This window comes from Artibeus jamaicensis, unplaced genomic scaffold (genome assembly GCF_021234435.1).
Source record: "Artibeus jamaicensis isolate MK-2021 breed Jamaican fruit bat unplaced genomic scaffold, CSHL_Jam_final contig_859, whole genome shotgun sequence".
Classification (NCBI taxonomy): Eukaryota; Metazoa; Chordata; class Mammalia; order Chiroptera; family Phyllostomidae; genus Artibeus; species Artibeus jamaicensis.
Genome location: NW_026521989.1, coordinates 2980215 through 3113309, shown reverse-complemented (window position 1 = coordinate 3113309; position 133095 = coordinate 2980215). Strand labels below are relative to the sequence as shown.

General features: G+C 57.2%; 4 protein-coding genes across 8 annotated transcripts; 2 read left to right on the top strand and 2 right to left on the bottom strand.

Annotated features, from left to right (window-relative positions):
* Positions 1 to 9534: 9534 nt before the first annotated feature.
* Positions 9535 to 17957, top strand: AKAP17A (A-kinase anchoring protein 17A). Of its 4 annotated transcripts, XM_053673437.1 has the most exons (6): positions 9535 to 9671; positions 11058 to 11093; positions 11170 to 11947; positions 12692 to 12840; positions 14867 to 15756; positions 16080 to 16862. In XM_053673437.1, exons 3-6 carry the CDS (start codon positions 11186 to 11188, stop codon positions 16760 to 16762), a joined length of 2484 nt encoding a protein of 827 aa, XP_053529412.1. In that variant the 5' UTR covers positions 9535 to 9671; positions 11058 to 11093; positions 11170 to 11185; the 3' UTR covers positions 16763 to 16862. The 4 variants fall into 4 exon arrangements, with proteins under 4 accessions (XP_053529412.1, XP_036996358.2, XP_053529411.1 ...); XM_037140463.2 differs by having other exon boundaries at positions 11058 to 11947; positions 14867 to 15107; positions 16080 to 17957; XM_053673436.1 differs by lacking the exon at positions 11058 to 11093.
* Positions 17958 to 24497: 6540 nt separating this feature from the next.
* ASMT (acetylserotonin O-methyltransferase) lies at positions 24498 to 34371 on the top strand. Its single transcript, XM_037140293.2, has 8 exons — positions 24498 to 24569; positions 28307 to 28481; positions 29611 to 29740; positions 29921 to 29989; positions 31101 to 31219; positions 32262 to 32402; positions 33655 to 33777; positions 34103 to 34371. The coding sequence occupies exons 1-8, from the start codon at positions 24498 to 24500 to the stop codon at positions 34369 to 34371; spliced, it is 1098 nt and encodes a 365-aa protein (XP_036996188.2).
* A 36019-nt stretch (positions 34372 to 70390) lies between these two features.
* DHRSX (dehydrogenase/reductase X-linked) lies at positions 70391 to 131732 on the bottom strand. The gene is made up of 7 exons (XM_037140457.2): positions 131554 to 131732; positions 120444 to 120551; positions 117935 to 118003; positions 83139 to 83240; positions 78571 to 78778; positions 72226 to 72433; positions 70391 to 70793 (listed from the first exon to the last, which is right to left on the bottom strand). Exons 1-7 carry the CDS (start codon positions 131660 to 131662, stop codon positions 70479 to 70481), a joined length of 1119 nt encoding a protein of 372 aa, XP_036996352.2. The 5' UTR covers positions 131663 to 131732; the 3' UTR covers positions 70391 to 70478.
* Positions 124037 to 131643, bottom strand: ZBED1 (zinc finger BED-type containing 1). Of its 2 annotated transcripts, none has more exons than XM_037140441.2 (2): positions 131554 to 131643; positions 124037 to 126651 (listed from the first exon to the last, which is right to left on the bottom strand). In XM_037140441.2, the coding sequence occupies exon 2, from the start codon at positions 126589 to 126591 to the stop codon at positions 124489 to 124491; it is 2103 nt and encodes a 700-aa protein (XP_036996336.2). In that variant the 5' UTR covers positions 126592 to 126651; positions 131554 to 131643; the 3' UTR covers positions 124037 to 124488. The 2 variants fall into 2 exon arrangements, with proteins under 2 accessions (XP_036996336.2, XP_036996345.2); XM_037140450.2 differs by having other exon boundaries at positions 124037 to 126648.
* Positions 131733 to 133095: the final 1363 nt, after the last annotated feature.

The window sequence follows — 133095 nt, the reverse complement described above, 5'->3', positions numbered from 1 at the left end:
GCTGTCTCATCAATGCCAAAGGAATGAATCTCTAATGTGAAAGTCCGAGTAGTGTTACGATTCCATAGGGGTTGAGGACACGGCTAAGAGTGGGGCCGTCTCATCTCCCAGCAGTTGTCCCCACCTGGCCCTTGCGCCCAGACCACAGCAGTAGCCTCCTGAACATCAACTGGTAGTCACTAGGTGGACAAAGTTAGCATGCCTCTTGGACCTTGGCAGGGGCGGGCGATGAGAAGGTATGAGAACTGTTACTTCTCACCTTCCCCCATTTCTGGTAAAGCAGCTTCTGCTCAAGTTTCCTGTTAAAATCTCGCACACGGACAGAGCAAACTCATGCCCCTGAGTGTGGGTTATGGTGTGCTTGCAAAGAGCAGACAGAGACCAGGGGATGGGGGTACTGCACCTTCACCGTGCAGACATCTGACACACACACCTGGGCCAGGTGACTGAGGCCACGTCCACAGCAGTGACTCACAGGGACAGCGTGCATGCCGGACGTCGGGGAACCCATGTCTTACCTGCCCCAAAGCCACAAGCCCCGTCTGGCCTGGAGAAAAACATCACAGAAAACCCAAAGAAAGGGGTGCCCTGCAAATGCCCAGCCAGTGCTCCTCCAAACCATCCAAGTCCCCAAAGCAAGACAAGTCTGAGACACGGTCACAGCCCAGAGGAGTAACAAGAAGGTGGCACAGCCCAAGGTCACACGGGTCGTGGATGGGGTCCTGGCACAGGGAAAGGCCAGCACCTCCAGGCGGCGGCTGTAGCTGGCAACAGTGTATCGCTCTCTGCTCACAGATGGTAACACATGTATCAGGCCTGGGTGAGCCGCCAGTCACTGCCGGCCTTTGGGAACCTTCCGAGCTGACTCTGCATTGTCCAGCTCACTCCTCCATCTCCTCTGAGCCCCAAGGCGGACAGGCCTGCGTTGGGCCCTCCGGAGGGGGCCCCCTCCCTGCCCAACGCCTCCCCTGAGTCCTCAGGGCCCGGCGGCCACGGCAGGGGAGGGACCCCGGGTCAGGGGTGGCCTTTTATTGTGGAAGACGGGTTCATCCTGAGGCTTCGCTGGGGGTTGCGGGCCCACCCACAGAGGGCACCCGCCCCCATGTGGTTTGGGGTTTTCCTCTGAGGCACGTGCCGGCCCACCCCACGTCGAATCCTCTGTCAGCAACTGAAGACAGACGGACTCAGGGGCAGGAGCCCCCTTCCTCTCACCCTGAGACGCCCCCCACGGCCCGCAGCAGCCCAGGAATGGGACCGGGAGCCTCCTCTACCCGTCCCCTATCTGTCTCTCACCGATCGGTCTGCGTCTGCCTGCTTATCTATCCATTGATCCACCCGTCTATCTATCGCTGCCTACCAACTCTTCATTTAAACATCACCTATGTCTGTCTATCACCGCTTTACCTATGTATCTATCGTCTATCTACATACCTATTTCTCTACCAATGCATTATTTATTCATCATATCTATCATCCATCTCTTTATCATCTATATATCTACACATTGATCATTTTCTACCATCTACATCTATGAATTTATCACCTGTTTATCTGTGTAGCTATCATCTATCTATGATTCTTCTATCTATAAATCTGCTTCTCTACCAATTCATCATTTATCTATCCATCCACTAATCTATAATCCATATGCTTTCATCCCTATCAATTAACCAGTCAATAATCTATTATCAATCCTATGTTTATCCACATGTCAATCACGTGTGAATCATCGTACTTATCAATATATCGCCCATCTTTATTTGTATACGTAGGATCCCGGAAAAATGAGCAAATTACTTTACCGAGCAAAACGTTCTCAGTTTTCCCCAGAGCCAAACGCTGAGCGACCCCACGCAGCAGGTCTCAGGAGTTTGGACGGGAAAATGCTTCCCACCCCAAATCCTGTTCTGGGAGGACGTGACCTGGCAGGTGGGCGACCTCAGTGGCGCCAGGCTGCGGACACGCACCTCATCTTACACTTTCTCGTTTCTGTACGGCAGCCGCTGTAGAGGTCGTCCATCGGACCCTTCCCCCGGGGCCTCAGACCCACAGGCCCCCCATGGACAGAGGAAGGAGCTGGCCGCCCAGGGCAGTCCCGCACGTCCAAGGTCGCGTGGCGGCAGCTCGGGCAGTCGAAGCCACACAGCCAGCGGGACAGCGGCTCCGGGCTGGAGCCCCTCCCTGTATGTGCGTCTCATCTGTGCCCTGAGTGCAGGATGCTCATTCCCTTCCGTGAACGCCCGGGACCCATCCCGGGCGGCCCGAGCCCCCTGCATGCTGTTCCTCTGGCTGCCGGGACAGGAGGGGGACCCGGGGGGATGCCAAGCAGGGGGCAGCTCACGGAGCATCCTGGACCCACAGGTGACGACCCCCTCCGGGGAGGAGAGAGGGCGGCCGACGTCGGCCACCCCTGCTTCCAGATATAAACGTCCCTCCAGTTGTGCCTGTCAGTCTCGTGACAATAGGCACAGGATGCCTGGAGGGTGACGGTAAAAATAGCACCAGAAGGAGGCAGGAAGTGAACCGAGGGCCCCACCTGCGTCCTCAGCCCCGGGCAGCCCAGCAGAGCAGCGGGAGAGGCCACGCCTCTGTGAGGGACCAGCGTGAAAACGAACGCTGGGTGTCCTGCAAGGGGGACGGAGGGACGGCAGTGTGGTGGCAACCCAGCTGCTGAGGAAGAAAACAAAACAAAGTTGAAACAGCCAGGGACAGTTTCCAGGTGTTTGCTGATTGTGTCTCCTGGCAGGGGGTGGGGGGTGGAGCAAGAAAAATGTGGCCCCAAGCTCACTCACCCGCATAACAATGCTTCTCTTTCTTCTGCAATATGTAAAAACAGTAAAAACAGGCCCTGGCTGGTGCGGCTCAGTGGACTGAGCACGGGCCTGGGAAACAAAGGGTCTCCAGTTCGATTCCCAGTCAGGGCACGTGCCTGGGTTGCAGGCCAGGTCCCCAGTAGGGGGCGCATGAGAGGTACCCACACATGGATGTTTCTCTTCCACTCTTTCTCCTTCCCTTCCCCCCTCTCTAAAAATAAATAATAAAATATTTTTAAAAAACAGTAAAAATGGATGCAAAAATCAAGGATCAACAGCACACTGGCATTCGAAATAAGGCCGCGGGGAGGGAAGCTGGAGGTCATTTAAACACCGTGGAAGGCAGACAGTCACTGGTGCAGGAGAAATGGTGAGACACAGACGCTTTCGCAGCGGACCATGAGACGGGGAGGAAGGAGAGTTTGAGAGTAGTTGTGGGGGAGCGTGCTTCTGTGGAAGTCAGGCGAGCAGAAGTGGGAAAAGGGTGGGTGGGAAGTAGGTGGGCGTGTACGTGCACAGATGGGTGGGTGGGCGGATGCATCGGGGCATGGATGGGTGGGTGGGTGGGTGGATGGATGGGTGGGTGGATGGATGGTGGATGGATGGTGGATGGATGGATGGATGGTAGATGGATGGGTGGATGGATGGATGGGTGGATGGATGGATGGGTGGATGGATGGTGGACGGATGGGTGGATGGTGGATGGATGGATGGTGGATGGATGGTGGATGGTGGGTGGATGGATGGATGGGTGGGTGGATGGATGGATGGATGGTGGATGGATGGATGGGTGGATGGATGGATGGATGGATGGATGGATGGATGGATGGGTGGATGGGTGGATGGAAGGATGGATGGGTGGATGGATGGATGGAGAGATGGACAGATAGCTAGGTCCATGGACCAATGGATGGAAGGATGGAGAAACAAGAAGAAGGGTGCATGTACAGTTGAAGGTGTAGATGGATACTGGGTGGATGGAGAGATGGACAGATAGTAGACCAGAGATGAGATGGATGCACAGACAGATGGATGGACATGTTTTTCAACGTGTGCACCGATGGATGCATGGATGGTTGAAATGTGGATGGATGGATGGATCTGTGGCTGGGCAGATGGGTGAGGGTTGGATGATGGACAGATGGATGGTGAGGACAAACATGCCCAGTGGCGTGACACTGGACCGCAGTCCACTTAACTGGGGTCCCTGGCATTCCAGACCCTCGAAACACCTCTTCTCCTGCTCAGGACCCCTGCTGTGGGAGCGGAGCCTCAGTCCCTGAGAACAAAGACTTTGGTCGCTGCCTTCTCCCACCTGGGCGCTGCCCACATATCTCTCCGGAGGGCCAGGGTCCCGGAGCTGTCCCCGCTGACACCTGACTGTGCAGCCCCCAGCAGGCCCATCGCTGGGGGCTGCACGCTGTGCTCCGGAGACCCTGCTTCTGCCCGGTTCTGCCCACTCTGGCCGGGCACCCTGCCCTCCATCCTGCAATACAGTGCCATTGCTCTGACGAGGAAAGGGAAGGGCAGCCTGTGAGTAATAAGCACATGTCACGTCTTTATCTCGGTTTTGTGTCTCTGCCTTCTGTCCTTTGATCTGGTCTCGGCAACGTCTGATTCCCGCCCTCCACCGAGGAGAACGGAGCCCCCTCCGCCCGCCCGCGGCACACGTGTTTGGTGTATTGCTCACACATCTGCCGCTCACCGATTCCTGGAACCGGCATGTTTCTCCTCCGGCTGTTGTCCCGGGCGACCGTCCCCACACTGTTCGACATCAGCCTCTTGGGTTAGCACAGATTGCTTCTCCGTCCTCCTGATCTCAGTAAGAGGGCCGGACGCAGACCATCTATTTTGCAGCCTCCGTTGCCCCAGACACTTTCAGAGACTGGGCTGCCTTCTCTCCCCACGGCACCCACACCCAACGCCAGCCAGGGCGTTATCGAGTTGTGCAGTGGGCATGGGGGTGGGAGGAAGGGATAGAGGCCTCCAGAAAACCCAGCATTATTAACACATCCTCTCTGTGAAGATTTACAGAGGCGAGGCTGTCACCACGTATTTAAAAAAACCCCAATCTCTGCGCTGGCTACGCAGCACTGGGGATAAGAAACAGAGAAAGCTCCAACTGAAAGACCCAGGTCTGCTATGCAGGAGCGAACCGGGCTGAAAATACCGTCTGTCTTTGAACAGGATGAGCGAACGTTCCCCTCCAGGGGACCCTGTTTCTGTCCGTCAGAGCCAAGCAGGATCTTCACCTAGTGCCATGTCACCAGGCGTCCCTGCTCCTCGGGTGCCCGTGGGAAGTCGCTGTGACCTTACCCATGGAAAGTCCCCTGACCACATACAGCCACGCCTCACCCCCACCCCTCTGCCAGGTGCAGGGGACACCACTGTGCACCTGGAGGCCTGGGTCCCCTAACTCCCGATCTCAAACCCTGAATGGCTGCTCTGTCCTCCTTAGGGGACTCCGCCCTGCCCTGTGTTATCACGCTTTCACATCTTCCTTCAGAGCGCTCACCGCAAGCTCAGGCTCCTTGGTGCTGTGTTTTGCTGCAGAGATGACTTAACTGGAGCCACACAGGACTCTGGCTTTTGTCCCCTGCTCCTGACACATCATCTGCAGGTCCCTGCAATGTCCTCCTTGACAGGACTATCTTTGTTTACCTGGACACTGGCCCCCTGGGCAGCCGATGTGGTTTCTGAGGAGGTCGCAGGGACGTGCTGTGTCAGTTTCAACGTCCAGGAGGGGTTGGGGCTAAAGATAGTGTGTGGGACATCTGGGGGGGGGCTGGAGGCTAAGGTGAGCCATGTGGGCAGCAGCTGGTTGAGTACCAGTAGGAACTGGACGTTGAGGCACAGGTGAGCTTCCCTGGTCATCAGTGTTCCTTGTACGTCATCACACATCGATGCTGGGTGGATGGGTGGGTGGGTGGAAAACTGAGCTGAGAGATAGATGCTTACAGGGCTGAACAGATAAACTGGCGGATGGGTGGATTCACGCGTGGCTGGCTGGCTGGATGAACTGGGAAAGAAGACAGTGGGTGGATGGACTGCACACAGTCTCTTTCTGCCCTGGGACTGTGGCTCCCGCATCACGCTTCTTTCTGCTTCTGGACTCACCCTGGCCTCCGACCTTCACTGGGCAGCAGACACCTGCCAGCCAATGTCAGCCTGACGGGAGCCACGGGCCTCCTTCTGCCCCAAACTGTCCCTCATCCTGTTCTGTTTTCCTGTCGGAGCTCATGCCGTTGACCTCACTGTGTGGCCACAGTCTGGACTTCGAGGGCATTGCTGTGCCCCCACCAGACCCCTGCCATTGCAACAAATACCCTTCATGTAATTTCTAGATTTTCATTCTATGGTCGCCCACACACGAATGTATTATCTATAGACACACACCTATGAAATGGAACTGGCCCATGTCCCTTTGTGCATCTGTGAGGAAAACCCATAGAATGAGTCGCCCGCAGCGGCGTGGGGGAGTCCATCAGGAAGCGCGCACAGGAAGAATGGCCGCTATGGCAGCAGGCCGCGCGGACCGTGCTGCTGAAAATCACGTTCATGAACACACCTGGCACAGGCGCCTGGTGCCACCGCTTCAAAGACCACATCATGCCCTCTCCTCTTTACCGTGCCGCTCAGAACACCGCAGGCCTGGTTGCATGACGTTTTGGGATAAGTTAAAGCATTGGCTTACACGGCCAAGGAAATAGACATACAAGTCCAGGAAGCTCAGAGAGTCCCAAAGAAGTTGGATCCAAAGAGGAACTCACCAAAAGACATTGTCACTGAAATGCCAAAGGTTAAAGATAAAGCGAGAATCTTAAAAGCAGCAAGAGGAAAGGAGACAGTTACTTACAAAAGAGTGCCCATAAGACTGTCAGCTGACTTCTCAAAAAGACACCTTACAGGCAAGAAGGGGCTGGAAAGAAGTATTTGAAGTCATAAGAGACAAGGACCTACATCCAAGATTGCTCTATCCAGCAAAGCTTTCATTTAGAATGGAAGGGCAGATAAAGTGCTTCCCAGATAAGGTCAACTTAAAGGAGTTCATCATCACCAAACCGTTATTCTATGAAGGAATTATCTAAGAAAAAGAACAAGATCAAAAATACGAACAGTAAAATGACAGCAAACTCACAAGTATCAACAACCAAACTTAAAAAAAAAAGCAGACACAAAAACAAAAACGAACTAAGCTAATGACCAGGAGCAGAATCAGAGAAATGGAGATCACGTGGAGGGTTATCAGCAGGGAGGGCGAGGGGGAGAATGGGGGGGGAAAAAAGGGGAGGAATAAGAAGGATACATGGCAGGAACAAACTGGACAGGGGGAGGTTAAGAATAGTGTAAGAAATGGAGAGACCAGAAACCTGGCATGCACAACCCATGGACATGAATTAAGGGGGGAGGGACTGCTGGAGGGAAGGCGGGGGAGTGCCCGGACAAGGGGAGCAGACGGGGAAAAAGTGGGACAACCGTAATAGCATAATCCATAAAATAGACTTTAGAAAAGAATCGCCTAATAACACAATGAGCTGCAAAGAGCCGTTTTCTTGAATAGGGTGAAGTTCCTGGGGAACCACTGGGCTGGTGGGAGGTGAAGGGTGTATCAAGAGTCTGAAGGCCTCAGCTTCCTGGCTCCTTCCAGTGTTGATTGGGGTGCGGGATGCACCCCCTGCTGGGAGGGACCTAGGAGATAGGTGTATCTGAGATGTATGGAGGTGCAGATGGAGGTGGGTGGTGGGCAGATGGGTGGATGGATGGAGGGATGAATGGATATATTGGTGCCCAGAGGGGTGGATTGGTGGCTAGATAAATGGACAGGCACATGGATGGATGGGTGGGTGGACATACGGGTTACGTTTAGGGCTCGTATTTGGGTTCAGGTGAAAATGAGTGTTAGTTTTAGGGTTACCATGGGGCATAGGGTTGAGTTTCAGTAAGTGTTGAGGTTAGTATTAGGTTTATAACCCTTTATGGTTAGCATGAGAGTTAGCATGTGATTTGAGGTTAAGATTAGGGTTGAATTTACAAGTCGTTTTCTGTACGAGGCAGCTGGCTGTGTCAAAGCAACCACGTTTTTTGTTTGTTTGTTTGTTTGATTCTTTTGTTGTGTTTCGTATTCTGCCGTTTCAAACCTCGTGTTTCGCTCTGACCCCGACACCTGGTTAGGCCAGGCCCACCCAGGGCCATCTGCTCCTCTTCAGTCAACTGATTAGGGACTTGACTGCAACGGATTCTTTGACCTTTGCCATAACATCCTGGGGGGGATCTCCTGTCGTGTTCCCAGTCCCTGTTCACGCTCAGCGAGTGCGGTGTGTATGCTCATGACCACATCACAGGAGGACCCGGGGTTATGATGCACGGCACAGGAAATTTTCTCTTTCTATCTTGCTCAGAACTTTAACAGGCTTTCCTCTCTAATGTTTCACCAATGATTTCGTCTCTTGGGCTGACTGGTTCCCAAGGAGTAAATAATAAATTCCCCATTTCTTCGTTTGCTTTGAAAAGTCTTTGGAGAGCGCGGCTTCCAAATTTAACAGGTTCCCAGGGAAGCAAGGTGCCCTCCGTGGGCGAGGCTGTCTTGGGGACACCAGTCGTGTGGGGAACCGCAAACATCTCTGTGTTTCCAAGGACAAGGGGGAAGAGGACAGCGAAGATGCTGGCCCTGCTAGGAGGCCTGCCCCGGGGGATCTAAGCCCAAGCTCCCTTCCAGGGGACCCTGGGAGCCTCTGTGTCCTTGTCAGGCGGACATCAAGGTCAAGATCGTGGGACTAGGGAGGCACCCAGAGCACACACCCAGCAATTCCCCAGGAGCCCCTCTCTGTGTGAAAGGCCACTTGACATGGGGTCCCCACCGTGGTCCCCATGATGCTAACGTGTGGGCAGAGGGTTCCCCCCTCGTTCCCCAGGCCGGGGTTGTCAGTTGGGGGGCTCGTGGGACATGCCTGGGGCATCATTTCTGTTGCAGGGTCTGGCACAATGGGCCAGTGGAATACATTGAAATTGGCTCATTTATAATCCAACGGTGTGATCGTCTAAGAATGTAGTATCACACAAACATACACTCTCCAGATGCATAAAATTACATTACACACCATATATCAACTGTAGTCTATTTATCTCTAAATTCCATGTCACTGAAAATGAGTGGTATCAAGAATATGACAATAAGAAACATTTAAAATATTACAGTAACTCATGTTTATATCACGTGAGAACACCATGTCACCTGGAAGTGTCTAATTTAGACAATCTAGATGCATACTAAATAAAGTAGTTAAATAATAAACGCTTGATGAGATAATAAATAATTTAAATTTCACGATGGATAATTAATCAACACGCCTCATGCAGTAAGTGAAATAACTAGTCAGTATACGGCTGGATAATAAGTAATTTGAAATTAGTCCACACTGCTATATTATTTATGCTCATCGTGATAATTTGGGGGGAAAACACCAGGCCCCATTCCTCCCGGGGTTAACGCGGACGACCTCCCACTCTGGCCCACAGGTGCAGCACCCGCGCCCCGCCCTCCACCAACCGAACGACGTCGCGCACGCGCAGTGCAGAGACCAGGGCCGTTTGGGCCCGACACCCCCGAGCTTCCGGAAGTCCCGCCTTAGGGGCGGGGTCAGAGCCAGGAGGCGAAGCCTGGGGCCGCCGCGCGTCCGCTTCCGCCGGCCCGAGAGCCGGAAACGGAAGTGCGTCACAGGAGCGGTCAACGTTCGGGGCGCTTCCGGAGGACGGTGGCGCCTCCGGGCTACAGGCCGCTGTTGCCGGGGTCGTCGGCGGACCGCGGCGCGCTGGGACCAGGGCGGCGGCGGCTGGGGACGCAGGCGGAGCCCCGCGACGGTGAGCGCCTCCCGCAACCGCCTTCCTCCGCGAGGAGGCCGGGGTCTGCGAGGCGCCCGAAGGGGGCTCGGCGGCGGCGGCGACGGGGACTGGCCGGGGGCGGGGGCCGGGCCCCAGGTCTGTGGGCGGTTGGCGTCCTCGAGCGGTCGGCAGTACTGGGTGACTGGGGGTCCGGGAGATCCGGGGGACCCCGGGGCTGCGGGCATTGTGGGGCGGTGGTCTTCGGAGGGGGAGTCGGTTATCTGCGGCCGGTCGGGGTCACTGTGGCCTGCGGGTCCGGGGGGTCCTGGGCGCTGAGGGATTTATGGGGCCGGGGGTCTGCGGGGTCCTGGAGTCCTGGCGGCCCCGAGGTACTGGTCTGGGGGGCAGGGGATACTGGGCGATCGGGGAGCCAGAGTCCAGGGGACCGCGGTTCGCTGGTCCTTGAGGGTCAGGACATAACCGTGGGCCTACCTACCTTGGGTTGGGTTTAGCGATGGCGCGGTGGGGACCTGGGTCTGGGGGTTGCCATGGACACCGAGGGTAGTGAGGAGTTTGCTGCTTGCGGGATGGGGTGGTGGGGGCTGCGCTTCAAAAGCCAGGGCCACAGGAGGCTGGGGAAGCCGGGGTACCGAGGGTCCTAGGGGATTGTGGGGGGGTACCCAAATGACAGGGAGGCGTTGGGGGAGGCAGGCTGCTCCTGAGGCTGCTGGAGGGGGTTGGAAGCATTGGAGATGCCCCCCACCACTAGGGATTGGGGGTGGCCTGGGTTAACTGAGGGCAGTGCTGGGGGTGTGGCTGCCTTTTCCCCAGCGTCCTGGGGGTGCCCAGACCCTCCTGCTTTGGGTCTCCGCCCTCTGGCTGTGCCCCAGTGTTTGTGCCTCTGGAACTGCCACAGCGGCTGGTGGGTGAGCAGAGCTGGTGGGCAGGTGGCTGGACGGGCCACCTGCACTGACTGGGTGTCTGGTGCCAGCTCCTGGCTGGAGCCTGGCTCTTCGAGGACTTGTTTGACCAGTAGGGGAGACTTGCCTAGAGAGGGCGGGGGAGGAAGAGGCCACAGGTCACTCCCAGCCCCAAGCTGGTGAAAGGCTGTGTCCCTTTCAACTTTAACTTTGGCAAAGAGAGGGATTGTCTTATTGGCACAGAACTTCTTGTTTCATGGACACCCACACTGGGTTGCCTCCTCCAAGATCGTCCCTGATTCTTGGAGCTGAACTGCATGCCTTCCCCAGCCAGTCTCCTGCACCCTCTGCAGAGCTAGGGGGATTCTAGACTGCCTCTCCCCACTGCTGCCCCCGGGGGGTGGGGAGCTGGCCCTGGGTACCCGGTGCAGGTCGGCGCCGACGGGGGCTCGGGTACTGACTTGTCCTTAAAAGTTTCTTTCCATCCCATTCTTTCTCCCTTCAGTGTAATCTGATGACTTAAAACCAACAGCCGCCTCAGGTGGGGAGGGCAGAGAGGCAGGCGGTCCCGTGTCTCCTCCCTGGGCCTCGGGAGCTGACCACGGTGTGTGTTCCAGGCCCCCGGTCCCGGCGATGGCCTCGGCTACCATCGTGCATGACACGTCGGAGGCGGTGGACCTGTGCCCCGTGTACGGGCTCTACCTGAAGCCCATCACCAAGATGACCATCAGCGTGGCCCTGCCGCAGCTGAAGCAGCCCGGGAAGTCCATCTCCAACTGGGAGGTGATGGAGCGGCTGAAGGGCATGGTGCACAGCCACCAGTTCTCCACGCTGCGCATCTCCAAGAGCACCATGGACTTCATCCGCTTCGAGGGCGAGGTGGAGAACAAGAGCCTGGTCAAGTCTTTCCTGGCCTGCCTGGACGGCAAGACTATCAAGCTCAGCGGCTTCTCCGACATCCTCAAGGTGCGCGCCGCCGAGTTCAAGGTCGACTTCCCCAGCCGGCACGACTGGGACTCCTTCTTCCGCGACGCCAAGGACATGAATGAGACGCTGCCCGGCGAGCGCCCCGACACCGTCCACCTGGAGGGGCTGCCCTGTAAGTGGTTCGCCCTCAAGGACTCGGGCTCTGAGAAGCCCAGCGAGGAGGTGCTGGTCAGGGTGTTTGAGAAGTTTGGGGCCATCCGCAACGTGGACATCCCCATGCTGGACCCCTACCGCGAGGAGATGACTGGCCGCAACTTCCACACCTTCAGCTTTGGGGGCCACCTGAACTTCGAGGCCTACGTGCAGTACTGCGAGTACGCCGGCTTCATCCAGGCCATGAGCGCCCTGCGCGGCATGAAGCTCATGTACAAGGGCGAGGACGGCAAGGCCGTGGCCTGCAACATCAAGGTGAGCCCGGGCCTCCTCGAGGGACCCTGGCTGCACGGCGGCCCTTCGGGATGGGCGGGGGCTGGGGGGCACCACCGACCCCCCTGTGGTCAGGAGCGTTTCAGGCGCAGACACAGGTGAGTAGCCCCCGTGGGTGCTACAGAGTCCACGTGTAGGTGCACGCGCCCGGCCGTACCCTTGAACGTTGTTGTGGGGTCTGCAAGGACTTCGGAGCCAAAGAGCTGGGACGGGTTGGTGCTTTTGACACCCCCCCCCCCACCTTTAGAGGAGGGTGGGTCGTGTCCTTCACCCTTGTCAACTCTGTCCTGTGTGCCTTCGAGGAGAAGGGCAGCAGCCTCACAGAGGACTCCGGCCTTTGCAGCCGGGAGACAGCGTACACCCTGTTAGCAGAGGCCCGGGCCCTGTGGCTTCTGGGTGCTGGCCACGGTCCAGGGGGTGGCAGGGCCCCCCCGGAGCCGGAAGGGATAGTGGTCTTGTGCAAGGGGGAGTTTTCTGTGTTCTCCTTAGTGTGAGGCAGGTCAGGGTCTCAGGGCCGGGTCGTCCTCCCGGTTGCATGAGGACCCCATGGGAGCGGGGGGCCTGGTCTGCACGCAGACACTGCGCGATCCCGGCCCAGGCCCCGGGTCGGGCGGCTCCCGGGCGCAGAGGGACTCGGTGGCTCCCAGTGTGGGCGCCGGCCCGCCTGTGTGCTGGAGAGCGGTGCTGTGGGTGGTCTCTCTACTTGGCGCTGTGTTTCCTTCAAAGGTGTCTTTCGACTCCACCAAACATCTGAGCGACGCCTCCATCAAGAAGCGGCAGCTGGAGAGGCAGAAGCTGCAGGAGCTGGAGCAGCAGCGGGAGGAGCAGAAGCGGCGGGAGAAGGAGGCCGAGGAGCGGCAGAGGGCGGAGGAGAGGTGGGCCGCGGGCGCCCTGGGCCTGCTGCTTGCCTGTGTGTGCGTGTGTGTGTGCGTGCGTGCTCCCGTGGGTCTGCACGCGTGTGTGCCTGTGCACGGGTGCACATTCCAGCTGTGTCTGTGTGTATGCGTGTGCTCTCACGTGCCGCGGCTGCTGGGAACTGGGCCCCAAGTGCTTGCCCTGGTCGCACCTCCAGGCTCAGTCCCACTGGGGGCCCGGCCTGGGTGGGCCCCATGGAGCCTGTCCCCGTGTGTCCTGGCTGCTGGGTGCAGGGGGGCGAAGCTGTCCCGACAGAACAGGTGGGAGGGCGGCTCTGCCCTCGCGTCCTAACACCCGCTGCAGCGCCCAGGCCCTCAGGGCGCCTGTCTTTCCCCCACCCCGCCCACTGCAGAGGCGTCGGGAGGCCAACTCGGGTCACGTTGTCCCTGTACTTAGGTGTCTTGTTTGTTGTAAAAGTAGTGAATCTGGCGCCGTGTTCTCGAGCTTGGGAGGGAGGGCACCTCTGCGTGCCCGTGCCTGCCCCGGGCTGTGGCCGTCCGGCGTGTCTGCCTCGGCTCCGAGTTCGCTGCAGTTCAGGCCTGGGCCCGGGCGTGGGGCCGCCCTGCTTCCCCACCGCCCTTCGGTCTCTCCGTCCGCGGAGCTGGCGGAACATCGCCCCGCCGTGGTGGGGCCCTGTCTTCCCTTCCGTCCTCGCCCGGGTCAGTGGAGTGTCTGCGAAGGTGTGTCTGCTGAGCCGTTGCCGCCCTCGGAGCCCCAGCCGTGGGTCCCAGCAGGCGCTCTCCCCGAGTCTCACTCTGCGGTCGGGGGGGAGGTCCGCTGAGGACGCTGAGGTGCAGGCCGGCCCCCAGCCAGGGTCTGCAGTGGGCTCTTGCCCAGGCGTCACCCACGACCCGCAGAGGGTGCTGCTCGTCACCCCGGCTGCCCAGTGTTTCATAACACGACTCCGGGGGCCGCTCGGCAAGGCACTCCCTGATCTTCACGGGGGGACAGCGTGGGTCAGGCCGCGGCCCTGGTGGCAGGTGCAGGCTGTCCGGGGGGGCAGGGCTGAGGACAGAGGGGTCCTGTGGGGTGGGGCGTGTGCCGGGCCCTGAGGCGGGGGGGGGGGGGGGGGCTCGGGCGTTCAGGACAGCCCGCACCCTTTCTCAGCTGGGGCCTGTGTGTCCGCCGTGTGTCTGCTGCGTTGCCGGCGAGCGTGTCTGTGGGCAGCTCAGCTAACGAGGGGTGGGGTGCAGCCGTACCCCCACGCTCTGGGGCAGGACGGCGTGGCCTGCAGTGCGTGTGTTCTCTGTGGCGGACACCCGCAGGCTCCGGAGGCCTCAGGGACCCCCAGCTGCCGAGGCTGGGGGCCCGGGCCCGAGTGTGGCGGGAAGTCTGGTGTGGGGCCCTTGCCGCTGTGCCTGGTTCCTTCCTGGTGTGCAGCGCAGTTTGGCCCCAGCACCCAACGCTCTGCTCTCTGTGGGGCATGGCTGTGGGTCTCTGCTGTGTCTGGTGCTTCTGGGGCAGGTCTGTCTTTGCCGCCACGTCCCTCGGTGGTTTGAGTAACTTCCCAGCCCGGGAGTGTGTGTGTGTGTGGGGGCTCCAGACTTCCTGGCGATCCTGGTCTTGGCTGCCGGCATTGGGGTGCTCATTTCCAGGATCCCTCCAAAAGCCCTGGGCAGCAGCCGTCCTGGGCATGCTGTCACTGTGGTTTGCTTTTGCGGACTCCACACTAGAGGCTGTACGCGCGTGAGCCTCTGTGCTGCAATGTTCCCCGGGCGCAGTGCTCCTGGAACCTTCCTTGTGTCTGTGTGTGCTCAGGTGTCATTGCTCCGCTCGGCCCCACAGGGATGTGCAGCCCAGGTTGGGGACCGTCCCCGTGGGGAGCCGCTCTGGCATCCGCCTGGTGTGTCGGAAGCAGCTGGGGGGGAGGAGCTGCAGGGGTCAGTCACGGGAGCGGCTTCCTGGCGCCCACTCCCCCGCCTGCTCAGGGGTGCGGCTCATCCCCCGCCCCTCACGTCTGCCTCACAGCCTGGCATGTTTGCACAGGAAGCAGAAGGAGCTGGAAGAACTGGAGAGGGAGCGGAGGAGGGAGGAGAAGCTGCGCAAGAGGGAGCAGAAGCAGAGGGACCGCGAGCTCCGCCGCAACCAGAAGAGGCTGGAGAAGCTGCAGGCGGAGGAGCAGAGGCGGCTGCAGGAGAAGATCAGGCTGGAGGAGCGCAAGCTGCTGCTGGCCCAGCGCAACCTGCAGTCCATCCGGCTCATCGCCGAGCTGCTCAGCCGCGCCAAGGTACTGGAGCCGGCGGCCGTCCTCACGCGGGCGCACTGGGGCCATGCCGCGGCCCGGGCCTGGGCCCGCTGCCGCTGGAGCCGGAAGGACTGGGCTTCCCACGGAGGGGGACCCGCCGTCCAGGGTTTGCTGGGTTTGTGCGTGGTCCCGGACGTCAGGCTCGGGGAGCGGGGGTGGGGGGGGGCGGCGAGGGAGCATCACCTCCCTGCTGGGGGCTGGGTGGCCAGGGCCCAGCGGCGGAGCTCGTACAGGGTCCCCGGGCTCTCGTGGCCCTCCTCCCACTGGGACATGCTGGCCAGGCTGGGTCAGGTCACCAGGCCAGGAGCCCAGGGCACGGGGCGAGGGCGGGGCCCGCCGCAGAGCCCAGCCGGCCGCGTCCCTGCTCCGCGGCCGTGGTGTGGCAGGCCTTGTCCGTGCCGAGTGGACGATTCCTCAGGCCCGAGAGCCTCCTTGTGCCCCTTGCAGGCTTCGCCAGTCACTCCCGTGAGCTGGGCCCGGGGCCGCGGGCAGACCTGCACTCAGGCGGCCACGCGCCCGTGCGGCGTGGGGCGACCCCATAACCTGTTGTCTGCTTGCAGCGTTGATAAGGCCCCGGGAAGGACAATGGCAGGCGCGCTGAGACTTGTGGCAGCTCAGTTCTTATTTCATGGTGAATATTGAAGACACTGACCCAGGCCAGGCCCAGCACGTCCCTGGCAGCCTGCGTTCCCGTTGGCACCTCAGCTCCCTGCTGCAGTGGCCACGCAGGGGCCGGGGCTGCCCCCACAACGCCCACCCTGGGGCTGTGCCGAGTGGCTTTGCCGCAGGGTGTGTGCCTCCCTCGGCCGGACGCATGACCGCCGGGCGTGGCAGGGATGGGCGCCGGGCCGCTGCCCAGCACCGCAGACCGCGGGGCGCCTGGAGAGCCCAGAGCTGCCCGAGCGAGCGTGTGGCGGCCCCGAGCCCGTCTCAGGCCGTGCCTCTCTCCCGCAGGCCGCCAAGGTGCAGGAGCAGGAGCAGAAGGAGCAGGCCCTGCGGCTGCAGCAGCTGGAGGAGCGGCGGCGCCTGCAGGAGGCGGAGCTGCGGCGCGTGGAGGAGGAGAAGGAGCGCGCCCTGGGGCTGCAGCGGAAGGAGAGGCAGCTGCGCCAGCGCCTGCTGAGCATCCTGCTGAGCAAGAAGGTGGACGACCCCCAGGCGCAGGAGGACCTGGGCGTCGCGCACGCGGACCTGCTGCAGCCCGTGCTGGACATCCTGCAGACCGTGTCGGCCGGCTGTCTGCGTGCCGCCTCTCCGCATCTGCTCGGGGCCCAGGCGGCCCCCAGTGCCCCCAAGGAGACCCCGCCACGGCCCGAGGCGGAGTGTGCGCCCACCAACGTGAACGGGAACGCCACCGAGGACGCGCAGTGCAGGGACCGGCAGCCCTCTCGTCCGGTCGCGCCCGAGGACGCCTCCCCGGAGAAGCGCTGCCCCGCGGTACTCTCCTGCATCCCGGACAACAACCAGCAGCCCAAGGGCACGCCCCCCGCCTGCGAGCAGAGCGCGCCGCGGAAGGACACGCGCTCGGAGCAAGACAAGTGCAACCGGGAGCCCAGCAGGAGCCGGGGCCGCGCGGGCGGGGCCCCGGGCAGCGCGGACAGGCAGCAGCGGGAGCGCAGCCGGCCTCGGCGGGCGGGTAGCCGGGAGGACAGGGGGCGCCGGAAGGAGCGCCGCTCCCACAGGAAGCGCTCGCGCCAGCGCGACAGCCCCCAGCACAGTGCGAGCCCCGCCCACGCTCGGTCCAGGAGGTCGCCCAGCAGGGACCGCTCAGGCCACCGGGAGAAGAGCCGAGACCGCCGCAGCAGCTCCGGGAGGAAGCGCAGCCGCCACCGTCACGGCCAGAGGTCTCGCTCCGGGTCCCCCGGCCGGCACCGCAGCACCTGGGACAGGTAGTGCGGGGCGCGTGCTGCCGGCGCCCGGAAGCGCGGGGCCCGGGGTGTCCTGGCTCCTCTTCCCGCTGCCTTGCCAGCACACCTCCCGGGGCCTCCGCCTGGCAGAGCGCAGCGTGTCACGAGCCCTTTCCTCGACGACCGGCGGCCCTGGGGTCCCTTGTGGAGCCGCCTGTCACCAGCCCTGAGTTTCCTGTAAGACTTCTGACCAGTAGCTTTAACGTGGCCAGTCCTCGCTCCGCAGAAACGCCCCGGGCGACCGCGGAGGGACTTGCCGACCGTGCAAACAGGGCGGCGCAGCACCCCAGTTCCGCTTGGCGGCAGCCAGCCTGCGTCACCCACGTCTCGGCGGACGCATGGCCGGTCTCTGGGGACGAGTGGCCAGCGTGGGGTCTCCACGGTCCCGCGGGGCAGGATGGGGAAGCCTTGCCCGGCTGGGTCTTTTTTGTTTCTTCTCTTTATTTTTCTCTTTGTGACTTTAACGGACTGGGAAGCACCGCGGCTGGGACGCCCGAGGAACCAAGTGACCTTGACAGAGGAAGTCGTGGCTGGGGAAGGAGAGCGTCCCAGGACGGGAGCTCCGGCGGGCCTTTGCTGCTTTGGGGCCCAGGGCGCGGGCGGTCCGCGGGGGCGGAGGGCCCTGCGCTGCAGGGACGCTCCCTCCGGCCAAGTTCAGTGGCTTGGCGGAGGGCAGGCTGGGGCGCAGCTTCGGTTTCTCGTCAAGGTTAGCGCGCGTGGTTTTTTTTAAAAAGCTGTTTTGCTAAATTATTTTTATTCCAGACGTTTCCAACTGATTTCAGGCTGCACACTTGTTAAATTTTGTAACGATCTGCTTCTGCAGCTAAAGCGCGGAAGACCTTACAGATAGCTGTCACGCTTGCGTTAGGAAAGACGGTGTTGTTTCCAGTTGGCATTTTTACGGTGAAATAAAACCTTTTCCAGTGAAGAGCGTTGTGCGCGTGCGGTTTGTCTGTGGGAAGCCCTCGGGGCCCCGTGGCTGACCTCGGCCTCGTTCGGGGCATCCCGCCCTGGCCCTGGGGCAGGGTCCCGGCTCCCTGGAGAAGGTGCCGGTTCAAACGCAGGATCTCCCGGAAGGTCCCAAGCCACGAGGTAGGGGGGACATTAGGGCTTCTGCGAGGCCACGGGGGTCTCCGCAGGGTGCAGGGAGATTCCTAGGCCAGGGGAACTGCAAGTGCTGGCCCGGGGATCCGGGTGGAGGTCCCCACAGCAGACGCGGACAGAGCGTGTTCACAGCTCAGCAGGAAGCCGCCGGGGAGGTGTTCGCAGAGGAAATGACGGCCAATGCGCAGCTGGACGCACAGGCCAGGCCCCACGGCCGGGACTCCCGCCCATCCCTCGCCACCCAGCCAGCGCCCTGTGAGTTGGGCGTGAGGTGACGCCCCCGTGGACGTGGACAGAGGGCGCAGGCTGGGGCGGTGGGCCGTGGGGTCGGGTATGCACCCGGCTGTACTGGCCTGGGCGGGGGTGCCAGCGTGGGGGTGGGGTGCATCTGCTGCGGGTGGCCTGGCTCCAGGACACCCCAAGCTGAGAGAGTGGCTGTCCCCGTGGAAGAGACTCAGGAATCTGCATTCAGACAAGCTCTGCCGTGATGTCCCTCCAGAGCCACGGCCGGGGGAGTGGGAGCAGGCCAGTGCACCCCGGCTCCCCTCCCTGCTGGGGTCTGTTACTCCTCTAACAGGTGGTGATGTCTGCACCCATAGTGGAGACATCTAATAGTCTGTGCCTCCCAACTGTACTCATTTTTCCCTTTTGGATTCTGGCACCATTGTGAGGCGCACACAAGTTAACAGTTGTCCCGTCTTGCTGGAGAGCTGACTCCATACTCGTTTGCGATGCCCTGCTTGGCCCGCGGTCATTCTTGTCCTGCCGTCTGTCCGGCGGTCCGGCGTGGGAGAGGGAGCAGGGCCCCCCCGGGTCCTTGGTCCTAAGGGTGTCGATCTGCTTCCCAAAGGTGGGGATTTCAGGGGCGGTCTCGTGGGAAGACCGGAGTAGGGTAAGGGCCAGCTCTCCAGGTGTGGCCTCCGGGGCGTGGTGCCTCCTGGCCCCAGCCTGGCCGGGCGGCTTCCTGGGCCTCGAACTGAAACACAGAGCCTGAACGTGACCCCTGCTTTGACGGAAACGCGGTCTCCGTGGTCTGCAGACCCAGGCTCTGTGGCTCAGGTTACTGGACGCGGGTCAGAACCTCCCTGTCCTGAGGGCACCGTGCGTGAGGGACAAGTCAAACAAGGGCTTGCACGGGGGTCCTTGGGGGCTGTCCCCCAGTCAGGGGTCTAAACCCGTGACCGGCGACCTGCTAGGGGTGCACAGCTCACCCTGGGGATGAGGTCCCAGCCTTCCATGCCTGTGTTGCCGGTCGTGCCCGAGAGACTTTCCGTCCCGGTGACCTCCTGTCCCTGACCTTTCCTGCTCTGGTCAGGCCTGGCTGACTGCTCGCCCTCTCGCTTGTCCTCAGAGGCCACAGAAGCTGGGGTGTCACTGCCGGCCTCCCACGCCGGTCCCTTAGTTCCCTGTGGGTGCGGGGGCCCCAGGGAACAGGCAGGCGGGTTAACAAACAGCCCCCGGCAGTGAACTTGGGAGGGCGCCTGCGGGGAGGTTATTGCAGGCCAAGTGCATCTTAACAGCTCCTAACTTCCCACAGAACAATTTTTTCTTTAAAAAACAGCCTTCCTGGGGAGGCTGTGGTTCTGGGAAAGCCGGGCGTGTATAGTAGAAATCTCTACATTTTCTCTGAAACTGGTCTTCAAAAAAAAAAAAAAAAAAGGGGGGGGGGGATAAGTAGCAGCTTTGGGAATATATAATCCACATGCCCAAATACCCACCCGTGTAAAGTGGATGAACTTCAGCACAGTTTTTTTCTGGTGTATTCGGTGGCACAGCTGCCACCATGGTCTAATTCCAGGACATGGGTGCGTCCCCCAGAAACACTCAGCGGCCAAGTGCGCACCCATTCTTGTCTGTTGTGGGCCTTGTCCCGCAGAGCAAAAGGTTGAGGGTTCGGTTCCCGGTCAGGACACGTGCCTGGGTTGCAGGTTTCATTCCCGGCCGGGGCAGCTGATCCATGTTCCTGCCCCTCCCTCCCGGTGCCCCTGAAAGTCAGTGAAATCTTTAACAGACTGTGCCTGCAGATGGGGGGAATCCAGGCACTGACCTTGAACCTCAGGCATCAGGCTCCAGTGTCCAGGGAGTGCATCCTGGGCCTTCCCATCCACGGATCTCATTCCCAAAGTCATCGCCTTAAGGGAGGATTGGGCGGCTCAGGAGATCAGCCGGCTTTAACAAAGGCCGCTGGCAATTCAATCAAGAGAATGCCATCTGTGGCCAGTAGCCCTGTCCCCCGCCCCCGCCCCACCCCTAGTAAGAGGGTGGGAAGTTCTGCCATCCTCTTAACTTCAGCTCGTGCCCACCCTCCCCTGTAAGCTCATCTGTCACCCTCGATGTCTCCCAGGACTTGTCACCCATCTGACCACACAGCAAAGATGACCTCACGCCAAGAGGGGGTGGGGCTCACCCTTCGGACTTGCCCTCCACCCCCAAACAAGTGACCGGTCCCCAGACTCAGGGCAGACATGCAGAGTCGTGAGCAGCTGGTGGGCTCCCGGGTTGGGGAAAGTCAGCCGCCCGCTCTGTGTAACACGGTCGGAAATGGGCAGCGGCCGACAGCCCCTCCCCGGAGGCAGGACCGATTCAGCCCAGAGCAAGAGAAAGGTAGAAGAAGCCAAAACAAGAACACGCTCAAGGAAATCTCACTGGATGTGTGAGTCAGCACCAGAGATATAGCAGAGGCCTTCAATATTGTTCGTACACGCTGACCCCCAGCGCATTTCCTCCTCCCCCTGACTCTCAGGACTGGGAAGGAGAGGCCACGGTGTTTTAATCACATGCACGCATTTTCATTATTCATTTAAATCATTTAGAACTATTGGTTTGCTTGTCCCTAAGGACACAGGAAATCAACCCTGTCCGCGCCCATCGGCAGGGACCCCTGAAGCAGGGGATGTCAAACTCCTTCTCTGTGGGGGCCACATTGGTCTCACGGTGGCCTTCCCAGGGCTGACATCATTTTAGCACTGTGTACACGCGAGGACCCCTTAAGTGTTCAGGAGTTCAAATGGCATTCGGGCCTTGGAAGGCAACCCCTGAGGCTGATGTGGCTGCTGCTGAGAAGGAATTTGACACCCCTGACCTACAGCAATGTCGTAGTAGAGATGCTGGCGTCCAGGGAAGCTCGCGGGTGTTTGGGGTTAAAGCTGCCACCGGCACTGCCTTCTGAGGTGCTGGACCTCATCCAGGACCACCGAGGGCGGGAGGTGAGCAGCCACCGGGCACGGCAGGACATGGCGTGGGTGCTCCCGGTCCCTGAGGGCGGGTTCCAGGGAGGCGTGGAGGTAACCACAGAGACTGGTTCAGTCCAGGCACATGACCTTGTGAGGCTAACGAGGGAACCGGCTGCCTGTGCGGTGGCCGGTGGGGACCTGGGGTTCGGAGGGGACTTACGGGGACATTGCCCAGAGGAGGGTGATGTGGGCGTGGCCCAGAGCCCCCAGATGGACGGACAGCGTGGACCACAGACTCGCAGGCGGGTGTGGGCAGTTGCCAGGCCTTGGGAACAGTGCGGAGATATTACTCACCTCGGAGCCCAAAGAACCAAAGGCTTACACATCGTTGGGACAAGCGATGACCCGTGCACGTGAAATGAGACCCAACTGAACTAATGAAATGACCTGAACTTCGGGAAATAAATACATTTAAAAACACAATGACACACAATTTTAGGACTTCTGGCCAAGATGGAGGCGTAGGTAGACACACTGTCCCTCCTCCCATAACCAAAGGAAGGACAACAACAATTTGAAAACAAAAAACAACCAGAACGGAGAGAAAATGGAACTGTATGGAAGTCCAACAGCCAAGAAACACTCACCCAGACCGGTGGGAGGGGCAGAGATGGGCAGCCGGGCGGAGAGGACTTGTGGCCAGGCAGCAGCCAGCGAGAGCGGGCGGTCCCACATTCACATGCAGATAAACTGGCAGGGACACCTGGGGACAGAGACAGACCTGCAACCCCAGGTCGCAGCCCAGGGAAATAAAGCCTCAAACCTCTGACTGAAAACACCTGTGGGGGTTGAGGCGGCAGCGGGAGAAGCTCCCAGCCTCACAGGAGACTTTGTTGGAGAGACCCACAGGGTCCTAGAATGTACATAAGCCACCCACCTGGGACTCAAGGGCCCAGTTTGCTTGTGGGAAGCCGGGGGAAGTGACTGAAATCCAGCAGAGAGCGGAGCAAGCGCCATTGTTCCCTCTCGGACCCTCCCCCACGTACAGCGTCACAACACAGCAACGTAGGTTGCCCCGCCCTGGTGAATACCTAAGGCTCCGCCCCTTATACCTAGCAGGTGCACAGAGACAAAAAAAAAAAGGCCCAAATGAAAGAACAGATCAAAGCTCCAGAAAAACTACTACTAAGCTATGAAGAGGTAGCCAACCTACCAGATGCACAGTTCAAAACACTGGTAATCAGGGTGCTCACAGAAATGGTTGAATTTGGTAGCAAATTAGATGAAAAAAAAACCAAGGCTACGCTAAGTGGAAAAAAAAATGTACAGGCAACCAATAGTGATGGGAAGGAAACCGGGACTCAGATCAATGGAGTGGACCAGAAGGAAGAAAGAAACATCCAACAAGAAAAGAAGGAAGAAACAAGAATTCAAAAAAATGAGGAGAGGCTTAGGAACCTCCAGGACATCTTTAAACGCTCCAACATCCGAATTACAGGGGTACCAGAAGGGGAAGAGGAAGAACAACAAGTGGAAACCTTATTTGAACAAATAATAAAGGAGAATTTCCCCAATCTGGCAAAGGAAATAGACTTCCAGGAAATCCAGGAAACTCAGAGAGTCCCAAAGAAGTTGGACCCAAGAAGAAACACACCAAGGCACATCATCATTACATTAGCCAAGATTCAAATGAAGGAGAGAATCCTAGAAGCAGCAAGAGCTAAGGGGACAGTCACCTACAAAGGAGTCCCCATCAGACTGTCAGCTGATTTGTCAAAAGAGACCTTACAGGCAAGAAGGGGCTGGAAAGAAGTATTCCAAGTCATAAAATACAAAGACCTACATCCGAGATTGTTCTATCCAGCAAGGCTTTCATTTAGAATGGAAGGACAGATAAAGTGCTTCTCAGATAAGATCAAATTCAAGGAGTTCATCATCACCAAGCCCTTATTCTATGAAATGTTAAAGGGACTTACCTAAGAAAAAGAAGATAAAAAAGATGAACAGTGAAAGGACAGCAAACTCACAGTTCTTAACAACCACACCTAAAACAAAAGCAAACTAAGAGGACAGCTAGATCAGGAGTGAACCATAGAAATGAAGATCACATGGAGGGTTAGCAACAGGGGAGTGGGAGAAGGAGAAGAGGGGAGAAGGTACAGAGAATAAGTAGCATAGATGGTAGGTAGAAAATAGATGGGGGGAGGGTAAGAATAGCATGGGAAATATAGAATCTAAAGAACTTATACGTACGACCCATGGATGTGAACTAAGGTTGGGGGGATGTGGGTGGGCGGGGTGTGCAGGGTGGGGGGGAAGTAAAGGGGGTAAAATGGAATAACTGTAATTGCACAATCAATAAAATACATGAAAAAATTAAGTAAAAAAATAACATAAATTTTGAAGAGAAACACATTTTTAAAATAATAAATACATTTTACAATCATGAACGTAATTAATGAAAAATCCCGGTAGTTCCATGGGTCAAATAAACTTTAAATAAATTAAACGTGTCCACATAAAAATAAATGATCCCGCGACAATGCAGCAATTAGAAATGCTTAAGTGAAGAAGGACATCACTGAACGACGCGAACACAAACTTTTATTATGTTGAGGCAGGTTCCCTTTGTCCCTAGTTCATGGGGGGTTTTCAGGACACACAGGGAGTGACCTTTGTCAGCGCGCTTTTCCGCACTGTGGCGTGATGGTCGGAGGGCCCCTGCATGTTCTCGTTGGAGGGACATGTGTTCAGCATCCCCCCACCCCCTTTCAGTCCGGTTCTTTGTGGTTTCCGTTCTTCCGTGAAGTGGATTCCTTATGTGGTTTGGATACGCCGCCCTGGTGGGGCGGGTCACTGATAAGCACCTCCTGTCACTTTGTTCTGTGGACGGCGTCCTTTCCTGGCCACCTTGATACACGTCATCTCTCATTTCTAATTAAATGCAAACACCAGGAGGAATTAAGGGAAGGACAAAGTAATACCATTTAAGAATGACGTCAGCGGTTCTTGGCGCCCCCCCCCCGTAAGCCCTGCCAGCCCCTTCATAAGGCTCAGGGGATTTTCCGCTGTGGCCGTCTGGTGTCCCTGGGGGGCGTGCGCCCCAGCCTCCAGCCCCCAAGCTTGCTAAGGACCCCAGCTCCCTGCACCCGGGACCAGCGGGGCCCCCCACGGCCAGGGGCAGGAGGGACATGGGCTCCCCCGGAGAGCAGGCCGCCCTGAGCCTGCTGGACCAGTACTCCTGCGGCTTCATGGTCTCCCAGGTAGGCGCCCAGGGGGGTCACGGGGCACGCTCAGTACCTTGGACGGGAGAGGGGGTGGCGCATGGGGGTGTGCCTGGCCCAGGGGCCGGGGGCTCCTTCAGGGAGACCGCAGCGTTGTGGACAGATGCCTCTGGGTCGAAACCGGGCCCCGCAGCAAGGGGCTTTTGTGGGGGTGTCTCGGCCCCCCTGGCCCCCCTCTCAGAAGGAGGTTTGTATTTCTTTATTTAGTCCCTCTTTGTGTATTTAAATTCTTCAATTTTTTTCCATTACCGCCGACTTCCAATGGGTTTTCGTATTCCTTTCGTGTGTGCAGCATAGCGATGAAACACCTCTGTGACTTCTTACACGGGGGTACCCCCACTGTCTGCAGCCCCCACCCAGACCCACACATACTCATCACCATATTGTCGGGTGTGTTCCCCGTGCTGGACTCTGCTCCCCCGTGATTATCCTGCCACGGCCGACTTGTACTTCTCCAGCCCTTTGCCTTTTCCTCCATCGCCCCACCCTCAGAATGATGGTTTTATAAATTTATTTAATTGTTGTTCAAGCACAGTTTTCTGTTTTTTACTCCCTCCCAGCCCACCCCCCTGTGCTCCCCACCTCCCTCCCATTTCCACCCCCCTTAGTTCTTGTCCCTGTGTCCTTCATACTTGTTCCTCTAAATCCCTTCCCCTTTTCCCCCTGAAATTCCCTCCCCTCTCCCCTCTGGTCGCTGTCCCCTTGTTCTCTATTTCAGTGTCTTTGCTTCTATTCTGCTTGCTTGTCTGTTTTGTTGTTTAGCTTCCTGTTAAAGGTGAGATCATATGGTATTTCTCTTTCAGCACCTGACCTATTTCACTCAGCATAATGCTTTCCAGTTCCATCCATGTTGTTGCAAAGGGTAGTAGCTCCTTCTTTCTCTCTGCTGCATAGAATTCCATGGTGTAAATGTACCACAATTTTTTGATTCATTCATTTACTGACGGGCACCCAGAATGATGTTTCTAAGAAGGGACATGTACAATTAGGACACAAAGCAGACAGTGCTCATCAAAATACAGATATTGAAACATTGGAGACCTTTGGTGACAGAGTAATAAAGGTTTTTTTAAATGAACATTAAATGAACAAAAAAATTAAAAATTAACTCCCCGAAACCAAGGCAGTGTGTCCACACACAGCCAGACAACACAGATATGAACTGCACAGACCCACACACAGGTTTTTAAAAAATAGACACTAAATGTATTTTCCATATCATTTTCCACATTTTAATTTAAAAAATTTAATTGCTATTTGGACAGAGAGACGGAAGGAGAGAAAGAGAAGCATCCATGTGCGGTTCCACTCATTGATGCCTTGTTGGTCGGTTCTTGCATGTGCCCTGACCGGGGATCGAACCCGCAACCTTGGCATTATCGGGACGACGCTCTTAACTAGCTGAGCTTCCCAGTTAGGGAACGATTTTATCTGTAACATTTTCTTTCCCATAGCTCCCTTTATTGTAAGAATACAGTGTCTATTTCATAAAACACACAAAACCTGTCTCATCGACTCTTCAGGGCAATGGGTAAGGTTCCCGTGAGCAGGGGGAGTTCAGTTTGGGGGGACACGTTCGCGGTGACTGCTCGTGGGCACGGGTCTGCTTTTGGGGGCGATGGGCCTGTCCTGGAACCAGACGCAGGCCGTGGCTACACAGTCGTGCACGTCCGCGAAATGCCCCCGAACTGCTTGGTTTCAACGGTTAATGGCGAATCTGTGTGAATTTCACGTTGACAAAAATAGAGGCAACTGCGGGATAGATTTTCTCTTTCGGGGTCCATCGGTGTCAGGTCTGCCCCACGGGGGCATCGGCAGTGGGTGGTCTTTCTCGGGTCTCACGCCTGTGGGCGTCGGGGGTCCAGTCCATGCTGCATCTCTGGCTGGGGGTCCGGGCTGAGGTCTGCGGTTGAACCTTGTGGCTGAACGATTTCAGATGCAAAGCTGGTTTCTGGGGTCAGGTGGTCAGTCTCCTGGAACAGCCAGACCCTTCCACATTTTTTGGGAGGCGGTGCTGAGTCTCCGATCACCATAATACACGGCTTCACCCTGGGGTGCCCACGGAGCCACCAGGCACAGAGGTGCCCAGAGGGTGGCGATGGCTGCAAACCCCCGGCTCTGTGGGGTCTCAGGTGCCGATGCTGTTTCCAGTTCCCTACACTGGCCAGCACGGCACGGGAAGGTATCTGTGGTCTGTGGCTTCCCTTGGTCACAAGGTCACAGGTGCGGTGACGCTGCGTAGCTGTGCCTTCTCCGTCATCAAAGGAGCTGCTAGGGTTCAGGGAGAGCTTACCCAAAGGTGGAGCTGATGGAACTTTCTGCAGAGACCCCCCACGGGTTACAAGGACCTGTTTGGGAGGCAGTGGGGTCTGGGAAAGGTGTGTCCTTCTGCAGAAAATGTGTTGCCCATCTCCCGTCTGGGAACGTGACTTAGCTGTCCCTCCGTAATGTCCCCAGCCCTCTGGGGCTGCTGGCTGTGCATTCGGTGTGAATCGAATTCGGCTGGCTCTCAGGAGTGCTGGGTGTGCTGTGGATCCTGGGAGGGAGGGCCCCTACGTACACGTCATAACGATGCCCTTGGCTTGTCACCACCGCAATAGGACAAAGCTGGGCCAGTCTTCTTTTTAAGCACATGTTATGGATTATGCTATGACATTTGTCTCATTTTACACACCCCTCCCACCAGCATGCCCACCCCCCTTGGTTCATGTCCAAGGGTCGTGCATATTAATTCTCTGGCTTCTCCATCTCCCGTACGGTTCTTACCCTCCCCCGTCTGTTTTCTACCTACATTTATGCTTCTTATTCCCTGTACCTTTCCCCCCAAATCTCCCTTCTTCCCCTCCCAGCTGATAACCCTCTGTGGGATCTCCATTTCCGTGGTTCTGTTCCTGTTCTAGTCGTTTGCTTTGTTTGTTTTGGGTTTTGTCTTTTGGGTTCAGTTGTTGATAGTTGTGAGCTTGCTGTCATTTGACAGTCGATCGTTTCTGTCTTCTTCTCCTTCCAAGTCCCTTTAACATTTCATATACTAAGGGCTGGGTGATGATGAACCCCTTGAACTTGGCCTTATCTGGGAAGCACACTAAAATGGAATCCATGCTACCTTAGAATGGGAGTCGAGCTTGCCCTGTCCTTGCTCCCCGCAGGCAGACCCGAGAAGAAGTTGCCACGTTGGACCCTGGGTGTTTGGGGGCAGCTCCCCACAAACCGAGGCCCTCACCCTCCCAGGGGACCAATCCCTGCCCCAGGTGGCGTTGCCCTTGGACATCTGGTCAACCCCAAGGGTCTCAACCCCTTGGAACAGCAGACACGGCTGCTTCCTCAATGCACAGTGGAAGTGCCATCAAAACATTTGTTTTTCATGGCACTGCTGTTAACGAGCACCAGCTCCTCCAGGACCTTACCTGCACCGGGAACTGAACTGCTGTCCCCGTGAAATGCTCCGTCCCCATCCCGTCCCCCAGCCCCTGGCCCGCGCCCTCCACTTCCTGTCTCTGCGAATGTGTGGCTTTGGGGGCTCCGCCCAGGGGGATCCCTTTGGCTTTGTCCCTCGGCGCCTGGCTCATTTCACTGGACCTCGTTCCTTTCCGTGGCACTCTGGGCGGACCGGGAGTCACTCCGTCCACGGACACTCGGGCTGCCGCCGCCACCTCTCGGCGGCCGTGAACACGGGCACGTGACAATCTCTTCCAGTCCGTCCTTTTCACTTTCCCCAGGTTCTCTTTGCCGCCTGCGAGCTGGGGGTGTTTGACCTTCTCGCCGAGGCCCCGGAGGCCCTGGGCTCCGATGCGGTGGCCGCCCGTTTGGGCGCCAGCTCCCGGGGGACAGAGCTGCTGCTGGACACCTGCGTGACCCTGAGGCTCCTTCAGGTGGAAACCAGAGGGGGAAAAGGTAAGACGCGCCTTTGAAGGGGGCATTTGAGACGCACACCCTCCGCACCCTTTCGGTGTCAAGGACCAGAAGGCACCTGTTTTCCGTGCTGGGCGCCGTCTGGACTCCACACCAGCGGCGGATCTTTGCTTTGGAGCCTAAACGCAGCCAGGAGCATTCTGTACACGAGTGGGCGTCGCTGGCTTTGCAGAGAAACTTTATTCACCTCAACGGGCCGGGGGCCGGGTGTAGCGCCCACGCTACAGTTTGCTGATGCCTGTCCTAGACCTTTCCCTGCGCTGGTGGGCGCCTTGGCATCCAATGAACAAGATAAAAATGTGGGGGGAAAAAGATATCCCAACGAAGTAGTGTATTACGTGAAATTCATCCAGTTCAAAGTTCATGTCGAGCTTCTACTCTTACATTGCAGCTGAACCAGCTTTCTTCTTAGGGAAGGTGAGAGGGTTGCTTTTAAAAAAAATGCTCTGATTTTGCAAAAGTCAGAACCGTTAACCGTAGCATGCGCCTTCGGTGCGGTTTTAGGAGTCTGTTCACTCGTGACGTGGCCGAGTCTACAAACCACAGTTCTGGTGGGTCCCAGCAGGCACCGGAGTGTGTGGCAGGTTGCAGCGGCCATGGGCGGTGGCCGTTTTGCTCAAACAAGGAGTCACGTTGGTCCTGGGGCTCTGGGTGCGCACATTGGCATGGGCCAAACCGAGCAGGGAGACACAGCTGGGCTGGGGACCATCCTCAAACAGCCCGGCTTGGGAATGAAGCAGGGGCCCGCGGCAAGCCAGCTGAGACCACGGCAGCCACAGCGGGAATGGTGTTTGCAGATGAGCCCTCCTGGAGCAGGTGCCTGGTGGGGTCCCCGGTGCTGAGCTGGGCGGCAGCCGGGCAGGGGATTCAGCCGTGAGACCTCAGTCTTCTTCCACGTGAGCTTCCTCTTGTTCTGAGAGGGGTGGAAAGTCGCTACGCTGGGAATACGTAGAATCCCAAAAAAGCCCTGGTCACCTGCTCCTTCGGGATGAGTCCCCCGCTGCGGGGACGTCTACGCTCATGGCGGAGGGGCCCATGGAGAGCGTAACGTCCTCGATGCCTTGAAACGTGACTTCTTCTTGTGGCTGTTGTTCTTTTTGTGTGTCGTCAGCCTTGTACGCAAACACGGAGCTCTCCAGCACCTACCTGCTGAGGTCCAGCCCCAGGTCCCAGCACCACATGCTGCTGTACTTGGCCCGGACAACCTACCTGTGCTGGGCACACCTGGCCCAGGCCGTGAGGTGGGCGTGGCATGGCGTGGCGTGGCGTGGCGTGTTGTGTGCACCGGGGCTGCCCCGGGGCTGGGGTCAGGGCGTGAGGGGTCGAGGTGTCAGGTGGCTTGCTGAAGCGAAGGAGACACCTGCAGGTTTGGAAACGCAGAGCAGGTGTGGGGCAGTGACCGCCTCCCTCCTGATTTTCAGAGAGGGGAGGAACCAGTACCCGCAGGCCTTTGGGGTTCCCTCGGACCAGCTCTTCAGCGCCATCTACAGGTAAAGGTCACCCCGACGCTCAGAGTATCTGCTCATTTTTTTTAGGTGAAGCAACACTTTATTTTCATGGCTTTTTCCCACTACCGTTGTACGAGCTTCAGGGCTACAGCATAGCAATGGGACCATCACGTGCTTTACAAAGGGTTCTCCTTACCGGGCTGAGTCAGTGTGTCCCGACAGACAAAACCACACGGACGTTGCTGTCTCATGCAAAATTTAAAACAAACAAACAAAAAAAAACAAAGCAAAAACAGGTGCTGCCGTAGTACTCATGCTTGCATGGATCGGTTTCCTGAGCAGCTGCAGAGTTTGCTCTGCCTTCGGGGGACTAGACGCGAGCCCCAGTCCGTGTCCGATTTGCAGTGTTTGTCGCTGGCTGAGTGGTGCAGGACTGGGGAAGAAGGATGGGGGGGGGGTAGCACCTGAGGGCTCTAGGTAGCCAGGCAGGAAGGTAGACAGCTGCATGGGGGTAGATCAATGGACGACAGGTGGAGGAGAGTTCATAGACAGACAGACAGACACAAGTGCCGAGTGTCTCGGGCTAAGACAAGGTTGCTGAGGGTCAGCACGACTGGCATTGGAGCCTGGGTGGCGCACCGCCTTTCTCCCTTCCCACACCGAGAGCCCACCCGCAGGGTTGCCCCCTGAGAGCGGGCAGGGGAGAGAGGAAGTGTGAGGATGGGCCGGGAAATGCCCCCACACCCAGAGATCCGTCCACCCCTCGTCCGCCCCTCCTCCTTGGCGCCACCCACCTCCAAGACCCCTCCTGCTGCCACCCTCTGCGGCCCACCGTCCGAACCCCCAGTTTGGATCCGTCGCCCCATCTCCTGCGGACTTGCAAACTACACCACCTAGTCTTGCCCTCAGCCCTGTGGGGCGTGGCTGCAGAGAAGGACGTGTGTCTCCTCCCGCCACACTCCCAGGGCTGGGTGGATGGCGGCAGCTGCCGGGGGCTCTCACCATCCTCTTCAGCGTGGAGTCTGCATCTCCAGTGCTGCCCCAACATGTTCGGGGGGCACAGCGCTGCCCAGCGGAGGGCTCCCCATGCCCTTGCTTCCGGCGGCCACGGTGGGCGTGGCACGGTTTGAACACGCGTGGTGTTGCCGGCCAGGTCCGAGGACGAGCAGCTGCAGTTCATGCGGGCCCTGCAGGACATCTGGAGCGTCCAGGGGAGGAGCGTCATGGCCGCTTTCGACCTGTCCCCCTTCCCCCTCATCTGCGACCTCGGTGGTGAGTGTCCTCCGCGGGCGTCGGAGCCGCCGCTCACGTTCCCTGTGGCGAGAGTCTTACCCTGTTTTTGTGGTGCCCTGTGGCCGGGGGAAGGAGCAGCGTGGAGATGCCGTGTAGGACGGTGGGCAAGGCGCCTTCGGTCACATCCCGAAGGCCACTGGGGCTCGAGCTGGTCGCCGGCCCAAGGTGACCCTCCCCAACTGGGGGCCCTCCATCCTTCAACAGTGAGGGCCAGGTGGCGTTGACTGAGCGTCCAGTGATAAAGTCACAGGGCCAGGCCCACTGGACGGGTCATCCGTCCTTGTCTGCCGCTCAGAGGGGTTCCCCCAAATCCTGCAAGATGGTGGAAGGGAGGGGACGGACAGAGTTCCCTGAGCAAGACCGTCCTTAGCCAAAGTTGTCCCCTCCACGCCCCACGGGCAGCAGAAGCCGTGTGGGCAGAGCCGACCCTGGATTTCCAAGTGGGTCCTGTCTCTTGCTTGCTGTGTGGCCTCAGCCAGGTCGCTCTGTCTCTCTGAACCCCGGTGTCCCTGAGAAGTGGGTGATGCTGGGCCGTGCACATGAGACCGTGGATCACCACTGAGGACACACGAGGCTCTCTGAGGAACGGCCCCGAGTTTCTAGAAACAAGAGCAGAGGGTGGAATGGCCCTCCCTGGGGGCCACCTGGGGGAGAAAACAGACCAGGAGCCCCCAGGGACGTGTCTCAGATGCAGGACGTTCCAGGGAGGACATCAGGAAGTGCCCGCATCTCCGTGGCCCCGGGGAATGTCCTCCAGGGGGCGTCTGCCTGCCCCGGGGGGTCCTGCTTCCTCCCCCAGGGACGGCAGACTGCCCTTGGTGGACAGAGGCCCTGGCCACAGGAGGAAGCAGCTCAGACACTGCATTGCAGGTTGGACCCCAGGTGGGGCCAGCCGGGAAGACCTCCCAGACTCAGGGGCACGCAGAGGATGCTGTCGCCGTGACGACCAGGTCCGCAGCCTGGACCCGCGGGGGCCCACGATGGCTCCTCTCTGCACATCTCCCTCCCTGTCCCCTCGCAGGCTGTTCCGGGGCGCTGGCCAAGGAGTGCGTGTCTCTGTACCCTGGATGCCAAGTGACCGTCTTCGACATCCCGGAAGTCGTGCAGATGGCGAGGAAGCACTTCCCGTGCCCGGAGGAAGGGCGCATGGGCTTCCAGGAAGGTGGGCTTCCGTGGGCTGTCTGCCTCCTTGGGGAGGCACAGATTCATCGTGTTTCTCCGACAAGCCGACCGTGGAGAGCCCTCCGCGCGCCCCCCCTTCTCCACACAGAAGGGTCCTCATGGCCGATGGGAAGCTGGGTTACAGTCCTCTCACTCTCTGACCGTTAATTCTTCCTTGAGGATTGTCCCCGTTGGGGAGCGCTCCCCGAAAATCTGTATCCACCCAAAATCAGGGAATAGGGCTTCATTTGGAAATACGGCCTCTTCAGACGTGATGAAGTGAAGGGTCGCGGATGAGGTCGTCTTGGCCCTACCTCTGAGGGCAGTGTCCTTAGAAGTGACAGATACAGAGGAGAAGCCACATCGAGACGGAGGCAGAGATGGGAGGGACGCAGCCACCAGCCCGGGGACGCCTGGAGCCCCAGGAGCTGGAAGAGGCGGGAAGGCCCCTCCCTGGAGCCTGTGGAGGGAGCGCAGCCCTGGGACCCCTGGACCTCAGATGTCCGGTCTCCAGGACCGGGGCTACTTCATCAGAACCGTGCAGACGCCTGCTACAGACTTCTGCTTTCAGAGCACTGGAGAACGGAAATGCTGTAGGCAAGATCGCGGGACAATGACCGACTCACGAGATCAGGAGGCTGTCAACCAGGCCCTGAAGTGGGACTTCCTCTGGCCTTGCCAACACGGGGGTCAGCTCCCTCCCTAAGTGCCGGGTCTCAGGGGACAGACTCCGGAGACCATCGGCAGACGTTCCGTCCGCTTGCTGTGAATTTGCAGAGTGTGGTCCACGCGGGCCCTGAGTGAGTTGCAGGCACAGGGCTCTCCGAGGTCTGTACGCGTTTGCCAGGAAAAATGTCACAAGACACCACGTATGCGTAAGGCTGTGTCTTGGGCACTTGTTTTCAGGCCGAAAGACGCTGGTTTTGTTCACCTTGTCCCTCGGGAGCTGCAGAGGCCCATTTTCAGCAGCCTCCTTGAGATGCAGAGCTAGTGGCGTGTAGGAAATAGAATCCAAACAAGACCCTTTCCCAGACCTGATGGAGGGAAGGAGCTCCACACATCCTCCGAACGGAGGCCTTATCTTCACTGAGATGTCTCTTGGTTCGGGGCGTAGTCCAAGGGGGGATCCCCAGCTGGGAAGACCTCGGGAAAGCTCGGCGCCCCCAGCCCCAGAGACCTTCCCGTGCTGGGTGGGGTCCAGACCAGGGGGCCCGAATCGCAGGCTGACCCCAGGGCCCTGCCCTCTGTTACAGGAGATTTCTTCAGAGACCGCCTTCCACACGCAGACCTGTACGTCCTGGCCAGGGTCCTGCACGACTGGGCCGACGACAAGTGCTCGCAGCTGCTGGCGAGAGTCCATCAGGCCTGCAAGCCGGGTAGGTGGTGTGATGAAGGCGCCCTCGCAGCCGTTTTGTGACGTGCGTTCATCCTGATGGTTCCCGAGGACTTGGGCGCAGCCTCCGTGGGTGGCGGGGACACTGCCCCATCAGTCCCCTGCACCCCAGTGGTCTGCGAGGACCGTGCTTCCGTGTCCCAGCTGAAAAGGGGGAGGGATGTCAGCGATGAGTCCACTGTGCCTGTGAGGACCAAGTTGTGTCCCGGGGCAAGGGGGCTGGGGCTCGGAGAGCAGACAGAGAGGCGGAGGCTGGGGGACCGCAGGCTTGTGTGCCCCTCACTCGGGCCCGCCTCTTCCCGTCCCAGGAGGCGGCATCCTGGTCATCGAGAGCCTGTTGGACGCAGACGGCCGGGGGCCGCTGACCACACAGCTGTACTCGCTGAACATGTTGGTGCAGACCGAGGGCCGGGAGCGGACCCCCGCCCAGTACCAGGCGCTGCTGAAGGCCGCCGGCTTCCGGGACATCCGCTGCCAGACCACCGGGGGCGTTTACGACGCCATCCTGGCCAGGAAGTGGTGCCCCCCACCGCCACCCCTGCAGCCTGTCACGGCCGGAGAGTCGCAGACGCCGTGACGAACAGGCGGCCTCAGTGACGTGTCCTGTTTCTCGTGCCAGTGACTCTGGGCCGTTGCCCACTGCCTGACCCTTTGTAGGACTGTGTGTTCTGTTCTAAAGTTTCTTGTGTTTTATTTCACGACGCCCCTTCGCCGGACTCTGCTTAATTCTATTATCGTCCATCTCCACATGGGGGGTAGGATGTGGGCAACTTGGGGACGTTAGTCTGACTGCCCTGGTGTAGCAGCTCCTGAAATGTACGGACCCCTTTCTCCTGCCCCCCTTCCCCTGCCCGCTCTGTCCCTCCCAGTGACATTGGGCGTCCCCATGGTTGAATGTGTCAGGAATGTCCCGGCCACATCGCAGACACCCACATTTCCCAACCAAAGGTCCGCACTGGGTCTGTCGTGAGGCCTCCACAAGGAACCCGATGTCCCCTCTGTCACTGAGCCCCTGGGATCGAGCCCCCCATTCTGTCTCTGCCTGTAGAGCAATTTCTGGCCACTGCGCTCCCTTCCAAGGGTCCTTTCGCACCCCATCTGTGGGGGAAAAACACATGAATCCCACCATGAGCAGAAGGCACACGGGCTCCCGCCTCTGGTGGTGACTCTTGTGGAGAGTGATGACCCCCCAGGCACCCCACACTGTGAAAGTCCCCCTCACCCCCGTGTCACCAGTTTTTCCCCCCTTTTCTTCATTCTGGAGTTACTCCCAGAGTGTGGGCGAGATGTCTTGTGTGCGTGTCTTTCATGGACAGATCTGAATTCCACCAGCCTTCTGCTAGCCGTTAGGACGCTTTGAGAATTGTTTACGGGTTTACTGATACCCCTCATGTGACGTTGATGCGACCCATTTTGTTAGTCTGCGGTGCCACACACCACAAATCCACAGTGGTTCATCCGGCAAACTGATCGGCGCTATTGCGTCAGGTGAACAGCCTCCGTCCCATCTTTCCTTTCGATGAGGACTTTGAAAACCGACAAACTCTTGACAACTTGCACCCACACACCGAGGGGTGTGTCTGACTGTAGTCAGCACGCTGCACGGCCGTGACACCCCAAAGCTTCGTGAGCTCCCACCTGCCTGCAGGCTGGTCCCTCTTGCCTGGCTCCGCCCATCCCGCCCCCCCCCGCCCCCCGTGGCAACTCCATCTGCCCCTTGTACCTGTGAGTTCACTTTCTGCTTTTCTTTTCTTATGGCACATAGACGTGACGATCTCACACCGCTGACCTTTCTCTGTCTGCCTCCATGTGCAATACTCAGCATCAAAACGGCCATGGGTGTCTTTTCTTGTGGTAAAATAAAGAGAGCATCACATTAGCCGTCTTGTACTTGCTCAGTTTGATGGCTTGGTTGCAGTTGGTGTTCCGCCGCACGTGAGTTTGCGGTGGACGGCACAGTGGTCACACGTGGACATACCCCACAAAGCGGTCCCCTCGGTCTTTACAGCACCCAGCCGGCCCAGACGCAATCATTATGCTGTTATTGGCTCTATTCCCTGGCTATGTCGCCCTTTATGTCCCTGTGACTGTGTTGTCACTTCCAGCCTGTGCTTCCCAGTGTCTTCACTGACCTTTACCGGCACAAGCGAACGGTGTTATGCACGCTCACACATTTGCGCAGCCCATGAATGAATTTTCCTCATCTGCCCAAACTCACATGTGTTACCTAGGAACTGCCCCCCCCCATCCTCCAGCCCCTGGCTCATCCACCTGGGGCAGATCCTGCCTGCCCACCTTCCGTGCCCAGAGCCAGGGGTCAGGCAAAGGGCTGGAACCCCCGTTCCCCAGGAGGGGACCCGCCAGAGAGGGACAGAAATGTCATTTCCAGGAAGCTACATCCCAGTGCGGGCGACCAGACGGGAATGCGCAGTTGTGGCCATGGACGGCAGGGGGCGCTGTTGCCTCACCGTCTCGTGAACTGCCCGGGAGACCAGCGGCCTCTCTGGAACAACCTTGGGAAACGCACGCAGGCCGCTTCCATGCGACCTGACCTTGGGGTGGTCACGCCGCCCGCTTTGGAAAACATCTGCACCCCTCATTTACAGCCGGCATCAGCCAGAACACCCGCCCCCCTGTGTCTACTCACCCCCCGCCTTTGCTTTCACTTTCTTTCCTAGTTTACCAAGCGTTAGATTTTCCTGCGAGGCGAGCAGAAGAGGGTGCATAGGGTGCATTGCAGAACATTCAGGCTCTGCCCCTGGGAGTGCGGGGAACAGTGAGGGGGAGGGGGATGAAACAACAGCAAGTTCTCAACCGCCTGGGGTCGCTGTGTGCAGCTTTGTCGCGGGGCAGAGAGGGATCAGCGTCTCTCTGCTTCAACGGCCACAGCTCCGTGCAGCGCTGTGGCTTCCAGAACGCGTAATTACCCCTGGGGTTACACTGCCCCCTGTCGGGAAGACAGGGAAGCTGTTCTGACCGGCCCAGGCTGTTCTGACCGGGGCTTTATTTAAACTCAGCCTGCCCCGGGGTAGAAACCAGGTAGGGAGCACAGCGGCAACCATTCTGCAGGGAAAACAGCAGAATTAGAAAACAGGAAAATGTGAGCACGGTGCACACCAGGCTTGAAGACCCAGGCAGTGAAACTGCATTAAAAAAAGCAGAATTTTCTGTCCAGGGTGTTGGACAGTCGGTTTGGTCAACTGTGTATTGAAATATTGCGTCTATTGATACCTCGTATGAGACCTGTTGGGTGTTCTTGCCGAGGGAATCGTGCCTTTAGGGGGGGCTATTTCTGGGTATCCCTGCATGGGAAGCTGCTGCCCGGGGTGGGGGGGGGGCTTGCTTCAGTGTGTTTCTGAGTTTTTGGTGGCCGGTGGGTGAAAGGCACAATTCTGTACCAAAGTGTTGGTGCGGGCAGGAAAGGATAAGTTGGCTGAGTCTCAAAATAATGGCAATGGAAAAGAGGCCCAACAAAATCAACGAAAAAACCCCCCATACTGTACAATTGCATTTGCAGAAAACTAGAAATTTCACGCATGGAAAGTCCTAGAACTTTCGTGACCCCCCCAGCATCCACAGAGGTCGGGTCTGACGCCTCGGAAATCAAAGGCCGTGACATTTGCTGACCAGGAAGCGGTGAGATAAAAGGGGCGCAAAAGGTCATGTGTGTGTGTGTAATTGGGCGTTTGTGAGCAGGGGGTGTTGGGGGTCCCCGCAGGGGCCGCTTGGCCCCAGAATCTCGACCTTTGATGAAACGCAGCCCCGGGCCACCAGCGTCCTCATTAGCAGGCGGTTTCCCTTTCACGGGCCCCACGGGCTCCATGTTTATTTTCAGCAGCGGGAACTGGGCTTCCTGAGCAGGTGAGGCTGGGCCAGGTCAGCCCCAGGAGATGCCGAGTGGTTGCACGTATCTTAGCTGTGCCAGGAGAATGGGTGCCCCCGGACCACCCACCTCCCTGCTCTGTGGAGGGTCAGGAAACAGATCCTTGGTGCCTTCTTTCTGGTTTTGCTCCTTCCGGAATTTTCTCCTGTTCTTCCCCGTTATTCTCCTGGTGTCTACACGTCCACAATCCCGAGCTGCTCTCTCCACCTCCGCCATTGTCCTGCGCACCTACGAGATTTCCAGGGAAAGTCGTTGTCCGGTGCCCAGAGGTGTCCCCCGTGGCTAAAGAAACGGCACTGGGGATGTCTGAAACCAAAAGCCGCCTGCTGAAAGTTCACGGTCGTGGGTTTTCTCTGGAGCACATTGAACAACAGAGACCCCAGGAGTGTCTGCTGCGGGGTGTCCTAGGCACCGCAGAGTGTCCAGGGGCCGCCCTGGTCTTCACCTACTGTGACCAAACAGCACTTGGGGTCCTGCTGCCCCCGAGGTGAAAATTCCAGAGGCAAACCTTTGGTGATGAAGGACAGGGGTCTTTTTATTCAAAAGCAGATACCAAAGCCCAGCAACTCATAGCTCCAATCACGTCAGCCCATCAATTAAGGCTAAACTCCAACACTTGAGTTCTCCTACCTTTTTCCTCTGACTTTCTATAGTTGTTTTTGTTCTCTAGGGTTAGTTTATAAACTAAAAACCACACAGTTTTGGGAGCTCGGCAGGCTTCTGCCTCAGAACCCATCCTCACTAGAACCCCCAAGGAAGACTAACCCTGCCACCCTCTGCCAGGTCAGTCCAACCCTTGGCTGCACCCCGACTTCCTTCCCCAACCAAATACCATATTTTCCCGTGTACAATGCACACCTATTTGCTCAAATCGTTGAGGGAAAAATAAGAATGTGCATTATACATGGGTAGCACTCATTCCGCATCTATATAAATGTTTTCCAATCTTTTATTTATGGTCACACATTAAAAGTGTACCTCTAGAAAGCAGTAACAATATCCATAAGCAAAATCATGCCCTGCAATACGATCATCAGTTTTATATAGAAATTTTAAAAATTGAATTAAAAAACTTAAAGTCATTTTTCTGAAAGTTTGAGCCAAAATTGTGACTGATTTAATTTATGTTTAGAGTAAGGGGAAGGGAAGGAGAAAGAGAGGGAGAGAAACATCCATGTGTGGTTGCCTCTCTCACGCCCCCTGCTGGGGACCTGGCTCACAACCCAGGCATGTGCCCTGACTGGGAATTGAACCAGTGACCCTTTAGCTTGCAGGCTGGCGCTCGACCCACTGAGCCACACCAGCCAGGGCTGCTACCCCTCTTTTTTTATTTCCATGCTCTGTGGAGGCATCAGCTTCTCAGCCAATGCTGCCCTAGATGCCCCCTCGTGTGGCCTCTTCCGAGTTCTCCGCAGTGATCAGCTTTAGTGTAGCCCCATCTGCCTGTATCACCACCATGCGCCAGGAATATACACCCCAACTGGTGACAAATAAAGCTGCCCCCAGTTGGTGACAAGTGTCCTTCCTGGGAAAACCGACTGCCGATATAAACCACTGCCACAGAAGGGTGGAGGAATAATAAAAACATGGACAACAGCTCCCCCGGACAGACACAGACATCCGCAGATAACAGAGGGAGAGATGATGGACAAAGGATGGATCGATGCGTTGACAGATAACAGATGGGTAGACAGAAGGGAAAGAGAAAGAAGGAAGGAAGATGGTAAGTCGTTGATGTTTGATGTATCCTGGAAAGCAGAGGGGCCGTTCTGGAAATGACGAGGCGGTTCTTGTTAGCGTGTGACGCCTGGCCATCTACCTGAGAAAACTGAAAATGTGACCCCACAGACACTGTTGCTGGACTATTCCTCGTGGCATCATTGTGAATGGCCGGAAGGGTGGAAACAGCCCAACCGTCTGTGAGCTGATGAACCCATCCACAGAAGGGGGGGGTCCAGGTACACAGTGGAATATTATGCAGCCAGGAACAGGAGCGAGGCTCTGACCCAAGCTACACCATGGAGGGACTTTGAACACAGGACGCTGCGTGAGAGATGTCAGACACTCACAATCACTTGGCGTCTTGTTCTATCGATAAGAAACCTCCAGAGAATGCCAATCTGCAGAAATAGCGAGTTGATCATGAGTTTCTTAGAGCAGGGGAGGTAGGTGTAGAGAGGTTTTGCCAGACGAATCAAGAGCATTCTGGTGACCGCCTTGGAGCAGGGCTCTGGCAGCTTCCGTCTGGTTCCCCTGGACGTCCACGCTGCCTGCCATGTGGTCCTGTGTCTGTTCTCTGGGATCAGTCGTCACCGTGAACTCAGCTGTCACCCGAGTCTGTCAGACAAATGCATGTTCTGGGGACTCCAGGCGCAGCCCCCGGAAGCCTGAACCGACCTGCAGAATCCAGGCCACCTGCCTCCGGCGAGGGAGGCACCTGCTTCTGCCTCCCTGGGTCCCTGAGCCTCCTGGCTCACCTGTGTTGGGGGTTTTTCTTTCACAAACCTCTGCCGTCCACCTGCCTCGTTTTTCTTTGCAATGGTGATGTGTCTTTTCTGGCCTCCTCCCCATGTTTAAGCCATCTTGGCATCAGCCCATCTTGGCCCCTGCTTCTGCCCGGACTCAGCTAATTTATTTATATACGGAGACGGTAAGTTGTCTTTAGTGGGAGAAGAAAATGGATTCCCTGCCAACGGGGGCTGGGAAAGTCACAGCAATCAGCAAAAACGCGCATCTTGCTGTATCTGCTTAAACAAAGGGGGGAAGGGGGCGGGGGCTGCTGAGTGGCCGGGACCTATGGGGGTGGGTGCCGACCTGGACCCTCAGCGGGAGGGGTACTCTCCTTGCGTGTAGCGTGTTCTGGCTGTGCCAGAGAGGGCAGCCCCTCCTGATTCATCGATGGATTCCCTGGTTAAAACACAGCACCGAGACAGCGTGGTGGGTGGCACGCTTTTGGGTGGCCCCCCCAAAAGTTATGCCCACATCTGGATCTCAGAGCCTGGGAACGGGAGCTTGTCTGGGGACAGGGTCTTTGTAGTTGAGGGAAGGGTCTGAGAGGAGGTCGTCCTGGGTCAGGTGGCCCTGCGTCCAGTGACAGTGTCCTGAGAAGGGACAGAAGAGGAGATGCAGACTCGGAGGAGAAGCCACGTGGAGATGGAGGCAGAGACAGGAGGGACGGGGCCACCAGCCCAGGGACGCCTGGAGTCCCCAGCAGCTGGAAGAGGCAGGAAGGCCCCTCCCTGGAGCCTGTGGGGGCAGCACGGCCCCGGGACCGCTGGGCCTCAGACGCCTGGTCTCCAGGACGGGGGTGGGAATAAATTCCTCTTGTTTGAGGACACCAGCGTATGGCCCTGTGCTGCGGCCACCCCAAGAATCTCACACAGGGGGCTGGTTCCGCAGCAGCATCAGCTCCCAAACGGGCTGTTACATTCTTGCCCGGGGTCTCCCAACCCCGCAAGCCCCCAAAACTGATGTGGGGCTCACAGTGGCTCCTCGGTCTCACACAGGGAACCATACCCTTCCTATGATCACAGACAAGGGGTCACTAGAGAGTGTCACCCACCATGGCTCCCGGGCTGACCGCCCATTCACTGTTTCTCACTGTGCTTCGAAGCCCCCCACAAAGGGCTGGTGGATGATAACACAGCCCCCCCGAGACCCTTGTGCAGGCAAAGCCGCTGGGAGTCCCCTCTGATCAAACGTGAGTGGGAGGAGGGAACACGCAGCTGAGTCACCGACAAATGAGCCAGTGTGGACGCAGGACATGCAGCTGGTGGCCAGGCTCACGTGGGATTTCTTTTCCCCCCCCAAGAGGACACCACGGCCCTCGGGCTGTGATTCCTCCCGGGATTTTCTGGGTAACAAGGCCTTGGGGGAACGTGTTTTCCTGCCTGCCTTGTTTAATGATGAGCCCTTCACACTCCACGGCGGGAAGGCTGACTGGCTGTCCCTGAAGACTGCACGTCTCTCTGGGGACAGAGGTACGGCACCTGCCGGTAAAAGAACCCCCACATTTTACCAGTTTTGTCTGAAACCCCAGCCTGGGTTGCAGAAAGAGTGTGGGAAGAACCCAGTCAAGTACCTGGATTGGCGTCGTGACCTGGGTTTTGTACGCAGTGGGAAGAAAAATCAGCCATTCCTGTTTATATTCTTGTCGATGGTCAATCCCCATCACTCATCCTGGCCGTGTCCATCCACATACCCGTCTGTCTGTCTGCCTGTCCACCCACCCATTATGTATCTGAGTACATTTCTCACCTTCCTATCTGCCTATTGGGTTGGCCAAAAAGTCAGTTTTTTCCGTAACATAAAAGACACATTTTTCAGTTTCACCACCGACTTGATGGATCTGGATACTCTGAGCATGTCGGCTGTCTTCCACGATGGCTTCTGGTGGGGAATGGCCAGGGTGCTGCTGGCCACCTTCCAGTGCACAAGACAGCCCCACGGCAAAGAATTATTTGGTCAAAGTGTCAACAGTACAAGAAATGTTGCGAACCACTTTTGACAGTTCGATCCACGACAACAACTTCTCCACACACTGCACAAATCTTTATTTGCAGGTATCGCTTGCATTTTTACCTTTCTGGAAGTAATAAAGCAGAATGCACTGAAAAAGTTGTGTATCTTCTTCTGTCTTCGATATTAAAATGGCCGCAGAGTCCTGGCGGGTGTGGCTCAGTGGATTGAGCACCAGCCTGTGAACCAAAGGTTCGTTGGTTTGATTCCCAGTCAGGGCACAGGCCTGGGTTGTGGGTCAGGCCCCCAGTAGGGGGCGCACGAGAGGCAACCACACATGGATGTTTCTCTCCCACTCTCTCTCCCTTCCCCTTACTCTAAACATAAATTAAATCGGTCACAGTTTTGGCCCAAACTTTTGGAAAAAATCTTTTGTTTTGATTTTTTAATTCAATTTTTAATTTATATATACCACCGATGATCGCATGGCAAAGCACAGTTTTGCATATGGATATTGTTACTGCTTTCTAGAGGTACACTTTTAATGCATAAACAAAGAATGGAAAACATTTATATAGATACGGAATGAGTGCTACTCATGTATAATCCTCATTGTTATTTTTCCCTCAACGATTTGGGCAAAAAGGTGTGCATTATACATGGGAAAATATGGTATTTTGGATGGGAAGGACGTCGGGGTGCAGCCAAGGGTTTGGCTGACCCGGCAGAGGGTGGCAGGGTTAGTCTTCCTCAGGGGTTCTAGTGGAGATGGGTTCTGAGGCAGAAGCCTGCCGTGCTCCCCAAACTGGGTGGTTTTTAGTTTATAAACTAACCCTAGAGAACTAAAACAACTATAGAAAGTCAGAGGGAAAAGGTAGGAGAACTCAGGTGTTGGAGTTCAGCCTAAATTGATGGGCTGACGTGATTCAAGCTATGAGTTGCTGGGTTTAAGTATCCGCTTCCCAAAGAAGACTCCTTTCGTTCATCAGCAAACCTTCGCCTGAGAATTTTTTTTTTTGGCCTCTAAAAAAATAAATAAATAAATACAGCCTTTCAAAAAATGACTCCACAAAAATACACCAATTTGGTAAGTCTTTTTTTTTAATGCACACTCCTATGATAGCTGTTACAATGCATTCTAATGAAATTTATTCCAATGAAGTTCAAGACAGCTAAGCGCTAGTAGAGCCATCCTATGGGGAAAAAATTAATAAAATTTTTGGCCAACCCAATAGGTATCCATCCATCCATCCACCCATTCAGCCATCCATCCATCCATCCATCCATGCATCCATCCACCATCCATCCATCCATCCATCCATCCATCCATCCATCCACCATCCACCCATCCACCTGTGCCGTCCATCCATCCATCCATGCATCCATCCACCTGTCCGTCCATCCATCACATATAAATGGTGAAAACCAGGATGATTATCACCTGCGCCCATGCTCCCTGGGGTCACCCCCCAAATCAGCTTCTTGCTCCTTGATTCTTGCCTCGGAGTCTGTTTTGGGGGGAACCTATACCAAGACAGGGGCTCACAGTGAAGTATGAAAGAAATCAAACTCTAAAAACAATGCCCCCCCCAAAAAAAAAGCAACGTTTTTCTGCATTTGTGACACTTCTCGTGTCTGGATGCATGAACTCACAGTCGGGCGTGGTCTGCAGCAGAAGCTGGTCCTGGCTGAACACCCATCCCCACCAGGTCTGGGGCATCCTTGATCTGCAGTGGGCAGACAGTGCCCTGGACTTTCTAAGAAGCACGTGGGTGTGGTTTTCTTCTCTGACCACAAGTCTCTTCTCTGAGTCCCTAAAAGCTCATGTGCCGTTTTTATGGTAAAGAAACGGGCTACAAAGGACGCCGGCCTATGCCTGGTTACTCACCCTCCTGGGCGGAGTAATTGCAACAAAAGCCAAAAGCAACAATGTCTATGCTTCAGGGCCCCGGTCCTGGCAAACACCTCCTATTCTGAATACCCGCTGGCGGACCACGCCCAGGCCCTACAAGAGCCTTTGGTTGCAAGTCAAACGTTTCTGTTGCAAAAATAAATCAATAAACATAAAAAAGGAACAAGAAACACGAACTGTTCCCGTCGGGGTCATATGTTCTGCTCACTCCTCACAGTGAGTTTCCCCACAATGTGTGTCTCCCGTTCACCGGGGTCTGAACCTTGAACATGGAAATCTTTTCTACATGGACACTGTTGGGTGAAAATATATATTTCCAGCTCTCCTCTGCAGCATCAGCAAATTCTGCAGAGGTGTGCAGGGGGAGGTAAGACCTTCTCCCTGTGACAGGTGCCTGCTCCCTGAGCCTGTCTCATGGGCCATTCATGTTGAAACTGCCATGAGTGTCAGGGCTGGCCGTCCACCCAGGTGTCCCAGCCCACAGACGGAGGACCCCTGTGCCCCTGCCCCGTCCAGGGACACCATCACCAGCGTGTGTCCCCTGCATTGTTGCTCCTCTGCAAACTCTTCCCCAAACAGGCGGTTTTCTCATTTCTGGGAACACAGGCGACTGTTTATTTCAAAGCAACAATTTCAGGGGTATTTTTGAGGCAGAGGGACTCATTCAATAGCTCTCAGCCAAATGCAAAAAGGAACAACATGTCTCATTTCTTTAAGAAATAAAAAAAAATCACACCTACTGTGTTGAAGTTTTTGCAATGCTATTTTCCCACAAATTCACAGTTTTGATATAAAAATAATTATGCTTAGTAACAGCTGACTCAAGGCTACAAAATATCAGGAGGCTGCGTGTTCCCACCACGAGACACAGTGTATCTGCTTCTTGGCGGAAGGGAGGGGTTTAGCCCTTTGTCAGGCTTCACCGAGAAACGGTTACAATGAACAGCAGCCTCAACCTCGCTCTCCCGGACTTGACCTTCCTCCAGAGAGGACAGATGAGATTCAGGCCGATGAGCTTCAACGGTGCCTTCAAGCTGCGGAGAAAGAGTCCTCAAATTTAAGCCAAGACAGAAGGCTGTGCATTTTTCCAAATTCTCCTAGAAGATCAAGCCCCTGCAGTATCCGTCAGACCTGTCTCCCCCGCCCCCAAACATATCGATTCCAAAGGCATTTTAGAGGGTCTGCTCAGGGCTCTCATCCGTTCTGCAGAGCCCACGACCTAATTAATATTCTGCCCCTGTGTGCTGAGTTAGCAACTTGCAAATGCCACATTCAACAGGCATCAGCTTGGCTTTTCGGGAGTCAAACCTGCCACGTGGGCATGCGCACCCGGATCGGGAATCGAACCGTGACCTTCTGAGGGTCGAGACGACGGTGCAGACAGTTCAGCCACCCGGCCGGGGCTCAGGGTCTTGACACCCCTACAACCCGGTGTCGGCGTTCAGACAGCCCTGCGGCTTCTCACCCGTTCTGAACTCAACTCTGCTCCTGTGCAGGTTTCCGTGCGGGTTGGATCTGCCCCGAGTGACAGTGTCGGGCACTTTCTCGGGTGGGGGCTGAGACATGAGCAGTTAGGGGCTGGCCTTGCATGTCTCCCCTCTAGGATTCACTACTTTTTTTTGGGGGGTGGGGGACCAGGTGCTCACCCTGCACCCCCACACAGGGCGAAAACACTGACCCTGGAAGTCATAAGCAAGTAGCAGGCGGGGCTGGAAATGCCTGCTTGGACCCCGGCAGGTTCCTCTTGTTCAAGACACCCATTCACAGTCCTCATCAGCTACGTGCAGTGAACTTGAACCTTGCCGATGAGATGAGGTCGCCCACGGCCTCCAGAATGACATGAGTACCCCAACTGCTCTGTCTGGCTTTCCCTGCCCCCCCCCCAAGCTGCCTCCCGGCTCTCTCCGTCCCCAGGTCCCCGACAAGGATGTGACTGTTATTCAAGCAAGTGCACGGTCGCCTCTGCACCCGCAGTTGGCTTGTTCTCAGTCCGGGGAGACTCTGTACCCCAGGGCACGCTCGGCCCCATCTGGAGAAAGGATGGTCCTTGTCACAACTCGGGGGGGGGGGGGGGGGGGTGCTAGCAAGCGGTGGGTGGGGACCAGGGACACTGCTCCGCTCCCTACAGGGGACAGGATGCCCCCCCGCCGAGAGCCCTCCAGCCCCCAGGCCCGCAGGGCGGAGCCAAGCCGTGGGCTGATTGCTCAGCCTGCAGCTGGCAACGTTCCGGAAGTTTTTGTGCTCATGGGGTTTGCATGAGTCAGGGCCAAACAGAATGTGGATATATGTGCATATACGTATATACGTCCACAGAGACAGACAGACAGACAGATGGGGACTTGTGCTAAGGCAGGTTTCCCAGCTGCAGCACCACGGACATGAGGGGCGTCCTGGGCACCGTATGGTTCGGAGTAGCCTGGTGGGGGGGCGGGGAGGGAGCGCTCGGGGCCACCAGCCAGCTCCCTGGCGTCTCCTTCTGCACACACGGCCTTTCTCCCGTGGAACCGATCATTTCTGCCTGTGGACATCTTTCCAATTGGCGCCGTTTGAACGGGAAGAGAGTCCACATGCCCTGAGCTGCCCGCCCGGCTGGGGCCCGCTGAGTGAGGGACCCAGCAGAGTTTTGACACACTTTCCCCACCCCCTTGCTGGCAGCAGCGTCTGGGTTGTTGACGGGCGTTGAACCTCCGGGGTCACACGGGGACGCCCACTTCTGGTTTAGGGACGGCACCGATCCTCCACCTGTTTGGGCAGAGTGCGGCTGGCACCGCGGGCGCCTCTGCCCAGGAAAAGTTGCAGGTAGATGGCCACTGAGGACCCCGAGGGTCCTCGGTGCTCCGGCTCCTTCCCGCCTCGGTCTCGTCTTCCCGGCTTCCCCGGTGGGCAGAGAAAGACACCACCGTTACCTCTCCCTTTGCTGCGCTCCAAAACACGGCAGCAGTGCTCGCCACACTTACCTGTGTCTCCCTTGGAAACCGGAAAACAACCCGGGGAGCCCTGTGAGCCCCCGCGTGGCACGGAGTTTGGGAACCGCGGTGACAGGGCGCCCTTGCTTGTCCGGGCCCGTGAGCAGACGCGGGGACGGTTTCCGCCCTCGGATGAATTCGGAGACTTTGGGCCACAGGGGTGCTCGGTTCCCCTCTGGTAACTCTGTCCCTGGGGTGCCCGCAGGCCACTGCAGATGCGTCTGCCCTGCAGGACTGAAGCATCGGTCGCCTGCGGCTCACGCTGGCCGTGAATGGCAATCGGGCTGAGATTCCCGGTGCAGAGAAAGAGTGGGTTATCTCTAAAGATAAAGAGTTTAGAGTGCAGTAAACAGCGTGGACGGAGACCCTCAGAAATGCGTCCAAGTGGCCGGCCCTGAGGAGCTGCCTGGTACATCGGATGCCTCCACCCTGTGGGTGTTGACACAGGACAAGGTGACCTGTGCACGGGGCCAAAAGCCCCCCTGTGTCCCACAGAGCTCTGTGCAAAGGGGACAGGAAAGGCGATGGAGTGACGACTGGACGGACGAGCCCAGGACTGAGCATGAAACTCGCTGTGGAGAATCAGCGTCACGGTGCCATGTCAGCTGCACCCACAGCCACGCCTCCCTGCTGTGGGTGTCCCTGTCCCCTCCCCTCTCTCATAGGTGCCACCCCTGTGTCTGCTCCTCACGGGGACCCTGTGTGGGCTCCTGCCCGAGTCAGTGCTTCCTCAGTGGCTGTTCTTATTGATCTCATCGCAAGGCCCTTTATTGTTAGGAAAACGAGGACCCCAGAGACAGCCGTGGGTGCCTGCCTCTCCGTAAGTAAAGCTCATCACCGCGACGCCCCCGCCCCAGCCCCCCATCCCCGCGAAAAACAACCCACCAACCAGCCCACACTCCCTGTCTGCCCTGCCGCCTGGCTCTGCTCACCTGCCATCTCCCAGCAGCGGAGGATGCAGTGGTCACCCCCGCACGGAACACGGGGCCCCGTCCTAGCTGCAGACACAAGGCACCTTGAGCAACCAGGGTACGTTTCTGGTCTCGGTATTGGTGAGCAGGCTCATTTGCATTTTTTCAATTATGGGCAAGCCCGGGAGGGAAGCCCAGAGGGATTTAACTAATTTACAAAGCTCCACCGAGACACAGCCAAGCCCGGCAAGGATCTGGGTACTCGTGAGGTTAATACCTCCCTCATCAAAGTGCGTTGGGAAGGGTGTCTCGTGTGCCGCCGCCCGGGCAGAACTCATTTCTTGTGGCATCAAAAGGAAAATTAAATTTGGGAAAGACTGCCTGACTTTGCATTTATACACAGGGCGGGCGACAGAAGGTAGCAGGGACTGACGTGTCCTGGGCTCACGACACCGGTAAGTTCACCCCCATAAATCCAGTCTGAGAAGAAGTGAGGTGAAAATCGCTGAAACTAGGGTCCCCGAGAGACACTCAGATACCGTGTTTATGGCAGCGTTATTTAAAGTAGGGGGGCCACCCCAGCATGCATCGATGCAGTGAGGGCTGCAGAATATTACACAGCCATGAAAAAGGGAATCCCGGCTCGGGCTGCAAGGGGGGAGAGTTGTGAAGACGTTGTACTGAGTGACACAAGGTAGACACAGACAGACGAGCCCTGTAGAGCACCCAGACTCACAGAGACGGTGGTGGGGGTGGACCCTGGGGTGGGGGAGGGGTGGGGACTGAGTGTGGAATGGGGACAGGGCATCTGTTCCGGGTGATGAGAAAGTTTGGAGAGGACAGTGGGGACGGGTGTGCCACCACGGGAGGGTGTGATGAGCCTGTGAGAATCCTTCCGCCGTTGAGGGGTCCGGATAAGACCCTGAGCCCAGTCTGCAGGACATGGGGAGTTATCTGGCTCGGGGACCGTACACCTGGGCGCAGAGCAGAAGGGACGATTTGTCCTCCCAGGGCCCCGATGTTGCCGGATGAGCAGCCTGCACTGGAAACTGAGGGGTGACATTGGGTGTCCACCCCCACCCCCCGCCAGGTCTGTCGAAGGTGGGGGAGCGTGTGAGTTAGGGTGGCCGCCACGTGGCCTGGGAGATGACCCCTGGATGCTGGAGGGGTGAAGGGCCGCGTCCATCGTCCAGGGTCCAGCAGGACACAGTGGCTGCTGCAGTGAGGGACAGGGGACGGGGTCCGTGGCAGGGTGGTCTGCAAGAACACACACCCCCCCCCCAGAGGGACGGCCGTGTGAGGACACGGTGGGGGAGATGGCCGTCCACGTGCCCAGGAGAGAGGCCTCGGCGGGGAGCCAGCCGACCCCAGAATCAGGACAAAATAAATGTCTGGTGTCCGAGCCCCTCAGCCTGGGGGCCTGAGGCCGGCCCCAACACACCTGAGAGCAGGGGCCTCAGACACCCTCTGTCTCCTCCGATTTGGCTTCTGTTCTGGGTCGCAGGGCCCCACACCCTGCCCCCTGCCAGGGACACCGTACAAAGTCCCGGCTCCCGGGCCCGGGAGGCTCTGAGCGGTCCGGATGTCCCACCGCAAACCGGCACCCAGCTGTCCAGAAAAGAGCCAGGGCCTGGCTGTGCCCGGCCCCGAGCTGGGCGCTGGAAAGAGATGCAGCCGCTACGCTGCTCCGGAAAATTCATCCAACGCCTATTTATTCACCGGGGCAAACGGCGGGAACTGGAGATATCTGCCAAGGGCAGCGACGCCCAGGGCCTAAGTCTGCTGGGAGACCATTTCTTTATTTTGTTTCTTTTCAAGATTTTATTTATTTATTTTTAGAGACAGGGGAAGGGAGGGAGAAAGCGAGGGAGAGAAACATCCGTGTGTGCTTGATTCTCATGCGCCCCCTACTGGGGACCTGGCCTGCAACCCAGGCATGTGCCCTGACTGGGAATCGAACTTGCGTCCCTTTGGTTTGCAGCCCACTCTCAATCCACTGAGCCACACCAGCCAGGGCCATTTCTATATTCTTCCATGACAGCTGACATTCAATATTATATTACTTGCGGAGATACAGTGTAGACGTTAGACACCTATATACCTTACCAAGTGTCCCTCTGGTATTTTGAGTACCCGCCGGCCCGTACGGAGTTATTACAGTGTGAAAACTTTGTTATTTATTTTGCGTTGAATTTCAGGACATCCTCACAGAGGCACCAAAACAAGCCGAGTTCTGACTCTGAAATGAAGCTGAACGGGAGGGTGTGAGTCTCAGCGGCCGCATCTGCACCCAAGGACGGTGGCGGAGGTGAATGGGGGCCAAGCACGCTGCTGTCTGGATGCCCCAGGCACACGTGCGCCCCCTGCAGGGGGACTCACTGCCGGGGCGCATGCCTCTGTACTCTCCCAGCTCTCTGTCTTCCAGCTGTGACCTCACACGGGTGTCCCTCTGGGGGTGTCTGTGTCACCATCTCCTCTTCTTATAAGGACTCCAGTCCTACGGGATCAGGGCTGCCCTAGTGACTTCATTTTATGCCTCCGAGGACACTGTCCTTCTCCCGAGTGGCAAAGGCTCCTCCTGGTGCCCCCCGACCCTGTGGCCCCTGACCGTGGCCGTGGAAATGTTTGCAGAAACCGGGGCTGAGCTGACACAAGAATTGGGCCACGGCTTCCCCACGCCCTGGGCTCGGGCTCACGGGCAGCCCGGACTGGAGGCTGTGGAACCCACTCAGGGCTGCAGCGCCAGGCATTCATGTGTCGGCTCAGGACGGAGGGGGTGAGGGCCTGCCTGGGGGGACAGGGATGCACCAAGGTGACCGCAGGGCCAGGAGGCCACTGACCGTCGGGCCAAGGAGACTGATGCTGTCGAGAGGAAATGGAAGCACAGGCTGTGTGTGCACGCACACGGCTCACTGAGACTTACACGTGGGCTGCAGACGCCCAGAAGGCCTGGGTCCAGCCTCATGACATGGTCTGCTTGGAGCGTGGTGCTGTGCACCAGAAGGCTACAGGTTCGATCCCCAGTCACGGTGCGTATGGGAGGCAACACGTCCATGCTTCTCTCTCTCTCTGTCTCTCTCATCAATAAACACACCCTCAGGTGACAATGAAAACACAAACTTAGCCCTTGATAAACAAGGGGCTTTTCACGCCCACCCCTCCAAGCTCTGCTGAAAATGCCTCTGAATTCTCGCACCGTGTCCTGAACGTCTGAGTCCCACCGAGCCCTGCTCGGGGCAACGAGACAGGAACTCGAGCAGAGACCGGGGTTCTCACGGGACCTGTGACCTGGCTCCTGCCTCCGGCAGCTGCTGATGGAGCCAGGTGGGGGCCAGAGGCATGGATCAGCGGGTGAGCAAGAGAGTGGAGTTCCCCCTTTGTGGACCTTACGATCCCTGCCCTTGGGGAGATGCGCGTTCAACAGTCGTGCAAACCACTGTGTAAAAGCACAGTTTCATTTTACACATCCTCGTTCTTCTCATCTGTCCCACTCGCCAGCGCTTCCTACACAGCACCCACCCCCCGTCCCTCTCTCCTCCGCATGACGTGACTTCCCTGCGGGGGGCTCTAACCCAATCCCACAGCCCTGCTGGCTTCAAACAGCCGAGTGTCCCCAGTCCCACGGGCACCCCAAACTCCAGCCGCAGGCAGGCAGGGCTACTTCCTGGGCTCGCCCTACTTCCCGAGACGCTGTGTTCCCGGTTTGGGGTCTTGGTCCCTTCCGGCACACAGGCATCTCGTCACCAACATTGCTGTGACCCGCTCCCCCCCGCAGCACCCCAAGAATCCAGGGAGAATCTGCACCTGGAGACAGCTTCCCGCAAGCTTGGGGGGAAGGACGCAGGCAGCCCGGGGCCACCGCGGGTCTGCAGGTCTCCGTAGGCAAAACACCACCATAACAAAGACGTGGTAATAGTAGATCAGCTCTGACGCACATCGCCCTTAATCCCGTTTTCTCAGAAGTAGGTGAAATGTTGGGTTAAATCCTCCGTCCCTGCCAGGCTCTGCGGAAATTTTTGGCATTACAGAACAGAAATGGGCGCCCCTGTTCCGTACATGCTGAGTCTGTCTGGCCCACGGCACGGAGAGAACGTGGCCACAGAGCGAATCTCCAGGCCGTTTTGCGAGGTCTCACTTTACAGGACTGTCACCTCACAGAGGCTTTCCAGCGCCACCCTCCCTCGGAACCCCAGGGGCTGATCTCAAGCCCCAGGTGACATGCCCAGAGGGTCTGTGACAATCAGGGAGACTGCCCCTGTGTCACGGGCGGCCAGCGAGCGGCAAACCCCCCTGGGTCCGAAAACTAGCTTCGCTCCCTGAGGTGAAGGGCTTCTGTACCCGCTGGGGCTGTGGTCCTGGCCTCACGCTGCCACGGACAAAGGCCACGCGTCACAGGAAAATGAGGCTGAGACACCATGACGCCCGCCCGTATTGGGCTGACCCCTCCATCGGAAAGTGGCCGGTGTGTCCTTCCCAGGAGGCAGGCACGGCCTGACGACGCGTGGGGAACATTTATACTCTCGGAGCCGCGATGACCCCTTTTGGGACGAGGGATGGAGGGAGGCACAAGCCACAGGTCTTTCCTCATGGGCTCCGTGCAACCCAGAAAGGACAAAGGTGCCCTGGAAATGACATTGGGCATGTTTGCACTTTTCAACAGCTCCCTCAGACGGACAAAGAGCAAAGCCTGTGTAAATAAATGCTGATCCCTCAGCTCAGACCGGATGGGTTTTATTCCGGTCTGCCCCTGAAGGTCACGGGGCTTATCCCGTCCAGCCCGGATTAGAGGCCAATCAGATTATGGAGCTGGCTGAGTGGACCTGCGGGGGCGGGGGGGGCAGGGCGTGCGGGGGTGAGGGGTTGCGTGCAGGGCGCCCAGAGCTGGACCGTGGCAGAAAGCACTGGCTTTGGTGGGGACGGAAACCCGGAAGCAACAGCGTTCACAACACAAGTTCGATTCTCTCTCACGGCGGTGCTGACGGTGATGATGACGGTCATAAATCCGTAGTAGTTTCCTGCGGCTGGTACCACTCGGGGGAAATTCAAAATCCGGGTCTTCTCCCACGCCCAAGTGTCCCCTCACCTTTCTCTCATTTCTTTGCTGTCCCGTTTTTCTTCTAAGTCTCCCCCAAATCGAGCACCGCGTTGGCATCAGCATTAGTCTGGTGCAGACGCCTAGAAAACAATGACTGACCCCAGACTCTTGACGTACCCCAGCGGGCGAAGCACCAGCATTTATTTCACAGAGAAACTCCCTGTGTGACAAGTCAGCATTTTTTCCCCTCTCGAGCTTCCATCCTATTTATTTATTATTTTTTGTGGGTAGCACGCTTTGTCTTTCTGAGTGTTTTAAAAAATAACCCTGAGCTCTTTTGGTAAAATTCTCAGCTCATCTCTTTCTCCCCTGTGGTGGCCACCAGTCTGCTGTCTGTATCCGGGGCTGTGCTTCTGTTTTGCTTATTTTGTTTGCTAGATTCCGCATATTAGGAAATCTTGTGGTATTTGTCTTTCTCTGACTGACTTAGCCTCCCCCGAGCATAACGCCCTTCAGGTCCCTCTGTGTTGTGACAAATGGCGGGACTTTGTTCTTTTTCATGCCCGAGTAGTATTCCACGGCGTGTACGTACCACAGTGCTTATACTCAGTCCTCTATTACCAGGCACGGAGGTGCTTCCAGGTCTTGGCGATTGTCAGTAATGCCACCAGGAACCCGGGGGAGCAGCTGTCTTTTAGAATCACTGCTCCTCTTTTCTTCAGCTTAACGCCCAGAAACAGAATCACTGGAGTTACATTGGACTCATAAAATATGCTAGGGCAGTAGCCAGAAAGGCTCTCCATAAATGGGTTTCAGCCCTGGCTGGTGTAGCTCAGTGGATTGAGCGTGGGCCTGCGAACCAAAAGATCAAGGTTCGATTCCCAGTCAGGGCACATGCCTGGGTTGCAGGCCAGTTCCCAGCAGGGGGCGCACGAGAGGCAACCACGTACTGATATTTCTCTCCCTCTCTCCTTCCCTTCCCCTCTAAATAAAATCTTTAACAAAATGGATTCCAGTTCAATCGAATTGTCAGCAGAGCTTGTGCCCTTCCCGTACTGGTATTGGGAAGCTTCCATTTATTTCTGCACATTTTAAAAGGATTTATTTACTGATTTAGTTTTTGCGACAAGGGGAGGGAGGGGGAAAAAGAGAAACATCCATCAGATGCCTCCCACATGCTCACAGACTGGGATCAAACCCACAACCCGGGCCTGTGCCCTGACTGGGGATCGAACCGGCAGCCCGTTCGGTTTGCGGGACGACACCCAACCCGCTGGGCCCCACCACTCGGGGCTGTTTCTGTATTTTTAGAATTTGTAAATCTATTTACTTTTGCTTACACGCCTCCATTCACCACTCAAACCACAGTTTAACGAACTGGGGTTCGGAGGGGTAGACAGAAGGGAAATCCTAGATTCTGACCTCCACAGGTGTCCCCAAAAGGAGGGTTTTCTGCTGAAAATCAGAAATGACAATACTTCTCAACCAACAAGAACAGATGACCCAGGCCCCACAGATCCCGCTTGTAAAAAGTCAGGGGCATTCGTAAAAGCTCGGAGACTCGGCCGCAATTCCAACCTCGCCCTTTGCAGAATTAACACGCAGAATTCCACGTCGTTTGGCTAAAGTTTTTTAAACAGCGACCCTTCTCTTTCCCGGCTGCGTCCGGGCGACGGGATATTTGGGGGGTCTGCCTGCCAGGAAGGAACATTGGAAGGCACCTGGGAGCGGGTGTGATCCGCAGGAACAAGCCCTGCGAGGTTTCTGGGCTCCGTTCTGGGCTGCAGTTTCCGGCCTGAATTTAATTCTCTGCACATCTGCCTCTTTGTCTTTCTCTTGTGCCCTGACTGCAGAGCTGGCCCCGCTGCGGGGGCGGCGGGTGGGGGTGGGGGCTTTGTTTCCAGTGAGACCGGCGGGGAGGAGGCATGGGTTCTGGGCTCTCCAGTTCTGTTTTCAGCGTGTGCACAGTTTCAGGAGGAAAAAAAAAGAAACATGAAGTCTGCATCTGTCCGTCAGCCTCATTGACAAGCCCTACGAGGCACCCGATTTGCCTGGGAAAATTCTCTGCAGAGGTATTTGGTGCAGGCAGACTGCCTTGGTGCGAGAATTTCAAAGGAAATTTGATGAAAGGCACCCCCCCCCCAAAAAAAAAGCAAGAGCCTGGAGCGGTTCTCAGAAACGCAGCTTGTGGTTTGCCAGGCCCCCTGCACAGGGGGCTACCCTGCCGGTACTTCCGTAGCCACTAAGAATGTTTCCATTTGCAGGTTCCAAGCGCACCCGTGCAGGATGCTGTCAGGAAGCGGCCACGCCCCACGCACTGGCCATCGGCTACATGTAACTGTTACACTAACAGTTCTTTTCCTCCGCTCAGAACGCACAAGGGGACGGCCCGGCCCTTTGCATCGGTTGCTAACAAGTATCCATAGGTTAGCATCTGTGCAAAACGGTTGGCGAAACACACAGCAGAGCTGAGACCGCCAGTCTCGTTTGCTGGGCCAGGGAAGGGCTGTGGTTAAGGAAGCCTCCGCTTTGCACACAGGAGGGATTTTCGATGGTCGCAGGTACAGAGACAAATGCTCTGCCCTGTTCCACAAGCCGTCTCTTCGGTCTGTTGATGATTCCGAGTCTGTCCAGAGAGTTCAGTGTTTATTATATTTTATTTATTTTTTGATGGATTGTAGAGAGAGGATGATAGACGGAGGGGGAAGAGATACAGAGAGAGAATTGACTTGTGCACGCACGGACCGATGTATCACTGGTCGACTGCTATACATGCCCTGATCTGGGAATCGAACTCTTGACCTTGGCGTACCAGGATGACCCTGTGACCCTCTGCGTGTCCGGGCCCCAGGCGAGAAGTCCGTGCTACTTTGGTACATTCCCGCTTCTGTGCATCGGTTTGGTGTGGTCTCCACAAAACCGTGGCAGAGACCCACGTAGGCGGCTCTTCCGCTGTGTTTTCCTCTGTATCGCGATGGCTTTTCGCCCTCCGATCACCCATCCCGGGCCCTCTGAGTTGTTTTTTGTGCCTGCTGCGTGATGAGGATGTGCCGTGTCTTTTCTGGCGTGGGGAAGACGCCAACCTGTCTCCGTCCCGTGTTCTGGCTCCCTCGTCCCCGTGGACGGGGCTTTATGACGGCAAGACCGAGAATTTGTCGCTTCTTTCCTGGAGGTCCACACACAGTGCAGGAGCACGTCACCTGTTTCCACACAGTCCTCGAACCCACGTCCGTCACTGACCTCAGTACTCGGCCCCTGTCCCTCCCTGTCCTCTCTGCCCTGGGGATACCGGCCCAGCAGCTGGAGCCGCCTTCCTGGGTCCCTTCACCAGGCACTGCGGCCTCAGCTTCACCGCCTGCCCATCTACCCCCCGCCTTCTCTGCCCCGGCCTTTCCTCCCCCACGGTCGCGGCTCCGCACACCCAGCTCAAGTCCCTCCCACGCCCTGTAGCTCCCCCTCCATCCCATTCTCCAAAGGGCCCCCAGAGGGGTCTTCTGAGAACATCTGCCCCAGCCCAGGAGAAACCCTGGATACAGCCCTCCCTGCCCACACACCCTTTTTGAAAGCAAAAAACCCCCAATTCTCTGGCCAACTCTGCTTTCAAAATGGTTTTCGCCAATTTCCTTCATTCATGCGCATTTGTAAAGAAGTAGCATTTAAATGCTGCATGAAGACCGGTGGCTCTTTTTTTTTTTTTTTTTAAGCCGCTGTGAAATGATGGTGTGGTTTGAATAGAAGTCTAGAGGGAGGGCAGAGGCGTGGGAGGGAGGCCCGTGGGTTGGAGCCTGTCCTGTTCCCTGGGTGGGGTGTCTGTGGGAGGTGGCCGATGAATGCTTCCCTCTCGCAAGGATAGTTCTCTCTCTCTCTCTCTCTCTTCCTCGCTCTTGAAAATCAGTAAACACATCCTCGGGTGAGGATTCAAAAGAGAGAAGGGGAGAGATGGAGTCCCCACATCAGGAGGTCACACGCCCAGGTCTCCTGGAATGACACCGCCTCCTGCCCACACCTGCCCTCGGGCCTCCCCGTGGCCCTGCCTGCATCCTCTCCCGGCTTTTCTGGGGTCCCTCTCTGGCCACGGTCCCCATTATTCCAGGGGACCCACGTGAGATCACTCCCGGTTCCCACGCAGGGTTTCCAAGGGTCCCCAGGGGCGCAGTTGGACCAGCTGGTGCTCACTGCGTGGGCAACAGCACTACCCTGCAGCCGGGCTGACTGGGGCGGTTCCCTCTGGGGCGGGGTGTCCTGCGGCCTCAGAGGTGGCCTGGACCCGAAATTGGATGCCCCCCTGGGCTCGGGTGTCTGCGCACAGTAGGGACGCCGAGACCCCTGCTTCATTCGGGTCTGTGCCGGCCGGAAACGAATGTCCCACCTGCAGCAGGCAGCAGGTAAGGATTCCTGTGCGTTGTGAATTCAGTGAACCCGTGCCTGGGTCCCCGCCAGGTGCCCTGCATTTCACGCAAATCGTCCCTGGTTGGCGGCCTGAAGGCACAGCCGTTGCAAGGCCGGAGCCCCCCAAGACGCCAGGGGTCGTCGGGGTGGCCGTTCTGCGAGTCTGCGGCACGTTCTCCAGCCCCTTCTTTGTGCCGACCGTCCCAGCCTCCAGCAGCCCAAGTACCCGCCCTCCCTGCCTTTCACTGCCCCTTTTACTTTCAAACTACACCTTCAGGACGCAAGACGCAGAGTCGGGACATCCCCTGTGAGCTCAGAACGAGGGCACAGATGGATGAGGGAGATAAGGGTGCACCGGAGGCCAGGCGTGGCGGCTGCATCTCCTCCTGCTCAGCCAGGAATTCGCAATCGTAGGACAAGGGGGTCATTACCACCCGCCACTCTGGGCCCCTCCTTCCTTCCCCGCACGGCCCCCTCCCCTCCGGCCACCCCCTCCCGCTGCCCTCTGTAGTAGGAACGTGCTTCTGGTTTGCCTGCTCATTTCTTCTTTTCTTTTTTGCAACCCAGATGTCAGTAACATCACATGGCATTTGTCTCTCTCCGTGTGAGGTATGTCACTCACCATCATGCCCTCTAGCCTCCTCCAAGTCACCACAGATGAGATTTCATTCTCTGAAGGGCTGGGTGATAGTCCAGGGTATTTGCTGGGTTGGCCCTAAAGCCCATTGTTTCTGAAACATTAAAGACTCGTGTTTCATTTCGAGAAGCGGATTGATTGTGTGTTTTGAGTGTGTCAGGTGTCTCCCGCTACTGGCTTCCAGTGGGGACAGGCCGGGGGGCTGCTGACCACCTTCCAGAGCACAAGGCAGTCCCACCGCAAAGGATTATTTGGCCCAAACATCGATGACACCAAGAGACTTCCCAAACCCCTTTGACATGTTCGGTCCATCGCCGCACCTTCTGTCTACGCTGTACCCATCTTTTCTTCTGTTTCAGTGTTGGTGTTTGCCTTTCTTGAAATAACAAAGCCTACTCTGCCCCCAAAAATGTTGCCCATGTTCTTCTGTCTTCCAGTATTAAAATGACTGCGCAAAAATTCACCCGTTTGGATGCGTTTTCATAAACGCAAGCTGGTGTGCCAGCTGTTACAATACCATGTAACCAAGTTGTTTTGAGTGAAGTTAAAGACAGGGAAGCACCACTAGAGCCACTGTGCAAAAAAAAAAAAAAACCTGAACATGTTGGCCAGCCCAATATCAATGTTATTCTCATTGTATCTCCATTCCATCATTCGTGTCTGTATTGACTGGTGGGTGTTTATTTTACACTTTGCGTAATACTCCCATACTGCGCTTTTAGTCTGTTGCTCAAAAAATAAAGTGTTGGGCCTTGGCTGGTGTGGCTCAGTGGATTGAGCACGGGCCTGTGAAGCAAAGGGTCGCTGGTTGGATTCCCAGGCAGAGCACATGCCTGGGTTGCAGGCCAGGTCCCCAGTAGGGGGCGCACGAGAGACAACCACACATGGATGTTTCTCTCCCTCTCTTTCTCCCTCCCTTCCCCTCTCTCGACAGAATAAAACACATTTTTTAAAAAGAATATTGATGGTAACACTATCACCATCACCCACAACCGTCTTTCTCGTCCACGAGAACCTGAATCCCACGTGCCGACTGGCTGAACACAGCAGCCCCTGGGATTCTGAGAGAACAAACCAGCGTGGAAGGCCCTGCCCCCTTCATCCTCCACCCCAGAGAGACAGCCGTGTGACCGATGCTTTTTGGGGGCCGTGGAGCCTCCTTGACGGCCAAGACAACTAAGAGTGACGATCACACCTTCTAACGAGACAGCTTCCGAGTGGTCTCGTAACGAGCGGGCCTGCTCTGAGCCTCCGGAAAGATCGCCAGCCCCCGCACACCCATTTGTCAGCTGTCACGGTGCGGCTTCCTCGGAAACAAACGACCGAGCCCCGAGCTGCCTGGTGTCTCTCTGTCTCCTCATCTCCTCTGTCCAAGCCTCGGTTTCTCGGGAGGAACAGGGTGTCTCCAACAAGTGTGGGCAGAGACAGGCTCCTTTCTGTCACTCTGTTCTTTCTGGGGGCAGGGGAAAATGACAGACGTCAGGGTGAGCCGTCTCTGCCGATGGCCATCTGGAAGCCAGAACACTCCCGGGCGCCTGCCGACTAATTTGGAAAGCATGGCTTTCGCCGGGCGGTGCGCATCTGTGAGACGGAGTTTAGTTACAAGTCGGAGGAGGCACCCCCAAAAAAGGCTGTGCTGGGAAAATGCGGCAGGAAAAAGAGCTGAGGAGAAAGTGAGGAACAATGGTGGTTATTCACATCCGACGTGAGTGTCTCTGACGGAGAGAACAGGGCCGCAGCTGATGCCGCACCGGGACGCACGCAGGAGCCACAGACAAGCAGGGATGCCTGGTCGTCCGCGCGCTCGGAGCGGCGGTGGCTGACGGCTCTTCTGGGTCCCAGCACGAGGCCTGGCACTGTCTTGTTGGTACAGTCAGGACCCGAGTCAGTCTGGGAAGAGAGCACGCTGACGACTGTGACTCGGCCAGGCCAGTCGGCAGCCCGGGCAGGTTCACAGAGGTGCCCAAGCGGATGTGTGCCATGGGGCTGCCCAGGTGACAGGCCCAGGTGTCTGGGCAGGTGTGTGGAGGCTGGTGAGAAAAAGCCAGAAAGGAAAATGTCAGACTTCACAGCAGGAAGTGTTTTTGCCACTTGTGTGAGCCACCCACCCATCCATCCACCATCCATCCACCCATCCACCCATCCATCCATCCACCATCCATCCATCCATCCTTCCACCCATCCATCATCCATCCACCCACTCATCCATCCATCATCCACCATCCACCCATTCACCCATCCATCTATCTACCCACCTATGAATCTATTTATCCTCCTGTCCACCCGTCCAGTTATCCATCCATTCACCATCCATCCATCTACCCACCCGTCCACTCCCCCATTCATTTGTTGTCTATTCACTCATCCATCCACCCATCCACCCAGCTCTCCATGTATCTAAACCCAGTTACCCCTCAATCCACTTATTCATCCAGTCACCCATCCATTCACCCATCCGCCCACCTATGCATCTATTTAGCTCCCCATCCGCCTATCTCGTTCATCCATGATCCCACCCACACGCCCACACACCTACTTACCATTCTATCCATCCATCCATCCACTCACCCTCCACCCCGCTTCATTCACTGACCATCCACCCGCATACGGACGCCTCCCTTCCCCACCTGGTCGTCTCCTCATCCACGGAGGCAACATGCCTGCTCAGGGAACAGAAAGACAGAAACCTGTGGTCCAGTGAACGGAACTGCCGGCTCCCGCTGAGCGCTGAGACTCCCGGCGGAAAGCATGTGGAGATGCAGAGAGAGGTGAACTCAGCCTCAGGAACACGGACGCAGCCAGTTCTTGGGCACGGACATCAGTCCTCCCGCTGCAGGAAGGCGGTGAGTGGTAAAACGGGGGCTCGCTCCATCCCTCGGCTGGACCGCGTCCCTTCCCAAGTCAGATGGAGCTAGAAATGGCCGTGAACACGGGCCTCTTTGCAGAGCAGGGAGGGGCCGGCGGAGGGGTCTGGGTCACAGTGGGGGCGACCTCTCCGCGAGGTCCCCCCGGTGCCATGGACACTCGTGAGTGAGTAAATGTGGCCGAGACAAGATGAGATCTGTTTGGGGAGGAGCAGTGGGCTGTGGCCAGTTTCTCCGAGGAGAAAAAGGCCCTGAGCGCCCTCTTCCATAGCCTTTTATTGGGTTGTAATACACAGGAATACAGGGCGGCAAGGATCAAACAGTAGATAGCATTCCAAAGATATCAGAGGACTTCAGAGTCTGAGTCAGTGTCCATCAGGAAGAGAGTTGCAGAAACTTTGGGAGATACACTCATTTCCTCTCAGACCCTTATCATAGGAATGAAAGCACTCTTAGCAGAGCAGATTTCACAGGTTTATCAGCAAATCTTTGTGATGCCAGATTTTTCCCCAGGAGACGCTCTAGCAAGGCAAGGAGCTGCACCTCTCCCCATCAGGTATTCATGCTTAAGGGGATTAGAGCCAGGGAGCACTTCTCCCAGAGAACATGGGGACTCGGGCTTTGTCAAAGCTGGGGGGCGAGTGTCCATTGCTCTTTGTTGTAGCCCCCCCAGTCCTTCCATGAAGGCCTCCCAGGTGATCGAGTCTGGCTTAGGTTGCCCCCCGCTGTGAGGGGTCTTACCCGTCATTGACTTCCGACTGAGCTCTGGGGACAGGGAGAGGAAACTGAGGCAGCGTTTGCTACCAGAGACAGGCTTTGTCTCCTGCAGCTGGCATTCCAGAGGTCGTCCTTCACCCTTAGCCACAAGGGGTGGAGATACAATTCCCAAAACTAGGCAGAGCAGTCAACAACACGTCACCGTGAGGTTCGGGACTAAAACAGGCAAACACAAGTGTGCAAGTTCAAGGCGAGATGCCAAGGTGAGGCGGCGCTAGACTAGAAGACGGGATGACTGTGGCGTTTGCTGCCTGGCAGGAAAGAATACCCGAGGCAGCGGGAACTGGGATGACGCTGACCGGGGACTGTCTTGCTCTGCGAACGACACAGAGGCTCCAGAGCAGCAGCGAGGCCCGGGGAGGACAGGCCATCTCGGGAGACTGAGGACAGAGGGTGTGAGTCGGGGCCGAGGGCTTCGGTGGGTAGGCACTGAGACACGGCAGGAGGTGGGGGGTGGAAGAGAGCTGTTCAGTGTCTCCTGGGTCCCAGTGGGGACAGTCGGGGGCACCTGTTAGGAGCCCTCTGAGGTCACTGGGTTTGGGAAGGACTGGGCACAATGTAAAGGGGGGAAAAGAGAAGTGAAGGCACAGAGACGTTTGGAAAGATGGGGAGTGAGGGGAGAGGGGACAGCCTTCGAAAAAAGTTTGGAACCCTCTCCTTCCCGGTGGTGGGCTGTTATGGTCGGTTCCCCCAGGGAGGGGGGACCACCCCTGTGTTTCTGAGACGCTATAAAATAATAGAAGACGGGCAGGTGTCGAGAAGAAGCAGAGGAGGGGGGGAAGGAGGAAGGAATCAGTACGTATGGATTCGGAAGCCACAATTCACCACCACGTTGCCCTTCAAAGGACCCTCAGGAGACCCGTCGAGGTCTGGAGGACGGTCTGTGGCCAGTGTCGCGCTGCCGAGACTCCTCTGTGTGGCAGAGTCGGAGCCTGAGATCGTGAAGCCAGGCTCATCCTCCGAGACAACCGTGGCCGTCACAGCAGAACTCACGTCCCGAGACCTTGGGGAGAGAGCCTGGCTGCCCGAGATCCCCTCCTGTGGTCGTCACGGAAACCTGACACGCTGGTGCTGGGGTTGCTCCGAGCTCGGGACACGTACGGGGAAGCTCAGAGGGCGCAGAGATGTGCCCGGGGCCACACAGACACTCCGGGGGGATTTGAGCACACATCCTGACAGTTTCTGCACTTGAACGTGCGATTTCCAATGTACACGTCCACACCAGTCACAGAGCCAACCAGAGAGAGAAAACAATCCCAGGTGTGGGGGATCCTAGCAGTCACGGGAAGGAAGGAGAAAGGGCAGAGAGGTTCACATCCGGGGAAACCGAGGCAGGGAACACGGTGGCCCCAGGCTGGAGCCGCACCATGGCGGCCCGGACGGGCCCAGAGGGTTTGGACACAAAGGCTCGTGGACAGACATCACAAAGGACAACTTGCAAGGGATCGCCGAGTGGCAGTTGGATGAAGCACAAATGAATGGGGCTGTGCGTTTGGCCAAAAAAAAAAAGAGAAAAAAGTAGCATTTTCATTGGACACAGAAAGATAATTGTCCATGTGGATTTGGTTGAGATGGAAAAGAAATTCTCAGCCCCCGGAACGGGGAAGTCATCATAGGAATTTCTCGGGGAGGTCCAGGGTCTCACCTTCTGGGGGCTGTGCTGATGTTAAAGAGACCCTCGTGCGGGGAGGTGGTGGGAAAGCCACAGACTTAATGATTAAGAATCCCCCCACCCCGAACCCCACCCAGGAGCTTGTTACAAAACAACACATCACAGAGGATGAGGCCGTGGTGCGTGGCTGAGAATCTGACCACCAACCCCCCCATCAATCACTGCCCACGGGCTTCCCCCAGTTCTGGGAAGGCTTCCTCGCGCTTTCCGGAAACATCTGCTTATCCCCAAATAAACGGTGGCAGGGGCCGCAGGGAGGGAGGGGAAGAGGGGCCCCAGTTCCCTGGGAGACTGTGTGCGAGGACGAGGCTGGGCAGGGTGGCCATGCCCCCAACTCCTAAATCACCGCAGGGGGCAGCAAAGGAGCTCAGCCACCCGGGCTCTTCAGGGCCAATAAAAGAGCAGGAGGGGACTCGGCCCCGCCTCTCGGTCACCCTGGGGGGCCACCGCAGCTGAGCCCATGGCTGTGTGATCCCAGCAATGGAGAGGCCAGTGCCGTTCTGCTTTCTCTTTTAAAGAATAAGAAGTGTACAGGAGTTGTAAGCGTGCAACACGGTGATAAGTCACGAGGGGGCCTTATAAGTAAAGGGATCGGCTGCAGCCCAGCCCCCGTTCGTTACCTGGCCCCGTACGTGGGCCATCATATCATGGACTGTGTTCCCTGTGCAGGGGTTTCCTGCCCTGTTCGATGTCGCGGTGAGTCTAAACGCTGCTCACCAGCCTGGCGGGGCCTGGGCTTCGAAGACCATGAAATGGGACAGTGTCCTGCGAGGCCACAGCACCTAGGCAAAGGTCACTCGAGCACAGAGGACAAATGTCATCCCTGGGCTCGGGGCAGAAGAGGATGGGGGGCTGTCCCTGGACGCAGGGCCACCTCCCCCCAGACCCTTCCCTCCTCCCACCTGCAAAGTCTCTTTTTCTACATAAAGTCATTCACAGGCTGCAGAAGTTAGAAGGCACCGCTGTCCTTTGGGGACAGGAAATTCCAGTCACTGCTGTGCAACTCATGTCTGGTGTTACACACTCATGCAAACACAACACAGGACGTCCACGCCACAGAAGCCACAGAATGGGCCCTGCAATGAAGTCCATCCCAGGAGCCCTGCCGTGTTCCTGGGGGAAGGTTTCGGCTTCGAAGCTCTGCCCTGAACTGTCACCGGTGAGGACGCCCCCCTCCTCCTGGCCTTTCTCTGCCCTGCTTTGGGGGGGTGAGGAAGAGCCCCAGAGGCGGGAAGCCAGCAGGAAGCGGCAGGAATAATCCGATAAAGACGTCAGGGCCAGCTGCCACCCGCCTGCCAGCGCTTGGGGCCAGACCCAGAGGGCGTCCTATTGAAGATCAATGAAGCAAAAATCCATCTCATCGCCCCAGGGATGACGGGGGTGGCAGCTGCTGGCCCACTGCCCCCAAGGCCCTCCCTCCCGCCCTCCCTGCCTCGCACGAGGCCTGCCAGCTTCCGGGCAGAAGGCATTATGGCTTAGAAGCTTCCACCTCGTTAATCCATCCAAATAAATGGCAGTGAGCCTTTATGGAGTGGTGGCGTGGGGCCAGAACTAAGTCATCAGGGTACATGCAGTGCCCCGGGGGGAGGGGAGCTGGTGCGGATTAGCATCCGAGCCCCTGCTGAGCCTGCATTTCTACCCGGCCGACCTAGGCAGTCTCCCAGGAGACCTGAGCAGAATGCAAGCGGCAGGTATGTTTTGGCAGCTCCGATCCGTGGGTGCTTCTGCGTGAGGTCCTGCTGAGCTTCTCTGCAGTGGTGTATGAGGGAGAAAGGAGAGGCAGCCTGGGGGTGTCCTGTCTGCCACCTCGAACTTCTCGTCTCCGCGGAACCAGCTCCGAGGGCCTCCCCACTTGCTCCTCCGAAGACCCCCCCAGCCAGAGTCAGCACCGCTCGCGCGTGAACTCTCGTTAACGGGTCCCTCCCGCCCCCGACAGAACCAAGGGACTGGGACCTGGTCAGCGATGGCAGCGGTCCTTTCAGAATGGCCACACACATGACCACACCCCGGAGGCCTGAACTGCAATCTCATCTGTCTTCTCTCTTCCTGTTCATTGTGTATTACTAGCAAGGCTCCTTCCATTTCTCTGATGCTCAGCTTCGGGTTGTAGATGGGACTTGGGGGGCCGCAAAGTGTGTCTCTCGGACGACGGGTGGGTAAAAGGGACGTGGGCGCCGTGGAATACGACGCAGCCATGAAAAAGGAAGCACCACCCTTCGCCACGGGGTGTCACAGTCCTCGGGATGAGCGAGACAGAAACACACAAATACCAGGTGATGTCACACGTGGGAGGCAGGCGATGAACACACATGAAAAGCAGAAAACAGAGACAGGCTGACAGACACAGAGGCCACACGGACGAGCTGTGCCCTGCCTCTGAAGCTGCCCGGGTGTTGAGCACCTGCTGTCTGGGGGGGGATTCAGGGGACTGTCCCATCCCCTGTGGGCTGCCTGAGGCTGCGATGTGACCCCAAGGCGCACAGAGCCCGTCTGCCCTGCAGCAGGAGCAGAGAGGGGGCTCGGCGCGCGGTGTGGGCTCCGGGGAACCGAGAGAGGTCAGGGTCCCCGAGGCCTGGTTCTCGAGTGTGGGTGCCTCGCTTTCCACGGGACACTTGCTGACGTGTGGACACTGGGTGGCTGTGCAAACCAGGGGTCGGGCGGGGGGACGCTGCTGGCATGTGCCATGGGTACAGACCCACCAGGGACCAAGTCCAGCACCCAGCAGTCCCCATGATGCCCCACCCCGACAGTCCCCAGCCCCAGACGACCGCGGGGTGCAGGGCGAGAGGCCCTGCACTTGGCAATGAAGGCAGCACCGTAAGGCACTGAATTGCGGACGGACCACCAGCAGCCCGAGGAATGAGGCGCACCCCTGTCCCGGTGAGACCTGTGGCCCCCCAGGGGAGGGTGTGCGTCCCAGGCCAGCGGGGCCACCTCAGCTCCTGACAGGAGGGACAAGTAGACAGGAGGAACCGACCCCCAGTCGACCCCCTTGCCCCTGGGGGGCGGTTCCCTGGGTAGTTCCTGCACCAAATGGGCTGTTGAGAAATGGCAGGAGGCTGCCCAGCGGTGACAGGTCACCGCGGTGATTTACAACGCACAGGGACACGGGCGGGAATCCCCGGTGACTTCTGAGCCGAGAGCTGCTGTCGGCTGTGGCTACAGACACGTGTGGACGTTTCTCCCCGGGAGGTGGCTTGCGAGTATCACTGAACCCGGGGCCGCGTGTCCCGACACCCAGGCAGGTCCCCGGACGCGGCTTCGGGCCGCTTCTCGAGCGCCGTGACTCAGCCCCGGTAACTCACCGCCACCACCACGGGAGGGGCAGCGCCACGCAGCGGACCCCACGGCCCACGAAATCAACAGCCCTGCTTCTCTGTGCTTCAGGACAAAGTCTTTCATGGGTAGCTCATCAAAGACGCAGGGAGAACGAGGGACCCACCTCGGATGCACTCATGCTCCTGTTGAAGGGGGGCCGGGAGGGCTCCCCCCATCCCTTACCATTTTCCTGTACTGGGAGGGAGGCGGGGGGGGGGGTTCACAAAAAGCCGGACCCCTGAAGGGCAGAGGAGAAGGTGAAGCTGGCTTCGGTCGTTTGCATTCACAGCCGCGGCCCCGGGAACGTGCAGGCAAGTCCAGTTTTGGGGAAGGGACCCGTCACCAGCGCTGGACGGCAGGAGAGGCCTCCTGGCAGGACCCGACTCTGCCGGCGAAGAAAGGACTGCACCAGGCAGAGGCACTTAGAATCCAGGAGCAGCCTCCTGTGTCTGTCTTGGAGGCCTGTGTGGGGCAGGGCGCATGTCCGGCGTGGAAAGGACCCCTGGCCTGCCCATCTCCTTCGTGGACTATGACCAGGCGGACGCCTCCCCTCCAGGTGGCACAGATAAGTCCCCGAGAGGATGCCGGAGAGACCTTTGGGTGAAATCGGCACTTCCCAGGGGGAGACACGCAGCCCCTGTGTTGAAAAGGCAACAAATGCCTGTATTATGTTGGACCCCGTGGAATCGAAACCAAACGAACTGGATAGCGGCCAACAGGATACACGGGGAGGGGACCCAAGAAATCCGGAATTTCCTTCTGGAGGGTGAGCCCCTTGTAGGACAGGCTGCCCCTGCTGGGTGAGTGTCCCGGGAACCCGTCTGTGTCCGTGTGCCAGCTGGCGCTGTTGTGAGAGGCTGCACCCGGCTGCAGTGAATTTTGTGTGTTGAAGACACGAAATGTGTTTGCCCATTTCACGATGGGGGCGTGTACGCGTGTACCTGCCGCCACACCGAGTGTTCAGTGGTTTTTGACCCAAAACGGCAGGGCCCTGTGCCCCACCCTCCCCCTTCACCTACTCAAGGGAAACGTTTGGTCGATGTGGAAGAGACAAAATAAAAAACCGGTAGAAGCACTAGAAGGCACCAGAATCGACGCGTTCGGGAACCATTTTGCGCCGTGAAACAAATGTCCCGAGAGCTGTGTTGCATCCGAGGGGGACTCCTTCGAAGGGACTGGAGTTTAAACGTGTCTGAACAAAGGCACAATGTTTTTTCGTAAATAAGTTCCGGGTTTTGGGGGGGCGCCCGCTTTGCAGAATATCCACTGAGTGGCCTGTGCGCCCACAGACACCCTCAAAATCAGACCGGCGCCTCACCGGGGGGGAGCCCACCTTTGCCGCACCCACAGTTTTCTGTGAGAAGCCCCTGTGACCACGTAGAGACACACGTCCCCACACTGGAGCTTGATATTTCGGGGTCCCCTCGGCAGCCCCCCACAGACCTCCAGCTGCACGAGGACAAGCGGTGTGTCCCACTCAGCTCCGAGTGCGGGCTGCGGCGTGCTGAACACAAATGAATGAATGAATGAGCAAATGAATGAATGAATGGATGGACAGGGTGGTGCCTCCCACTGCAGGGTCTGAAAGGAACTGACCGATGCCGCCCTGGGGGACCCGAGGGTGGCTTTGCGGAGAGGACGCACACATCGGTGTGAGCGGTGGAAAGGCAGCCATCCCGGCGCACGGAGCTCGGTCCGCTGCCCCCAACACCAGGACAGACTCGAACCCAGAACCCCCAGCGCCCAGGATGCCGCAACGTCAGCCTCACTCACCCAGGAGGGGATGCACGGGGTGGCCCCAGCCTCGGAGGGGCATCTCCCAGGAAGGTGACAACGATCAGGTGTGGAGGAAGCCTTGTGCACGTCTCAAAGCCACGCCAACTCTGTCCCAGGGGAGAGACAGAGGCGCCAGGACGACGGGGGTCCCACAGGTTCCAGTCCGTCTGGTGGCCCAGCTTGTGAGCCTGGGGACCGAGCCCCTCTCAGGGGCGTCTGAGGGGTGGGGGACGTCGGCTGGGCCAGGCCCGAACCTGCAACTCCTCAGAAACCTGCTTTGTGACGATACTAAGGGCAGCTGGCACTTCCGTACGATGACCTCGAAGGACACCAGGGTCTCTGAGGATCTGCCAACATCCCAAGACTGGGGCCTTCCTAGAACTCAAGATTCTGTGGGCTTTGTTTTTTGGGGGTGCAGCATCCTGGTGGCTGGAAAATAGTCGATGAGGCACAGGGTCGGACCCTCACGGAGCGGGGCTGACCAGGGCATCTGAGCCGGGGCCGGAGGTGCCGGCCCGCGGGAAGCGGAGGTCAGCAGGGGCCTGGTTCCTGGGGTCTCCAATGCAGCTGGACCAGAGGGGGCGGTTCGAGGACCCGGGAAGAAATGCCACTGTGCACGTGGACCCTGGACATCCGAGTCCCGTCCCGAGGCTCCACAGGAGAGCAAGGGGACCCACTCGCCCCACGGGACGTTTGGGGGGGATCTTGCTGATGAGCCCCCGTTTGCCCAGAGAGCAGCAGCTCCGCCCACAGCAGTGCCAGGATTCAGAGGCAGGAGGCTGACGCCCGAGACTGGCTTTCCCTTCTCCCGAACGTGACCAGCGACAGACCTTCCCGGGTGACACTCCCGTGTTCCACAAGGGTGGCCGCGGGCGACGCTGTTTATGGGAACTCGCCGTCCACCTCAGAACGACACAGCAGTGGTTCCTGCCTCCTCTGTGAACCCCACCACGGGGTGGGGGGCGGATGCACTTCCAAGGCACAGTGTTGGGTTGTTTAGCGGGATTTGGTCACTTAAGTGGATGGACAGGCAGCTGCCCAGAGGCCACGAGTCTGGAAACGCGGAGTACAGACCAGCAGCATTTCAAGAGAATTTCCAAAGGCTCGTTGGTGTGCGGGGGGCTTTGGGACGACCAGCATGCACCTCGGGGAGACTGTGGGGCCTCCCTTGTCTGACGTGAGGGAGGTGGGCCAAGGCCAGTGCCCAGGGACTGGCCGGAAATGGTCAGACGCTGGATTTTCCTTCTGACAAAGGACCAGCGGTTTGCTGGTGCCGTGAACCTCAGGAATTCACCGTCCCCCGTCCTGGACACTGGAAATCTGAGGTCGTCCAGGGGTCCTGGGGCTGGGCTCCCTCCACAGGCTCCAGCGAGGGCCCTTCCCGCCTGTTCCAGCTCCGGGGGTCCCCAGGAGGCCCTCCCGTCTCCGCCCCTGTCCCCACATGGCTTCTGCTCTTCTGCAATCCAGTCGCTGGATGACTTGGGCATCCCTGACCAGCCGGCGTTACCGGCTCATCCGAACCTCAACCACCCAGCAGTCCCCTGGTCCCAGGACACAGAGGGCTGGCCTTGGAGGTGGCGGGAGGTGAGCTGTGCATCGTGAAGACACAGCAGGCTCATCCTGAGGAGCTGTCAGCTCCGCACTGAGCCCGTCCTGGTCCTGACCATCCGCTGTGGCTCTGCTAACCCATCTGCATGGACGACGGGGGCCTGAGTCAACGAGAGGTGGCGGCAGAGGACAGGCCAGCGTCAGACAAGGTGGGTCCCAGCAACGCTGAGCACCCAGCCGAGGAGGGCTCCTGCCGGGGTCCACCGGGGGCCCCGGAACCCAAGCCAGAGCTCCAGCATAATGAGGAGGGTGAGAAGAGACGGCACACAGGGAGCCCCCCAAAGCGCCGATACCCCAACGAGAGTCTGTCTCCGGGAAGTCTCAGCTCCTGGGGTGCATGTCCAGTCCAGCCCGCTTGTCGCTGCTCGGAGCCAAGCAAGGAACACCCAGTGCCCAGAAGGGTAGAATTTAATTATTCAAGGCACCTGGAACCATGTGACACTCTGGCACCACAAGATTTAGGGAGCAGACCCCCTGCTCAGGGCAACACACCACGTGGCCTGTGCTCTGTGATGGCCAATGCACCTGTTTGGGGACCGCGCCCCGAGGGCGGCAGCAGGGACAGTGTGGCTTCTTCCCAGCGGGGCAGCCGCCCCGAGAGGACGTCGGGGGTCACGTCGGGGATGCCGGTCATGGCGCAGCTTCTGCCCCAGAGTTCCCGCTGCAGGTCCAGGTCGTAGGAGACGGCCAGCGACCTGGTCTCTTTCTCGTTGTAGAAGTACCGGCCCCCCACGCCCTCCAGCGCGGGGGAGACCGCCGTGTAGACGGTGGTCCAGGATCCTTCCTCGGGGGTCTGTGGGGGGGAGGGAAGGAGACCGGGGCGTGTCGGCTTTGAGAGCAGAGCACAGGCTTGTCCCCTTGCACCAAGCCTGGGGGGTGGGGGTGACAGGGCCCCACCCCGGGTCCCTGCCCGCTCAGGAAGCCGGGCCTCAGAGCCGGTGGGCTTCTCTTCAACACGAGCCCACAGGAATGCACACCCACGTGGGTTGGATTTGCTCGTCGGGTTCATTCATCCCGACAGACAGACACACGTACAAATCCCGATGCAGCCGTGGCCGGGCAGCTCACTAGATTAGAGTGTCGTGCCTAATACACCAAGGTTAGGGGTTCGATCCCTGGTCAGGGCACGTGCAAAATTCAATGCATGATGCGTTGGCACACGGAATCACAAAGCAATGTTTTTGTGTGTGTGTCTCTCTCTCTCAAATCAATCAATAAAAATGAAAAAATCCCTGATGGAAACATTCAGTTCAACCACTGCTTCCGAAACCATGATGCGGATGAGCTGCCTCAAAGCAGGCGCGTCCTGGGCCTCTGGGTTTGATCCTCGATATCGAGTGACTGGATGGAGCAGCCCAGGGCGGGGTGGCCGCCGGGATGAGGTCGCGGCCCCCACTTTTTAGATGGGGCTCTGAGGCTCACGGAGGTGCAGCCACTTGCCCACGGCGGTGGACACGCTGGGATTTGAACCCAGAGCCACCAGCTCCCCGGTCCAGCTCACCCGGCCTGACTGCCCCTCCCCCGAGTGAGTCAACAAAAACTTTGGGGACCCCCTGAGTGCAGCTGGGGTCTCGGAGCACAAAATGGGTCCTCCCCAGAGGGGGTTGTTGCAGCTACGGACGCAAGCACAGGGGTCGTGCGTGTTCTGAGCCATTCACTGAGAAAAGAGACATTAACATCTATGCACCCGAGGAGACCAGGGGTGGCCTGCTCACTCTGCAAAGGGCCCCCAGTCCCTGACCTCACCCCAGGTTCCCGGGGAGCCTTTCCTCTCGGAATGCCTGCCGTCAGCCAGGCAAACCCATCTGTGGCATCTGTGCAGTCGTTATGGCAACAGTCTCCCGGGTCCATGCTCACCCAGCCCCGCCCCCGTGCCTCCCCCGGAAATGGCCCCGCCCCCGTGCCCCCCCCCCTGGACTCCGGTCCACCCGTGCTCCTTCGCCTGATGCGTCTGATCCTGACTCCTCCTCCCCCCTTCTCTGCCCCCGACTTCGATGTCAAAATACCAAGACCTGCGTCCGTGTCCAAGGCCGGGGCTGCCTTTCCTATCGGAGCCATGAGGGGCACCAGCGTGCTCCCACACGCGACCGGTGGCCACACACGTCCACCCCCTTTGGGCCCGTCGCCCCCAACACGGCCCACGTGGCCTCGTGCGGGCCGCCCGGGGTGGGGCGCCCGCCTCAGATCCCAGACCCAGAAACCACGACGACCCGCGGGCGGCTCACCTTGAACAACCACCAGCTGAACAGCTTCTGTATCAGACGCGTGCCCCAGAAGACGTGCTTGAAGAGGTCCGTGTCGACCACGCCGGGGTCGGCGGCGTTGGCCGTGACGTGGCTGCCCTGGGCCGCCAGCAGGCGCTGCAGGTGGTAGGTGAACAGGACCAGGGCCAGCTTGCTCCCGGCGTAGGCGCTGTGCGGAGAGTAGCAGCGGCTGCAACAGGGCCAGCGGGGAGGCGGTGAGAAAGCTGCCCGTGGCCTGCCTGCAGTGCTCCCTCCCTGCCCCGCCCCCACGAGCACGAGCGGCCCCTCCCACGGACCCTGGGGGTGGAGGTTGGAAGTCCCTTTTCCAATCTCCCCAGCAGCGCAAATGTTTTAAATGCATAGGCGCCTGACATTCACCTTTGCCTTGCAAATGCCTAGTGGACACATCGCCGCCCACGCAGGCTGGTTACCAGCAAAATAACCATGTGAGGAATGAGGGGGCCGCCCACCCCAGTGAGCCCCCCACTGTCAGGAAGCCCTGGGGGGCTTGGAGAGCTGAGGAGCCCTCGTTCCCCATCCCATGCTTCAAAGTCGGCAAAACAGAGTGAACCTGTGCAGCCCTGAACCCCTCCGTCTCGGACCCCAAAGGAGGCGGAGCCCCTGGTTCACGCCCTCTGCCCATGAGCTCGCTGGGGCCCCGGGCGCGGGCCGTGTTGTCTGCGCCGTCTCGGGAGGCGTAGAACCAGCGTGGACACGGGACCCACACACCCGGGGCCGGAGCCCCTTTGTGGGGGCATCTGTTTGTTAAGATCTGTGGGGTGCTCTCTGGGCACGAAGTGACCATGGATTCCTGAAACATCTCCGATTCTACGGCAGAAAGCTCCAGCTCTCCCCTGTGCAGGAACATGTCTAGAGATGGCCGGTTAGCTCACGTGTGTGCCAGGCCGGTTTTTCCCCGTTGACTACTCGGTGCTGGCGAGACACGACCGGGCAGGGTCCCAGGAGCGACACAGGAGGGCCGCGCTGCCTTGGTCCATTCTGCTGTGTCTGGCTGACCGCTGGCCCTGGGCCGCCGGGTGGTGGTCACGCTCTACGTCCCGAAAGTACTGTTGTTCCTGGAAGGTCCCTTGTCGGATGGCCATGCAGCGGCTGGCTTCCATTTCCTCTGACGCGGCCCATGTCTATCGCCTTGACCTTCTCAAGCTGAGCGGAACCTCTTATGAGAACATCCATGCGTCATCACTGTCAGAATCTAGCACATTCAAATATTTTTTTTTAAAATGCCCTGCCTGGTGTGGCTCAGTGGATTGAGCACTAGTCTGTGAACCAAAGGGTCGCCGGTTTGATTCCCAGTCAGGGCACACGCCTGGGTTGCGGGCCAGGTCCCCAGTAGGGGGCGCACAAGAGGCAACCACAGGTTGATGGTTCCTTCTCTCCTTCTCTTTCTCCCTCTCTTCCCTTCTCTCTAAAAGTAAAATCTCTCTAAAAAAAAAAAGGCACTGTAGCCCTGGCCAGGTGGCTCAGTGGGTCAGAGTGTTGTCCTGCATGCAGCAAAGGGTTCTGGGTTCGAGCTGGGTCCGGGCGCAGGCCTAGGTTGCGGGTCCCGTCACACACCAGGGCGTGTACACGGTGTCACCGATGGACGATACCCTCTCACGCCCATGTTTCTCTCTCCCGAATCAACAAACCGGAAAAAAACCCACCCACCACACGTACGTCTTTGAATCTGTTCACTGCAGGGTCTGACATTTACCCTACGCACCAGGCAGCCACAGAGACTCTCACGGCACTGAACCCTAAATCTACGCAGGTTCCTCGAGGTCACGCCGGTGACCTGCGTACGGGTGGCTTTACAGGGCGGAGGGAAGGGGCCAGAACGGCACGTTCTGAAGGTCCGGCGTGAGGACAAATCAAGACGGCCCCCTGTGGGAGGAGATGGAGTAAGTCCGAGGGCGCAAGTGAGTTCAGGAGGGCTTCCCTGCCCCATGTGGGGACAAGGAAACACGCACGGTGGACGTGAAAAGCCGCCCGGAAAACAGAGCAGAGGACGGGACACCCGGCCCAGGTCTGTCAACAGAACCCCAAGGACGAAGGAGCAAGGCAGCCGGGGCCGGAGACAATAAAGCGTCGGACGTGCACAGAAAGCAGCAGCCGGAGAGAACCTACGAATCCACTTCTCTGTTAGGGTCCTCGAATGTGCAGGCGAGAGAAACTCAGGAAACGTCCACACCGCTTGATTCGAAACACGGACATGTTAATCAACTGCTCACATGCTGTAGACCCGAAACCATAAAAAAAAAAACACCTTCATTTTCAATACGTAAAAATCCGGCTGCTGGGACCCCTTGGAGGAAAAGCGGAAGCTCAATCCAAACTCAAAGCCTCGGGCAGAAAAAAACTTTTCTCCTTTCCTTTCGGGGTCTGTGGCTGGACGTTGCAAACGAAAGCGACCCATGGCACACGCGTAGGAGAAAAAGCTACACGTTTTAGTTTCAACGGGACAGGTTTGGGTGGCTTTTTAGGAGAAAAGTATGGAAAGCGAGACATTTCGATTCCACGGTTTCTATGCTCTTTGAGAGAAGGGGGAAAGGTGCAGAGAGGCAGCAGACGCAGGAAGGAGGAGAGTTTGGTTTTCTAGCGGTGCTCAGTGTGTGGGGAATCGTATTTCTATACGTGCAATTTATGGCAAAGCTCATTTCTTCACAGTTTCAGGTCGAGGATAAAGGAAGCTTCTTTGGCCTGGCGCTTGTGGGTTCCATAGAGCCCTCCCACCGAAAACACTTTGATGCCGCGGTGGCTTGCTTGCGGTCGGCTTGTTCTGACCCCTAAGACTTTCTCTACGTTTCAGACCCAAAGGAGGAAGGATGACTCATTCTGTTTTGAACACCATGGATGCATCTCTGTGAACAGACTCCACGGTACAAAAATGTCCAAGGGGTATCCTGCAGAAAACACTATTGTCAGAGGGGACAGCCACCTGCTGTCCTTGTCAAGGACTCTGGACGCCTGTGAGCTTCTGGACGCCTGTGTCTCTAGTGAAGTACAGGGGGTGTCCCCCACACTAGGGGGGTTGCTTGGTCTGCGTCAGGAACTGCTGGGACAGCCTCCCCCAGCTCATAGCAGTGACTGGGACACAGCCAAGGTCACAGCCGAGGGGACACAGCCAACGAGACCGCATTCCCAGCAACATGCCGGGGGTACAGTACGTCACACATTTCCGTGGGGCAAACGACTTTTGAGGTCCTCGTTTAAAAAAAGAAAAAAACAAACTAGCGGCTATGAACGGAAATGGACATCCATGGACTCCTATTTTTTAAAAAAATACACATGCTTGTGATTCCACTGAGGGGTGGCCTGGAGAAAATATCCTTTTCCTTCCACCCTCTGAGGTTCGGCACCCGGGGCGTGCCAATTAAAGTGTTCAAAGACACGCGAACAGGACAAACTAAGCGTTAATGGCGTACATACGCAGAAGAGTTTACACGCTTATTCTCACACTCAGCATGCAGGGCCCAAGCAGGCAGCCAGGGGATCGAGTTGATAGTCCGTCTTAGTGTGAACCAAGAAAAAGGGTTTTGGCTTCTGGTTGGGGAGGGGGCGGAGCACGTGCGTGGAGAACGAGGCTCGTCCAGCTGCACAGATGAGAGGCTCTGGTCCTGGTCTGCAGACAACTTTCAAACAAAAAGTCCTTTGTGCTGTGCATTTCCTCTACAAGAGGGGACGTTTGCACGTCATTTTTAAACAACTATGGGAAAGGAAGAGAGTTTTTCCTAGCTCCTGGCTCTCAACTGCCTTGCGTTTAAAATAATCCAGAGACCAGCTTCAGCCGGGTGGATCAGCTGCTCGGACCCAGAAGGTTGCAGGTTCGATTCCCCCCCAAGTCAGAGTGCAGGCAGGAGGCAACCCACCGATGCTTCTCTCTCTCTCTGTCAACAGCCATCAGCATACCCTTGGGGTAACGACCTACAGGGTATTATACTACGCAAACTAACTCGGTAACGGCCAACCTGTGAGCACAGCAAAAGAAAGCAGTGCCTTTGATTGCTTCAGTTAATACCCAGAGGTGGTACATACATATAGTGGAATATTACTCAGCCCTGAAGAAGGAATCGTTACCATCTGCAATGATGTGGATGGACCTAGAGGGTACGAAGCTCAGGGAAATGAGTCAGACAGAGAAAGACAAGCACCATCTGATTTCACTGATCTGTGGAGTCCAATGAACAACATAAACGTACAAACAAAATAGAGACAGACACACAGACACAGAACAGACTGATGACTGTCAGGGGAGAGGAGCGGGGAAGCCGGGTGGAGAAGGTGAAGGGACCGAGAAGCACAGGCGGACCGTTACAGGAGGGTCACAGGATGTCAACTCCAGCACAGGGAACACAGTACTATCATAATCACTCTGTGTAGGTCCCCGTGGGTGCTGGAAATATTGGGGGGGGGTCCCTCTGTAACGCGTACGACTGTGTGACCACCGTGCTGCACACCTGAAACCAATACAAAAAAGTGTCACTGAAACACTGTTTAAAAAATTAAAAGAAAAAAATGGCCTCGCCCCCTTTGCAGGCACCTTTCTAAATCAAAAGGATGGAACGAGACAGTCGTCACTGGCTCTACAGGAAACTCAAAGCAAACGGAGTCCGCTCACCAGCAGGTTCCCCACACGCTCTCGCCTGCAGCCCGCCGGGGCCCCTTCCCCACCAGGGTCGGGGCTTTGTGTGAGATCCTAGACCCTCTCGCTGTAGCAAACGAGAGCCAGGCGCACCCGTGTCTGCAGTCTGTCCCGCATACGTGTGATTTTACAGTCTTCAGACTCACTCTTGCTTGAAGGAACCGAGACCAACACACGCTGGTGAGCGAAGGGACCACACACTCACCGGGCGACATTATGGGTGATGTGAGCTATGCAATGTCATGCCCCTGCTGAATTCTGGAAGTGCTGGCGGGTTGCACGCTCTCTTGCAAACACCAAGCCCCCTCGGGGGAGACGCACTGCTTTGCCCCCCCCCCCAGGCCCCTTTGCAGGAGGACTGGACTCCGGGGATTGCAACGTGATGAATCCAGGCAAACAGAAAGCCTGGCATCCTGGCAGCAACGTGAGCTGTGCCGGAGAGTACCTGTCATGTTGCATCTCCTGCTTGGTGTTCGTGCCCCTGGAAACGATGGGGTTTGTCAGCAGGGAATGAAAGGGACAAAAGAAAGGACGAGAACAGAGGCTTGTCGCGAGGGAAGTCAGCCACTTCCTACCTCCCTTGGGCTTCCGGGAGAGGCGCAGGGCCTCCCTACCGCCGGTCGTCCTCTGGGCTGAGGGGCGCCACAGGGTGAGCCTCCCAGGGTCCCACAGACCTCGGACACCCCTTAGAAGCCGGTGCAGGGTACAGGAGACCCCCACACGAGGGGGGTTCAAACCACACAGATTCACCCTCCCGTTCTCGAGACCAGGAGTCTGAGGTCCAGGGGTCCCAGGGTTGAGCTCCCTCCACAGGCTCCAGGGAGGGGCCTTCCCGCCTATTCCAGCTTCGGGGGCCCCAGGCGTCCCTGGGCTGGTGGCCGCGTCCCTCCTGTCTCTGCCTCCATCTCCACGTGGCTTCTCCTCCGAGTCTGTGTCTCCTCTTCTGTCCCTTCTCAGGACACTGTCACTGGACGCAGGGCCACCCTGACCCCGGACGACCTCCTCTCAGATCCTTCCCTTCCTCCCTTCTGCTGAGACTCGATTTCCATATAAGTCCCGGCTTCCACGTCCTAGGGGTTGGAACTTGAACGCCTCTTAAATCTGGGGCAATGGGACACGAAGGTGCCACAGCCTTCCTTTAATTTTCAGGTGTTTTTATAGGAACCAAACGCCCTGTCCTATGATTGTACAAAATAGTGCGTGTGCGCTCCCCTCTTCGGCGGCTGACGATAAGGTTCAGCTCATACCGGGGCCGCTGGAGGAGCTGCTGACGAAGATGTTTGCAGGGTGATGGTAGCTCTTGACGCGGTCGACTGCGGTCACGGTTTTAACCTGAGAGCGCTCCGACGGGTAAGTATGCACTTAACGTGGCACTTCCACAGTAGCAACCGGGCAGTGTGGCATCTGGGTAAGTTGAGGCGGCGGCGGGCGTGGTTATCTACACGCCTCGCTACCACGTGGTAATGGGTGGATGCGGATAAGGCGCTGAAATGTGGGACAGCGAACCAGTAAACGGTTCGTAGGTATTGTTATAATTATCACAACGAGACGGCTTTACACAGAAATGGTCGGTGACGAGCACCATGCTGCTTTGATTCCGAGCGCTCTGCCCTGCGTGTCGCCGCGCCGTCCAGGCCAGGGGTCCTGGATCTAGGCCCCCACCTGCTCAGGGAGCACAGACCCACCTGCTCTGAAGGTCGTCCAAGTCCAGCTCGCCGACGTAATGCGTGGCTGAGGACATGCTGACCACCCTGGCGCTGCGGCCGGGGCACCCTGACTCCTGCAGGGTGTCCAGGAGCAGGTTGGTGAGCAGAAAGTGTCCCAGGTAGTTCAGGCCGAAGTGCTCCTCAAATCCGTCCACGGTCTTCCTCTGCGGCACCATCATCACGCCGGCTGGGGGCAGAGGGGTTGGAGGGGGGCGTGAGATGGGGGCAGATGGAGAGGTCGTCCCCCCGCACCCTGCGCTCTAGCACGACCAGCTCTGGCTGTGGCCGCTAGGCCTCCCACCTGGGCCTGAAGACACCTGCTCAGGAAGGGTCACTGGGCTCGAATTTCAAAGCACAGCCTCGAAACCACTTCTGCAAACACGCTTCTCCTGCACACCGCGTGTGTGAGCCTGGGAGCAGCCTGTGCTGAGCAGCCCTTATAAAGCAGTTCCAGGAATCCTATTTCGACCGATAGGACTTAGGCTTTCTCCAACCAATCAGAGCTGCACAGTGATACCCTCCTCAGCATCTTCACTGAGCTCTATTCTGACCAATCAGGACATGGCGTTTTGGACCAATCATACTGCTAGAATTTGGAGCCATCATTTGCATGAAAATAGACCAATCGGAGACCGGGGACGGGGGAATTGTATTTATAAAAGTGAACCTCCCTACGTTGTGTAAAGCGTTTTTGTCGCTCAGCCTGATGCTAAAGTTTCGAGTGAATGTTGGATCGGAATAGTCGTCTATTGAGGCTCTTGGGCCTGCGTGTCCTGCGCTGCACGAGGTGGAGCAAAACCTTCCCGTTGTGAAACTCCGTCCTTCTCTATGTGCAATTAGTAGGGTAACAGCGACTGTGATAAAATGGCAGCAGGCATGCAAAAAAGTGAGCACACCCTGGCTCGGATCACCGGGTGTGCCCCAGAGACGTTATTACTGTGGACAGAGCAGCGGTGCGCACGAAGAAAGGGAGGCCCCGCCCCCAACTGATGATCTGGGCTGAACGGCTCAGCCCCGGTGGGGTGCTGACGTCCAGCGCTCGGTGCTGTTGGGCGTGTCGCCATAGCACCCCTATTCGCAGAGTTTCCCCCAAACGAATTCACCCCATGGGGCCCTGTGCAGCGTGCGGACCCGTGTGTTCCCTTAGACTATGCACCGCTTGGGCCCCAGAACAGCCACAGGGGCCGTGATCCCGTGAACACGTCACATACCCCAGGCTCGGAGCGCCCCCTCCATGCCAAATGCAGCTTAGCCACACCCGGACACCCGGGTCCTTCCACGGAGGCGTGCGCTGGACGCAGCCATGGCTGTACCACGGAGTCCCCTCCAATGAGCCAGCTTGCACCGATGTGTGCGTCTGTGTGCATGGGTATGTGTTCTGTGTTTATGTCTTTCTTGAATGTATATGTGTGTGTGTGTTTTATGTGTATACATGCATGTGTGTTTGGGTGTATGCGTTTTTTCTCTCAGAGGCACATGCATTTCCATATGCACACTTAGACATTTTTTCCTGTGGATCAGTGCATGAATTAGCATACATGTTATTTGGCATGCATAGACCAGGCATGTCTGATTTGCATATTGGCATATGTATACAACATGCATATGCATTTCTGTTTATGCACACGTCTGAGTATGTAAATGTGCTTGTATCTGGAACTTCTGCTTCCTTTTCCAAAATAGCATTTTTGGAGAGGATAGTCAGAATTGAGACTATCTTTTGTGACAGCCAGGGGCAGGACATCTGGTCGACCATCCCCACTGAGCCGGGGTGATAAGCAGTACCTACCTCCTGCCACAGGGGGGAGCCATCCCGCACATCTGCTCTGGCTTCCCCATTTGGGGCCAAAACCGGTCGCAATTCCTATGTCCCCACATTGTAAACAAAAAGACACAGTGGTTTGGAGCCCCTGGGGTTGGGGGCGGCTTGTCACCCAGCAGCGGCCCCTGAGATTGTCCACGTGCCTAAATTGTGCATTTCCCATTTGGGAGCCCTGTCTTGGGGGGAGAGGAGCTACCCACACCCAGTCTGGAGACCGGAAAAATCTCCGGCAAGGCCCCTTTCACAGGAGTAGGGGGCCTGGGGCTCCATGGGGATGTCTGGACCGAATTCTGGGGTGTTAACAGGGGTGGCTTCCTAAGGCTTCAGTCCAGTTTGAAGGGGCCGGGAGGCTCAATAAAAACGCATAGTCAAATTGCAGGGCGTTCATAATGGGGTTGGCCAGGTCGCCGTCTGGTCCCTGGACGATGACCCTTGGGAGCCGGGATGGCTGCTGCTGGCTGTCCCTCCTCCCGGTGGCCTCCCTCTTGCTGTGCTTGGCCAGCATAGAAAACAGGCAGGGGCTCGGCCACAGGCACCCTGGCACGGTCCGTGCCTGCTTCGGTCCGAATAGCTGGCCTCCTGCGTGTGTGTGCTCGTGGGGGCCCCGTGACCAGGGAAAAGGGGTCACAGGAGCTGCAGCACACCCACCCCTTAGTCTCCCTGAGGCCCCGCATGCCCTATTCACTCCGTGTCTGTCTCGCTCCCCAGTGATAATGGGCGTGACAAGGCCCCGGTGCAGCCAGGACGGAGAGATGCCAGCGGTGGGGGGAGGGTTGGCTCCAGCTGAGAGCTGCTGCCAGATTGGAGGACAGCCGCCCAGGGCCCGGTGCTAAGAATTTGACAAGGGCGAGTTCTGGGCCAAGGGCGAGTTCAAGGTGCCTCGGAAACATCTTCCGATGCGGTCTGAGTGTGTTTCCTGTGTCAACAGTGGTGTGGGGAGAGCGTGTTTGCGCAACAGCTGCTGCCTGGCCAACTGCTGGCTTCCGAAGTGTCCACCGCAGGGTGGGTGCATCCCGGTGTGGGGGACCAGGAACCAGTGCCGGCTGCTGCCGTGGCATCTCCCCCGGCCTCGGCACGCGGGGCAAATTTCCTGAATGAGCTAAGGATCAAAGACCTTTAGCAGCAACTGGGTTCCGTAGGCATCAAGCCAGGCCGAGCATCTCTGGGGAGCAGGAAAGCTGAGGGTGGGTCCTTCTTGATCTCGGGAATTTCACCCACTACCATTATGGGAAGAAATCCTACAAATGTAAAATGTAACTCGGGTGCCGTTATGAAAAATGGATGGCTGTGCACAGCAGGGGTGGGAAACTTGGGAAATAAAACTGGGGTGTGAGAAACCTATAAACACCGACCCAGCTCGGGCGGGGGTTGACTGTGGATTCCTCTTGCATTGGCTCAAGGACCACCTTTGCTCCTGAGCTTCTGAAGCCAGAAAGAGGCCGTCTGCTTGTATTTCTGTCACGCTAACCAGTGTGAACGGGGTTCCTTGTCTCAGACCCTTCACGTTGGCGAAACTTTCCTTGGCCTCTTTAAGAATATCACGCTGAGCGAAATAAGTCAGACAGAAAAAGCGGCGACTCCTGTCCCACTCATAGGTGGGATGTAAAACTGAAGATGGAGGGGGTGGTAAAAGGCTGAAGGGGGTCAAATATATGGTGATGGAAGGAGGCTAGATTTCCGGTGGTGTGCACACAATGCAATAAACAAAACATGTGTCACAGAACCAAAGGGTCGCCAGTTCGATTCTCAGGCAGGGCACGTGCCTGGGTTGTGGGCCAGGTCCCCAGTAGGGGGCGAGCAAGAAGCAAGCACACATGGATGTTTCTCTCCCTCTCTTTCTCCCTCCCCTGCCCTGTCTCTAGAAATAAATAAGTAAAATCTTTAAAACAGAAAAGAAAAGGAAGCTCACAGGGCAGAGCTTCCCTGGGGAGCCCTGGCTGTAGACAGTAGCTGGCGTGGCCTCCCGTGGAATTTAGCACCCATGACCCCTCAGGGGCACAGGTCCCATCAACCCGTGTCTCTGTCAGCCGTCAGGCAGATGGGAAGAGCTAACATTCCGGAGGAGGCTTCTGGTGAGAGTATCGACAAACTCTGCCGACCCTCAGTGACCTTCCCCATCCTCAGGGCCCAGCGTTGCGGCCGTGACCCGCTGCCTGGCTTGTGTCTCTTCTGCCCACTCTGTCGATTTTACGACTTACTCCCCTCACACATTTCCTCCGAGTCTGAAAGCAACGTGTTGAATGGCTCGGGCACCTACGTTTCGGGCATGGTTACGACAGTTTGGGTTCTCTGGACTTATAAAGAACGGGAGAGAGCGACTCTAGACGTTGGTTTGAGGCGTGGGGTGTGCGAGGAGAAGTCGGGACCCGGGGCTGAGTCTCAGGGTCAGGAGCGCAAACACGGATGGCGTCCTTGCAGGCCGGGTGCAGTTTCAGCACGGTGATCTGTGTGAACACCCCCAGCCCTTAGCCCAGTCCCGATACGCCTTTGTGAAAATGTCAAGCGCTCCATCCCAGAGTATCACACCATCCTTTTAAAGTAATATATTAAAATGGGTGATGCTCATCCTCCAAGCCAAGCATGGGGATGAGACCAAGCGGATGAGGCGACAAGAACGTATTCCTGGCCACGGAAATTCCGGCTTTCCCGAAACGCCCCTCTCACGGGGCGGCGGTGGGCTTCCGCGTGTGTCCGAACCGACCCCCCGGACTTCGCCGGAACTCACCATTGTTGACCAGCACGTGCAGAGGAATTTTCTTCTTCTTGAACTTGTGCACGAACTCGCGGATGGACTCCAAAGAGGCCAGATCGCAATACAGGAACTCCACTGAAAAGCGCAGAAGGCCCGGTTACCTCCCGGTGCGATAAACGCGATCCTCGGTGAGTGACCACGTGGGACCGCCTCCTTGAATGCGGGGGGGACCCGTGCCTGGCTACTCATCCATAGGATAACGGCAGACATTGGGGTGTCAGCCTGTCATTGGGTTCCTTCGTATGGCAAACAGCATGTGATGTCACCCCTTGACCACAGTTCAGGGGGTAAAGACCCCCTCTCGCCAGCCAGCCGGAGGGTCAGCAGCTCAGACCTACAGCCTCTGAGCCCCGAATGTCTCCACCCACCGCTCGAGCTTGGGGGAGAATTCTGGGGTGCGGAGGGACACTCAGACCAGACACGTCTCCAGAGCTGGGGGCAGTTTGCCCGGCGACCCTGCAGCCACGGGGTCCTTGGGCTTTGCTGGGGGGTCATTTCGGGTTTGCAAGGTGAAATCTCGATAACACGCTCCCTGGGACGTGTGTGGTCTGCGGACCCCCCCGAGCAGAGGACAGCACGGGGTGCCCCGCCCCACCAAAGACAAGCACCCACGGTGACGTGTGACTCCACCGTGGACACATGGGTGCGATTTTGTTGTTCTCTGACCCCCGACACATCACTGGGAAACTCGCGACCACCAGCAGTTGGTCAAAGGCTCACGTCAGTTTTTGACTGGGACAGTTTTATGGGTGGATTTGTTGGTTTGTTTTTACTTTGACTCCTCATCCCAGGATGTGTTCCTTGATTCCAGAGATCGAGGAAGGAAGGAAGGGAGACAGAGAGAGAAAACGGCTGATGGGAGACCCGTTCCCTGTGTCTGCGCCCTGGCTGGGGGTTGAACCCACAACCGTCCGCTGTACAGGACGATGGAGGGGATGACTGTCACAGAATCTCCCTTCCCCGCTTTCTCTGGGGGGCAACGATGCAGCCTGTGTGTGCCAAATCACACACAGCCACTGAGGACCAAATGGTCGATGTTTCCCTAAGGAAATCCAGTGGAGGGGCCGGCCTGTTCCTCGGCCAGAGAACCCCAAAACGTGGTCCACAGACCAGCACCGTGCCTCAAACTAGCCATTATCCGTCTGCCGTAAGACACACTCAGACGTCGTCAAGAAGTGATTAGAAGGAAAAAAAGCCCACGCGTTTCGTGTTTGCTGAATCCACTGATTAAGGGGGGGGGGGGAAAAGCAACACTTGGAGCTTTCCTTTTGCATGTGATTAGCATTCATTTTCCTAGCGATTCATTCCCCCACCCGGGACGGATCGGGGCCAAGGCAGCCGGGCTGCTCCCAGTCGGAACGCAGGGCTCCGCCGCGCGGTGCCATCTGGGGGGGAGTCCCCAACACGCCGTCTGGCTGTCCCTGCAGACTCGTGCGAGGGGGGACCACGGGAGGGAAGCCCTTGCACCTGCTGGTGCCTGGCACCCAAGGCAACGGCCCTGGCCGACGCCACGCTCGGCTCCCAGCCGCGTGCTGGGGCTGTTTGAAAGCAGCGTTGACCTTGGCCAGGCCGCTGCCTGTCTCACTGGGTGTCATCCTGCAAACTGAAACGTCGCAGGTTCAAATCCCGGCCAGAGCACGGTGCCCAGGTGGCGGGTTGGGCCCTCTCTTTCTCCCTCCTTCCCCCTCTCTCTAGAATCAACAACAACAACAAATTGATAATGAATAATTTTTTATTCATTATCACCACATTCAGAGTGTGTGAAAAAAGAGAGAAAGCTACTGTAAACTGATGATAAACTTTTCAACGGAGGATTGAAAATGAGAAGGTTGGATATAGAATGTGGGGCGCCATGGGGCCACGGCCACATTTCCGGACAAATGGGCAGCAGACGTATTCGGGGGATCACTTCGTAAGCTGTCTAAACGTCTCATCGACCACAGTGACACCGGAGAGTCACTGAGATTTCTGGCACGTTCTGGTGCAGAACAAGACACACGCCACTCTACCGGGGCCCGGAGGAACCTCTCTCCCGAGGCGGCCAATGCAGACTTAGAACCGCGGGCGCGTCCATCTCCTGAAGGAGATTTCTAAATTATAGGTTCCCCCTGCTCACGGCGCTAATAACATGTTCGGTGCGTCTCCCAGATATGAGCAACTCGGGGAAATGAATGCGTTTCTGAGCAAGTGACGCTGATTACAATGTAATCAAGGAAATGAGGGCTAATCAGACCCACGAATCTGCGAGCAACAGAGAAATGAGGAAAGAAGGAGGCATTCGGGGAAGCAGGCGGGGGCCGAGGGCGACTTACCAAATTCCTCCAGGCCCCCGGACAACAGGAAACCCGGCCCACGCGGGTGACTCAGGGCGCCCCGGGGGGATTTATTCCCTGACACGTGAGGCACCGGCGGGGGAAGGAGAGGAGACCGAGAGCATGCCGTGGGCCACAGAGAGCGGATAAGAAATCACCACACAGCTGTCGATTTTATTTATTTAGTTACTTAAATAATTTTATTTATTTATTTTTAAGTGTGTAACCTTTTTTTTAAAAAGGTTTTATTTATTTTTAGAGAGAGGGGAAAGGAGGGAGAGAAAGAGGAAGAGAAACATCCATGTGTGGTTGCCTCTCGTGCGCCCCCTACTGGGGACCTGGGCCATAACCAAGGCATGTGCCCTGACTGGGAATCAAACCATTGACCCTTTGGTTTGCAGGCCCGTGGTCAATCCACTGAGCGACACCAGCCAGGGCCACAGGTGTCATTTTTAAAATGAGCGTCCACTGGGGTAAGGCAAAGCACGGGTGTTGAGCACCAGGAAAAAAAAAACGTCAGATAGTTTCAAGAGAGAGGTTATTGCTCAGAGTCATTTTTCACCACGACCCCCAACAAAGCCTGCTGAATATACAGCCGAAGCTGCCGGCCCTGAGTTGCTGCCTCACACACCGGGAGCCTCGACCCTGTGGGTGTTGACACAGGACAAAGTGACCTGTGCACGGGGCCGAGAGCCACCCTGTGTCCCACAGAGCTGTGTGCCAAGGGGACAGGAAAGCCGACGAGGTGACGACTGGAGCGATGAGCACAGGACTGAGCATGAAACACGCTGTGGAGAATCAGCAACGTCGGTACGTGCCGTGACCCAGGATCGAACCCCCAACCTTTCGGTTCAGGGAACTGAACCTCCCGGCCAGGGCCAGGGTCTTTTCCATGGGATTCCATGGTTCCTTCCTTGGTCTCAGATCCAGAGAACACTCCGTTTTGTTGCGTTTGATACAAAAGAGAGAGAGACACAGAGAGAGAGAGAGCAATCTGTCTGGTGTGTCCTGTTCTAAGTGCACTCGCCCCATAACGAGGCCCCCTCTTACGGGACCCCCTAGTTCCTCATCTGTCCCATCAAAGACCCCCTCTGCCAACAGCGACTCCGTGCAGCCCACGTGAGTCGGGGAGGGACGAGCATTCGTTGCAGGGCACACGTGTGCCTCCTCTGCAGGGCAGGGGGGCAGTCCCTCCCTGTCTTCAGCCTGGCCCCCAGAAAGCTCTCGGCGGCTGGAATCCCTTGCACTGCCTGCTTTTCTAAGGGCGTCCCTGGAGACTCGCCATCCCCAGGGGATGGCCCGGCCGCCAGGACTGGCGGTGCTCGCGGCAGGCAGGGCTTGGGGCTGTTCCGGGGAGTTCTCCAAGCCCGCACAGATGCGCGGCCTATTTTTAAACGTCCCTCCACGGTCAAAGTGCACAGGTTAGGAACCCTGTAGGTTCAAACCTGCTGAGGGGCTGACTGCCGGCTCTTGGCTTTTATTTATTCACTTTTCTTTTCACAAACCTCATGTGAGGATGTGTTTAGGGATGTTAGGGAAGGGAGAGAGAGAGAGAAACATCAAGGTGAGAGAGAAGCATGGATCGCAAGGGAGGCAATGCCTCCCGTATGTGCCCTGACCAGGAATCGAACCCGCAACCTCTGGGTGCCTGGGACGATGCTCCAGTCCGCTGCGCCACTGGGCCCGGGCTGACGGACGGAAATCCCTGTGTGATGGACTGTGAGTTCCGCTCCCGGACACCTGGGGGACGTCTGCTCCTCTGGCCGTCTCTCTCCAAAGAGAAACCCAGTGCGGGATGCACCGTGTTCTTCCCACAGCTCCTTCTGCCTTCACGCCCCCAGGGACGGACAGACTCCATGCTCCTGCAGGTGACAGGACCAGCACTGGGGCTCAGGCCGGGGACACACGGTGAGTCCAGAACGGCAGTCACTGCCCAGGGGCGTCAGGATCTGCCTTCCTGTCATGCCTTGGGGTCCCACAGCCCAAGCGCCACGTTGGTCTCCACCCAGGGATCCACTGCCATCGGCACCGAGAGCCCCCTGCGGGGGCAGGGCTGGACCCAGGACCAACACCCGAGGGCTGGGGACAGGGACGGGAGGGGCGGTTCCGTTCACAGCAGGGACACCTCGCTGAGGCCACCATGTCACCAACAAGGACCAGACAGAGGGCAAAATACACATGCGCAGTCCCCACCTTGGGGACAAGGACACGGTGACAGAGAACCTGCTAAAAGCAGGACAGGACTGGATCGTTTCAAAAGTAATGCCCCAACGTGTAGGGCAGCATCCTTAACTACCAGCTCAGGGCGGTGCTGGCGAGGAGAAACCGCCCCTTCACCAACCACACACCCCGTCCAGGTGTCAAGGACGCAACAGACAGATCCGCCCAAGGGCAAGAAGCCAAGGGCGGGAGGCAGGTTGAGGCCAAGGACACGAGAGAGCAGCCACTTGGTTGCAGAGGCGCAGATGCACAAGGCACCGCGAGAGGAGGAATCTGGCAAAGCCCGGCCGTGAACCGCAGGCGAGGAGAGGGTGCTACGGGGCTTCCCAGTTCTGCAGGAGGAAGAAGAGGTGAAGGAGGAAAGGGAGGAGCCGCCCAAGGACCCCCCCTCCGCCCAGTGACAACTGAGGGGACAAAGGGCCACAGAAGCGGGAAGGAATCCGGGTTTGCTCTCGGGGTGCCTGCCCCTCGACGCGGAAAAGCCTCGGTTTTCTCTCCGTCGACCCGGAGCTAGGAATCGGCTCTATCGTCCGAATGCTGGACAGACAAGCCCACCGCTGTCTACTGTCGTACATGCTGAATGCTTCAACGCAATCTGGAAGTCCTGTTTTCATTTCGTGAGCGGACGATGGACGGACGAGAAAGGAGAGGGCCGAGGGGCTGGGCTGGAGCGAGGGGACCCAGGGAGACTCGGAGACGCTGAGTCACCGGTGACTCTGCAACAGACGGCAGGAAGGAGAGAGGCAAAGCAGCGTGGCGCGCAGGGTGATATTTGCTTTTAAAATTAGGGTGCTAATTGGCCCGGTGAGTCACTGCCTGGGTGACAGCGTGTAGGATGTCGGGGGAAACAGATCAGGCAGACACTTGGAGTGTCACACGGGGGCCGAGCCGGGACGCCACACTGTGTATGGGACACACAAGCTGTGTTTGCGGCCCAGCTGCCGCTCTGGGGCGTGAGCACCCGTGCGAAGTGCGGGCCCCGGTCTGGTCCCTGGCCCGCCCGCGTGGCGGTTTCACGCCACGGGCCACGGCCTCGCATGTTCCTCCTTGGAATTCTAGCGAGAATATTCAACGGCTGCGTTTTCTTTCAAAACGGTAGCGGTCCCGCTGGCCTCTCAACAGCCATCCGAGTGGAGCCCAAACATTGCCGACCGGCAGGGGGGGTCCTAGAAGATGCTTGGGGGTCCTGGGATGTTACTGTGGCTGAGCTGGGTCTTCAGCCGCTCCAGAGGGGGAAGCTGGTGTCAGCCGACCCAACGTGCTAACGTAAACATCACAGTCAGCAAAGACAGCTGGGCAGGGTCCACGGCCACCAGGGGAACAGGGACATTTCCATGAGGCAGGGCCGTCGGAGGGTCCAGAAGTGACCCACCAGAACCAGCGGCGCCCGTTGGTCCTGGGCTACGTGAACCCTTTGGGGATAGGCGCTCACCTGCACACAATGTCCAAAATGCTGCATTCGACCCAAAGTCCGTCCACGGACCAAGAACCCCGTCCTAAACCAGACCACCACTTGTGCTGGGTCCGAGCTGGCTCTTTGGGAGACTCTGTTTCCGTCACTTTCATCGGCTGCCGTATCTTCAAACCAGGACGCTCGGTGCAGGAATCTTTAATTTGGCCCTCGTGTGGGCCTGTGCTCAGCCCACAACCTTTCTAGAAGGTCTGTGTTCTTGTTAGGGCCCCGTCAGGGTGCACTTAGCTGACATCAGTGGGGGAATCATTTCCAGGCTCCGGGACAAAAGTCTGAGTCACTGAACACAAGTTCTTTTTTTTTTTAATACCGTGTTTGATTCTTCCCTTTCACGTGACGCACAGTCTCCCGGCTCCGGTGTTTGTCCCCATTCTTTGCGGCTCACGGTTGTTCTGCGGCTCGGACAGTTTAATCTTCAGCAGGCGGTGCGCTTCAGCTTGGCCGCTCCCTCCTTCCCCGCCGGCCCCCGCGGATTTTCTTTATGAAAAGCATTTTGCGGCGGGTAATGCCTCTTACTCTGCTGCACATCTGTGCTGGCATTGATCACGCCACGAGGTTAATTGCCTTTGCGTAAACAAAAACAGGTTGTGCTGGTGGAGAGGCAGACCGGGAAATGAGCCGTACATTCTCCTTTGTCCTGTGGGCACTGAGTCTCCGGAGCTGGGGGCGCCCGCCAGCCCTCCTTTCTGTGGTTGAATTAATATCTGTGGCTCCTGGGACGCACAGGTCCGAGAGCACCCAGTGCCCATGGTGGTCGGTAAGTAAACACAGTCCTCTCCCTGGGGGAACGTGGAACCGGGCTCATGGGGGGTCCTCAGAGGGTGGGCAGGGGCACCCTTCAGGGTCCGGCACACGGGGCCACCTGGGGGGCTTGTGGAAGTGCGGGCGGGAACCTCACTGAGGTTTTCACTTGCGGGTGTGGGGTGAGGCCTGAGAAACGGCATTTTTAGGAGGTTCCTAACAGACGGGGATGTGCTGCTGGTCCAAGAGCTGCCCACCCACAGCCGCCAGATGAGACCGCACCCCGAGCCGTGCGGCTGCCACGGCCGCAAACACAGGTCGCCGCTCACCCCGCTGACGGGAATCTGTGGCGGACACGCAGGACACCAGGGCCTGTCATCGGTGCGGACCTCCAAATCCTCACGGAGGGCCACCCGGTGAGTCTGCGCTGGCCCTGGGCTGGGCCTCGGGGGCCTCCAGTCTGGCTTGCAGGCTGCCCAGGAAAACGGGGGCCCCGTGGGGTCCTGACCCCAGATGCTTTGGGCAAAGCACATGCGGTGGGCGCCCGTCATGATGAAGCCTGCAGTGACATCGGAACAAGGCTGTAGCCAGTCCCAGGAAGTGATTTCTACCACAAAAGAGGGAGGAGTTTAGCTTGCTTTTTCCTGTAAGTGCCCTGTAATCTACACGCTCAGAATGCACAGCCAGGGGAGGTCCGGCGGGTGTTCCAGGGGGTGCCGCGCAGAGTGAGACAGGGGGCACTGGAAGACACCCCTCCTTCCACTTTCTCACGGGGAGAAGGGTGGCTGAGACTTCACGGGCACTGGGATGGGGGCTGACTGTCTAAAATGCCACCCGGCCCTGAGCTTCGACGGCCCCTCTGCCCGCCAGCTCAGCCCTGCTTCCTGTCTGACCTCAGGAACGAGTTCACTGCTGCTCTTAAACGGGAGCAACCCAAAAGAACCTGTGCACCCCAATGTTCATAGCAGCACACTTTACAAGAGCCAAGAGCTGGAAGCAACCTGGGTGCCCATCAGTAAATGAATGAATGGATCTAAAACACAATGGAATTCTATGCAGCAGAGAGAAAGAAGGAGCTCCTACCCTTTGCAACAGCATGGATGGAACTGGAGAGCGTTATGCTGAGTGAAATAGGCCAGGGGTTGAAAGACAAATACCAGATGATCTCACCTTTAACAGGAAGCTAAACAACAAAACAAACAAGCAAGCACAATAGAAGCAAAGACACTGAAATAGAGAACAGACTGAACAGAGTGGAGAGGGGAGGGGATTTCAGAGGAAAAAGGGGAGGGATTTACAGGAACAAGTATAAAGGACACATGGACAACAACTAAGGGGGGTGGAAATGGGAGGGAGGTGGGGAGCACGGGGTGGGGGAGGCTGGGATGGGAGTAAAAGACAGAAAACTGTACTGGAACAACAATTAAATAAGTTATTAAAAGAAAAGAAAGCTTCCAGTTCTGTGCCCTGGTCCCTGTGGATGGGACCTGATTTGGAAATAGGGTCTTAAAAAATGAGGAAGTCAAGGATGTCAGATTGTCTTGGACTCGGGGTGGGGTTTAAATCCGAGAACTGGTGTCCTTGTACGAGAAACGGCACACGAACGTGGAGAGAAGCCACGTGGAGACGGAGGCAGAGACCGGAGGGACGCGGCCACAGCCCGGGGACGCCTGGAGCCCCCCAGAGCTGGAAGAGGTGGGGAGGCCCCTCCCTGGAGCCTGTGGAGGGAGCGCAGCGCCGGGAGCCCTGGGTCTCCCATGCCTGGTCTCCAGGACGGAGACAGCATGAATCCCTACATATTTTAAGACCACCCGGTTCGCCGTGACTTGTTAAGGCCCACCTAAGACATTCACGCAGCCATCAGTGCACACGAGAACAGCCATGCACGCCGGCTCTCACCCTTCCCTCACCTGGTTCCAACGCCAGCCTCCGCTCTGTCTGTCCTCAGCCCTGCCCACCACTTCAACGGCCCCTCGAAGCTTCTCCCAACCACAGCCCCGCCTCCCATTACGATCCGCCATTCCGTTCACGCCCCACACTGAAGCCGCGAGTTCAAAGCACGGCCCAGACCCATCTGCTCCCCCTCATCTCCAGCACGGGGATGTTTCTATTAATGTCTTTTCCTGCCCCTTGTATTTTTGATGCTTTGGCATCTGCGGTCTGGCTCACTTTGGGGACACGGCCTCTCCCACGGCTAAGCAATTGTTCAAGAAATTAAACAACTAGCGGGTGAGAGAGCTTGTCAAGGGCGAAGAAGCCACGGCCTCCGTGTCCACTACAGAGCTGTCATTCTCTGGGCCCCCCGCCCTCTTCCTCACGTCCCAGAGGCAGGGGCCGGTCAGCCATGTCCACAGCCCAGTGAATCTGTGCACACTTCCCGGGGCTAACCCTGCTCACGGTGCCCGCCCATTTGTTCCTGAGGAAAATCCCAGTAAAGGCTGTTGGAGGGGGAGGCCGCCCTTCCTTCTCTACTTCCCGACCATCCTGGGTGGGCCTGGGGGGTGGTCCATGCCTGTCCACTTGAGAACTGTGTCCTCTCTCACAGGGGTGGGGGCAGAAGGGGGCCCAGCACAGTGACCCCCAAACACCTTGATCGAACACATCCTGCTTCCCCTTAGTCAGGCTGAACTCGCTCTGGACTTCCCTGGCTGTCCTGGGGCTGCTTCTATTTCTAGTTCCTACGCAGGCGGGTGACCAAGGGCCTGGCAGGGGGCGGGACGCCCGTCCGTCTGGCCCCCGTGTGCCTGTGGCCACAGCCTGACCTTTGTCCTCAGGCACCAAATATCCACTCACCAGGTGACAAGCATGCCGGCTGTGGAAGTTCTCCGGGAACCTGGGGGACCCCTTGGCTGGCCCAGGACACAGAAGTTGGCCTCTGTCATGCATGCACAGCTGACAGAACTGCCGTGTGACTCGGCACAGCCAACGTGGCTCTGGCCCATCCTCGCCGCTGGAAATGGAGCCACAAAGCTCTGCTCTCGCCCCTCCTCCCTTGGAAGGCAATTTAGGTTCTGCAAACACTCTGAAAGGCTCCGCTGTGCAGGCGCTGGGCTTCTAAACACAGTACAATCGGGCGCCTGAAGTCGTGGGGTCCCAACACCCCAAGCAGTGGAGACCCTCGGGAACAGCACACAAGAGCTCCACCATGGCAGGAGGGTGCAGGGAAATTCAGAGACATTGCACAGTGGACGGCACAGAGACACCGGTGGGACCTTTCCAAGCCTCGGCCTGCGAACAAAGTCAGATGGACCTCCCACCTGCTGTCCTCGTCCTCATTCCGAACCGCGGTCTGCCTCCCGCTGTCCTCTCCCCACCTGGGGACACACTCCTGTCTCAGTGTCTCTGTCTCTCTGGGCATCTCTTTATCTGCAGATGGATGGATGGATGGATGGATGGATGGATGGATGCGAAGATGGATGGATGGATGGATGAGTGGATGGATGGATGGGTGGGTAGGTGGATGGATGGGTGGGTGGATGGATGCAAAGATGGATAGATGGATGGATGGATGGATGGATGGATGGATGGGTAGGTGGATGGGTGGATGGGTGGATGGTAGATGGTGGATGGATGGATGGATGATGGATGGATGGATGGATGGATGGATGGATGATGGATGGATGGATGGATAGATGGATGGATGACTGGGTGGATGGATGGATGGGTGGATGGTAGATGGATGATGGATGGATGCAAAGATGGATATAGATGGATGGATGGATGGATGGATGGATAAATAGATACAAAGAAAGAAAGGTGGGTGGATGCATGGACAAATGGGTGGATAGACGAACGGACCGACACCGGATGTCTCCTGCCGCACAGGGAAAACCAGGTGTCTTGCCCACAGCAGGCACACACGCCTGCCCTGAGGGGCGTGTGCCGTGGCTTCCAGCCCTTTCGGCCGTGCCCTTGCCCTCGTAATGTCCTACACACTAACAAAATGTAAGACGGGAAGTCTCACACCACATGTTCTCACCACCATAGGATGAATATTGAAAAGAAAATCCAAGACGCTTTCATGTCCAAGCCCATGTCATTCGAAATGAGACCTATCGCCGGCCCTTATCTGCACCGGGGAGTAGGTGTGAATACTTGCTGTTTGTGTCTGAGTGTTTGGATATAAACGACCACTCAGAATGAGAAAAAATGCGTTAAAAATGGTGCTGCTGGTTCATAGCCAACCTCAGGAGACCCTGTCTCAGCCAGTGATGGGACTCCCCACTGTTGCTACTAAAAGTTTCCAGTCGAGGGAAGAACCCTGGCCGCCACGGCGGTGACAGAAGCCGAAAGAAATGCCATGCCACCAACACCCAGTGTCATGGCCATGGGGAGGGCTGTGGCCCGGGTGTCTGGTCTTTGGATGAGGCTGAAGGACAGGCCTCGAGTGCCCGCCTCACAGAGAAAGAGGCCGCCTCTTTGGGACCGCGCTCCCTCGCTTCCGACGCCGCCACCAGGGTCCCTCTGCATGAGGCCACCAGACACGGAGCCCGGGCCAGGGTCAGAGAAGGACGCAGGTGCTGAACGGGCCTCTTTACAAAGATGACGCCCGTCAACTCCGCGGGCCTGGGTCGTCCCTAGTGGTCCTGACAGCCCTGTGCCCACCGAGTTCGCTGCTGAGTCGAGATGACACCCACTCTTCAATCAACAGCCGTGCCTTTAGGATTTTGGGGAGACCACCAGTGACATGGAGAGACTCCAGCGCTGTTCTCCAGCCATGTCACAGGAAAGCCGCGTCACGTGAGCTCACGTAACAGGACCCCTGAACACTGGCGTGAGTCCGCCAGAAAATCCACGGTCTCGGGGGGCCTTGCCAAGATGCCTGCTTTCGTGGGCCCTCGGAAACAGGGAAGCTGGCAAATATGTACCGTCTCCAAGGAAATCATGGGGCATGAGTCACAGGACGTGAGTCAGGAGCTAGACGGTTCTGTTTAAAATAAACTTCCTCCCGGGGCGTCTCCAGGGACGTTGGCTGCTCAAGGTCACCCATCAGCTGGGCATCAGAACAGTGCCCCACCTGCGGTCCTGGCCCCAGGAGCCCAGGAACCCGACCTGTCCTCGGCCACATGCCCCGTGGTTACCACACGGCACGGTCCTTGGAGTTTCTGCCCTACAGGGTCTTCCCGGGGGTTATAAATCACCGCCCACGGTTGGGGCTGATGGGGTGCTGGCCCCGTGGCTCTGGGACTTCCTGGTGGGAGCTCGTCAGACCTGAAGCTCTTTGGAGTGCAGATGTGACATTTTGGCCTCTCCGGGACACGCAGCAGAGCTCTGGTGACGTCCGCTGGGGTCAGTGAGAGCAGAGGCCAAGCACCTTCAGCGGCAAGAGCAGGCTCAGGGGGTGGAGGGCGTGAGGGACAAGGTCCTGCTGGGCCTGAGGACAGCGTTCACGAGAGAAGAGGTGCGGGGCCGTATGACTTCACTCATGGGTGGGGTATAAAACCAAAAGCAAAAAATCAGCAAACAAGGAGTCCTGGCTGGTGTGGCTCAGGAGTCTGAGGGAACCGAAGGGTCACCGGTTGGATTCCCAGTCAGGGCACGAGCCTGGGTTGCAGGCCAGGTCCCCAGTAGGGGGCGCACAAGAGGCAACCACACATGGATGTTTCTCTCCCTCTCTTTCTCCCTCCCTTCCCCCGCCTCTAAAACTAAATTAATAAAATCGTAAAAAGAATAAGCAAACAAGAAAAACCAAACGAAAGGTCATAGATACAGAGGATGGTAAGCTGGTCACCAGAGGGAAGAGGGGTCGGCGGGGAGGGCAGGGTGACGGTAAGTGACCAGACTTTGGGTGGTGACCACACAAGATACAGATGAGACGTCATAAAATTTTACACTTGAAACCTAGAGAATCTTAGGAACCATTGTCCCCAGTAAACCACATTTTTTAAAGTAAATTTACTCCTCCTGCTTTGAAAACTGCTTTTACAGATGGAGGAAGAGGAGGAGGAAGAGAGAGGGCGAGAGGGAGGGAGAGAAACGTGGATCGGCTGCCTCTTGCCCCAGCCCTGACCGGGAATCCAACCTGCAACGTTCTGGTCTCCGGAATGACACTCCAACCAACTGAGCCTCCCGGCCAGGACGCCAATAAATCTCATTTTCTAAACAAAGTGCTCAAGGGCAGCCCCCAAATCTGGGTCCAGCCTGCAGTGCCACCAACCCATCTAAACCAGGGAACTCTTGGTGGAACCAGCGGTGGAGGGTGAGACGCGGTCCTCCCGGAGCTGAACCATGGCGGCGATACCCCAGGAGGGTCTCTCGGGCGCACAGGGAGGGACCCCGAGAACTCAGGTGCTGGGCCTCTTGGTCTCCGCATGGTGCCCAGGACGAGAAGCCCAGGACTTTGATGCGATGCTCTGTGCCCTGTTCCGACATGCAGTTACTTTGCTGCCTTTACTCAAAAGCCGGTGAAATCATGCCCTTGACAGCCATCCCTAACAAAATGTTCCTTCCCTGGTCGGTGGCACCTGAAGGTGTCTCAGAACAAAATGCGCCCACTCAAAACTTCCCAGGGGACTCTGGGACTGGGGACGTGAAGGGAGGTGGGGGGTCAGGGCCTGGGCCCTGCGGGGTCGCTGACCCCGTGCCCAGAGAGGAGGATGAGGGACATCTCCTGGGACGTACTCCTGTGGGGTGAACGGGGCCTGCCATTCCCGAGTGGCTGTCCCCTCTGCCCTGGAACGTCACTAGGTGTCTGCTCTCTCCTGTCACCGGAACCTCAGGGGATGGCTCTCCCACTAGACAGGGGAGTGTCTGGAATCAACACTGCAGAGGGTCAACTCAGTGACATGGAGAGAAAACTTTCTCCAAAGCCACAGAATGCAGCAGAAAAAGAGGATGATCTGGAGTCATTACACACGGACCATGCAACCAAAGGCAGACGGAGAAAGTGGCAAAGAGGAAAACAGCAAAGACACATGGAACAAGAGGCCGGTATAAAGAAAAAAGCCCCGTGATAAAGAAAGAGGGAAATTCGCTGTGAAAGAGCTGGAACAAACCATACCCATTATTTTTAAATGCCTCTTGATTTGCAAACGGTGAGCATCAATGCTTCCAGATTCCTGGGATGGGTCTTTCAGGTGAGAGAACAGGAGACTCCAGGGAGCAAAGAGACTCAGACTCGCGCTCCATCCAGTACCCAGGAGAGCTCCATGCAGTCGTGAGCACCGGGGCGTGATCATCAAACCGAAGCCTCACCAAAGCAACCGGGGTTATTCTTCCACCAAGGACCATTGCTGGATAACGGGGTACGGCCGATGCAGTAAAAAGGAGGCATGTCTTTGGGAAAAGAAGCATCATTTCTAAATATTTTTTCAAAGCTATTTGCAGTGGGGAGACAAAAGCAACGGCAGGGAACAGCTGTCCTGCAAAAAGAGTGTTGAGATTGGGGGGGAGGGTGAGGCAACATGAGTGCATTTATCTTCAAAGAGTAGGGTCCGTCCTCACGATTGAATTTCGGGCGCTCATTAATTTGGAAGTGAGGAGGGCCAGCACCGGGCTGGAAGTGGTGATAGTGATGAGCGGCAGGAGGAGGATGACCACAGAGAGTGGGCGTCCACGAGGCACCAGGTTGACAGCGAGACACGTGCCCTTCCACACAGAACTCACAAACGAGGGGAATGACAGAGAAGCACAAATGGGCAAGGCTTAACACAGGACGTTGGGGTGCAGTGGAGTGCAAATGAGCCGTAAAGGCAGACGAATTCTTGCAGATGGACCTGGAGGGTGTGATACTCAATGAAATGAGTCAGGCGGAGAAAGGGACATACCACATCGTTCCACTCGTAGGTGGAAGCGAATGAACTCAATGAAACAAAAACAGTCACGGGGATGGTCCCCAAAAAGGAATGGGTGGGTGACAGCGGGTAAAAAGGGGGAAGAGAAGACCAGCCAGTAGCACTCTGATCAGTTTTCCCGGTGACGTGAATTACTAACGTTAGCAGAGCGTTCATTACATACCGTATAAAAGTCTCAAGTCAGTGTATCACTAAGGAATGTAATACTGTACACCAACTATGCTTAAATAATTCTTAAGAAAATTGCTGTTGTTCCTTTGAAGAAACTTTCCGTTTTCATTGATTTAGAGAATTCCCCAGCAAAGAGCGGTGAGCGGCATCTGAGCTGGGCCAGCTCCCTGTGGACAAGGGGAGCTCATGAGCATGCACAGAGCTTTGTCTGTCTTCCTGGTCCCGTCCGCCCATCTCCTCCCTAAACAGAATGGAGCAGGACTCAAGAATCACAAAAGAAGCTCAATAAGGGCTTTGACTGACAGGTTAATGACAGGCCATGTATAACGGAACAGCCAGAAAATGCAAAATGTAATGGAAAAAAAAAATGCTGGAGCTATTCACCCAGGGGCTCAGCGTTTACATTTCTTTCCTTTCAAAAAACTCATTACCGGGGGCGGCCGCCTTTCTCTGCATTCGGAGCCTCCCTTTCTCTGCCGGTGCCGTGCTCGGTCGCCTTCTCGAGGAGGACACACCAATTCCGTGACACACGGTTCTCTCGTGATGCTTCCACGGGACCGCAGGTCCAGAAAGACGGATTCCGTGAGTCACGCCGGCACACGGCGTCTAGGTATCCTCCAGCTCGTACGGGCAAGAAGCTTCAGGTAAACACAGTGGCGTTCCCATCCGCCCCAGGAGAACTTTCAAAACTCACTCCCCCATTCGAGGGAGAAGAGGCTGGGGTTGGCGTGGCGAAGCGTCCACAGAAGTGAGAACTTTGGGGAGACCCAAGACGCGGCGGAACTCTGAGAGGGGCTGGGCGTTTTGTGGATTTTTCCCATGAACATTTGCTTTCAACGCCCTCCCTTCAGGTGATATGGTTCAACTAAGCCTTGTTCTTAGGCACAGCCCTGGTGGGAGTTTGCAAGGCAGAACCCCACCGTCAAAGGCAGACGCATACAGACCGACAGCAGATGAGAAGCGTCCAGACTGGGGTGAGTTAACGGGGAGTAACTGCTCCCAGACAGGCAGCGTATCCTAAAGATAAGACAGCAGCAGCAGCTCCACAGCTTGGAGAATACGCTAAAAAGAACTGTATTTACATGTAATGGGCAGAAGTGCATGATATTGGATTCTCTCTCCCTCAACCTCGTATTAAAAATAGTCATTGAAAAGCGATCGCGATGACACCAATTCGGTGATATTGATTACACACCTGGCATTGTGTATCTGCCATTCGCCGTGCAGCTTCAGAAGACTATCGTTGCCCCCCCAAAAAATGCTCCACCCCAAAACTCTCATTTCTTTTCTATGGATTTGCCTGTTTGAGGGACATTCTCTGTAACAGCATCCTGTTCCAGGTGCCCTTTTTCATCTGGTTTCTTTCACTCGGCAGTACCTATTCAAGGTGACTCTGTGTTGTAGCCTGAGTCAGAGCCTCGCCCCTGTTCATGGCTGCGTAATATTCCACGGTGTGCATGGACGCCATTCTGCTGACCCATCTCTCCACCCACCAATAGACGACTGGCTTGCTTCTACCTGTAGGTGACTACCAGTTACTGTGTTCCCAGCAGGGGTCCAGGAGCGCTCATGCGGCCACCTGTCTTCACGCCCTTGTGTAAATACATGGGAGCAGACGCTGCTCACTCAGTGATTCACCAGGTAGGTACCTGTGTTGTGTTGTTAACTCACCTGTCTGAGGTGCAGAGAAATGGCTTCTACAATAGCTCCTACAACCTCATTCAGTTTGGAGTCCCGGAGCTTGGGGACCCTGGAATCCTTCCCCCACCCTCCCCATCTTCACCCCAACCCACCACACCCGTCCACACACACACATGCACACACACACACACAGAATCTTCAGTCTCTGTCCTGAGACTCAAACACGTCGCTCTGGACACTCCAACACCAAGTTGTCCAGGACGCTATGGGGCCACGGCTCTTTCTCCTTGTCACCCCCAATCCCTGTCTTCCTGTCACACTCCAGAACCCACCGAGATGGCCGGGGCACCCTCCATGCACAGGGTGGTGTGTCTGTTTTCTCAGACGAGCCAGAGCTTTTCTGCAGGATGCTATCAACCCGAAGCGCATTTCTCTGCCCAAGATTCTGAGGATATTTATGTGGTGAGCATATTCCAGAAGGAAAGAGAACAGATGGCCCCTAAATCATGCTCATGTCAGTCCCGACAGGGAAAGAAATCGCAGCGAAGGGAAAGCTACGAGATGCCCCCGAGGCTGTCCCCATAAATGTTTGGAGAAAACACATCATGTTTTCCATCTTCCCCTGACTCATTCCTCAGTTATCGCTGGCGAAAGCACTGGGATTCCGGGCAGGAAAAAGCCAGGCAGCATTGCACATCAAGACGCTAGACACAGGTGCCCTGTCTCCCACGGGCGCGCACAGGCGCTGCTCAGGCACAACAGTCCGAGCCAGATGTCCTCGCCCAGCCCCCACCTGGGTGGGGTGACCGTGTTTTTCCTTGGTGGCCACGGACAGCCGGGAGGCTCAGCCCGACTGTGTCTCCTCAAGGCCGATGGGGCTGAGACCACAGTTCCCGAGAGCAGGGTCCTCCTAAAAAGGCGCAAGGTGTCCGTGTGGTTCTCAGCGTCCAGGTTGGGCAGTCTGCTGTCGAGATGTGTCTGGGTGTGCTTCTGGTTTTTTTTTTTTTAGTTGGCTCTTCAGGTGCAAAGAAAGAGCTGAATTCACCAGTCCCGCGCCTGTCTGTCCCCGTCATGGCCACGCGTCCTATCCCTACGCCCTGTTTTGTAGGATGAGCTGCGGTTCACCCCGACAATGGTGCAGAAGCAGAGCCAGCGTCCCGCCCCTTCCTCATTCACTGGGGAGGACGCCCTCCGTCCACACCTTGCACCTGCTGGAGACTGTTCCCCAGTTTCCACCTTGACCCCCCCAAGACTTATTCACGGCTCATGAAGGGCTGAGAAGCCCCTGTTCCGGGCAAGCCAGAACCTCCGCTGAACCCGCCACGGCAACCAGCTCCTTCTGCCTCCTGCAATGTGTCTCCCTTTCTACTGCACAGGACCTACAAAAGTAGGTGCAAAGGACCTTGGAAGGTCACCACAAGCGGCCACCTTCCACAGCCGCCTGCGACGGCAGAGGCCACTGCTCACTGCCCAGCTCAACCCAAGTCTTCCTGGGCGTTCACAGCATCACAGAGAACCGTCTGCCGAGAGGCAGCGGCTTCGGGACTTTTGCTTCACGCTTTGTACGTGTCCGATGGGGACACGCAGGCTCTGTGTGCCAGCCACCAACGTCGCCTTGACATAGCCACCTCCTCAAGGGGTTAATGCAGCGCCGTGGTCAACCCCAGGCTACACACTCCACAACCGTCAGCATCCTGCCGTCCGCCCGGGGCGCCCCGGAGGCCCTGCAGGGCACGATCGTGCTGATGTCGGCAGTCGGCTTGGCCCGGGTCCCTTCTCACAGGAGCGCTGTGCCCGCCACCCGCAACTGGGCCGGGCGCGGCTCGGGATTCGAGGGGCCTCTCTCATCCCCGGAACTGCTGCCTCGGTTTCCTGCAGGTACCTCAGGTCTGAGAGGGGAGCCTGCCCTCTCCAAGACCGGACACCACAGGGGTGGCTGTCCGGGTTCTCACTGGGGACTGTGGGGACTTCCACCGGGTGGCGGCCCTCAGATTCGACTCGGAGTTCTCCATGGACACGTCCTCCTGCATTGCTCACCTCCAGTCCAAGAGCTGCAAAAGCTCCGGCGAAGACAAACCCAGAGGGCTGGCTAGCTCGCACGGGGGACAGGCGGGCGGCTGGGGAACAGCGTGGCGCCCGCAAAGGGCTCCATGGCCTGGTGACATTGGAACGGGGATCCGTCTCTGTGCTGGACACACGGGTCGTCCAGCCAAAACTTCCCGCCTTAGACGCAAGGGGCTCCCGTGGTGTTTTGGAATCTGTTTTTAAGGAGCGAAGACACGCAGCCGCGCTCTGAGGAGGGGAAGATGATGCTGGCCCAGCACGGCCAGGGGCTTGGGGATCCCCAACGTGCGCAGAAATGGGGGAGAAGGAGACAAGAGGGCCAAGTGTCCTGCGCGGCACACAGGTGGGAACTTCAGCCAGATGGACACTCAGCAGTGTGCTGGCCTTGGCAGTGACTGTGACTCAGTGTCTGCCGGCTCCCCGACGTCCCCTGGACGCGGTGAAGGACAGGACAGAGGAGAGGGTTCTTGGCACCTTGTGTCACAGGACGGCGAGACGCCAAACGGCACCAGCAAACGTACGCACTGCAAACGACTCCCTGGACTGGCCAGGCTGCCTCTCTCCCGGGGGGCAGGGAGGGTACCGGGCAACACAGGTCACCCTCCTGTGGGGTAGGAAATGCAGGCACACAGTGACAGTGCAGAACACAGTCACAGGGAACACGAGGTCACACAGCACCACTGTGGAAAGCAAGGCAAAGGCCACGGAAGCCCTGCCCAGACGGCTCAGTGGGTTAGAGCATCGTCGTGACAGGCCAACACGGCAGGTTCCATCCCCGGTGACGGCACACAGAAGAATCAACCAGAGAGGCATCAATAACTTCAACAACAAACCAATCTCTCGCTCTCTTATCTTCCTCTCTCTTAGATCAATAACAAAAATAAAATAGCCCATGGCCGTACCCAAAGTCTGACACAGAGATAACCTGGGAAAAAAAACCCTAAAATAACTCACACCACCACATTCTTGAGAGCAGCCAAGTCCCTCGTGATACGAGAAAATTAAAAAAGGGGACAAACTCAGATTCAACCGAGGTTGCACTGCATGGCTCTGTCAGCGTTTCGCGTTTGTTTGTCCCTGGTTTGGAAAAGCAAAGCAGCGTGACAAAAGGTTTAGTCCCCGTGGAAGTCAAGGTCACGAAGGCGGCCAGAGGCTGGCGTAAGGAGTCCCTGAGACCGTGTCTTCCCAGGGATGCTGTGTCCCTGCGTCCTGAGCTAACGCTTGTCCGTCGCGGTGAACCTCACCGGGCATTAGATCAGCCCTGTCACAGTGAGGCCACACACCTGGCCTCATGTCACATCTGTGGCCACACACCTGGCCTCATGTCACATCTGAGGTCACATCTGTGTCCCTTCATTTCTGTTCCCATGGGTGATGCAGAAGGGACCCTGTGTGCACCAGTCCTTGACTCCTTAGCATGGACCCAGATGGCAGTCCCAACTCACTACTCATCGCTGCGAGGGCTGTCTCTTTCACCTTACAAAGCCCCCGGGGGGAAAGGCAGAATTACTAGCTTTGTTACTGCCTGGTGAGAATATACGGATGTTGTTAATGTCCCGCGGCACGAAATGGGAGGTACTGATAAATGACTTCTACTGTCCACTGAGGCAGGGTGGCGGGGCGGCTGTTTCAGTTACAAGCTAAACTAGCCATGTTTTGTCACGGAAAACCCACATTGATTCAAAAGGCGATTGATAGCCCTGGCTGGTGTGGCTCAGTGGATTGAGTGCCAGTCTGCAAACCAAAGAGTCACCAGTTTGATTCCCAGTCAGGGCACATGACTGGGTCGCGGGCCACGTCCCCAGTAGGGGGTGCACAAGAGGCAACCACACATGGATGCTTCTCTCCCTCTCTTTCTCCCTCCCTTCCCCTCTCTCTCTAAAAGTAAATAAGTAAAATATTTTTTAAAAAAATACAGTTGATACAGAAGCTATGGTGGGTCAGTATTGGGTATCTGGCAGCGGTCCTTGAAAATGAACAGAGCAAGCTCGTCACGTTAAGGAAAACAGGTAAATGGTATTGATTGTCTGTTAGAAAAGTCGAGCTTTTAAGAGAAAACCAGCGTTTTGGAAACGTTGCCTCTGGCCCCCGGCAGCTTGAGAGTTTCCCCAGAGTGAAAGGCGTCTCTGCTGAGATGAGACATTCGAGGAACCCATGTGATTTTCTGTGCCATGTGCCGTGACGTGGGTGAACTCTGAGAAGCCCTCCCTGACTCCGTGAACCCGCATTTCCCAAAGGACCACCGGGAAAACACATCCGTTCCAAACTCCAGCCGGACCACCAACTTGAATCGAACAGAATTAGGACATTTTCACTGATAATCTCTGCAGATCCCACGTTACAACTCATTCTTTAAAGCGGCAACCGCTTCTGGGGCTCTAAGAGCATGTCAAAGGCCACCCGCGACTATGAGGTGAAGCCGTCAGAAGGGTCCCCCGTGTTCCAGCTACGTCAGTGTGTGCAGTTGCACTGTGTTCAGCGGGAACAACTGGGTGGGAGTTCCTCTCACAGCAACTGCAGACGGCCAACAGGCTCACCGAAGGCGCACAGGAGAACCCTGCCGTCTTTTCGTAAGCCCCTCATCTGCAAAACGGTAAGAAAGCACGTCGTGGAAGCAAACGGCAGGGGGGTCTGGCTTTATGCTGTGCCGTCCGCCCCTGTCACAGACAAAACCTGCAGCCCCCGCAACAGGACCTTTGGGAGGTGCATTTCACCAGCACGTCATGGTCCCAATCGGGAGCCTGCAGGAGAACAAACAACGTGACTGTCCCCACTCACCCCCATTGTGAAGGCACCAGAGGTGAGCCCGGCCCGGCCTCTGTGCCAGGGACACACAGTGCAACCCGCCTCTCAGCCACGCGCCACGGAAACGCCCAGTGGCTCCGGCGGGTCTATACACGGAAAGTTCTTCCCTCCTAACGAGGCCAGAGTTCTGGCCCCGTAAAGGACAGCCCACAGCCTCCGTAAGCTGGGCCACCTCTTCCCTCAACAGGTCTTCCCCAGAGTGGCCTCTTGCAGAACGTGCTGAGGATCCGTGGTGAGCCACACGACCTCGGGGGCTGTGGATGAAGCCACAGGCAAATGGCCCCGTGTGGGACGCAGAAAAGTCCTTGCACTTGGAGGCTCTGTGGAACTTCACCCTACTTGACACACATTTCCGGAGCACCTGAGTGCACCGAGCTGGCTGCTCTCTGCACCGGCGGCTTTGCACACATCACGTGTACGACCCAGACTTCCTGCACAGCAGGGGGTGGGTTCTTTTGCAGGAGTGGCAGCTCAGGGACAGACGTCAAAGGGGAGACCGGGCTGGGACTGGGTGTGTCGGGAATGAAGATGCTAAGGCCATGCTTCCTGCAAATGCACAGGGTGCCACGGCTCATGGTTTCTGCACAGCCTCAGCACACAGGCCCTGGGGCAAGACGGGCCCACAGCTGCACGGTTTTGGCCGGGATGGCCCGATCGCACGGCTGGCCACCCCCTGGCGGCTGACGCAGGCAGACCGAGCACATTCAGAGCACGGCTGTGCTGTGAGTGCCGGCCATGCCTTCCTCGCTGCGTGGGAGACAATGACCTGACACAAGGCTCTAAGAACGTCCTTCATTCACAAAGCAGGGGTGCCCACTCACTGTCCCAAACGCCCCGTCTGACTGCCTTTGGCTGCATTTGCACTTGCGGCGATGATTCCCACACGTATCTCAAAAATCCAAGCATTCCTCCTCAGGGACACCAGACCTGTGTCCCCACCAGAAGACACAGCAAGGCAGGGACCACCTACAAGCCAGTAAGACAGCCCCCAACACCTGCTCGACCTGGCTCCCCCCGCTTACGACTCTCCATTTCCAGAACAGTGAGAAAATACATTTCTGTGGCTTAAAAAAGAAAAAAAGTCCCCCGTTTTCTAACTACTTATCTGGGTGAGACTGGAATCTGCTCCTCCAAAGGAACCCACTGCCAGAGGTGGAAGCTTGCTGCAGAACAGAGAAGAAGCCAGGTGCGCCCTCAAATGCCATCTGCTCACGGCTCAGCCTCTCTCTTCCGCGAGAGACAGAAGTTCAAGTTCTCAGACTTCTCTGTGGAGCCTGGAGGTTCAAGTCCTTGGTTTCTGTGTGCAGATTGACGATTCCAGTTCTCCTTCTCCTGCATGCATCTGAACATCCAAAATGTCTTAGCCTTTTGCAAACGTGCGGCTTAACAAATGACAGCAGGATTCCTATCTTGTCTGCATTCGCTCTCTGCAATCTATTACTTCTGTTGAAGAAGATGGAGCTGGAAAACGGAGCGGGGTTTTGACAGCTCCTTGAGATGCTTGTGGCTTATCTTTGACACTCTCCTTATGAGCCGTGTATTTCATGACGACTCAATTTGAATGTGGCATCTAGGATTGTCATCCAGGGAAATTCTTCCCCTGTGACGTTAAAATCAAGTGGCCTAGTTAGCACTCGGAGCAGATTATTTTCCCATGCATGGAAAAACAAACAAACAACAACAACAAAAACAAGCAAAAAACAAGGGGTACCCCAGGGGAAAGACTACAAACTTTTCGGGAGACTGTACACCCTCCATATAGTGGCTGTTGTCTTGTTTGGTGTAACATGCCACTGTTCTCTGACTTTCCCTTCCTTTCTGCATATTGAGGGATCCACCCCCTTGCACCCACCCTGCTCTGGGGCACCCTCAACGTCCCCACACTCAGGAGGGACCCAGCATGTCCCCAAACGGCACTGACACGGACATGTCCCAGTACTCAGACCCCGTACCCCGAGGTTGCTCAGGGGCTGCCGAGCGTCCCAGGCGGGCCCTGCCTGGGAGGGAAGGGGGTGCACCCAGGGGTCCGTGAGCAGTGTTCTGCCGCACCCCCACGCCTGACACGAAAGCTGCCTCATCTTGCCAGTCCTGGCTCCCCCTTGACTGCCCTGCACCGGGATTTTGTCACCCTTTGATCACCGTATCACACACCCTCTTTGAAACCCTCCCACCTCCCAAGGAAGGCACTTCACAGGCCTGCTTTTGCGGGCGACAAGGGAGACAGTGCAGCTGTGAACAAGGGTCACGAGAATTCTCTACAATTGTATTTCTACGGCCCTCACAGAGGTTACGATTGGTACCAACATATGATTAGAATGTGGGGCTGAGTCAAACACCCCTGGGGTCTGCACTGGCACCTGTGGGGGGCACCTCTGGAGGCAGAGTCCTGTCCTCTCCGCCTCGGAGGAGAATAAGTCCACCAAGACGTGATCTGCTTGGGGAGGAGAGGTGGCCGATCTCTCAGAGGAGAAGGGCCAGGAGCCGGTTCCTCAGTGGGCTTTTAGTGGGTTCAGTTTGTACAGGAATCCAGGCAAAGCTCATCAGTCACTGTCTGGCAGTAAGGATCAAACAATAGACCACATACAAAGAACTAGGAGGGCTTATTCTGAGTCAGACTCTGTTAGCTAAAGGGCCATGAGACTTTGGGAAACAAACTCATTTCCTGCTCGGACCCTTATCAGAAAATTGAGGGCATTCTGAGCAAAGCAGGTTTCACAGGATTTTATGCATTCTTCCTTGGGCCCGGTGGCCCCGGGGGAACCACCCATTCCGGCCCAGGGCTGCACCACCCTCAGGTATTGTGGCTTAAGTCAGGCAGGGGAAGTAAGGCAGCCAAGAGATTAGGAGACTGCTCCCAGACAGAATGAGGGCTCAGGCTATGTCAAAACTGAGGGGTGAGGGTCCATCACCCCCTTTCTCCATAGCCCCCAAGCCCTCCCCTGGGGGCTACCCATGACCAGGCCTGTCTTAGGTCCTCCCTCCCTTGAGGAATCTTACCCATCACTGGCTAATCGGCCATCCACCGCAGGCCAAGCAGAGAGAAGTAAAAGGAGCAGAGGCTGCGCCCCTTCCAGGGAGATAAACTTTGTCTCCTTAGTGGCTTATGGTCCCAAGGTCTCTCACTCAGCCTTAGCCATGGGGGGGGGGGGTTACAGCTTCTGAAACCAGGCAGGGCAGTCCCAGCAGGCACTCTGGGCCCTTTGCACTTCCGACGCCATCCATCCTTGGCCCTGGTTTGCACAGTGCAGGGGGTGGCGGGGGAACCGAGTCAGCCCAGCCCCCACAGAGCTGACTGCGAGGTTTGGGAAGAAGGATGCCCATGACCCACTTCTGGCCTGAGCGTGGCCATTTCAGACACAGGCAGACATTGCCCTTGTGTGGGAAAAGGCCACCTCGTCGGAGATCAACGGGTCTGCACCCTGGCGACAATGAAGCTGCCCACACCCAGCCCCCGCCCTCCCTGCACCCCATCCTTCAGCAGACAGACAGACAGACAGACGCCATCGCTTTAGGGAGTTGGCATCTTGTGGCTGCATCATTTGGGGTTGGGAAAACAGAGCAGAAAACATGTGTCTTTTTTTCTGGACTAGAACAGATGAAGAACCGTTCAACCATGCCAAAACCGTATTTCAAGTTTCTCCCGCTGACCTCAGGTCTATAGTCCCTTTTTCACGTAATACCCAAATAACGGCAGACGAGCCCACCGGTGTGGGAAACGCCCTAGCTCGCACGCACACGCACCATCGGAAACTAACCGAGCAACGTGCGGAGACGCAATACCCGCGCTGAAGAGGTGCCCATGGCGTTCCTACATCACCTCCCGCCTCTATCTCACCTCGCCAGTCTCCCACAGAGAAAAATCTGCAGGCCCACCGACCCGCAAGGAGATGCTACCGGACGAAGAAGGTGCCTTGTGTTGGCGAGATGCGAGCCCGTGTCCCGTCTTCAAGAAGGTTTTCGGTAAACGCACTGTGGTTTTTTTTAACCTGTTTGTGTATTTGTGGGCACTTGGGGTGTTTGCAGATCTCGGCAATTGTGAAGGAGGCTGCTAGGAACAGAGGGATACTTCTGGTCTTCCCTTTTTGTGTTTCATAGAGTTTATAGGATGTATTCCCAGAAGTGGAATCGCTGGGTCATTAGGCAGTCAGAGGGGAGGGTTTGGGGGGCCGGGTGTGCAGGGTGAAGGGCGCAAGCTCCGCGGACGAAAGGGGTTTTGGGTGGAATGTGACTTAGACAGGACGAGCCGGGCAGGGAGTGAGTGACAGGAAGATGTTCTCTGTCCCGGCAGCCCTCCTGCCCGGCCCGGGTGACCGCCCACCACCCTCCCAAATACCAACATCTGGTTGTGTTTAAAAATAACCGGACGGTTCCCAAAACAGCCCACACTACCTGCGCAGCTCTGGAGGTGCTGACCGGGCAGAAGCCGGCCGACTGCGGGTCCCGGAAAGCCCAGGTGACTTCCAAGGGAGTCTTGTGAGGGCACAGAGCCCATGTATCCAGGTGAGACGCAGGGCCCCCCGGCCAGGTGAGCTTGCTGGTCGGCAGCAGGTCAACTCAGAGAACACAGAGCCCAGAAGGACGGTATCAGTGGGAAGTTTTGTAAAATACAGGGTCGGGTCGAAGGAACGCCTGTGTGCATGTGGTTGGTACGGTCATCATAAGGGGGTAATAATTTCTAGTTTCGATTTGAGCATTTCACCCTAAAAGGTCCTAGGGTGCTCTTGAGGGAAATAGTGCTATGTTAAACAATCATACACTTATGACTTTGTGATAAAGGAGTGTGTAATAAAAAAGGGGTGTTATCCAATCCCAAAGAACCTATGCACCCCAATGTTCATAGCAGCACGATTTACAATAGCCAAGAGTTGGAAGCAACCTAAGTGCCCAATAGTAAATGAATGGATCAAAAAATTGTGGTACATATACACAATGGAATTCTATGCTGCAGAGAGAAAGAAGGAGCTACTACCATTTGCAACAGCATGGATGGAACTGGAGAGCATGATGCTGAGTGAAATAGGCCAGGTGTTGAAAGACAAATACCATATGATCTCACCTTTAACAGGAAGCTAAACAACAAAACAATCAAGCAAGCAGAATAAAAACAAAGACACTGAAATAGAGAACAAGGGGGACAGTGACCAGAGGGGAGAGGGGAGGAAATTTCAGGGGGAAAAGGGGAAGGATTTACAGGAACTAGTATAAAGGACACATGGACAAGAACTAAGGGGGGTGGAAATGGGAGGGAGGTGGGGAGCATGGGGGGGGGGGGGCTGGGATGAAAGTGGAAGACAGAAAACTACTTGAAAAAATAATTAAATAGTTTGAAATTAAAAAAAAGGGGGGTGTTATTGGTGCCAGACCCTGCCTATGATGTCTGTACATCCGAAAGTCATACTGAATAATATTAAAGGTCAACTGTCACTGAAAAAAACTTAGAAATGTATCAGGAAAACGCCCCAAAGGAGCAAATAGTGAGAATGCCCAAAGAAAAAGGTTGTCGGGCGCATTTTGTGTCTGACTTGTTAGCCTAACGCTCTCTGGGTCCGTCCCCGTGGCCACCAACGGCCAGATTCCGCTCTGTGTTTTCATAGATTGGGAGCTGTATCAACGTACAGTGCACCCGAAATGAACGGAACATTGCATGACAGCTACAGTGAGATAAAAAGAACAGACACGAACAGTGTGTTCCTCACCCCGAGTGGGGGGGAAAACCACGAAGCCCATTTCTCCTGCAGAAAAGCCGGCTCGTTCGTGACGCCCCTTCCTTCCTCTCGCGGTGTGTGTTTCTCTGGAAACCCCTGTGAGTCCCCCCACTTCTTCCTTCCGCGGGCAGGGACACTCCTCAACTGTTGTGTTATTTTGTTTGCTTTCTGCGTTTGCTAGTTTGCTATTTCATTGGGGCCCAGGGAGAACCAACCTGCAACCTCCGTGGGTCTTTTGTTAAAAAAAAAACGACTCCACAGGATATAAAATGTTGCTCTCTGTGATTTTTACTCACTCGCCCAGGTTCGTCATGTTTTTGTGGAAACAGAAACAAAAAGGGCAAATTTCCCTGGGGTGTGTTTTCTTGAAGAGACGGCTCCTCCCACAACCTCTCTCTGCCGCCTCCGACTCAGACAGAAAGAAGGAATGACCGGTCACACGGCGTGGGGCTTAGCAAAGCCTGATTTCTGCCGGTCCCCACACAGGCTGAATGCAGCCATTGTGCCTGAGGCATTGTGACCGCAGGTGTGTGTGGGCCTGTGTGCGTCCCTTGTCACAAAGGAGAGCAGAAAAGAGAATAGTCAGAGGGGAAGAAAAAGCAAGTCAGCGTTCTCGGCCAGGCCCCTGTCCGTCACTGACAGAGGATGACGTCTTTATTACCATCAGGCAGAAAGGGTCTGACTCCCGTCCTGGCCTGCGGCACAGTGGGTTAGAGTGTTGTCCCGATACGCCAAGGTTGTGGGTTCGATCCCCGGTCAGGGCACGTACGAGAAGCTACCCCCGATGGATCAGGAAGTGGAACCACCAAAATGAGTGTTTCTTCCTCTCTCTCTCCTGTTACAAAACTAGAAAGCCTCTGGCCTCCTATGTCCAGATCAAGAGCCTGCAAGTCCACCTCGATGGCAGCCCCCGTGAGACTTTACCTGGAAACAGCTGGGATGAGGAAAGGATCTGAGAGAAGGTCGTTCTGGGTCAGGGTGGCTATGTGTCCGGTGTCCTAAGAAGGGACAGAAGAGGAGACGCAGACAAGGAGGAGAAGCCACGTGGAGATGGAGGCAGAGACGGGAGGGACACGGCCACCAGCCTGGGGACGCCTGGAGTCCCAGGAGCTGGAAGAGGCGGGAAGGCCCCTCCCTGGAGCCTGTGGAGGGAGCGCAGCCCTGGGACTCCTGGACCTCAGACGCCTGGTCTCCAGGATGAAGAGATGACCCATTTTGCTTGGTTAAGTCCCCCAGTTATGGACACGCCTCTGTGGCAGCACCAGGTCCCTGATGCAGGGAAAGTAAACACCAACTCGGTGTCCAGCATGCCCCTTCCCCCTGGCCTGGTGCAACACTGTGAGTCTGTCACTCCTTGTGGCGTTCTCGGCCTGGGCGTAGGTTAGCAACACGTCACAACCTAGAGCTCTCCATGGTCAAAGGCACCACACACACAGACACTGTCCCAGCCCCACCAGACGGACCTGGCGTCAGACCAGGGAAGAAGAAAGAAAACCGAAGATGGAAAACAGTACGTTACAACTGCGGGAATATCACCAGAGGCTGTGGACACTTGCTCCCCTGGTCGGAAAACAATAGAGGTCCCCATGCCCATGACAGACACCGGCCTCTGGGCAGGTCGCAGACAACGAATGAGTCCTGGGTGCAGATGAAGGGACGGAGAATCCACCTCAGTTCTGCTGCCGTGGTATCTACATTGTCCGCTGGGAAATCATCTCACACAGGTCAACGGCACGAGCGGAGATGACGTGAAATTGCCTCCATGGAGACCATTTTCATTCCCTCAGAGCTCCTTTCTCTGATTAAATCAGCAGTCTGTGGGCTGGGCAGGGGGAGATTTTGTAGTGCGTGGCTGTTCTGTGGAAGGCTTTTGACCTTCTGAGTGACTGTACCCACGAGAGGTAGGACGTCTTCCCGGGGTGGTTAACAGGAAGGTGAACACAGGCAGGCAAGATGGAGAGAGAGCCCTGTTTTGCAGAGACCCCATGGGCTGTGGCTGCACCCTGTGCTCCCCATAAATCGGCTATGGGGATTGTGGCCCTAATGAACCCGGAGGACTATTTGCAGAATAAAAGCCAGCAGACCAATGGTGAGGGTAATTCACTGGCTGAGCACCCTGGCACTCCATCCAGCGGGGCACCCTGGCATCTAACACCAAAGGTCTGTCCTTGCCCTTGGTTTTGAAAGCCTGGGTCAGTGTCCTTCTGGACGACCGGGTAGAGAACTGGGAGGCAGTGCTCTGTTCTCCGGGTACCAGGGGACGTGGGGAATCAGCCATGAGTGAACACATAGAGCTTCTATCTGTGCTTCCGGTGCAGAATCTCAAACACTTGCTCCAGGTTTCCAGCTATTATCTGGAGCGTTCCGTGGGTGCTTTGGCAGGTGCACGCCAGGTCCGCAGCTGGAAACAAGAACTCTGTGTGTGTGCGAGGCAGAGTCAGTGATGTTTTCTACCTTCTCGAAGCTTCCGGCAACCTCGGCTCAAGGTCCCATCCTCAAACTCAGCCAGGTTGCAAAGATTTTTTCCCCCTGCCTAACACTTTCTATTGCAAGTGGAATTCATATTGATTCAGATTTCAATAAAACAGCTCACAAGAGAAAGAAAGGCAGAGAGACAGAGAGACAGAGAACCCTCCACTACCCTGGAATCCCTTTATAATGTCTATACCGTCCCTTTATTCCTGGACACAATGAAGAGCAAACTGACCCTCTCTGATTGGCATTTCCCTGGAGAACAAGTCCTACCCCACCACCCAGGTGTCCACAGGCAAATATTACCTCAGACGCAATTGATTTCATGGCGCGAGGGCTACGGCAATGAGTATTTTATAACACGTAAGTTCCAGCCACAAGAATCGATAGAGATGGGATTCCTAGCCAGCTCTGAGATAAGCGAAGGGGAGTTTCTTATTTGTTATTGCCCCGGGAGGCGGCACTTCATCAGTACAATGCATTGCCAGTGAACGTGGGGACTGTGAGCTCACAGGACGTGTGCTTGATACACAAGGAAGCCCGAAAAGTGACAAAGGCTGTATGCAGTAGATAGAACTTCTTACCAGAAACCCCCTGACCAGGGGCAGAGGTACGGTAAGACAGCTCACTGGGAAGGCCTGCGAGCTCCTTTCTGGGAGAGTCAGAAAAGCGCTGCGTTTTACGGGTGAGTTAATGTCACAACGGTTCAGCTCGACAGAGAGGAGAGTTAAAAATTAAGGAAGTTCCATATCCAACGACAGACAGACAGCACAGATGAGCTTCTCCCAACGTGCAAGGTGACGATGATCGGAAATTAAATATGAGGCCAACACAGGGCACGGGGACGCGCCAGAATGAAAGCGTCTCTCTGGTAGCAGAGCAGAGAAACCACCATAGTGGCACGGACGTGACTGGGACGTTCGTGCCCGAGGATGGCTGGGTCTCCCCAGGGGCCCATGAACGCCTCTGGGTGTCACCTCCGAATGTCTGTGATTTTGTGTCATTGGGCACTACGGTAAAGAAGACCATCACTATCACCTTCATCACCACCCTGAAGTCTTCAACTCATATCCACAGGCAGTGAATGAATGGGTGGGGCCATGTTTCGATAAAACTTTATTGACAAAAACAAGTGGAGGGCCAGGTTTCTCACAGGGCGTGTGCAATGTGCAGACTCCTGGTCTGTATTAGGCTTGGAGGTTTGGAAAATGTATTTAGAAACTCTATCACGGTGAGAGCCCTGACTTTTACTACTTAAGCATGTTGCTGCCCATCTGGGTGTGATGTCTGATTTATTTGCATCTATTTGGAAAACTGCTTTAAAAACGATGTTTTAGCTATTTATTTTTAGGGAGCGGGAGGGTGACAGAAAGAGAGGGAGAGAAACATCCATGTGTGGTTGCCTCTCAAGCGCCCCCTAGTGGGGACCTGGCCTGCAACCCAGGCCTGTGCCCTGACTGGGAATCGAACTGGTGACCCTTTGATTTGCAGGCCAGTGCTCCATCCACTGAGCCACACCAGCCAGGACAAATAATTCCTTTTTTTTAAAAATGAGACATTCTGGTTATCAAATATATTAGCCCAGAATCAAGAAACAATTCCTTTTTGCCCCCAAATAAATCACATTTTTATTATATGATACTTCCTTTTCCTTGTTCCAAGGCACACAAATTGGTTCCTGCTTTTTAAAAAAGTCCGATGGCAGATAAATAACTGTTTCGTGATTTATTATTCTTCCTTTTTAAAAAAAAAAGAAATTATTATTGATTTTCCTTGTGGCTTTTCTGTTCTTTCCACTCAGTGTCTTTTTTCTGCATAATATTATTACTGTTTTAGCCTACATCCTAATTTTCACGTCCTTCCCCTGGGTGCTTATTCGGCCATAATTTTTCCCCATTTCTTATTAATTCAAGAACGTAGAACAATAGAAAATTGTCTTCATATTTTCGCTGTATTCCACAGGTGGTGGCTTACTCTGTTTCGACTCTTTATAAACAATTTTGTTTCTGGCCATCAATCCTGTCAGCCTCCACGTGGTAAAACGGCAGCTTTTGAAAAATTAATGTGAGTGTGGGCATGTGGAAATTCCACTTTAACCAGGAAAATGTATTATGAAAAGGCGGCTCCTTTGGCCTATCAGAGAAGGCAGAACAGGACAGAGGGGGCACCACGGGGACAGGACTGGTGTCGTCCCAGCATCTGTGGCGGTGACAATCTTTAGGGTGACACAGGAGACTGACCCCTACCTACAGAGTCATTGTTGATGCCATTCACAGGGCCATCAGTGTGGGCCGAGGACCTCCCCCCATGGGAAGAAATGTGTGGTAAAATACAGCATCTGTCCCCAAAGCATTTTCTGTCATTCTCCCCTGAAACTCTGTCCCCAACACACACCAGCTGCCCACCGCCACAGGGCTCCCTCCGTCTACCCTGTGTCTCCGTGAATTTGGCTCCTCTGGGGACCTCACGTACGTGGGATCACAGAGCGTCTGCCCCTTTGTGACCGGCTTCATCCACGGAGCATTAGGCCTGTAAGACGCATCCGCATTGGAGCGTGTGGCAGAAATTCCTCTTTTTCATGGCCGAATAATATTCCCTTGTACAGAGGGAGCGTGTTTTAGTCACCCGCTTACCCACTAATGATATATTTTGGAGGGTACCCATTGACTCAGGAGAGCATATCTCGGTCCTCCTTAAACTCTGCTCAAACGAACTCAACTTCTTACCCAAGATGCGACCATGGGCACCCTCACTCCCCGAGATGATGACACGCATGCATGTGAATTCCCAGTCATGGAAAAGGGTGCAGGGCCCTGGCCCGAGGGCTCGCTGCCTTGAGAAAGGAGCATTCACTCGCCCTGAGAGAGCCGGTGTCCACAGGGGACTGTCCTTCCTGTTCTGGGCAGGTCGGGTCAGGGCCAAGCCTGCACCCTGAGGGGACTCAATTTGGGGGAACAGATGGTAAAGGGACTCTCCTGGGAATCTCACCCAGGACCACAGACAGGTCCTGGGAACCACCTGTCTGCAGGCATTTGGGGTTCTGGAGTGTGAAAAACACAGGAAATCGCTCCAAATTCCCCCTGGCCACCGCTTCATCAATGACGCCTTTACCCAGTGACAATTAATCATCCCTCAGTCCCGGCCGGGTTGCTCGGTGGGTTAGAGCATTGCCCCAGTCGATACACCGAGGTCGTGGGTTCGATCCCTGCTCAGGGCACATACAAGAATGAACCGGTGAATGCGTGAATTCAAGACATGGACGTCTCTCTCACATCAATAAATGAAAGAATTAAAACTGACAGGTGAACACAGAGGGGTGTGTGGGATAACGGGAGGGTCCGTCACAGCCGGACCTCACAGGGTGACATGCAGCCGGCAGCGGGCACACACGTGCCGGTCACGCGTGTGCTGCACATAGGGCCTGTGGCGGGGTGGACGCCACCCGGTGAGCGGGCATCGGCGTGGCCTCCCAGGTGCTGTCCTGCCTGCGCCCGGGACTGGGACAGCGGCCAGGCGCGCGGACATCTCACTGGCTGACAAAGCCCCTCCCCCCTCCCCGCCCCCCCCCCCCCGCACATCCTTCCTTATCTGTCACCCTGTGCAGACTGCACGCCTCAGCCACCTTCCTGGTGATTAACTTGTACAACGGCCCACGTGGGCGGGAAGGAGAAATGTCCCTGTGGGGCCCGATCTGCACTGGGGAGGGCGTGGTCCCCGCCACTCACAGGAAAGGGCGGCCTCAGCTCAACCCTGTGGCTGTCACATGGGCACACTCGGTGCTCTGACCCTGACCCCAACCTCTGACCTCCAAGCTCGGACCCTGACCCCAACCTCTGACCTCCAAGCTCTAACCCTGACCCTGACCTGAACCTCTGACCTCCAAGCTCCGACCCTGACACTAACCTTGACCTGACCTTGAGTCTAAAGCTCACCCTGTCCGTCAACTTAACAGGGACCCTGACTGTAACCCTGATCCTAACCTTAACCCTGACCGCGATCCTGACCCTAAATCCTAACCTCTAATCCTAACCCTGCACCAAACCTTGACCCCGTGTTCCAAGCTTTCGCTCTGACTCTACCCCTGACTGAACATCCAGCCGTAACTCTAAGTCCCAACCCTGACCTCTGTCCCTACCCTGGACCCTGACGCTCCCCGTAAACTGCCACCCTGACCCCCAGTTTCCTTGGCAGCAATGGAGGTGCTGGACTGTGTGAGAAGGGAAGACTTTGTCCTGAAACTGTCCTCCGCCCACAGAAGCCCACCGACTGTTCCACTCTGCTGGTGGACACGCTGACTCAGGAGCATTTAAAGTCCCGCGGGGAGGGGCTCTGCCCCTCGAGAGATGAGCTCTCAAACCAGGACGAGGCGTGGGGGGGCCTTCTGTGCGTGTGACAGCGTGAAGGGGCCCGTCTGAGCGGGGCCGCAGATGTAAACACGTACGGCCTTACTCCTGCCTGTGGTTCGGGGCACACGGGATTCAGTTACACGGAGTGTGTGTGTGTGTGTGTGTGTGAAAGTGTGTGGAATTGAAGGCCACCCCCCGGCCCGGGGCCCACTCCTGGGTCCTGTGGGAGTGACCACGGTCCCATGGACCCAGACCTCCCGACGTTTCCACTCATTCCGCGTGTGGTGAGCACCAGCCATGGGTCCCCCGCTTGGAACACTGGTGCCACAGACCCTACGGTCACCCGGCTGTGTCGGGTCCTGTCCCGGCGCCCCGTGTCCCCTCCCACACCACGCTGAGCCTGAGACCGGGGACCTCCACCACGCCCTTCGGACGCCCTCATCTGAGAAGCAGTAACACCAACACGGAACCGACCCCACCCAGGACGCACAGCCAGCCTCCCGCCCGGAAGGGTCTGTCCTTTCCACAAACTCAGTGGCCGTGACCAGGGGGACCGGGCATCGTCGCCTCCCTCCGCCGGCCCTGGCGGCCCCCCCCCCAGAACAGAAACCCTGACCAAGACGTGACCTTTGATGCACCACTTACCCCTGAAGCCTGACTTTCAACACGCAGAGCGGAAACGAGCCACCGAGTCACTCCTAGAACATGCTTCCCCCCTGAAAACAGGAGCCATCGTCCCGTCTTTGTGAACAGCAGGAAACTTTTTACATGGCCCCACGCGGCCCCACAGACCTTTGCTCCGGCCTGGGCAGGTGGCCGGCACCAGCATGTCCTGCTGGAGCAATCTTTCAGCGATTGTCCTTGCTTTTATTCATTCACAGTTTGTAAAACCGCATGCAAAACATCCCCCCGGGAACAGGGCAAGCAGCCCACCAAGGCCCCGTCCACTCCAGCCTCCCGGGGGTCGGCCCCGGGGGCGACCCCGCCGTCTGAAAACCAGGAAGCGCAGCCACGGATGATGGGGTTACCTTTGTCATTCAGTGTCTCCTCCTTTATGCTCCGGACAGCGCCTTCTGCTTTGGCTGTGTCATTTCCAGCTGCAAGGAGAAGGACATTTACCGTGAGCGGGCGGGTCCCCTGGACTTGGGCCAGCGTGCCAGAGATGGCCTCTGGAACCTTCCGGTCTCGCCGGCCTGCCCGTTGGACGCATGTGTGCCCAGGGCACGGGGACCTTTCAAGGACAGTGGGACGCACGCCAGCACGGACGCCGGGCTACAAAAGCACTTGCTGGCAGCGTGAGGGGGCACACGCACCTTCCCCCTCACGGGTGGCCTGCGCTGTGACCACAGTTGTCTCCTGACCGTGTGGCGGGAAGTGGCCGTGAATCAAACTGCCATGAGAAATGAAGAGTTGTCCCTGCCAGCCTCTGTGGGATTACCGGCTCAGAGTCACAGACAGCAGGGACGATGGCACTGCTGATCGGAGAGAATGGGGGATCGGAACTGCGCCCCACCCGAGAGGCTGAGCAGGAGCAATAGCAGCTCAGTGTGCTGGGGGGGAGGCAGACAGTGGTGGGGGCAGGTGAGGGTGCAGGGCTCCCTCTCAATTTAAGTCAAAAAATAAGACACATTTGGTGCCGACAGCCAAGGAATGGGATGTCCAAGGGCATCACCTAAATGAGGTTGTAACAGCCACGGCTCTGTCCTGGTGGCCGTGGGCGGCACATGCTTGCTCCCCTGTGTTCACACCACTATCTTTTAAAAAAAAATCCTCATCTGAGAATATACGCACTGATTTGAGAGAGAGAGAGAAGAACATCGATGTTAGAGGAAAACTTGGATTGGCTGTCTCTCGTAGGCACCCTGACTGGGAATCGAACCCACCACCTCTTGGTGCAGGGGACAAGGCTCCAACCCTGTAGCCACCTGGCCAGGGCGACAATAGACATTTTCATACCAGGCGTCACTGGCCAAAGATGTCTCGAAACCAAGTTTATGATCATCACACCTCCGAAACATACCCTTACTAAGTTTACCACTACGCCATGTAAGTGTTTGTACAAAATTTGACGCGTATGATTACATGGCTACTCGGTGGTTTTCTTGTGTATTTTTCATATCTGCATTTCAGCGTCATTGGTTTATAAGGTTACGGGTTTTCGTTTGCTGCTCTGGGTATCACGTAACACCGAGGACCAGACCAGGGAAAATCCAGCTGTGGACGGAGCCAGGGAGGGCCGGACGCACGGGCGTGTGAGTCCTCACCCCGGGCGTCCCATCTGACCGGTCACCGTCCTCCAGGACATGGTGTCGGGGAAAGAAAGGGGAGAATGAGAAATGAGAAAGAACGGCAGTGAGAGCCGTTCTGAACACGGAACACCTAGTCTACAGGGTTCCCATAAAAACCGTCACCGCAAAAGGCCGTAGTTCAATGCCGACCAGGTGCACAGAGGATTTAATCCAACTCGGGTCTTTCCCAAAGCTCATCTCCACATCCCCCTCTTCCCCACCAGATGAACAATTCCACCCCCGACTAACCGGGACTATGAACAACAGCAAAAGGGGTTTGTCTGAAGGGTTTTTACGAGCCCTGGCTGGTGTAGCTCAGTGGACTGAGCACAGGCCTACAAACTAAGGGATTGCTGGTTCGATTCCCAGTCAGGGCACATGCCTGGGTTGCAGGCCAGGTCCTAGCAGGGGGTGCATGAGAGGCAACCATATATTGATATTTCTCTCCCTCTCTCCTTCCCTTTCCCTCTAAAGATAAATGAATAAAATTTTTTTAAAAAGAGGAGTTACAGACCAAGATAAGCTATTGGAGATTTTTGAAAAGAGGAATGGAACATACAGTGTCTGTAAGGCATAGCTACAGAAGAAGCTGCTATTCTAAAAATATGTTCTGATTCGGATGTGAGCTGAACTGTGCCCCCCAAAATTCACAGGTTGGAGCCCTGATCCCCAGGACCTCAGGATGGGAGTGCATTTGTAAATGAACTTTATAAAGAGGTGACTTAGGTAAAATGGGGTCACTAGGGTGGCCCTGATCCCACAGGCCTGGGGTCCTTGTCAGAAGAGGAGATGGGGACACAGACACACCCAGAGGGACGCCTGTGTGAGGACCCAGGGGGACGACAGCCGTCCACATGCCCAGGAGAGAGGCCTCGGGGGGAGCCAGCCCTGCCCACCCCTGGGTCTCAGCCTCCAGCCTCCAGGACGGGGAGGAAGAGATGTCTGTTCTTTGCGCCTCTTTGTCTGGGGTCGCTTGTTATGTTGGCTCTGGCAAAGTAACTCAGCTTTATTGCGCTTTTTTTTCCCCCTAGTGAATCACACAAGAGAAAAAAAAAAAAGCATGATCCACATGACCACAGAACCAATATCCTTTTCCAAAAGAGGGCCCTGTTTTCTGTCTCTGTTCTTGAACACGACTGCTCCCGCTCCTGTTCTGTCTCTGAGCAGACCAGGAGCTGCCGCCGTGCACGGGCCCGCGCCCGCCTGCCCCCCCCCACCAGCCGCCACGGACAAGCACGGAAACCATCACCTAGGACCACACGCATGCCCAGCCGTGCCAGCCGCCTGCTGGTAGCGTAGCCGATGCCTTCCGTGCCCCCGGTCACTATGGCAACCCGGCCGGCTTGGTGGGGAAAGGCTGCAAAAAGAGAAAAAGAAAAATCAAAGTGAGGTTCAGGAGCCGAGGGTTGGGCTCCCACGACAGGCTGCGATCTTTGGGGTTCCTCTCGTGTCGCCACCCACAGAATACCAAGCAGGAGCCCTGCGTGGTCTCAGCTGGAGGAAGACCCCTGAGCAACGCTGCTGCTGGCCTCCCCTCCCCTCCCCGGCCACCTCCACCGATGTCTCTGGAGGAATGTGCTAGAATATGCTGTGCACAGAGGTTGGAAAAACATAATGTCCCAGCCCTGGGGGAGACTCCTGGGTGCACCATCCCGGGAAGCACCGGGAGTATATATATCGTATGCGTTTGTGTGTCAGAGGAAAGTTTTATTATTACGCAAGTATTGTTCATGTAGGAGAAAGAAGTTGGTTCTGTACTGGTCCCAGGACACCCAGGGCCGGGGGGGGGGGGCGGCAGTGGCTTCCATCGGGAGACAGAGGGGACCCGGAAGCATGACGAGGGCAGGAGCGTCCCCTGGAGATTCTGCAGGAAGGAGTGGGCTGGTCGGCTCCCAGCCGTCGGGTGCCTGCCTCTGTCTCTGGGGACCGCCCCACCCCAGGAACTCCAGCCTGCGGTGAAAGTAGCAACGGCAAACTCGTACATATATGTTTGCACACCTACACACGCCCCTGGAGAGAGATTCAATGAGATCCATACCTTGTCGTCCTCATCGGAAGAGACTTTCCACGTAAAAAAAAAAGGTCAAACAATGAGAATACTAGCATCTCCCAAATTAAGAAAACCCTTCCTCATTGTAAGTCAACCTGGAGAGAACTAGACAAGTTTTACTAATCACTTTTTTTTTTTTAACTTGGTAAGGAAAGAACAACATATGGAAAAGGAAGTGATCCGTTGGGAGGAAGTTTGCAACTCCTGGTGGAGTCAAAGGGCTAGTTCCCTCATATGGAAAGAGTTCTTGAAAATCAACAACAAGAAGCAAATGCCCTACCAAGCAGAAGGGGGAAGAGAACCCTGGGCAGGCAGTTCCGTTGGTAGGAGTGTTGTCTCATCCACCGAAAGGGCTGTGGGTTCGATTCCCAGTCGGGGCACGTACAGCAGACAACCGATCGATGCTTCTCTCACCTCGTTATTTCTCTGCCTTTGTCCCTCTAAAATCAATCAATGTATCCATACGTGAGGGTCAAAAAAATTCAGTCTATTAAAAAGAGAAGAAAATGTGTCCAAGGTTCTTTCTCGGGGATGGATAATTTCATAGCAAAGATGACTTTTCTAGGGAACAGGCATAAGCTCTGGAGGAAAAATTCTACCCCTCTGACCACACAAAAAAAAAAGTTTAATTCTGCAGAGCCAAAATCGCCACAAATAACACAGGTCACAGACAAAAGGCCGGCGACATGACACAGGGCCCATTGTTTTGTATAGAAAGAGCTCTCGGAAAAATAATCAGAGGGGAGTTCACAAACCCCAAACACAGACAACGAAAAGGAAAAAGGCATTCGGAGATTCTGCATAAAATACAGACTCAGAAGAGGATGTCAGAACTCAGCCATAATGAAAGAACGTAGGAATAAAGTTCGTAGCTTCATCCGTGAACGAGAACAGTTCGTGCTCCCCAGAATGGGTTTGTCCCCCAAAACATTAGATGCTTGCACACGTGACGAATTCTCCACCGAGACGGTATGTCCCCAGCCGACGAGGGGGCCACGGCTGTTTCCCCAGAGCTGCGTAAACGGCCTCAACAACTAATGCCCCCGACGCACGGCTGAGGGTTTGCAAACACGTAAAAGACACTGCAGCTGTTTATCGGAGCAGCATCGTCAGCTCAGGGGAGACGCTTACAGGTACTATTTGAAAGGGGCTGCCCGACCCTGGTGCAGCAATGACCTGGACGAAGCCACGAGGAATTTGGAGAGCACGTTCGGAAAGGGCTCCGTGGTGTGGGCTCCGATTTATGGGGCCTGGTTGACATGAGGAAGTCGGACTGACAGAGAGGGTATCTGTCAGTGGTTGGCGGGCTGATGTGTGGGGTGTAGCTGCAGACAGGCCACCAGGGGCTCCTGCTGGGGGCAGGGCTGCTCTGTGCCCTGACGGGGACGGGGAATTCAGTCACCTCCATGAGTAGCACAGAGCTAGAGACACACAGATTCAGGGAGACCCAGGGAGCTTTAGTATCAGTCTCTTCCCCTAGCGGAGGGACCACAGGTGTGCAAGTTATCAGAGAACTGGCGAGGCTTCTCCACCGTCCTCCTCACGTACAATCCCGTGGGGTTCTACAAGTATCTCGAGGGAGGAACGCTTCCAAGTGTTACCTAGAAAAACCAATGAAGTCTAAGCTGCTGCCGTATACTAGAGCCTGCTTAATAAAAAACACACAAAACAAAAAGCTGAAGCCCTGGCCAGCATGACTCCATTGGTTGGAGCATCACCCCGGAGAACCAAAAGGTTGCAGGTTTGATCCGGGGTTGGGGCATGTGCCTAGGTTTTGAGTTTGGTCCCCGGTCAGGGCCTAGATGGGAGGCAATCAACCGATGTTTCTCTCTCTCAAATCAATATATTGCTTAACAGATTTAAAAAGGAAGACACACGCATTTTTATTCCGAGTGACTGGAAGCCAAGCCTTTTCTAAAAGGGGGCTGTTTGTGTTTCTAGAAGGACAGCCACCAGGGAGGTGGGAGCTGGGTCTTGGGGTTGGTTTTTCCCGCCCAGGAGCAGAGAGAGGACAAGTCCCAAAGCCCTTGGCACTGGTCCCAGCCGGATGCCCTTTTTCCCGGGAATGCTCAGAGCTGAGGGTCTTCGATTAGCCGCGGTCACCGTCCCTCAAGGCGCACGCACGGCTTAAACCACGCCCTTCCACGCCTGGCTTTGTGAACCAGCACGCAGCTGGTGACAGAAAGAGGCACCTCTGCTCTCTGTAAGCCCCAGGGCGTCGCCGCCGGCCACTAAGGCAGAGAAATTTCCTCCCGCCAGCTCCGGGATGTGGTTGGGGCACCTGAGCAGGGCACTGCGGGTCGCTGAGATGGGTCACGTCCACACGGCTTACCTTGTCAGGTGCCATCTGAATACGCACCCGGAAGGAAAGACAGGCCTCCACTCTTCAAACGAACAACAACAAAAAGTAATTAAAAGTGATCGTAAGTGGTGGACTAAACAACCCTCAAAGATAAAAGTATCCGTGGAGATCATTTAAAATCGATTGTGTCCGGGGTGTGTCGTTGAAAAGGGAGAATTCAAAGGCCCTTCCCGTCATCAAAATGTTGACCAGGCCGCGGGCATCCGAGGTTTCCCCCTATTGAAAAGCAGAGCTCGGTGCAAGGGGGCTGTTTCTCATCTCCGAGAAAAGCGATTCTGGGGAAAAACGGACCTTTTAAGCAGCAGACGCAAAAATAGCCGCGGGCCCAAAGCACCCAAACCCTTCCGAGGACCGAGTCAATAACCAAGGGCACTCTTCCGGGGGACGGGCAAGGCTCACGAATGGCAGAAAAGACAAGAATACACGGATCGCCAGTTTTCTGGTGTTTAATATGCGCTTCCATGGCGCGGTCACTTCGAACAGCTGTTACCCCACAACAAACACCAGTGCGCATTTGGTTCCAGACTCTGGTGAATCTGAGAGGCAGGGTTCGGATTTGCGCACGCGTGTTCCCCGCGGAAGGAGCGCCGGGGCGCCCCACACGGTGCTGGGGCCTCGGAGGGATGGGTTCATTCTCCTCTGCCGGTAGTTGTGACTTTCAGCTGTGGGAATCACAGATCACAGAGTCCCTCGTCCTGTCCTCAGTGAGGGCGGGGACGCATGCTGGTTATGGAAGCGGATGTCCCTTCTTCTACTGGGATGCGACTGGTGCCGTCTTCCAGCCCTCCCCAGTCTCGGCTTTGTTTTTGTGGTTTGTCTGTGCGCACGGCCAAGCACCCCGCCCCTATACCGCTTTCCTGAGCCGCCCCCCTTCCACCCCCGCTACGCGAATCCGCCCTCCCGGACCCCGAAGAAGCCGCTGTGCACCGCATCCCCGAACGTGAAGGCCTGCTCCTGGTCCAGCCCCCAGTCCCCCTCGCCCTCGCCCTCCGGCTCCGGCTCCGCCCCTGCGCGGCTGTTCTCGTACAGAAACACCTGCTCGTCCACGTGCGCCGGCGCCAGGCGGTTCCTCTTGGCGCTGACCACGCTGGCCGCGGCGCCGAAGAGGCGCTCGGGCGGGGCGCACGTGGCCGCCACACACCAGTACTTGCGCAGAACCTTGGGGAGCACCGGGAACAGCGCCAGGCGGTCCGACCACCAGCGCAGCGGGTCCTCGCCCAGCCCCAGCACCTTCTGGGACTTGAAGTTGCTCAGCTCCTCCAGCAGCTGCGCGTGCACCTCCTCCTGGTCCTCCACGCCGCCCGTGGGGCAGAAGATCTCCGCCAGCATGCTGTTGATGACGCTGGTGGGCGGCGGCGGTGTGGACGGCAGCCCCGGCTTCTTGGCGGGCGGCTCCTCCGCCTGCCCGAAGGCCTTGTCATCGGCCGCCGCCGCCGCCGCCGCGGGCGCGCCGTCCTTGCCCTTGTCCAGGAGGCCCTTGGCTTCCTCCAGCACCCGGTTCTCCACCTGCTGCCGCTCAAAGGCGGACAGGAAGGGCAGCTTCTTGTAGCGCGGGTCCAGGAAGGTGGCCACGTTGAGGAACATGTCGATCTCGGGCGTCTCCTGGTAGGTCTCAGCCAGCGCCTTGGCGATGACCTCCTTGGCCATGCTGGTCTCTTTGGAGTCCGTCTCCTTGACCGTGAGCGTGGTGCTGAGCAGCATGTGCAGCAGCGGTTTGACCATGCTGACCGTGGGGTGCCGGGACGCGCTCAGCATGTCCGCCACCTGCTTGAAGGGCTGCAGCAGCCCCACGAGGCCCTCGATGGCCGCCCACTCGGCGGCCTCCAGCATGAGGTGGTGGTTGTTGCTGTCCTCCACCAGGACGCCCGCGATGACGAACTGCTGCTCCAGCAGGCGCTGCAGCATGGCCAGCGTGCTGCCCCACCAGGACACGCGGTCGCTGACCAGCATGCAGGGCGCCCGGCGCTGCAGCTTCTGCTTCTCCTGCAGCATGAACCTGGCCACCGGGGACTGCTGGAAGTAGTCCACCAGCCGGCGGCAGCGCGCCAGCAGCCCGCCCAGCTTGGGCAGCTGCAAGGCCTGCCGGATGCCGGCGTCGAAGCTGTGGCCCAGGCAGGGCATCTGCACCGCGATGTCCAGCAGCGAGCAGGCCTTGGCCACGTCCTTGCCGCCGTCCGTGGTGGCCCCGGACACCTTGGCGCTGATGCCCCACTCGATGAACGTCTCGTACAGGACCCGCGTGATGGTCTCCGCCGCGTTCTCGTCGGGCACCTCGAACGTCTTCAGGCACCGGGAGCCCGGGGACAGGCCGTGGGGGGCCCCTCCGCCGAGGAAGTGGGCAGCCAGCGTGACGTACGTCCGGTTCTGGTTGTGGCTTCGCCACACGTCGGTGGACAGGCCGCACCAGGGCGCGTCGGCCAGCTCCTTGCGCACTGCCTCGCGCACGGCGCCGTACTTCTCGGGGATGGCCTTGGCGCAGAAGAACTTCCTGCTGGGCAGCTCGTACCAGGGGTCCGCCGTCTTCAGCAGCAGGCGGAAGGTGGGCTCGTCCACGATGGAGGCCGGGTACAGCCCCTCACAGATGAGGCCGAGCACGGCGGCCGTCAGCTCCTGCTGCCTCTTGGCCTCGTGGCTGAGGCCGGCCTTGGCGGCGGCCAGCGGGTCCTGTGCCGCCAGCTGCGACGCCTCGGGCTTCAGCTTGGAGAAGGCGGTGGCGAAGGCCTCACGCATCTGCTCGGTGTTGCTCTTGACGAACTCGCAGAACTCCTCGGGGTGGTTCTTCTCCAGGTGGTACGACAGGTTGGAGGTGTTCCCGGAGTAGGCGATCTGCGCCATGCAGATGCGGCAGTAAATCTTCTTCCACTGCAGGATGCACCCCTCCGCGTTGGTGTCGAAGCCGAAGTACTTCCACACCTTGCTCTTGGCGCGCGGGTGGGCCACCAGCTTGAGGTCCGGCGGGCAGCTGTCGGGGCTCTTCCCCTCCATCGTCCAGGCCCGGGGGAGGAGGGGCTGAGCGGGGGCGCGCCTCTCACGCGTGGCCACCTGCTGAGAAGCAGCGACACAAACAGAACGTGAGAAGGGACCCAGGCACGTGGGCGGAGAGCAGGCAGGCGCCCCAGCGGCTGCGCTTTCGGAAACAGGGCCCGCGGGCTGCGTGGGCTGCCTTTCCTTGGCGCGAGGCTTTGGCGAAGCAAAGGGGAGAGTCCGGCGCACGGGCGCGGGCTTCCGTCTGGGTCGCTGGCAACATGCGGTTCTTTGAACGTCTTTGCGCGCCTTACGCGTCTTGCGTCATCTCTGCCGTGAGCGCTCCTACAAGGTCCACGGACCACGCACCAGGCAGGCGGGGCGTTTCTGTGCAAAGCGCGTTCACTTGAGCCTCCCTGATCAAGAACACCCACCCCCACGCGCCGTCTGGTTGTCATTCATAACGTGAGTGACGCACGCTGTGTGAGGCTGCCCCGATGCAAAAAAAAAAGAAAAGAAAAGAAAAAACAAAAACGAGATCCCAGGTCGTCAACTTGGCTCAAGACGCAGTAACATTCTTTTTTAATTTCATTTATTTATTTGTAGAGAGAGGGGAAGGGAGGGAGAAAGAGGGAGAGAAACATCCATGGGTGGTTGCCTCTTGCGCGCCCCCTACTGGGGTCCTGGCCCGCGACCCAGGCAAGTGTCCTGACTGGGAATGGAACTGGGGACCCTTCGGGTGTCAGGCCGGTGCTCAGTCCACAGAGCCACACCAGCCAGGGCTGATTCTTTACAAATGTGCCGTTTGGATAGGATGGCTGAGCCAAGTGGGACGGGAATGGATTTCTCCGGTCTGGGATGTCTCAAAACGCCCAGGGCGGGCAGTGTCCTCCGAGCTCAGAAACTGCCCTATGAGCCAGGCCCCGGGGTCCCCTCCGAGCCCACACCCCTAACCCTTTGATTCCCCCCCTCGGGGCAGGGACACCTCAAAGGGCAGCCGGGTTTGGGTACACGGTGCACGTTCTGTGTGTAACCTTCCCACCCCCTGTCGTCAAATAACAAGCCGCACCAACCAGCTGTTCCTAACTGCTGGGGGCCTGTTCAGAGCCAAACACTGGTGAGCACTGGGGTCGTGGCGAGGGGCGGGAACCAGAGCCTGTCCCAAAATTCCAGTCCTCAGACAACCTGGGAACAGGGCCTTTGCAGGTGGGAGGAGGGAAGGATCTGAGAGGAGGTCGTCCTGGGTCAGGGTGGCCCTGGGTCCAGTGACAGTGGCCTGAGAAGGGACAGAAGAGGAGACCAGACCCAGAGGAGAAGCCACGTGGAGACGGAGGCAGAGTCTGGAGGGACTCCTGGAGCCCCAGGATCCGGAAGGGGGGGAAGGCCCCTCCCTGGAGCCCGTGGAGGGAGCGCAGTCCTAAGACCCCTGGACCTCAGTCGCCTGGTCTCCAGGACGGGGGAGGGTGACTGTGTGTGGTCTCCTGGCACGACCGCCCCACCAAGATGAGGCGAGGCCCAGCACCACCGTTTTATCACCATCGGGCGCAAAGTGTCCTCCACAGCGGCGTCCCACCCGAGCCTTCCCACATGCTGGTCCTAGCGTGTCCGTGGGCCTGGCCCCGAAGGCCACCCATAGAGGTCCTGCCTTGTGTCACGGCCATGCGAGCACCTGCGTTGTCCCTGTTCCGTGGGAGCAGAACAAACCAACAGCCGAACAGAGCTGATGACTCGGGGCGGAGGCGCCCCAGGACAGACCCCGGCTCCCCCGACCTTTCTCTTCTCGTAGGAGAGCACGGTCACTTTGCATCTGGAAATGTTATGTTACTGGTGATGACGACCTGCGTGTGCCCTGTGGCTGTGAGCTGCGATAACAGTTTCAGGTACTCTGAACGGAGTTTGAAATGGCCACGTTTCATTCCCAATCCTGAGAGGTCTCAAAAATTAAAGCCACGCGGGCAAAAAGATCTTTGTGGGTGGGGAGTGGGGTCCTGAGATCGTAACGTTGGAAAACTCACCTCCCTGCACCCAGAGGCCACACCTGCTCACAGGTACACAAAACCAACAAGAATTAATGTTCTCTTTGTAGGTTTTTCAAACCCTGTACTTGGAGAAGCAGGGTCTCTGCCAACAGCATTGTCAGTGGGCCGGCCGGCATATTATGGGCTGGAACACGCCGCTTCCCAGCCCGGCACGCAGACTCAGTTCCCCTACTCACAAAAGGACGTTTAAGGAAAAGCCTAGGCCGAGGGTGAACCCGAGGGGGACACGCGTCTCGCCCCATGTGTCTCCTCGTCGACTCTCACGCCTGCCTCAGAGACATGGAATTTGTCACAGACACTCTTTGTCCCTCGCACACTCCGACGATGCCCCACAGGTTTGGGGTCAGTGTTCGAATGCCCGTGTCCGCTTTGCACACGGAAGCCAGCGACTCCATCTCGCCTTCAAAAGATGGGGCTGCTGCTTATGAAAATAAAGCGGAAAAAGGATGCAGCCTGACCCCAGCCCAGACCTGGGGAAGGAGACACCTTCCCAGGAGTTCTTGACGGACATTCTATATTGTTCATGCCATATTTCCGTCAAGACAGGGCTGCCTTGGAGAAGCACTTTGTGGTGATGTCGGTTCCACAAAACACGTTGCGAGAACAGCGGGCAACGGGCAGCCATGGCGCCGGCATCTGCTTCCCACGGTCTAAGGGGACTGGTGCATCACGCCCGCCTTTATCCGACTTCTATTTTGGACTGCTGAGAAAAGAGCCCCAAAAAGGCAGCGAGGCCTCTTGGGTCGGCTCCAAGGGCAGAGCAAAGTGCAATGTCTCCTCCGCCGCCCGCGCAGATTAGGCCAGAAAGAGGTGAAAGGACCCACAGGAGATGCCCCGTGGCGGCCAGCCACCCACTGAGCACCAGAAGAGCTGCCCCCTCGTCCAGGGTCTAAGATTATGTTGAAGCCCGAGACAGGCCCAGGCTTGTCCTGGATGAGCGAGTGACACTCCTGTGTATCTAAAATGACTCTTTCTGGCCTGCAGATATGGAGTCCCTTTGCCAGACTTCGGCTGATCTTTTAACGCTTTATGTATATGTATTTTTAAAGCAACATGGCCAAAGAACACCAAAGCCCTCCATATCTGCATGCCCCCCCCCCCACGTGGTCAAAATAAGCTGACCGGCGGGTGGTCCCAGGGTCCAAATTTAAATTCCATTCTCAGTGCGACTGTCTGCTTTCTGTGGACACAGGACAGGCTGGCGGGCAGGTGAGCATGGCCCACATAGAGCTCCCGCCGTGCCCCGCGCTCCGGGGAGCCTTTCCACAGCGACCCACAGTTCACAGGTGAGTCCAGATTAAAAAGGGACAGTGCAAGGTGTCCCTAGAGACAAGAGCATGTTGGGGACCAGCAGGGAAGGAGTTTGGAGGGGGAAAATTGGATTAAAGGGGTGACATTTATGCTCAAAGGCACAAACTAACTTTTAGGGGGGCACACACAAGAGAGCAGACACGTGATCAATATGATCATAGTGTACCTGGGAAATTTATGTGAGGGACCAAGGTCACCTCAGTAAAAACCACGGTGATTTTCAAAGATGAGGCATGTCCACCTTCCATTCCCCAGGCCTTGGGGAGAGGCTGGAGGCTGGCTTCTTCCTACCCTTTCAGTTGGAATCTCACTGACCCAGTTTAAAAACAGGGACAGCCAGGGCCTGGCAAAACCCACGGCTTTGCCCCTGTCCCAGTAAACGTGTCTGCCTGGGGGCGCTGGGGAACCGGGTGGACTGTACCGTATTTTATCGTGTATAATGCGCACCCACGTGTTGGGGCCCAGGCTTTCGGGGGTGGGGGGTGGGGGTGGGGGAAAACCCTTTCGTTGTCATTTTGTAATTCAGTTTTTTTATGGACTTCTGTTTAGAAACAAAACTGGTGATCGTACGGCAGGGCAGTATTTTGCCCATGGATATCATTCCGGTATCAGGACTCCCCGTGTATAACGCAAATCCTTCGTTCCCCCTCAAAAAATGTGAGCGGGAACAGTGCGCGCCATCTGCGGCCCGATAGGAGATTTCCCTCCCTTCAGAGCGGCTTTTGGCGAGGGGGGTGGGGCAGTATTTTCACAACCCGACACGCCCCTGGCCTTGCTTCACCTCCATCCTTTGGGGCATTCTCTCCAGAAGCCAGCAGGCACTCAGGGGCTAAGGCAAAGGGGAACGAGAACGCTGTCCCCAAGCCAGGTAGGACAAGGAGCAGATTAGCTGCCAAGCCACAGGGCGTAATTCCCATTCCAGACTGTGCGTCCGAAAACCAGTTGTTTTTCCCCTCAAAGTAGTATGTGCAGGAGCTGACAGGACCACTCCCGGCCCACCAGCGCACCCGTGGACGCACCAGGCTTCTGGGTCTTAGCTCCTAGCCGTGCTGTGAATGGCCCGTTCAGGGCGCCGGCCCACAGGCGGGAGGGAGGTCCCCAGGCCCTTCAGCGGCCTGGACCCGAAGTTGCCCGGTGCGGGGCGGCCCCGTGCGTCTCTAACCACAGAGAAACAAAGTTGCCGCTGAACGGAAGTGCCCTCCCTCGCAGACCTCCACGGGCTCCCCGGCGCCGCAGAAGCCAGTGCCGCGGCCCACGCCTGCCAGCCCCGTCCTACCTGACCCGGGCCCGGGCGGGGGCGCGGCCACGGCGCGAGCCCCCTGCAGGCGGAAGAGCCGCCTGAGGTCTGGGATCCCGGGACCCCGGGCTACTACCCAGAGGAGGGGCCTTCCCAGGGTGAGACCGCGGCCCAGGGCGCGCGGGGGCGGGGCGGAGGAACGGAGCGCACGACCCCCGCCCGGGCGCCCAGCCCCTCCTTCCCGGCGCGCCCCAGAGTCAAGGTCACGCGGGGCCGGGAGCGCGCCCCAGCCCGGTGTCGCCGCGGTCGCCAAAGTACCCCCTGTCCCCGCCAGGCCCGCCCTGTGCTGCCCGCCCGGGAATCCGCGCGCCCGGCTCGCGCGTGTCCGCCGCTGACCTGGCTCCGAGAAGCCCCCGAGGCAGCGGCGCAGCAGCTGCGCCAGGATCACCGCTGTGCCCATCGCGTAGACGCGCAGGGCCTCCCGCGCCGCAGACAAAGGCGACATGGCTGCTCCGCCACCGCTTCCGCGACGCCGGCCCAGGACTCGGCTGCACGGATAGACCCGAGGACAGCGCAGGCCCGCCCCGCCGGGCACCGCCCCCGCCCCGCCCCGCGCCCGCCCCGCCCCGCCCCTCCCCCCCCCTCCGGAAAAGTGACCCAGCCGCCTGTCCCCTGCCAGGAACCCACACACCCACACAGACCGTACCCCCACCCTGATCTCGGCCCCCCACCCAGATCCTCACCCGGCTGCCGGGACCCTCACTTGGACCCCTATGGGGGACCAGAGAACCACCCCCACGGGGGCGCCCACGGGGACCCCTACAGGGTCCTGGAACCACACACCCGTCCAGGTCAGGTAATGACCCCGACTGCACGTGTCCCCACCTTCCTGCCTGGACCCCCACCACACCCGTGCTGGGGACCACCAGCTCCATCCAGCCCGCCAAGCAGGCCCCACCCAGAGCCCCACCGGGACACCTGGCGGACCCCCAGGGAGCCCCCGAGCCTGCTACCTGCAGCCCCCACAAGGACCTCCACCCAGCCCCCCCCCCCAATTCTAACGCCCACTGGACCGCAGGCGAGCACCCTTCATGCACACCGAGCCGGGCTCACCCCCAGTCCCTGCCAAGACCCAGGACCGAGGACCCCCAGGCCCTCTGCCGCCGCTAGAAGCCAGGACACCCTCCTCCATGACCCTTCAGGACCCTAACTCCCACCTGCGACCCCCACTAAGAAGTGACCCCCGCCTGGCCTGCCTGGGGCTGAAACCCTAGCGCAGCTCTAGGGGGCGCTGCGGAGCACGCAGGCTGCGAGCACTGGGGCGGCCTGGACCGGGCTCCCAGGGGGAACTAAGACGCTAGGGTGCACCCCCGTGGGGTACCCCCAGGCCGGCGGAGGACACGCCCTTCTGGCCTTGCAACCCTGCGGCCTACAGACGAGAAAACTGAGGCCAGGCTGCGCTCCCATAATTCCCCGCTCTGCTTGGCCAGGTACGCCCAGGTGGGTCCGGCAAAGAGCGTTAGGGGGCGTCACAGTCACCCTGAAGGGCTTCCCACAAGAGGCCCCCGCGTGGGAGATGGGAAGTCGTCGCCCACGGCGTCAGAACTGGAACCGGGTGTCCACCATGGAGCGCCAGGGCTGGCCCCTGTCCGGACCCCCGTGCCCCTTCCCCAGGGGACCGGTGGAACTTCAGGTGTGTTCTAAGGAAAGGCTCCCAGGCCCCCGGAGGTGAGGCGCGGAGGGTGAGCAATGCCAGGTCACCTCTAGGGGGGCCCCCAGTGCCCTCCTCTTTTCTTCCTGCCCCCAAGTCGGCCAAGTGTCTTTGCATGTGGGGTTTCCGGAGCCGAGAACCGGGGGCTGAGACCTGAGGGCCCCACCGGGTAGTTGGAGCAATGGTTGCGGACCCCCAGCAGCGGCCAGAAAGACCCCGTATAGTCT

Bases quoted from the DNA above. Each gene is read 5' to 3' on its own strand.
- ASMT (XM_037140293.2), top strand. From the start codon at position 24,498: ATGGGCTCCCCCGGAGAGCAGGCCGCCCTGAGCCTGCTGGACCAGTAC. The intron at 29,990-31,100 runs GTAAAGGTCACC...GTTGCCGGCCAG, and splicing joins CTCTTCAGCGCCATCTACAG to GTCCGAGGACGAGCAGCTGC. The intron at 33,778-34,102 runs GTAGGTGGTGTG...TTCCCGTCCCAG, and splicing joins CCATCAGGCCTGCAAGCCGG to GAGGCGGCATCCTGGTCATC.
- DHRSX (XM_037140457.2), bottom strand. From the start codon at position 131,662: ATGTCGCCTTTGTCTGCGGCGCGGGAGGCCCTGCGCGTCTACGCGATG. The intron at 120,552-131,553 runs GTCAGCGGCGGA...CTCTTTTTGCAG, and splicing joins CGGGGGCTTCTCGGAGCCAG to CCTTTCCCCACCAAGCCGGC. The intron at 72,434-78,570 runs GTGGGTCTGTGC...GCCCTGTTGCAG, and splicing joins TTGGACGACCTTCAGAGCAG to CCGCTGCTACTCTCCGCACA.
- ZBED1 (XM_037140441.2), bottom strand. From the start codon at position 126,591: ATGGAGGGGAAGAGCCCCGACAGCTGCCCGCCGGACCTCAAGCTGGTG.
- AKAP17A (XM_053673436.1), top strand. From the start codon at position 11,186: ATGGCCTCGGCTACCATCGTGCATGACACGTCGGAGGCGGTGGACCTG. The intron at 12,841-14,866 runs GTGGGCCGCGGG...ATGTTTGCACAG, and splicing joins CGGCAGAGGGCGGAGGAGAG to GAAGCAGAAGGAGCTGGAAG. The intron at 15,757-16,079 runs GTGAATATTGAA...TCTCTCCCGCAG, and splicing joins AGCTCAGTTCTTATTTCATG to GCCGCCAAGGTGCAGGAGCA.